The sequence below is a fragment of the Coptis chinensis genome, chromosome 7 (assembly GCF_015680905.1).
Source record: "Coptis chinensis isolate HL-2020 chromosome 7, ASM1568090v1, whole genome shotgun sequence".
Lineage (NCBI taxonomy): Eukaryota > Viridiplantae > Streptophyta > Magnoliopsida > Ranunculales > Ranunculaceae > Coptis > Coptis chinensis.
The window spans coordinates 88,257,085-88,398,364 of NC_141462.1; the positions used below are offsets into that span (position 1 = coordinate 88,257,085).

At 36.1% G+C, this 141,280-nt stretch overlaps 5 protein-coding genes, 4 long non-coding RNA genes and 1 other non-coding gene across 14 annotated transcripts; 6 read left to right on the forward strand and 4 right to left on the reverse strand.

Moving 5' to 3' along the window:
* Positions 1-8,612: 8,612 nt before the first annotated feature.
* On the forward strand, positions 8,613-12,013 carry LOC147489713 (Homeodomain-like superfamily protein). 3 transcript variants are annotated; one of them, XR_015201350.1, is made up of 3 exons: positions 8,613-9,225; positions 9,449-10,048; positions 11,770-12,013. XR_015201350.1 is itself a non-coding variant. In XM_086571417.1 (2 exons), exons 1-2 carry the CDS (start codon positions 8,929-8,931, stop codon positions 9,989-9,991), a joined length of 840 nt encoding a protein of 279 aa, XP_086427543.1. In that variant the 5' UTR covers positions 8,613-8,928; the 3' UTR covers positions 9,992-10,166. The 3 variants fall into 3 exon arrangements, 1 of the variants encoding a protein (XP_086427543.1); XR_015201349.1 differs by having other exon boundaries at positions 11,816-12,013; XM_086571417.1 differs by lacking the exon at positions 11,770-12,013 and having other exon boundaries at positions 9,449-10,166.
* Positions 12,014-46,826: 34,813 nt separating this feature from the next.
* LOC147489714 (uncharacterized) lies at positions 46,827-51,141 on the reverse strand. Its single transcript, XR_015201807.1, has 5 exons — positions 50,872-51,141; positions 49,891-50,695; positions 48,172-49,002; positions 47,865-48,057; positions 46,827-47,102 (listed from the first exon to the last, which is right to left on the reverse strand). It is a non-coding gene; the product is annotated as an uncharacterized LOC147489714 (long non-coding RNA).
* Positions 51,142-54,434: 3,293 nt separating this feature from the next.
* LOC147489715 (uncharacterized) lies at positions 54,435-56,621 on the reverse strand. Of its 2 annotated transcripts, XR_015201968.1 has the most exons (3): positions 56,131-56,621; positions 54,706-54,784; positions 54,585-54,628 (listed from the first exon to the last, which is right to left on the reverse strand). It is a non-coding gene; the product is annotated as an uncharacterized LOC147489715 (long non-coding RNA). The 2 variants fall into 2 exon arrangements; XR_015201969.1 differs by having other exon boundaries at positions 54,435-54,784.
* A 497-nt stretch (positions 56,622-57,118) lies between these two features.
* LOC147489716 (zinc finger CCCH domain-containing protein 66-like) lies at positions 57,119-60,219 on the forward strand. The gene is made up of 2 exons (XM_086570680.1): positions 57,119-57,398; positions 57,700-60,219. Exon 2 carries the CDS (start codon positions 57,726-57,728, stop codon positions 59,814-59,816), a length of 2,091 nt encoding a protein of 696 aa, XP_086426806.1. The 5' UTR covers positions 57,119-57,398; positions 57,700-57,725; the 3' UTR covers positions 59,817-60,219.
* Positions 60,220-63,528: 3,309 nt separating this feature from the next.
* On the forward strand, positions 63,529-63,602 carry TRNAN-GUU (transfer RNA asparagine (anticodon GUU)). Its single transcript has one exon. It is a non-coding gene; the product is annotated as a tRNA-Asn (tRNA).
* A 10,177-nt stretch (positions 63,603-73,779) lies between these two features.
* LOC147489718 (zinc finger BED domain-containing protein RICESLEEPER 2-like) lies at positions 73,780-74,796 on the forward strand. The gene has a single exon (XM_086574712.1). It carries the CDS (start codon positions 73,780-73,782, stop codon positions 74,794-74,796), a length of 1,017 nt encoding a protein of 338 aa, XP_086430838.1.
* Positions 74,797-74,819: 23 nt separating this feature from the next.
* LOC147489719 (zinc finger BED domain-containing protein RICESLEEPER 2-like) lies at positions 74,820-75,551 on the forward strand. The gene has a single exon (XM_086574713.1). It carries the CDS (start codon positions 74,820-74,822, stop codon positions 75,549-75,551), a length of 732 nt encoding a protein of 243 aa, XP_086430839.1.
* Positions 75,552-89,697: 14,146 nt separating this feature from the next.
* On the forward strand, positions 89,698-90,306 carry LOC147489720 (uncharacterized). Its single transcript, XR_015203213.1, has 2 exons — positions 89,698-89,740; positions 89,964-90,306. It is a non-coding gene; the product is annotated as an uncharacterized LOC147489720 (long non-coding RNA).
* A 3,034-nt stretch (positions 90,307-93,340) lies between these two features.
* On the reverse strand, positions 93,341-107,749 carry LOC147489721 (uncharacterized). 2 transcript variants are annotated; one of them, XR_015201446.1, is made up of 5 exons: positions 105,400-107,749; positions 105,156-105,268; positions 104,959-105,038; positions 104,161-104,204; positions 93,341-93,949 (listed from the first exon to the last, which is right to left on the reverse strand). It is a non-coding gene; the product is annotated as an uncharacterized LOC147489721 (long non-coding RNA). The 2 variants fall into 2 exon arrangements; XR_015201445.1 differs by having other exon boundaries at positions 104,959-105,061.
* A 19,656-nt stretch (positions 107,750-127,405) lies between these two features.
* On the reverse strand, positions 127,406-129,035 carry LOC147489722 (uncharacterized). The gene is made up of 2 exons (XM_086571943.1): positions 127,986-129,035; positions 127,406-127,892 (listed from the first exon to the last, which is right to left on the reverse strand). Exons 1-2 carry the CDS (start codon positions 128,899-128,901, stop codon positions 127,534-127,536), a joined length of 1,275 nt encoding a protein of 424 aa, XP_086428069.1. The 5' UTR covers positions 128,902-129,035; the 3' UTR covers positions 127,406-127,533.
* Between the last annotated feature and the right edge of the window lie 12,245 nt (positions 129,036-141,280).

Here is a 141,280-nt window from a genome sequence, read left to right on the forward strand (position 1 = left end):
AGTGAATATAACATCCAAAACTTGAGAAGAGCTCAGGTCACCAGAAGTCGCTACCGCTGCATCAGTAGACGAAGGAAGCACGACTTTGGGAACAGTACTAGCACCTTCGAGTGGTTTGCCCCCACGCTCACCCAGAGCCCCACGTTCCTGTTCCTCTTGCAGATCATAATATTTTTTCTCCAGCTTCTCTATCTCAGCACGGATCGTAAGATAGGCATCCTTCGCCTGCAGGGTGGTCGCTTTGCACCTTTTAGCATAAGCATTCGCGGTCGCTACTTTATTCTTCAGGTTGTCCACTGCATGTCTCAGCCCGACCGACTCATTAACAGCTGACGTCTTCTCCAGCGTCAGCGTCGTCAGTTTTGTCTTCAAAGCATCCAACTCTTTCTTCTCAGACTGATCCACTACTCGAAGAGTCGTGAGCTCGTCCCTCAGGGACTTGACCTCGGTTTTTTCTAGCTCAGCAATCTGGGCAGCCGTCTTCAATTTCTGGTACCCAGCAATCAGCTACAACAACGCGCACAGTATATCACGTTAGCATCAAGTAATAACATAAAGCACAACAAAGCAAACAATTCATAACACAAGAGCTACTCACCATGCACAACGCCTTATCCATCCCCCTCAGATTCGACTCTAGTTCCTTTGAATCCAAGTCCTTCCTATCACCGTCCAGCGTCATTCCCTCCAGCAAACAAACAGCGATAGGTGCGGATTTGTTGCTACAGTCCGACCTCTTCACATTGCGTTTTTTGCTAGACACGTCATCCACATACATCAGATTACGCTCCAGCTCGTCTTTCCCACCACTAGAGTGACCTTTGTCAGTCACTTTCATAACACCCTTCCCTTTCATCTTTCCGGAAGTATCTCCAGCGACCTTGGTCGGAGCGACCTCCGTGTTCTCCTCACCCAGCACATTGAAGTCAGGCATCAGCCTCGCCCTCGAACTACGAGCCGCCCTCCCCTTGGTTCACCCTTTACCACCAACTCCAGCACCACCCCCCAGCGCGGTCTCAACTACCCTCGCGACCTTGGCAGGTCGAACCTCCAGATCGCTACCCTTCCTCGTTGGCAAGCGACTTCGCTCAGGGATTTCAAAGAGGACGTCATCAAAGTCGAATGGAGCATCCTCTTGACCCTTCCCAACTCCAGACCCAGACGCACCAGCACCTCCAGCGGGTCGCTTCACCCTAGTACGGCCCCGGTTCTTATCTTCCCTCGTCACCAAATCACTCTTATGTTTATCCATCACAGATTTCCTCGGTGCTTTACCACTCACCTTACCCCGTGCCCTCTCCTTTTGCACTTCCCTCTTCTCCATAATCGCGGGTCCACCCCGTTCCTTGAAGAAATGTGCAATCTCTGGAAGCTTCGCCCGTTTCTCAGCTCACGTCAACCTAGCGAACTTCTCAATCACCTCCCGATTTGTCTCCTTCTCAAGAGCGACGTCTGCACAAACAACAAAATAGTAGTGTCAGTACAAGATCAACCAATGCAAGTTCAGAATTCTCAGATAATGTACTAGTACCCATCAGTAAAGTCACATATTTTATTTTCCACACTAAACTCCTTAGCACAGTAGTTTCCAACGAGCAGCAATGATCTTTTATCCCAAGACTCGTTACTCACACCATCTAGAATGCTCGACAGCTTAGCTCGGGTTTGCAAGCTAAAGTGCTTGCCCGAGACCGCTTTACTGAGAAATGCTCAATAATATCAACGACCTCTATCCGGTATTCACCGTTGGAGTTCAACAGGTCAAACACCTTGAACAACCGCCACGTGTTACCCACAAACTGAACAGGCGCTTTGCCACAGTAGTTCAAGAACTCACAGACCAACTTAGAGAACGGTATCGTCATGTACGCCCTCAGCTGCCCCTCACAGATTATAACCCCATAGTTCGGCGGGGTATACCTATCACTATAGACCAGAGCGTCCTGGTCGGGCTCATGGATCTCCAGACCGCTTACGGTTATCCCATATGTTTCCCTCAAATAAGGGAACACCCTCAAAGCGTGTCTATTTACAGCCCTAGGAGGCAGCCCGCTAGAAGATGATCTCTCACCGCGTCCTGAAGTGCTAGCTTCAGTAACCACAGATGCAGATTGGGCCTTATCTTCCCTACTTTCAGCCTCCTCAATTTCATTATCTTCCCCACCACCCTCGCTCACCCCACACACCGACTCTTCCTTCTCTTCCTCCATATCATCCCAACCAAGAGAAACTTCGCGAACTTCATTAGATCGCGTATCGTCTGAGTCAGACATTTCTCTCTTGTCTCTCACAGTTTTAGCCACGAGCAGCTAAACAAACGACCTAACAACTTAATATCTAAGAGCAAGAACGTAGCTGTAAAGGGGCGTTTTGGTATTTGCTTTGCATACAGAGGGAGAGATGGAGAACGGATTAGAATATGGTTAAGACCGAGTTCATCGAGGAGCAAACTGCCTACGTATCTTTTCTTGATTCTGGGGGGAGAGAAAAATTAGGTCTGACGTAGTTCATATGGGAGGTATTTATAGATAGTGAAAGTGAATCGTAACACAACACGTGTAAAGATTAACACAAATGTAGGGTGGAGATTGTGGAGGCGTGCGAGAGCTGTGTTTATAGGTCTGCTGTAATGATGAAGATTAGTAGCGGCGGTTTGTAGCTTGCGGCAGTGGTTTGTGAAAGTACAACTTTGGTAATGATTGCATATGGATAAGAGATGGTGTCATAAGTCGAGGCGTTCTGCGTGAGATCGTCTGTTCGACCTGCATTATCCTAGAGCAAGCTGAAGTAGACCACCTACATGAGGCGAGCTGCTTATGAAGCGAGCTTTAAGGACATTGACATGAGGTCGGTGTGGTATTTATGTTTATGCTGGACACGTGTCTAATACTAATTAGATGTGAATATTACTCCCTCACACATCCCCTTCTCAGTAGGTCGCTTTATACGGAGAAATGATCTGCTGAGAAAGAATGGTGCCACGTGTTTAGCATATGTGAGGAGACGAACGGATGTGAACAGAAATATTCACCTTGCTAGAGAGATCGTTCTGTATTATATAGCAAACTGGTGGTGGATTGAAGCAAGCACGTGATTGGCACATGTTTAGCATAACTTTTGAGAGTGCGCGTGAAAGCTAAGTAGCCTTGTAGCTACAGAAAGCGTATGGTGCTGGAGAACATTGGAACTCTTGAGAGTTTTTTAGTTTGAATAAATGGTTGGCTCATAGAGAGTGTTCTGCACTGAGTTGAGCGTAGGTCGAGGGACCCTTAGAGAGCTCGAGTGCGCATTCTAGCGTATGTAAGTGTGTTGCTCCAGTAGGTCAAGGGACCTTGTAGCGCTTATGGAAGCACTTGCTCGCGGAGAGCGTAGGTTAAGGGACCTTGTAGCGCTTATGGAAGCGTTATGCTCGCGAGCGTAGGTCAAGGGACCTTGTAGCGCTTATGGAAGCACTCTGCTCGCGGAGAGCGTGCTAGCTTAAGAAAGCGTATTGCTCACGGAGAGCGCTATCACTGAGTTGATCCTAGAGATGTAGGTCCTCAACTAGCGAGAATTGGAGAGGTTATGGAACCTGTAAGCTCAAGAGAGCGTGCTGCTCACGGAGAGCGTGTTAGCTTATGAAAGCGTATTGCTCATAGAGAGCGTTCTCACTGAGTTGATCCTAGAGTTATAGGTCCTCAACTAGTGAGAATTGGAGAGGCTCTGGAGCCTATGAGCTTAAGAGAGCATGCTGCTTGCGGAGAGCATGTTAGCTTATGAAAGTGTATTGCTCACGGAGAGCGTTCTCACTGAGTTGATCCTAGAGTTATAGGTCCTTAACTAGTGAGAATTGGAGAGGCTCTGGAGCCTATGAGCTCAAGAGAGCGTGCTACTCGCGGAGAGCGTGTTAGCTTATGAAAGCGTATTGTTCACGAAGAGCATTCTCACTGAGTTGATCCTAGAGTTATAGGCCCTCAACTAGTGAGAATTGGAGAGGCTCTAGAGCCTATGAGCTCAAGAGAGCGTGCTACTCAGGTGGGTGTCAGGACCCAAGTGAGTCTGCCTGCGCTAGTGAGTTGGCGGCTCTAGTGAGCATCCTGATTTGGAGATCGCAGTTGATAGCTAGCCTTGACAACAAGAGCTAAGGCGACCTCTGGGGTCTTGACAACAGAAGCTGGGGTGACCTCTGGGGTCTTGAGAACAAGAGCGAAGGCGACCTCTGGGGTCGTGCCAACAAGAGCTAAGGTGACCTCTGGGGTCTTGATAATAGGAGCGGAGGCGACCTCTGGAGTCTTGATAACAGGAGCTGGGGCAACCTCTGGAGTCTTGAGAACAGGAGCAAAGTGGTGACGCTATGTAGCGTTTTAGCTCGAGTGAGCGTTATATTCAGCTGGGTGTTGTGACCAGAGTGAGTCTATGGGCATCATGATTTGGAGATCGTCATCAATAGCTAGCCTTGAATTGGCGTTACTGTAGTTAGCCCCAGTTTTAGAGCCTGATTGACCTGTAAAATAAAATGCGAGCTAGCACCAAAGAATTAGTAATTCTGGAGACGCATAGAGCATATAAACAAAACTGAACATGTTTAAATGACAATAATAAGCCCCAGTCCGGAGACAGTTGTGGCTAGCCCCTAGTTTGGAGCTTGATCGACCTGTAAAAAATGCGAGCTAGCACCAAAGAATTAGTAATTCTGGAGATGCATAGAGCATATGAACAAAACTGAACATGTTTAGATGGCAACAATAAGCCCGGTCCGAAGACGGCTGTGGCTAGCCCCTAGTTTGGAGCTGGATTGACCTGTAAAAGATGCGAGATAGCACCAAAGAGTTAGTACGAACTAACAATAGCAATTTTGGAGATGCATGGAGCATAATAACATAATTGAACATGTTTATACGGCAATAATGAGCCCCAGTCCGGAGATGGCTGTGGCTAGCTCCCAGCCCCTAGTTTGGAGCTTGATCGACCTGTAAAAAATGTGAGCTAACACCATAGATGTGGTAGTAATTCTGGAAATGCATAGAGTATAATAACTGCACTGTAGAGTGCAAGGCTCTGTATGTATCGAGCTACGTGTTGACCGGGACATGTACTGCCATCGTACATTGCAAAATGTGGATTTGAGCTTCAAGGCTTGCCATGTTTCGTGGGCTTGAGAATTTTGCTTTTTGGTTTTGGGGGTTGTTAAGTGGTTTCTCAAGAAATCGAGACCACATACGGCGCCAATGTAAAGGGGCATTTTGGTATTTCCTTTACATACAGAGGGAGAGATGGAGAACGGATTAGAATATGGTTAAGACCGAGTTCGTCGAGGACCGAACTGCCTACGTATCTTCTCTTGATTCTGGGGGGAGAGAAGAATCAGGTCTGACGTAGTTCATATGGGAGGTATTTATAGATGGTGAAAGTGAATCGTAACACAACACGTGTAAAAATTAACACAAATGTAGGGTGGAGATTGTGGAGGCGTGCGAGAGCTGTGTTTATAGGTCTGCTGTAATGATGAAGATTAGTAGCGGCGGTTTGTAGCTTGCGGCAGTGGTTTGTGAAAGTACATCTTTGGTAATGATTGCATATGGATAAGAGATGGTGTCATAAGTCGAGGCGTTCTGCGTGAGATCGTCTGTTCGACCTGCGTTATCCTGGAGCGAGCTGAAGTAGACCACCTATATGAGGCGAGTTGCTTATGAAGCGAGCTTTGAGGACGTTGACATGAGGTCGGTGTGGTATTTATGTTTATGCTGGACACGTGTCTAATATTCATTAGTTGTGAATATTACTCCCTCACAGTAGCAAAGAGCAGAAGATCAACAATGGCAGAAAACTAACCTGGAAAAACTGGGTGTAGTGAGGTTTTCTGCAAAGCGAAGCAACAAAATGGTGTTTCAGAGAGCCAGTGTAGTTTTTGTATAACCACCCTTCAAGTTCCCAAGGCGTTATGATGGCACCCTAGCCTTAGCCGCACACGGCTTCCAACAAGCTGTCTTGTCTTTTCAAATCCCAAAAAATAAGGCGGCATATTTTCTCTGCAACTGCTCAGATCCGCTCACGTGTTGTCCACGTGTCAGACGTTTCGCCCATCAGATCACCAGATAGTATGGAGCGATCCCCACAGTTCACTGGGTATTTCCACTTCCGTCATGCTCCACACGCGCTACCGTGTTCTCTCAGCAACTCGCTTCAATGAGCGGTGCGACCTACTGAGAGGGGGCTATGCAAGGGAGTGATATTCTCCTTCAGGAATATCAGGCACGTGCTTAGTATGGTGGAAATACCACACCGATCTTTGATACACCTCGCCGACCTGTGTCACCAGCTCGCATCAACACGCTACGAGATCGCTCTAGAACAGTTCGTATCATCATACAGACCGATCTATAGCATGACTCATCTTATCTTCTAGAAGCAATCATGAAGGAATCTACACATACGCAAATCACTGCCGCCAACTACTGACCACTGCCGCAAGCTACTAAGCTAGACTACTAATCCCCATCATTACAGCAGACCTATAAACACAGTTCTCACACGCCTCCATAATCTTGGCCCTATATTTGTGGTGTACTTTACACGTATTAGGTGAGGATTTACTTGGATCACCTATAAATACTCTCCATATGAACTACACCAGACCAGATTCTTCTCTCCCCCCAAAATCCAGAGAAGATACGTAGGCAGTTCGCTCCTTGATGAACTCGGTCTTAACCATATTCTAATATGTTCTCCATCTCTCCCTTTGTATGTAAAGGAAATACCAAAACGCCCATTTACATGCATTAACAGTTTATTTCTAAATGTTGTATTATTATGTTTATATCCACATATATATTGCAATAAGCGGATTCAATTCATGCGCTGATTTCGTTACTGGTTCGTTAATTAAATATTCATTTAAATCAAACAGTTATATGTTTATCAACAAATGTGGTTTTGGTTTTGTGTGTACAAACACAGCGCCGTCCCTGCGTTTCTAGTGATCTAAAGCCAACTCTTAAAATGTGGCCCTATATGTATCTATTCACATGTCAAAAACAAAAATCGATGCATTTTTAGCCTCGCGTTATTATTTGTTTTTTCATCTTTTTAGTTGAATTCCTTTTTGTTTTATGTAGCAAATAAGATTTTTTGCATCTTTTGACTTTGAAATAGCAAGTGAATTTAATAATTTCATTAGCCATATATAAGTTTCGATTAAGTCTATAATTATATTGTTTTTATTAGTAAGTGTATATTGCAAGGTGCGTTAAATTGTTTCAGTGGACTCTAGTGGTAGGCTGGTGGCACCTTACTTTACCAAAATAATGGGGGCTCAAAGCGCTTGCTTGTGTAGCTTTGCCTCAGGGCTGGCACTTTACAAACACTTTGAGGTTCACACATACTGGTTTTTGAGTGTACCAAAACTTTGAGGTTCAAAGTTCAAACATAAATATACTTTTTATTCTGGGCATACTAGAAAATGGCACAAAATATACCGAAATTTAGGTACTGAAACCAAAGAACAAAATTTCTGAAATTTGTATTATTGAAAAAAGAATTCCAAATTTTTTTGTTTTCGGTGGGCACAAAAACATTTCGAATCCTACACTTTCTATTTGCAAGTTTTCGAAATGATGACATCACTTTTCACAAAATTTTGATATTTTTTTTTATTTTCGTCCATTTTATTCACTAATTTGTAGTTTTTCACGAAACTTTTGAAATAGTAGCAAATGCAATAAATATTTAAAATGGAGACTAATTTTTTCTATTTTGTATTTTTATTTACTAAGTTACTAATCATTAATGACCTAATTTTTCTCAAACTTTTAATTGAGTCGTCCAAAGATTTAAGAAACTCATCTAATTTCACCTAGGTAAGCTTTCTCTTCTCCCTCCATTTTGATTAGTGAGATGGATTGGAGGGCATTTGATTAGTGAGATATATATATGTTTATTTGAGAAGATTATTAATGTTGAGATAGGAAGCTTCTTATTTTAATCATTTTTGGTATATAGATCGAGTATAGACAATTAAATTTGAAAAAATAGTTGTTACCTATATTATTATTTTTGCTAATGTATTCCCAATTTTTCTCTTACTCGAAAATTTCTCGAAAATATATATATATTCGTTTTTTTAGTCACCGAAACAATGACTGAAAATGAAATTTAATTGGTTGACTGAAACATACAATGGGCAAATACGGTTTTGATTTTCAATCTATGTCGTACAAAATTGTGCAAACATCGATTTTTAAGTTCTCTACATACTTTCCTATCCATAACAACTAAGAAATTTAAATTTGTGCAAATCTTTGTGTCGAAATTTTCAAACATATATCTGTATAACAAGACTATAAAATTGGTCACCGGTATTATTTTTTTCTTCCCTTTAGATCACCAATACATTATTATTAGACTAGAAACGTTATCGACTAGAATCAAACCATTTGACACTTTGTCACCACATTACAAGACAACAAACAAACTATCTCCCGAACTGGATTATGAACTTTGCACTGGCAATATCATTTTGAAACTTAAAGGCCAAGTTTAGATAGTAATTGCAAGCGTAGGCATGACGATTCATTAACGCAGTGAGAACAAATGAGAAACAGAGAAAAGTTATTAAAATGGAAGAAATAAGAAGAACAAAAGCTTTATAGCAGTTTACGCGTTGACAGATACACAGAGGACTTATGAGACCGACACCTTCTTATAGGAAACCACACTGTCAATTCATTCCTCTATTTTTCAAAGTTTTCATGCCAACAAATCTATCCTCATAACTTATACGCTCAAAACTCGTACAATAGAAGAATTCAAGCTCAACTTTTCACACTCATTCACACTGTATTATTCCTTGATCCTTAAACTTCTCATCTTCATCCAACGACTCTTGCACGAAATTCTTCATTTTTACCTCATCCTCATTTCTCTATCTATCATCTAATAATATAGTAATCTATGGAAGGGCACCATCATCACCATCATCTTCAACAACAACAGCAGCAACAGCAACAGCACCAACATCATTTAAGTATACCTATTGATGCAGGAGGAGGAGATAGAGTTCCTCAATGGAGTCTTCAAGAGACAAGGGAGTTTTTGTCCATTCGCGCCGAGTTAGATCAAACATTCATGGAGACTAAAAGAAACAAGCTTCTTTGGGAAGTTATCTCTAACAAAATGAAAGAGAAAGGCTATTATCGCAGTGCCGAGCAGTGCAAGTGCAAGTGGAAGAATCTTGTTACGCGTTATAAGGTAATCTTCCTCTCATTTCAATCACAAAACCCTATCTTTATAAAATTCTCTAATTTGCGAGATTTGGAATAATATATAATTCGATTTAAAATTGATTTAGACTTACCTCGTTGCATTTTATTGCTTCATGTAACCGAGTCCAACTACTGTTTAAATTTTAAACACTAGCTTGCCTTAGCTTATTAGTTCTCCTTTTTTTTGGCCTTGAACTTGTTTGATATAGGGAAGTGAGACAATGGAAGTTGATACTGTGAGACAACAATTCCCCTTCTATAATGAGCTCCAATCTATCTTCGCGGCGAGGATGCAAAGGATGTTATGGTTAGAAGCGGAAGGTGGAGCAAGTGGTAGTATGAAGAAGCGAAGCGGAAGATTATCTTCGGACGACGAAGATGAAAACGAAGAAAGTGAGGAGGACAAGAGTACTATTATTAAGAAGAGGAAAAAGAGTAAGGTCACAAATACTAGTGGTAGTAGTAGTAATGCAAATAATAGTTTGCAAGAAATTTTGGAAGAGTTTATGAAGCAACAAATGCAATTGGAAATACAATGGAGAGAATCGGTAGAAGCAAGAGAAGAAGAGAGGAGGGTGAAAGAGATGGAATGGAGACAAAGGATGGAGGCTTTAGAGGAGGAAAGGTTATTGATGGAAAGAAGTTGGAGGGAGAAAGAAGAGCAAAGAAGGGTAAAAGAAGAAGAAAGAGCAGCAAAGAGGGATGCCCTTATTACAGCACTATTAAACAAGTTGAGACGTGAAGATATGTAGGGTAGAAGATTTACACTTTGTATCTTGTTTTTTGAAGAGAAGCTACCTTATGATGAGGTTTGTCTTGTAACTCCATCTCTTTTCTTTTTATGTACTGTTAGATTAGAAAAAGTTCACAACTTATTCATGTTCTTTATTTGGTTTATATTTCATTCTATATTAATATTCTTCATCATCGAAGGCTTTTTATTGCGTCAAATTCAAGCTAATGAATTGAACCTCTTGCTCATGTCTACCTTCTTTTTAAATTCTCGCCATATAATACCTTAAATAAGTAGACACATTCGTGCAAGTGTGTCATGATATCTAAAGAAGAACAGAATTACATACAGGACTACACAAAAAGTATATACATATAATAGAAGAAAAGCTACCCTATCTAGTACGTATAGAAAAGAAAAGGGTAAGACACAAGATATATGTACCGTTGTTGAACCAAAAAGTACTGATATATAACAAAGCAACTGTTGGATTAAAGTCATTAAACCTTGTTCTTTTTTTTTGGGGGCGCGGGTTGGGGTTGAACAACATCATGAATCTCTAATTAATCCTTTGTTTCATTTTTTCATCCTACACCAATGTACGAAATAAATTAAATTGATGGATTTTTAGAGATTTAGCAAGTACATTCTTCCTAGCTAACTAAATAGTCATTATTAATGTTATAAAGAAATGTCTTGCAAGTAATTACGGATCACTACACATGCTCATCTATGCTATATGGATTACCAGTTTTCAAGTGCATGCGTGTACAATACAACGGCATGGATTATGCTTACATTCATGATCGCTCACGATATAAGAGAAGACCTTTGGCACTTCAAATCACCCAATACCTAGTTTTTGCCATCGATCGGTTCATGCATTAGAACATAAATTAATTTGATGAACACGTACAAGCTTATACAAAACTGATGCCGCGCTCATTCTTTAATTCTTTTTGAACGGTACGTCATGCTTGTTAAGATAAAGTTTTTTTAGATAGGCTTAAAACTTCGAAATTCATTCACGCATATTATATGGAGAAGAAGATATATGTGATTTATGTTTCTATATATAGTTATAAAAATACGTAAATTTTCCATTCAGCCAAGACAACAATTGTGCTTTTGCGTGGTAGACTGGTAGTTTTTGCAATTCAATTGTGAATTGTGTCTTACCATCTACTAATCACACTGCTTTTACAGTTTTAGTAATCACATTTCGTAACATATCTAGCTAGTAGTACTCATACTCATGGTCTTCCAAATGAGACTCCATTGTTTTCAATTGGAACTGGCCTGGTCGATCTCTATCAATGCTTTTGGTGTTCAAGTATGAGTTACTTTTTACTTCCATTTATTTGTGAGGAATGAAGTAAAATATCTAAAAACAAAACAAGAAGAAAAGCTACATTGAAAACATGATTTTTTTTCCCCCGCTAAGTGAGCAAATTGTATTGATAATGTAAATATACGAAGTACAGTTACATATCGGGTTAGTAAGGGACGGACTGCATCATTGTAGATAATATTTCTTTCCTACTAGGTAGCCCTCTACACTTCTACCAATCATGTGCACAACATCCCCAAGTTAGTTTACAAATCTAAAGAAAGGCATAAATGGCATTTCCTATTTGGTGAGCCAATTGGGTTTTCCTTGGAACAAAAAGAGCAAGTTACAAAGCATAGTGAACGCGTAATTTGCTACTGTGTCTGCCGAGATATTTGCTTCTCTCCAAATAGATGAAATCTTTAGTTTTGTATCTTTTTTTTGCATTGTATCCACCGATGTTGGAGCTGCCATGGAAGTATCTCTGAAGTGAAGGCTTGTACTGCTGCACAGGAGTCGGATTCCACCCATAAATGTCTCCAACCTATTGCTACCGCTGTTTCTAAGCTTTCTAAGATCGTCATGCATTCTGCCAAGTAATTATCCTTAGTACATTGAAAAGCTTTATTAGAAAGAATTGTTTCCTCATGATATTTGATATGATCGATAGATTGGCTTGGTCTTTTATATATCTTCTTTTTTTTCGATAAACCTGGCCCATTATCTAGCTACAATGATCAGGTATGTTCTTACTAAAAGGAAAGAGGAGTCGAATTTGATGTCAGAACTGACCCCAACAAATTAAGAGCCAAAATTTTGTGTTATAAGTATTCAAGCTTATTTACAGAAATTAATTAGATTCTGGACCCGAGCATACGTCCCGGATCTATTAAATATTTTGTATGCTGAAAAGACTTTACAAAATGTCTCACACAAATTTTCGAATCAGAATATATTTTTATTGAAAATAAACCGAAATACGTTAATGAGTAACGATTATGGTGCATAAGTATTTGGAAACTAAAGGATCAATGCAAATTGAGATAGCCTTTTCACTTTGTGGTTTAGGATATTAATCCGTAATTTTCAAATTGAATTATCTTAAATTTGATCTAGCTTGTATAATAGTTTTATTAGATTTATAGTGATTTAGCAGTAAATCATCACCACTCGGCTTACATACTAATGTGTACAAATAACTAAAATATCAATCAAATCATTAAAATAGATTGATTGTTTCCATATCCTCAAATAATACACTACTCTCACTTGAAAAGATTTATCACATGAACGTGTTCTACGATAAATTGATGAATACAAAAAAAAAAAAACTCTTTCAAGAAAATACGTTCACTTACTTAGAATACTCCCCCAAGTATTTTCTTTTTTTTCTAGGTAATTGTTTGTATACATGCAAAATATACTTATTTGATTTGAACATGAATAACATAGAAGATCATGTCAAGTGTGAACATGTCAAGTGTTAATGTAAGATTAGGTGGGTAAAATGAGTAATGACCATTAATTTTCAGATTTGAACAATCTAATAATCAAATAGATGAAATAAGAGTGTGTTTTTCAAATAGCATTTCCTTTCCAAACTTGAAGTTTCTAACACACACCTTGAACTTACAATAAAATGTTCAAATAATCAATCTTATTCCACATTTTTCCTTATTTCTTATAGTAGATTTAGCTATTCTCAATGTTTCTGCAAGCACATTGCAAAACAAAGTTCGGATGAAGAAATAGTACCACAAAGTTATTCTAATATTGCATTAATGTCGAAAGGGTTAAATTTGATGGTATTAATAAAGTGTCACAAAAATAAGTATAACAATAATTCACAAACACTCTTCACTCTTTTGGACCAAATAATTATCATCCATCAATTATCAGTAGAATACTCGTAAGAATTTTTAAGCTTCAATATATTTTACTCCAAAATTATTAAAATTTCTATAACCAAAAAATGTTTAGGTGGCTCTCTTTGCAACTAAAGTTTGTTGTGTATCGAATAAAGATTGTTGAGCTATTAGAAGTTCAACAGTAGTTCCATCGTTTTGAAATGCCCATCATAATGTAAATTCAATAATAGCTTTCTTATGCAATACTAAAAGTAGCTCATATAGTGCATTATATTATTATGCAACTTGGCAAGATCCTACCCCATGATGATATGGACATTCTATAAGCATCCACACCCATTTATGAAGTTCGAGAGGTGAAACATACTTGGCAGGATCCTACTCCATAATATGAACATTCTATAATCATCCTGACCCATATCTTTTAGCACTATCACATCTTCCTACACTCATAATGAGCACAAATTTTGAAAATTTATTTTTAGCATTATCCCATCTTCTTGTACTCGGGAAAAAAAAGAACAAAACTTAGGAAACCAAAGACAGCCGCCTCGATCAGTTAATTTAATTCTCGCTCCTGAATGAAGTGATTTCACTCACTGTATCTTATATTTGTTATAAGAGTCAGTTCCAATTTCTATTCTAGGAGCTGAAATGAAATGTAAGAAGATTGTATATATTCCGTTAAAAAAAAAGCATGTGTATTGTTTATATATGAAATTAGTTAAGTACATATACTTAAGATTTTGCTTACCATTTGGGTCATAAAGGAAACCATCCCAAGTGCCAAATACAATTTTGCTTTGAGTTCATTTGTGTTTCTCGATGATATCCGAATAAAAAATCTAGATTGTTATAGTCAGCTCTTATTGTGATGAAAAAAAACTCTATGGATTCACATGTAAACGTACTCTATTGCTCTATATACATTGAATAGAAAAACATCACATGCATAACTGTGTATTACATCTACCTGTCTTCCAAATATGACTATCGCTGATCATCCGATCATTTCATAGTACTCTTAAAGTGATATATAGAAGAATAGTTCTCTACATTAATGAGAAAGAACTTGGGAGAATTTGCACCTTGGCATTGATCTCGTGTTAATTTTGGTATTTTCTTAATCGAGTGTTCGAGTGTATATTTGTGAGAGGTTATGTTTGGATGATTATCAGATATATCATTAGATTGTCTAAAGAAACAATGTCATACAAAGAAGCATAAATCAAATGTGCAAATAAAAGCATCCTTCATAATAAGCCGTGTTCTTTTTACAGATTTAGACTTTAATATGTATTATCATATTGTAGCATGTATGCGTTTGAAAATCAGAATGAGATCCAAGAAAGAAAAACAAAAATGAAGAAAAATACATATGTTAAAAATGTGAGAGTGCGTGATTGGTATTCGGGCACTTACTTAGGAAATATATTGGTTTACTTCTTAAGAAGTTAATAACCAACAACAAATGCAAATTCCAGGTATATGAAATTAAAGGGTTATGCGAATAATATTTTGAGTGTTATAATTCGGTATATCTCACATAATCCTTAAAGAATGTGGAAAACCGTCAGAAGCTGATTTTGCACAATATAATAAGTCATTAACTGGAAAATATGTAGTGTTTTTGAGGCTGCGTTAAGGATATATTCGAAATAAGTCGGTGTTTTATCATAAACACTAAAAGTGTATGATTTGTAATAGGGAATTAGCTTCTACAAATCATCTATTTTTTAGTAATTTTTTTTTTTTTTTTATTTTATCAAATATATAAGAATTGGAACACTAAAAGTATTTGATTCGCTATAGGAAACTACTTTATACAAATCACTTATTTTTTAGTAATTTTTTTTATTTGATCAAATATATAAGAGTCTTTTTGAGTTATCCCCCCAAAGTTATGTCAAGTTTTGTGTTTAACCCCCAAAATTTGAATCATCACAATTAGACCCCCAATCTGTCTCAGACTTCTAAAAACACTGTTTATTTTTTTCATAATGCCCAAACTACCCTTTCACAGTTGTACATATTTAGAATTCAGACCGACCTCAAACATCATTTCCTCCTGAAAATGTAGAACAGAGCCTGCATAGAGAATTGGCATGATTAAGAACTAAGAACAATTTGAGCTTCAAATCGACCTCAAAAACTTGATTCAAGGGTATGTACAGTCTTGTAGATTTAGTGAAGGGATTGAGTTGTTTGTTAGGCTTTGTAGAGAGGGTCATGAACTTAATCCTTTTGTGTTTACTACCGTTATTAAGTCGTTTATTTGTATGGAGTATGCCGAGCTTTGTTGGCGCGTTCATGCTTGTATTTGTAAGCTTGGTCATGATTCCAATGCATTTGTTGGGACTGCGTTAATTGATGCGTATACTGTTTGTGGGTTTGTTGAGGATGCGAAAGAAGTGTTTACTGGGATTCTTGACAAGGATATGGTTTCTTGGACTGGAATGGTAGCTTGCTATAGTGAGAATGGGGAGGAGGCTTTGAAGCTTTTCTCTAGGATGTGGGAGGAGAGCCCATGTTGGATTCAAAATGTGAATTTGAGGCTCAGTTTAATTGGGGAAAAAACAATTTTGCTCTGTAATTTTCTTGAAAGGGTAGTTTGGGCATTATGGAAAAAATGAATAGTGTTTTTAGAAGTCTGAGACAGATTGAGGGTCTAATTGTGATGATTCAAATTTTGGGGGTTAAACACAAAACTCGACATAACTTTGGGGGGATAACTCAAAAAGACCCAATATATAAAAATTATAAATACATTTAAACTCTCCAAATATAAAAATTAAAAATACACTCTAACTCTCCAAAAAGGTTCAATTTACTAGGGATTGTAGGCTATTAGAAAAGACTATTTTTCATATTAGAGTGCCACATAAGAAAGAGAAAATACTACCTCTCATATTAGAGTGCCAGTAGGTCTCTGCTTTAGTATATAGATAATAGATAATAAATTTTGTTACTCACAAACAAAAACTCCTTTCTAGAACAGAAACTCAATTAGTTTTGTCCTTATCATACCTGGCTTGTTTTTCACTCCTTTGTTTTTTTAGTGCAGCTTGTTGTGTTATTCACTTATTCCATACACGTGACAATATGAGTGCGTAAAAAGGCCCATTGAAATGTCAAGAATTGGTTGGGGAAACGTAGCGTGTACCGGTCCACATCGACTGCATGATTTCCACGAGTCCAGTTTTACCGTCCCAAAATCCCAAAATTGTGTGTCCACCTATGAAATCTTGAAAACTGTTTACAATTTGTAGATACATACGCGTCGGTGTGCGTATAATTTTGAAGGATATCATCAATGGTTGTAATTGTTTTGAGATAGATGGACACACAATTTTGGAACAACGAAACTCAATTCAACTGCCACATTGTCACAATTTCTGTGGGTGGGCATGCATGTGGCAATTATTTGGATTTGGAATTGATTTCTTTTTAAAATGCATTAGAGACACAAATCATCAAATGTATTGCTAACTGTCCTCTTAGCAATCACATTTAGAAATGCGTTGACGGTGCTGAGTGCTCTGACCACTCGACAAAACTTAAAAAGTACTCAAACTTGAAGCAATAATGTATCTTTGGGCACCCAGCCCCTAAGTTCATCGTATAATTATGGGATATATATATATATTTATTTATTTATTTTATTTTATTTTGCTAATATAATTATGGGATATACCTTTGTTTTTTTATATATATATAACGAATTATGGGATATACACAAACGAAATAGTCGAGGACTTGTGAACCGGGATACCCGCAATAAATCCTCTTTGGAAGATTTTGTGCCTGTTGGCAGATTTTGTGCGCAAAAAAGCTAACAAAATCTGATACTTTGATCTTTGGATATGATGACGGTTCACTACACTCATTCAGCTAATCTGGTTTTCGAAACAAACGACATATTCCATGGGACCCAATCCATTTAAGGATTGTTTGGTAGCAATGTATTGCCAACCATTCATGGGTTATGGTTCACTGTTTGGTTCCTATTTTTTGACCCCAAGCCTGTACGATCCCAATGCATTTGGTTGGTCTATTGAAAGTTGAAAACCCATGGGAAAAAAGTTTCTACATCATAATAAATAAAGAAAAAAGGACCGAATGTCTACCTCTTCTTCTTCACCACTTCAACAATTTATTCCCCATACCACCATCGAGGTCCACACGACCCTTTCTTACTTAAACTAAAAGAAAAGTTATCTCAAAAACAAAACCCACCGTGTGTAAAAATCTAACGGTCACTTGGAAAAATTGTTGCTACAAACTTTCATCTATATGTGGTTGTTTTGGTATTTTGGGAGTTTGATTAACTATGTTTCCTTTTTGGGTTTTCTATTTGAAGTTTTTCATGATTTTTTGTGTGCTAACCGTTAGAACAAACAACTTGTGTTATTGATCATCTCTGGGTCCCAAATTTGGCTAAAGTACCACCTAGTCCCCTTAAGGATTGTTGTGGCAATGTAGCCAGAGCATAGCCTTTGACATGGTTCACTGCTTCGTAGACCCCAGGTAACGATCCCAATGCATTTGGTGGGTCTATTGAAAGTTGTAAACCTGGGAAAAAAGTTTTTTTAGCTGGTTTGAGTTAACAAAAAACAAACCACGAGCATATCCCTATCGGGACGCCAGTCGAGACCGTTGGATCCGAGATCTAACGGTCCGAAAATAAAAAACAAACTCATATTCTCTCTCTTTTTTTTTTTTTTGATTTTCGGACCGTTGGATCTCGGATAACGGTCTTGAAACACTCATTCCTATAGAAATATCCTCGTGGTAGCCCAAGTCAAAAAGAATACAGCTAATAGCAAGTCAAATTGGAGAGCATAGTTGCCACATAGGTCACATAGTTTTGAGTTAAATTGGAAAGTTAAAGGTGCACAGGCTTTTTAGCTTGCCTAGTTAAATTTGGCGCCATGAAATAAAAAAAACCAATCAAATCGTGTTTTACAGTATAGTTTATGCCGTCCATCTATTATTTTGTAATTTAAGTTGAATTTTTTTTTTGAACGAACAGTACAATTTCTGTCATCCGTCAAATTTAATACACGAACGGCAGAAACTATGTCGTCCGTCTCCCGAACTTATTATAGCAGTTGTTAACGAAAGTTTTAATTTTGATTGAGTTTTGAACTCATTCCAAATTTAAGACCCTTTTAACAGTTTTATTAGAATGACATTTTTGTGGTTGGAGAATTGGAATACTATATTTGCCTTTAGCAACCCATATAGTCTCCCATTGGACTTGCTCTAATGGTACCAACAAATTTTCCAAATCGAAAATGTTATTAAGGTGACCAAGTGAATCATATTATCTAAGATTCATAGATAGCATGCTTTATTCGTAACAATCACTCAACAATCAGATATATGCACAAAATGCTGTTGTCTATGTTGCTCATCTGATTTATTTTGGTCTTCAAGTATTTCTTATTGGAGAAACTGATCTTTCATTGCAGTTTTTTTTCTTTTGGGAAGGGTTCTATGAACGTATATTATAAAAACACGTAAACAAACTCAAAATCATTAAAGGTAGAAGTTTTAGATTAGACTAATTTTGTATAGATATGATATCCTAACTATTCTAGGATGAACAGTGAATCTTTCCGCTTATACCCCTGAACAGGTTCGGTTATTACATTCAAATTTATATTTTAGGTTTGTAATAATATATGTGAATGAGGGGTTCTCTCCCGGAAAAATTCGGGACGTTTCTCTGGAAATACGACATTGGTCTCAGTTTTGCAAACATTTGCAATATTGCCACTGCCCGAAAAGCTGACCGCACATGTGGACTCCTCTTTTTGAAATTAAGACATTGCCCTCATTTTTTTTGCAAACATTTGCGGAATTGCCACTGTTCCAAACAACTGCCCGCACACTGGCGTAGCCACGTGTAAGGAAGCTAGTATATATATATATATATATATATAACATACCAAATGTAGTCAATAAATTAAAAAAATTGGCTATTGTGGACAGTTCATTTTTACCATTTTTTATACTATATTTGACAAGTATAAGAATTTTTGATTTTTTTGATTATTTGTGACAATATTTAGAATAATTAGGAAATCATATCAACAAAAAATTAGCCTAGTATAAAACTTATAAATGTCCTAACAATTTTTAGTTTGTTTATGTGTTTTTATAATATATGTTCTTAGAACTCCTCTCTATTTTAGTTTATAATATATATATTTTCAATAATATGAGAGAATCACATTAAGACATTAAGTTTCCTGTTTGTTTAGAAATAAAGGCAGGCGAGCGCAAGAAGAAGGCCCTACGAAAGTTGGATTACTTTCATTTTTATGTTGGTTATCAATTAATCATGGACTTTAATCACATGAGATTTGCGCAACTGGGGAAGAGTTTTTGTACAATCTGATTGGTTGGACAGCTTGGATGGCTTTCATTTGGGACAACCAAAACCGGACTCGTTGCCAACTTCATTTTGGATTGGTTCGGAAAAAAATATATATTATGACGTTTTCGATTCTGTTGGTTATCAATTAATCATGGACTTTAATCACAGGAGATTTGCGGGGCTGGGGAAGGGCTTTTGTACAAGGGTCCCTTTGTACAATTATACTGAAAAATTAATTACCAACGAGTCCGAAATGCTTCAAACTGATTGGTTGGACAGCTGGGATAGCTTTCATTTGGGACAGCCAAAACCGGACTCGTTGCCAGCTTCATTTTGGATTGGTTCGGAAAAAAATATATTCTGACGTACGTTTCGAAAGAGAAAATGGATTTTTTTATGTTTAGAAGTACATACCATTTATGAGAAGCCCAATTCACCAATGGGTAAGTTCTGGTTGATTGGGTGGATGCAACCCGATCATGGCCCACATTCCAGATCGAACCTTCTAAAGAAGCCCAACCAGATAGCCCGGGCCAACCAAAGTGCTTATTGTGCTTGTTAATTCACTCCTGGCCTGCTTGTTTTCAGCATTATGTTTCTTTGGCAAATAGCCGAAAACAATCCAATTTTGCTCACCTGAGTAGCTTCAAACAATTTAGTTTATCTTTTTGAAACCAAAACAATTTACTTTGGAAATTTTTTAAAGGCGAGACAAATATGATTTTATTTGTTGTTGCAAACTAGATCATATTAATTCGCATCAGATCGACCTTGTCGTTGAAGATAACTAGCAACCTGGGCGCTCCAAGAGAGCTCCAGCTTAAAGAGTCGAGTTCCAGGTTAAATGTGACGTGGTTCTGTTTCCTAAAGATTGCATTGATGATTAATCATCGACTAGGGCACTATTTAGAACGATGGGACTTCTGGGATTCTCCAAAATAATAGAAGAAACTTATATACATTGCACTCTTATCTAACTATTTTAATCTAACTCTAACTATTTTAAAGATAATTGTTTGGGGAATAGTGGATCTTTCCAATTATATCCCAGTACAGATTTGATTATTACGATTATTGTCATAAGGACATTTTGTAATAATATAAAGTAAGGGAAGGGTAAAACTGTAATGTAAAATTCAGACGCTTCTCGCTGATTTTATGATATTGTTATCAATTTTACAAACATTTGCAATATTACTAGTGATTGAAATTTAGATTTTTGTATTGCCTAGTCCAAATCAACTGACCGCCTCTCCTTATTTTACGATAGTACCTTCCGTTTTACAAACATTTTTTATATTACTTCTGAGTTTTGACCAAAAATTAAATTTTTGTGTTGCTCAGCCCAAAACAACTAACCCACACACGTGGCGTAGACACGTGCTAGGAAACTAATATACTTTAAAGCATAGTACAAAATATCGGGATATAGCAAAATATCGACCTCTGATTTATGGATATGTATCGTGGATATATCCCCCTGTGTGGGGATATATTACATTTGGGCATCTGTAAATATCGTGGATATATCGAGATATATAAACAAATATCGACAAATATCCACAGATTATATGTGTGGGTATTTCTGACTACAAATATCGTGGATATATCGGCAAATATCGATAAATATCTACAAATATCGACAAATATCTATATTTTTTTTGAATGTGGTCATTATAAAGTTGAATTTGATCAGTCCTTAGAGCATTTGCAATGCGCAAGTGGGAAGTGAAACTATCACCTAAAAAGTGTTGTGCAATCTTTGGGTGATAAACTTCGGTGATAGTTTTCCGAGTTCAAAACAAAAACCTTCCAATCGATCTGTTGGATTCGGCCTCGCTTTTTTTTTAAAAATTTTTTTTTAATGTTAGATTCCGCCTCATGATTTTTTCGGTTTTTTCGATTTTTTTAATTTTGTGTTTCATTCCGTCCGAGATTTTTTTTTCATTTTTATTCCGAAATCCAACATCCCGTCCGAGATATTTTTATCACCTTTGCATTGCACTCCTTCTTTGTTTATCACCGGTTGGTGATGTGAAAAGTGAATAATGGAGTCAAATGCTCTTACAAGTGTGAATAATGGAGAAGATTGCGAGTTTTGGTAGAGCTCGCTTTGGGACAAGTTGCCTACATATCAAGATTTTGTGATGAACTTGAATCAAGTCAGACATTGTTCTCCCCTTTCCTCTGTCAGCTCAAGTCCCTGACTTGATGAGAATAAATGGGCTTTTAGGCGGTGTATTTATAAAGCCCGACTTTAACTAACATAGCTATGTTGAGCATTCTTGCCGTTAGTGCATGTGCGAGTTGTCACCTCGCTACGGGCGAGGTGTTATATTGTAACGATCTATCATGAGTCCTCGGAGGTTATCACCTCGTTCTAGACAAGGTGTTATGTTATAACGATCTTCCATGAGTTTTCCTGATTAGGTGTTGAACACGCGTAATAATATATATAAATATATTATTCCCTCACATCATACTTTTAATATAAATTACTCTCTAATACTAAAAAATACACCTCGGAATTCCTACATATTACATTGACTTTTCATTCTTTAACAATGAATCTTGGATTTTTTTCTACATATTACAATACTTGTTGCACTTGCACCGGCGTTCAATCATATAAGATCTATTAGATCTTCTGTTGTGATTGAATCCATGATGAGAGTGTGAAGGCCTGCAACCTTGATGTCCATAGATGCCTCGCCTATAGAGTCTATCCAACACTCTAACGTCTTCAAGAGATGACCAAAACAACTCCAATCCACTTCATCAGTTGTCAATAGGATGTGTTCAATTACATCACTTGCCAAAACCATGCTCCCACTAGTATCCTCCCCATCACTGCCATAAACCGCATCCATCATCTTGATCAGGCAATCTACAACTTATTGCAGCCCTTTGGTTGAAAGCTAGGATTTTACATCCTTCAATAGAGGTTGTTATTTGAGACAATAGGGGAAGCAAAAATAAAACAGAATAGAATGGTCTTGGTTCATCCTCACCCTTGATGGAAAGAAGGTACTCGAGAAGATCTAGAGCCTTTAGCATGCAAGCAAAGAGTGATTCCGCCAAGTACTTCCCAACAAACAACACTGAATCAAGAAGATCCTCTCCTTTTCTATGATCATGATCCTTTGCCTCTTACAAAGACTCTAGAACCTTACCCATCGTCTCGTTCGGACCATTGACCATCATTATTCCCATGCTTTTATCAATATAACTCCCATTGATTTCAGAGACGTTTTCTGCTGAGACCGATTTCATCATCTTTTCTGCTGAGACTGATTTCATAATCTTTTCTTATGATGATTCATTCACGTATGAATCTTCAGTACAGATGCGCGCACACAAGAACAACTAGCCCTAGCATTTCCAGAGAGATAAGAGATAAGAGAACGAAGATAACAATAAAACAATCAAACAATAAAACAGTCACTGAATACCAAAGACACGTGGCATCTACAATTATTACAAAACTCAGGATGTGATACATACCAACTAAGCAAAACCCAAACTACACAGAGACGAAAAAATCCTACAAAATTTTTGGCAGAGTTTCCTCTGTATTTTCGACATTTCATAAACTTAAATCCTGTTATAACTTGGAAATCCAATAAAACTACACCCAACTACTAAAAGATATACTGATTCGTAGAACCGGCTACTTAACCATCTCGACTAGTGCCAGTTAAGTCAAGTAACCAACCCTCGAATCAAATATCGACAAATTCAAGCTAACTAGAGGAAGGAACAACTTGGTTCAGCTCACCTCAGGGCTCAAAGTAGAGGAATAAAATTTCAAAATTGTTACGACTTTCTACTTATGTTGATTTCCACAATTCCAAACGTATATGAAATGATAAACTAGCTAGATTAAGAATTGAAGAAAGCAAGTCAAATAAGTGAATAACATATGTGAGCTGGAAAGGTAATTCTTTCAAGACAAGCTATAGATTTTAAGAAACAAACCTATAGATTTCAAGATAGCTACTCTTAGAAGTTAAAATAAGGTTGATAAGCTAATAGAATCCTTAAGGGATAAGCAAGTAACAGGGGCATCAATCAAGAGCAACAAGATTACTGCGGCAGTAAAATCAGGATAACTACAAATTATAAGACCTTTGGTTACTGGGTTGTGAAACAGAGTCATAATTACACAACGAGTAAGCATCTTCACTCCTCTTTAGCTCGAGAAACATAAGCTAGTATGAACTTGCAGCAGTTTACTTCTCCGAGGAAAAGTTGGTTCCGCAAGATCAAAAAGTGGAGAGATGCTATCTTTGTTGAAAGTGTACAAGATCGTCAAGAAATTCAAAAGATGCAATTGTAACTAAGAAATAAGCAAGCCCAACACTACATTAAGAAGAAAACATATGAAATTGAAGGATATAAATATCGGCTCCAAGAACCGGATCAAATCCCACGGATCTTGATCTGAAATTTGTTTTATATGATTGTCATCTCCCCATTCTAACTTCTCTGCCCAATCCTAAGTACAAGTGTCCATCAAAGACAAAGCTTATCAATATAGCTTCTTTTTGTTACTAGACTAGACACTCTCCTTTTAATTAAAACAAATAAAACCCCATAGGAAGATTATTGTTTTCTCCTTACGGAAACAATTACTACGACATTCAAGGCCGCATGGAGCTCTACATTTTTTCTTCAAGATCTAAGTGGCTCACCAAAAACATAACAATTACAACTAATCCATAGACATAAAGAACTCACAAAACAGAGTGATATTTTGTACTATGACTCAAACTTTATTCAAAACCAACAGAGAGGTTGACACTCCAAACCATTAAACATGATAAAAACTCCGATGTGATACAATACAAAAACACTTTAACTTTATTCCAAACCAACAGAGACTGACACTCCAAACCATTACAAAGAAGACTACTGCCAGAATGATTTGCGACCTTCTTGTATGCCTTTGACACCATGTAATGCCGATTCAAAAAGAAAATCATTACAATACTGGTTCCAAGTGAGGGTTTGGCCGAACCAATTCTTCAAGTTTTCCACGTACAAGTCATACGCTGACTGATCCAAGTTATTGCCACACAATTGAAGGTAACCAATAATCGGATACCCAGTTTCCTCAACAACGGGTCGACTCGGAGGTTCCCATACAGTTCCCCATGCAGGTGGAGGCATGTCCACACTATGGTCCGAGAATGGCTGAACATCTTCCATACTTTGGTCCCTTTCGTTCATTTCGTCCTCCATAAGAATGACGTGGAGGTGCATATTGTTATGAAGGTAGCACAAATGTAGATTTAGTAGAATACTCGCGAGATGGAGCATTCCAATCTCCATAAGACTGAGGGGACGCATATTGTTCCAAAGAAGTAGCATAAGTGGAAGCAGTAGAGTATGCTTGAGGATCATTCTAATTCCCATAATATTGAGAACGTGAATATTCTTCTAGAGGATTCGCATATGAAGAGTCTGTAGAATATTCAACCATATTTGAACTAGCAGAAGAATATCCATAAGGCTGATCGTAAGAAAACAATCCTCCAAATTGGCCTGCCAACGAGTCCACAGACATCTCGACCCTTGCCCATAAAAACAATTGCTGGAGTCCGTGCTCTGTGTAAGATCTGCTCTCCTTTGTCGACCTTTTCTTTGACGAGATCCTCATTGGGCGGAAGCACCATGGTCAGAGTCTTGAGTTGCATGGTCAAACCCATCTTCTTCAGTAAAGTATACTCCTCTATTATCACAAAGATCATGAGGAACCACCGATTGCTTGTTGAGACCAACAACAGTGCATCCACCCCTACCACTTGGTGGTATTTGTGAGGACCCACCCCTTGATTGTTGTGAGGATCCACCCCTTGACTACTGCATTGAGGACCCACCCCTTGACTGCTGCATTGAGGACCCACCCTCGATCACTTTGTGACCTTGGTGCTGTCACCCGTTATGACCCAACACCACCACCAATGGAAACTCTAGGTTGTTGTGACTGAACCCCATCATTACCATCAAAACCTGGAGGACCACCACTACCTACTCGACTCGGACCACTGCCATCTCCACGACCACCACCAACTCCTCGACTTTGACCACTAGCACGAACTTGAGCATGATCATCATCAAAACCAGGGGGACCACCACCACCAATACTCGACTCGGACCACTACCATCTCTATGACCACCACCACCTCCTCGACTTGGACCACTGGCACGAACCTGAGCATGATCATCATCAAAACCAGGTGGACTACCACCACCTACTCGACTCGGACCACTACCATCTCCACGACCACCACCACCTCCTCGACTAGGACCACTGGCATGAACTTGAGCATGATGATCATCATCATCATCGCTATCGTTATCGTTATCGTCATCAACAACATTGTAAGCATTATCGTGCTCCCCATCACTAGGCATTCTCCATGCATCAGGATCATAATATGTTTCACCATCAAGTTGAGTGTCATTAGGAGATTGAGCTACTTCAAAGTTATCCTCAGGATTGGGATTTGGAACAGGTTCCTAATTTCCATCTATTGGCACACCATTGCTCTCGCGAATGTATGAATTAGGACGACCGCTTTCATCTAATAATGCCTCGGGGGTTCTCTCTCACATCGATCCAATAAAAAATAGAGACGATCGAGTCATTATCGACCGGTACAATGATGTGAGGTCCAAGATCTTCTTCTCTTCTTTTGAATTGGTTCTTTAGTTGGACATGCTTGCTTTTCGGTCGAAGGTTGTAGTGGACAAAGACTTCGATCCTCCAGTGACTTCGGTTCTCGAAGTTACAACGCGTTCGCCGAAGTGTATGAATCCAAACGCGTGCTCCAATTCCTCTCACATCCGGATGATGAGGTAGTTTGTGAGAGGATCCGTATAGCTAACGTTTTCAAGTGGTCGACAAAACCGTCTTCAACATTCATCCACCAATCAGCTGCGTCAATGACAAACAATGTAGACCATATTATATAATTTTGTATGGACTAAAACTAAAATAGGTCAGTTATAAGTTCGTAGTGGGTTAACAATGAAACTAACCCGGCATGACTTTGGTTCTTCCATATACAAGAATTGGCGTAGAGAATACCCTAAGCCTCTCGATAAGCTTTACATTCATTTAAGCAAAAGCAATTGATCCGATAGGTTTGGGATCAATTGGTTAATGACTATCTGCATTCTTTGAGAGGAACTCCCCATTGTATGCAACATTTTCACTATCAAGGCCGTAAATTATGGCGGGATTAAAGGTAGTGTGCTACAAAGCAAATTTGTAGCATATTAGCTTACAAATGTTATGGTACAATTAAATAAACCTCGAAGTTAACAAAATATTACCAACTTTGTGTAATGGGTGCCCCAATTGGTTGTTCCACCTCCTCTTAATGATTCCAACAATCCATTCAGCAAGTTTAATTGTCCTCCTCAACTTGCTCAATTGTTATTTCTACCCATCCGTAAAAATGGCATGGTCGGTTTATCATCCCTATCCACCTTCGCAATAAAACCACAATGGGTTCTAATCTGCTACAATCCCCTTCACATTCTCGCCAAAATTCTCGGTCGTTTATAATATCCTCGACCATCATCATCTGGACCGTAGGATTATCATTCTTGATTTCAAGATATCCTTCTGAAGTAAACATTGATCGGAGCTTGTTCTTTTTCTTCAAAGAAACTTTTCAATGCCATGTAATTACTTGGCAAATCTAGTTTGACCAAATCGGACTAAGTCTCCACCACACACTTCCCATATAAGGGAAACAACTTCGAGAGTGGTTATAAATGAAAGACGGATATCCTTCACCGATCAAGGATTGCTTTCGTCGACGGGGCTCGAGAAAATTCTTTCAAGATAAGGTCTATAGAATGAGCCGCGCATGGGGTCTAGAAAAGGTTATACCCTATTGTACATGAAGTAGTTTAGTAGACAGTTCATACAAAACCTATTTTGCAAAAGGAATCTAAAATGGGAGAATAAAACTTATTTGTAAGTATACCATTTTCTCTTGCAAGCATCTCTCCAGCTTTCTTAAAATTCGCCCCGTTATCCGTTACAATCTGAACAACATTCTCCTTGCCAACCTTGTCAACAACACGTCTCATGTGTTTCAGTAAGTGGCGGTGATCTTTCTTGTGTTTCGATAGATCAACGGACGAATCAAAAGTCATGAGCCCATCACAATACACCATGAAGTTCATCAAGCACTGTCGCGTTGGACCAGTCCAGGAATCACACATAACAATGACACCATATGTAGACCATTTTATTTTCATATGGTCAATATACAATTTGCACTCTGCCTTAAGCCTCTGCAACTCTGAATTTAGTAGTTGATAGGCTAAAGGAGGGGTCACTCCAAGACCGGCGCGACATGCCTCATCGAACATCGGCTTGTAATACGGGTTGTTGGCCACTGCATTTGGAGACAAGTTTCCCCAAAGTACAAATCTAGCCACAGCTGTTCTAAACATCCCAACTTTTGACTGACCAGCTGGAGTCATCTAGTGGACAGATGGTTGATTAACATCAGGCCTTCTCTGCGAATCGACATCAATAAGCTCGGGATGCCTAGTGCTTTTCGAATGGGAGAAGAGAGACATAAGACCTTTGCCTTTGCGAGAGGTTGTGCTTGCAACATTGGTGTTCTCTCTGGTTGGAGCCCTCTTATCCCACAAGCCCGTCTCGCAAAACCTCTGGTACTCATCCCTAGATTGTTGTCGTGCCATCTCGAACTCGTTATCATCCTCGTCTGAGTCTTCTCCAGGAGGGTGTGCATGCATGGCAGCTCTATAATGTTCTTCAGCTATCTTTTTTCCATTTCTCTTCTCAATTTCGGACTCAATTATTTGTCGGAACATGTCTCGAATTTCCTTTCCACTCTTCAAACATTTCTCAACATTTTTGTTCCTTCCGCCAAGATGTACTTTCAAAATTTTGTAATGCCACCTCCAAAAAAATCTTATCATAGTATTTACACTGCGTGCCCGTTTTATTTCCCAGGGATCACGGATAAGCGTGGTCCCACCCGATATCAAATCCCTTTGGCATTTCTATCCTCATTTATCACAAACGAGAATAATTTAATATATACATCAAACCAAAACATAATTAAATTTGATGATTCCTATTTAAAAATACATGGATCAAGTACGTGGTCCTATAACTCAAATTCCAATGTTGCCTTAACTGTGTTTGACACTTTTTCTACATTTAATTCTAATAGTCAAACATCCAAATATTAACAATATCAAACAATTACAGTCAAGTTTGAAATCGGCATCCGGGCTTGTGATCGAAATTAACCAATCTTTAAACAAGTAGGAACTCTCAGATCACCCGTAGGTGCACCGTGTTCTGGAACCAAACTGTACTTTGAGTGATATCAAGAATATTCCAATGCTAACTGTGTACTTTTATTGATATTCTAATGTTGCCTTAAACTGTGTGGCTTTTCCTACATCTAATTCTAATATTCATGCCTCTACCAATGCTAATCATATCTTCCCTGTACTTAGAAATAACGGTATAAATCATTTAGACAATTTTACCATTGCATTATATTTTTAATACTAACTTGCTTGTTTATAAAACAAAAGAGCTAAAAATATTTTGACAGAGTTTCCTTTGTTTATTCAACTTTTTGACCACCTGTATTATGCCTAAAATACTCATATAAAAAAAAAAAAAAAAAAGACAACAAAAAGACAAACATAAATTCTATAACTATCAGTTCATCCATAGAATCTGAATACCAAGTTAAATTACATTAGCCATTCAAATTAATTTAAAGTCATGCGCAAATAAAATATAAAAAACATATAACCTGCACACTTGATAATTAAACCAAGAATAAATCCTAACACTACCTAATATACAAACCAAATGACTTTACCATGGCACACAACCAAAACATATCCCTTATATGCATACAAACACGTACAATTTCAGTTGTTGCAAAAAATAACAAGCAACAAATAAAACTAGTATACGAAATGGGTAGAAGTTTTACCTCAAGAGAATCAGAAGCCAACTCCACTACTACAAATCAAACTCCACTCATTGAATCAAACTCCACTCATCGTGCATCAACAATGAAATGGGTTATTTGAATTATTCTTACTAATAAATGCTTTCGACTTTCTTACCCAAAATACTAGAAAAATTGATATTTGCTTGGAAAAAAAACGACGCGTGCACCTAGTGCTAACAACCAAAAGTGGGAGAAGAACAAACCAATCGAGACAACACGACGTACCTAGAGCGCAACAACTAAGTTTTCAGCTGTGCTTATGCTAGAAAATAGAAAAACAAGCAACCACTGAGAACATACTTGTACAAAAGACAAGGAAGAGTTCATGGAAGAGTTTGCTCTACCCTACAAGGACCAAAGATGGGTATAATCCTCTTCTAGATGACTTCAAGAAGACAAAATATTTTATGATATACATAACTCAAATATAAAACCACCACTTAACATCACATTCTAAAAAAAAATTGGCAGAGTTTCCTTTGTATTTTCAACATTTCATAAATTTAAAACCTGTCATAACCTGAAAATCATATAATATACTTCCATAACATATATTAAAACCTCATACCTCATAAACCCAAGTACCCAACTACTTAAATATATATTGTTTCGTAGAACCAGCTACTTAACCATCTTGACCAACGCCAGTTAAGTCAAGTAACCAATCCTCGAATCAAAAGAATACTATAAATTATATACAAAAATTAAAATGAAAACAATATATACATCATTTCCACTTATATCATTGTTATACATAAGGGTGTAGACGGATATCCAAAAATTCTACTCTGATTCGCATTCGTATTCGAAAAATCGGATATTAATTTTAAGACTCAAGACTTTTGGACTCAAGAATCAAGATTCATCCAACACACTCAATCAATCACAAAAAACCAAGTACCCTTAAGAGATGCAATATCCTACTGCATTAAGGGTTTTGCTGGAAATCATGGAACTAATCTGAAAAAGGAAATACATAAAATATATTTTCCCTCGAAAAGAAAAATATAACAGTCAATATATGTCATCCTACCTATATTAATATCCGTTTCTCCCAAGATGCTCATAGTGAGCCACATCAGCAAAGTTTTTAAAATAGTCCCTATTTGAAAAATAATTACTTGCCTTCTTACCAAACTAACCCTGAATTTGGCTTGCTCTCTAATTTAATATAAATTAAAATTGTCCTTTCATGTGTTATGCTAAAACAAAAAACAAAGCTACGCATTATTTCATTATTTCAAATGTACGCATGGGATAAAAAAAACAAATTCTAAAAAACAATGGATTAGTTAATTGATATGTATTAGTTATTGGATATGGATATGTATTAGTTAATAGATATGGATATGTATTAGTTAATAGATATGGATATGGATATGGATTACTTATCATTATTTCATTATTTCAAATGTACGCATGGGATAAAAAAAAACAAATTCTAAAAAACAATGGATTAGTTAATTGATATGTATTAGTTATTGGATATGGATATGTATTATTTAATAGATATGGATATGTATTAGTTAATAGATATGGATATGGATTACTTATTGGATATGGATATGTTAAACTTCCAAGTGCTTCCCTTAAATATAGGCCCAGACATGATGGGTTTAAGAATAACAGGCCTACAGGGGGGCTGCATGGCTAGTGAAGAAATAGGACTCAACTTTCCAAGTACAAAAGTCAAACGACACCAGGGGCAGTCACTTAGATATAGAGTTTTAAACCAATTAAAATTCGTACAACTACATTTACGCAAGTAATTGTCTTCGAATTCGAGTAGGGCTTAATATGCTTATTAACAAGTTTCCAAAAAGGGTTCGTTTGTTATAAAACTGTAACCAAGACTCAAACTTTCAGTGGTTTTGTGACTATTGTCCACCTTAAAAAATGGTACACTTAAAAAAACAATCTTCAATGGCAGCTATTGCAACAATACCTAATCATCAACGAGACGGCTTCAGGTTGCAACAACTAAAACCTAGTAAGTATCTTATCAACGAGATTTCATGTCACAAACTCATCGACCCCCGATCTGAATTTGATGAACTCAACAATAGTGGTTCTTTGTTGAAGAATCAATCTACTAGTAGTACTACGGATAAAAATATCGCAGGATTAAGTATCCAAGAAGAAACTGGGGCAAAAATGAGGATTCATATTCCCGTTGAAAAGAATAAGGGTCATGAAAAACTGGTGATCAAGAACCACAGCTCTACTACTACTGATGACCACGTGGAACAACAATCTTTAGTGAAACATGACTTGAAGTTGAAGCCATGGAATTTAAGGCCAAGAAGGAGTAGTACTGCTGCTCATGTTGCTAATGATACGAATAGTAACTCCAAGTATGATAGGCCAAACCCGCATTCCAGGAAGACTGATATAGAGATGAAGGAAAAAGGAAAGGTTTTGATCTCACTCACTAAGGAAGAGATAGAAAAGGATTTCTTACGCTTGACTGGAACCAAACCACCTCAAAAACCAAAGAAGAGAGGAAGTAAAATACAGATGCGTCTTGATTGTCTGCTACCTGGTTCAAAGTTCAATGGAATGAGTGCCAACACATATAGAAATTCCTTTTCTTGATGCCCAACATGTCTGAGTCTTATATAATGTAATCCGTTAGTTTCCTTTGCATAGATTATTAGGTTTAACCGCAGCGATTCATTTTGCCTGAAGACTTTTCTGTCATAGAGCAACGATAGTCGTAACAATGGACATCTGAAATAGACCGAACTTCTGTTTGGGAATGATTACTGTGATGAATTTTGTTGTAATCTACCTTTCTATACCTAAGTAACAAGTTTGTCTTTGATTAATTGATTCTCCATAACTAGATCTTCATATCTATTGGAAATGCCCAGACATCAAGAATTTTTCAATGGACGCATAAATAAGACTTGTACTGCAATGCAAGTTTTGCCCTAAAACTTTCATTCCCTCCACAGTGCGCTCTGTTACTAGCTTTGGCATGAAAACCAATACGCACTGTCACACCCTCAATTTCGGAATGCACTGAAAAACATTATTTGTTCCCGACTCTTGATCTCCAGGTGTGACGCTCTCCACTTCCAAAAGCCCATAAACAGTTTAAAATATGCGGATAATTAAAACCAATAAAAATTTTAACTTAAACAAAGTCCTCTTCATTATAAAACAATTTACAAAATGAAAATGCAAATAATATTATCTCAACCGAAAATCTATATCACCTCGAGGAAAACAAAACACAACCCGAGATGCAATGCTAACGCAAAACCACAAGCAAAGAACCAATCTTCTTCATCACTAAACCTGCCAAGACTTATCAACTATGTTCATTTAATGAACACACCCGATAAAGCAAACATGCAAATCGGTCGGCATTATAAAAATGCCGGTGTGAGTAGCCCTAAAATACAAATATACTTATACATATATATACATAATCCATAATGCAGCTTAGTTCCTCCACCGAAGCCTTTAACTTTTAACGACTAATACAACATCCTTTAAGTTCAATAATCTAGGCGGTGTAGTTCCTCCAATCGAGGCTTTAACTTCCCACTAACCACACAACAAACTATACACATCATAAATAAGGCATGTAGTTCATCCATCGAGGCTTTTAGGTTCTAACTAAACAAATAACCACCAACCATATACAAATCATCTATCTGAGATATATCATTTACCAACATATTACCATAATTAGATTATTTCGGGCTTTCTTTGTGTGTCCCTAAAATCACGTCAGATCTATGTCTTACCTAGTTTCCCTCATACCACAATCGAAACCCAACGTGGTATGTACATCCACATGCCTCCGCTTTACATAATGAGCCACTTCGTGGCGTAACCACCCCGGGCGGGATGCCGACACCGTAAATCCTCACACGGAAGCCAAATCTATGTAAGCACCGCCACTATTCTAAGATAAAATATTATGCATCATCGTTCTATTTTTCATGAACGGAATAATCAAGCCACTATTCGGTTACGCCCGGAGGGTCGCCGAAGAAGGCCATTCGATTAACCGAACGCCGGAAGGTCGCCCGAAGGCCATTCAAATTTTAGCAAACCCGGAAGGGGCCAATCACATGAGTTGTGGTAGTCGGGTTCTGTGGATTTTCGTTCGTGCAATTTATTCAGGTGTCATACATCTATGACTCATAAACATTTCTACTATATCACGTGCAGGTCAATTACCTTATTGCACTAAGCCACAATCTCTAGAAATATCTCAATATATCTCATAACCATATTTCATACTTTCACGTGCCAATATCTTATTGCACTACACCACACTCCCGTGGGCAAATATTCACCAATGCTATATTAGCATCTCACATATAAAATAATGGAGTGTATATACATTTCTCCAAGATATTGCATTAATATAAATATCCCAACATATGATATCATGTCATAATGCTTCAACGTATCACATACATTTTTATTATAACGTGACAGGAATATAATGTCTCATAACATCTCAATATCATCACGTGTCAAAATACACAACATCAAGGTCAAATCTTTCTTAGATAATGACCACCAAATATATACTAGCTTCCACAAAGATTTTATTACTATATGTGTCCATATAATATATACACATAAAACGTAGCACAAATAAACAAATCCACGATCCACAATCAAAGCCCAATATGCTTTTACACACTACTCACGTCAAATCTAAATTAGATAATTTACCAACCAAGTTATACAATATCCGATTATTTTATTACTATATATATATCCATATAAACAAACATATGAAAAAAGCTGGAAAAGTCAACATTCACAAATAACGGTCAAAGTCAATCGGTCAAAGGTCAACACCTCATGGTCAAGGTCAAACTCAACATGTCATGGTCAAAGTCAAAACATCATCGTCAAAGTGAAAGGTGAAAGTCAACCGTCCATGGTCAAAGGTGAAAGTCAACCGTCCATGGTCAAAGTTTTTCGATGGTCAAAGTCAAACCGCCCTAGTTAAAGTCAAACTGTCCAAGTCAAAGTCAAACTCAAACTATCGTTTTAGGTGTTCGACGGGTTAATGGTCATAGCCACGGGTCATAAGCTAAGGGCAAGGTGTATGGGCTCATGGCTCACGGCCGGTCATGGTTCGGACCTAACCGGACCAAGCCCAAACCTTAAACCCGAAGTCTAAAAGTCCACTTATTTATTTTACCTGACCTAATTGGATCTATTTTAAGTCCAATGGACCGTCCATGCAATATTAGTTCACGGGCCCAAAACTTATAATCGAATCGCCTCCAAATAAATAAGTGGTTTCGCCCAAAAACGCGTTAATATAAAGGTCCAAGAAAACTAGTTAGATTTTGGCCCAACCACTTAATCTAAACCGAGCCCAACAACTTAAAATAGAATCCGCCCAAACAAAACAAGCTAGGCCCAAGAACTTAAAACAGTTAAATAAATGAACTAATTAGCTTTTGCCCCAAGACCAACTCGGCCAAGCCCCAAGTTCTGGTCATCTTCCAACAAAGCCCACCAACCACCCAAAAATCCGCCACCACCAAACACTAATCGACCACCCTTTTGATCAGGCGTTTTAATCCCCATAACAAACCCAACAACATTAATAAAATCGAAAACCCCAAATCAATCAATATATATCTTCTTCAAAACTAGATCTACAAAAATCGACCTCCATTAAAAGCTTGTTTTCAAGCTTCAATCGACCCCCACACAACCCTCAACCACCACTAACCAACCAATAACCAATTCCTCCATCTTCAATCAACAACAAAACAACAAAACCATAAAAATCAAATTATCAAGGAGGGCCATGCGCCGTCCATCGACGCACCTTCAAGCTTCGAACTCCCACTTTCTCCGACCCAATCGAAACCCACTACCACCATCATCAAACCATAATCACACAACCAACCAAAATCATACAAATAGTTCAATCTACATATTGCCGATATGGTTCTTTGGGCTTTAGCCCGCGCCAAAGCCCAAACAAGGTTCGGCAGTTCAAACCTCCATTAAGAGTTCAAATAACACAGCAAAGATTTACTTCTTTATTTTAGTTTTGTTAACCGACATTAACGCCTGGCCGAAGCTTTACGTTTAAGTTCGAGTAATCCGCGGTTTAACAGGTTTCATCACAAATCCAAAATTTAACAAAGTGTAATAAAACAAATGGCACGAAGTCCAACAACAAAAGATAATGAATGAGCGATTATCAATACACATAAAACCATAAGTTCGGTGAGATAGCAAAATAGCTACTCACTGTATATGAACAAATTCCTACGAATTTCTCCGAAGTCCGAGTAATTTAGGCTCCACCCTCCAGAAATCCAGCTTTCATGCTCTGCCTCCATTTTTAATTATTTTATTATTCTCTGAACCCTATTTTCTAGAAAAATGTGTTTATATACTTGGGTCCAAACCCAAGCCCAACACCGACTTCGGGCCCAAAACCAGCCCACGATCCCGAAATTCCAATCCGATGAATTTTAAAAATAAATAATTTAATTAATTGATTAAATAGAAAATACGTATTTAAAAATACGGACGTTACAGCTATACACATCTCAAAAGAATCTCGTCCCGAGATTCGGACGTAAAGCTATACGAACAAAACGTTGGTTATTAACTTAGAACCTATACAAGAATGCACGCTGATTAAACTTAAGCAAGATAACATTGGTATTAATTATTTTTTTAAATAATACCCGAATATATATCTTCATGCCATTACAAAACCTATTACAGTTTAACTGTCTATATTAAAACAAATTATTACTGTCACTTAAACGCAAGATAAATATATCATTACTCATAAGCATGCAGTTTCTTGACACGTAGCAAACTCTACGAAAAATTAATATTCTACTTAACTAATCAATAATATGGAGAAAGTTCATCCCGATATAAAACATTATGGAGTCTTTCATTATCATGCATAAAAGAAAATTAGTATCCTGATACACTTAAAATAAAAATTACTCATGTCATGGATACTATAATAAAACTTTATATTTACTTTAGTCATGCTCTCAGAAATATTAAATTTTAAAACCACCCTTGCATGCTTGCAACTGGATCAAATATAGCACGATCCAAAAATATTTTTTTTCATATCCTCTATCAAAATCATATAGGCTGAAACAAAACAATTAAGGGTAAATACTCGAATATGCAAAAATCATGTGAAACTAATTTAACGATATTAATCAATCATATACGCACGGTAATAGTTCATCTATATACAATAATATAAAAACGTGTATACGCAGGTATACACATCTCAAAAAGAATACACGTGTATACGCAAGTATACACATCTCAAAAAGAATACACGTGTATACGCAAGTATACACATCTCAAAAAGAATACACGTATATACGCAAGTATATACATCTCAAAAAGAATACACGTATATTTTATTATTATATTCAATCTATTTCTAACTAATCACCTCTAACAGATTAATCTCTTATACTTTAAAAATACTATCCATCCATTACAATGTACGAGTGAGGCGAGATAGTTCCTCCAACACCGGCGGCAATTAGTTCCTTTACTCAAGACGTCATAAAGTCATCACTTAATGCAGCTCATTCAATATATATTAAAATATCTTATAGTTTCTTGAATAATAACATAACACTCAAATACAAAGTTCACAGACAAAGTTTGTCATACTTAATTCATACTCCACGTGAAAATGATCACCAACAACAAAATTACACTATATAGCAACACACATCATTTTGATCAAATCCGTTAATAATTAACATATTACACATAAAACAAATCAATAAAATATTGACTATCTTTATTTCTCAGATTCTTTTTCTTTTATTTGTAATAATAAAACAACTAGCGAAATAGTTTTGAAAATAAAACTCCTTAAACACTACCCATAAACCACGATCCGAGAATCACTTAGACTCACCCTAGTCTAAGCTAACCAAATGCTCCGATACCAAATCATTCACACCCTCAATTTCGATGACTGAAAAAACATTATTTGTTCCCCGACTCTTCGATCTCCGAGGTGTGACGACTCTCCACTTCCAAAAGCCCATAAACAGTTTAAAAATATGGATAATTAAAACCAATAAAAATTTTAACTTAAACAAAGTCCTCTTCATTATAAAACAATTTACAAATGAAAATGCAAATAATATTATCTCAACCGAAAAATCTATATCACCTCAAGGGAAAACAAAACACAACCTCGAGATGCAATGCTAACGCAAAACCACAAGCAAAGAACCAATCTTCTTCATCACTAAACTGTCAAGACTTATCAACTATGTTCATTTAATGAACACACCCGATAAGCAAACATGAAATCGGGTCAAAGATTATAAAAATGCCGGTGTGAGTAGCCCTAAAATACAAATATACTTATACATATATATACATAATCCATACGGGCAGCTTAGTTCCTCCACCGAGGCCTTTAACTTTTAACGACTAATACAACATCCTTAAGTTCAATAATCTAGGGTGTAGTTCCTCCACCGAGGTCTTTAACTTCCCACTAACCACACAACAAACTATACACATCATAAATAAGGCATGTAGTTCCTCCATCGAGGCGCTTTTAGGTTCTAACTAAACAAATAACCAAATTAACCATATACAAATCATCTATCTAGAGATATATCATTTACCAACATATTACCATAATTAGATTATTTCGGGCTTTCTTTGTGTGTCCCTAAAATCACGTCAGATCTATGTCTTACCTAGTTTCCTCGGCTACCACAATCGCAACCAACGCCAACATGTACATCCACATGCCTCCCTTACATAATGAGCCACTCTCATGCGTAACCACCACCGAAATCGATGCCACACACCGTAAATCCTCACACGGAAGCCAAATCTATGTAAGCACCGCCACTTATTCGCATAAAATATTGCACATCATCGCTCTATTTTGCGAACGGAATAATCAAGTTAATTATTCGCTCGCGCCGGGGTCAGCCGCCGCCATTCAAATTTTAATCAAACGCCCGGAAGTCCGCCTTCAAGGCCATTCAAATTTTAATCAAACGCCGGAAGGGCCAATCACATGAGTTGTGGTAGTCGTTCTCTAGGATTTTCGTTATTTAATTTATTCAGTGTCATACATCTATGACTCATAAACATTTCTACTATATCACGCAAGGTCAATTACCTTATTGCACTAAGCCACAATCTCTAGAAATATCTCAATATATCTCATAACCATATTTCATACTTTCACGTGCCAATATCTTATTGACTACACCACACTCCCCGTGTAAGCAAATATTCACCAATGCTATATTAAGATCTCACATATAAAATAAATGGAGTGTATATACATTTTCCAAGATATTGCATTAATATAAATATCCCAACATATGATATCATGTCATAATGCTTCAACGTGATCACATACATTTTTATTATAACGTATTAGGAATATAATGTCTCATAACATCTCAATATCATCACGCGTGTCAAAAATACACAACATCAAGGTCAAATCTTTCTTAGATAATGACCACCAAATATATACTAGCTTCCACAAAGATTTTATTACTATATGTGTCCATATAATATACACATAAACGTAAGACAAATAAACAAATTCACAAACCCACAATCAAAGCCCAATATGCTTTTACACACTACTCACGCCAAATCTAAATTAGATAATTTACCAACCAAGTTATACAATATCCGGACAATTATTTTATTACTATATATATATCCATATAAACAAACATATGAAAAAACATGGAAAAGTCAACATTCAACGTCAAAATCAATCGGTCAAAGTCAATCGGTCAAAGGTCAACATCTCATGGTCAAGGTCAAACTCAACATGTCATGGTCAAAGTCAAACCGCTATCGTCAAAGTGAAAGGTGAAAGTCAACCGTCCATGGTCAAAGGTGAAAGTCAACCGTCCCATGGTCAAAGGTCAAAGTCAACCACAAAGTCAATCGGGCCGATGGTCAAAGTCAAAACGTCCTAGTTAAAGTCAAAACGTCCAAGTCAAAGTCAAACTCAAACTATCGTTTTCGTGTTCGACAGGTTCATGGTCATAGCCATGGGTCATGGCTAAGGGCAAAGGTGTATGGCTCATGGGCTCATGGCCAAGGTCATGGTTCGGACCTAACTGCCAAGCCCAAACCTTAGAACCCGAAAGTCTAAAAGTCCACTTATTTATTTTTTACGACCCATTGGATCTATTTTAAGTCCAATGGATCGGTCCATGCAATATTAGTTAGTTCACGCCCAAAACTTATAATTGAATCGCCCCAAACGGTTAAGTGGTTTTCGTTAATATAAACCGTCCAAGAAAACTAGTTAGATTTTGGCCCAACCACTTAATCTAAACCGAGCCCAACAACTTAAAATAGAATCCGGCCCCAAACAAAACAAAATAGGGCCCAAGAACTTAAAACAAGTTCGGCCCCAAATGAACTAATTAGCTTTTGGCCCAAAGACCCAACTCGCCCAAGCCCAAGTTCGGTCATCTTCTCAAATGAAAGCCACCAACCACCCAAAAAAATCCGCCACCACCAAACACTAATCGACCACCCCTTTTGATCAAAGCGGTTTTAATCCCCATAACAAACCCAACAACATTAATAAAATCGAAAACCCCAAATCAATCAATATATATCTTCTTCAAAAACTAGATCTACAAAAATCGACCTCCATTAAAGCTTGTTTTCAAGCTTCAATCGACAAACCACACAACCCTCAACCACCACTAACCAACCAATAACCAATTCCTCCATCTTCAATCAACAACAAAACAACAAAACCATAAAAATCAAATTATCAAGGGCGCCCATGCGTACGCCATTGACGCGACCTTCAAAGCTCTCAACTCCCACTCCAAAGACCCAATCGATACCCACTACCACCATCATCAAACCATAATCACACAACCAACCAAAATCATACAACAGTTCAATCTACATATCGCCGATATGGTTCTTTTTAGCTTTAGCCAGCCCAGCCCAAACAAGGTTCGACAGTTCAAACCTCCATTAAGAGTTCAAATAACACAGTGCAAGATTTAAACTTCTTTATTTTAGTTTTGTTAACCGACATTAACGCTTCATTCGAGCTTCGGCTTTTAAGTTCGAGTAATCACAGGTTAACAGTTTCATCACAAATCCAAAATTTAACAAAGTGTAATAAAACAAATGGCACGAAGTCCAACACAACAAAGATAATGAACAGTATCAATACACATAAAACCATAAGTTCGGTGAGATAGCAAAATAGCTACTCACCTGTATGAACAAATTCTCCTACTTAATTTCTCCGAAGTCCGAGCCGTCAATCCCACCTCCGTAAATCCGGCTTTCATTTTCATGCCTCGGCCTCCATTTTAATTATTTTATTATTCTCTGAACCCTATTTTCTAGAAAAATGTGTTTATATACTTGGGTCCGAAACCCCAAGCCCAACACCGACTCGGGCCCAAAACCAGGCCCACGTATCCCGAGTCCAATCCGATGAATTTTTAAAAATAAATAATTTAATTAATTGATTAAATAGAAAATACGTATTTAAAAATACGGACGTTACAGATATACACATCTCAAAAGAATCTCGTCCCGAGATTCTGGACGAAAAACTATATCTGAACAAAACGCGTTGGTTATTAACTTAGAACCTATACAAGAATGCACGTTGATTAAACTTAAGCAAGATAACATTGGTATTAATTATTTTTTTAAATAATACCCGAATATATATCTTCATGCCATTACAAAACCTATTACAGTTTAACTGTCTATATTAAAACAAATTATTACTGTCACTTAAACGCAAGATAAATATATCATTACTCATAAGCATGCAGTTTCTTGACACGTAGCAAACTCTACGAAAAATTAATATTCTACTTAACTAATCAATAATATGGAGAAAGTTCATCCCGATATAAAACATTATGGAGTCTTTCATTATCATGCATAAAAGAAAATTAGTATCCTGATACACTTAAAATAAAAATTACTCATGTCATGGATACTATAATAAAACTTTATATTTACTTTAGTCATGCTCTCAGAAATATTAAATTTTAAAACCACCCTTGCATGCTTGCAACTGGATCAAATATAGCACGTATCCAAAAATATTTTTTTTTCATATCCTCTATCAAAATCATATAGGCTGAAACAAAACAATTAAGGGTAAATACTCGAATATGCAAAAATCATATGAAACTAATTTAACGATATTAATCAATCATATACGCACGGTAATAGTTCATCTATATACAATAATATAAAAACGTGTATACGCAAGTATACACATCTCAAAAGAATACACGTGTATACGCAAGTATACACATCTCAAAAAGAATACACGTGTATACGCAAGTATACACATCTCAAAAAGAATACACGTATATACGCAAGTATATACATCTCAAAAAGAATACATGTATATTTTATTATTATATTCAATCTATTTCTAACTAATCACCTCTAACAGATTAATCTCTTATACTTTAAAAATACTATCCATCCATTACAATATACGAGTGAGGCGAGATAGTTCCTCCAACACCGAGGCAATTAGTTCCTTACTCAGTACGTCATAAAGTCATCACTTAATGCAGCTCATTCAATATATATTAAAATATCTTATAGTTTCTTGAATAATAACATAACACTCAAATACAAAGTTCACAGACAGGTTGTCATACTTAATTCATACTCCACGTGAAAATGATCACCAACAACAAAATTACACTATAGCAACACACATCATTTTGATCAAATCCGTTAATAATTAACATATTACACATATAAACAAATCACGAAAATATTGACTATCTTTATTTCTGTATCTCTTTTCTTTTATTTGTAATAATAAAACAACTAGCGGAAATAGTTTTTGAAAATAAAACTCCTTAAACACTACCCATAAACCACGATCCGAGAATCACCTAGACTCACCCTAGTCTAAGCTAACCAAATGCTCCGATACCAAATCATCACACCTCAATTTCGAATTGAGTTGGAAAAACATTATTTGTTCCCCTCTCTTCGATCTCCGGGTGTGACGACTCTCTCCACTTCCAAAAGCCCATAAACAGTTTTAAAATATGGATAATTAAAACCAATAAAAATTTTAACTTAAACAAAGTCCTCTTCATTATAAAACAATTTACAAATGAAAATGCAAATAATATTATCTCAACTGAAAATCTATATCACCTCAAGGGAAAACAAAACACAACCTGAGATGCAATGCTAACGCAAACCACAAGCAGCAACCAATCTTCTTCATCACTAAACTCACAAGACTTATCAACTATGTTCATTTAATGAACACACCCGATAAGCAAACATGCAAATCGGGTCAGCATTATAAAAATGCTGGTGTGAGTAGCCCTAAAATACAAATATACTTATACATATATATACATAATCCATACGGCAGTTAGTTCCTCCACCGAGGCGCCTTAACTTTTAACGACTAATACAACATCCTTAAGTTCAATAATCTAGGCAGGTAGTTCCTCCAATCGAGGCTTTTAACTTCCCACTAACCACACAACAAACTATACACATCATAAATAAGGCATGTAGTTCCTCCATCGAGGCGCCTTAGGTTCTAACTAAACAAATAACCAGCCAACCATATACAAATCATCTATCTAGAGATATATCATTTACCAACATATTACCATAATTAGATTATTTCAGGCTTTCTTTGTGTGTCCCTAAAATCACGTCGTATCTATGTCTTACCTAGTTTCCCTGGCTACCACAATCGCAACCCAACGCCGAACATGTACATCCACATGCCTCCCCTTTACATAATGAGCCACTCGTAGTAACCACCACGAAAGGATGCCACACACCGTAAATCCTCACACGGAAGCCAAATCTATGTAAGCACCGCCACTATTCGGCATAAAATATTGCACATCATCGTTCTATTTTGCTTAACGGAATAATCAAGCCAATATTCGGCTACCGGGAGGGCACCAAGGCCATTCAAATTTTTAATCGAACGCCGGAAGGGCCCATTCAAATTTTAATCGAAACGCCGAAGGCCAATCACATGAGTTGTGGTAGTCGGTTCTAGGATTTTCGTTACGTAATTTATTCAGTGTCATACATCTATGACTCATAAACATTTCTACTATATCACGCGTGCGGGTCAATTACCTTATTGCACTAAGCCACAATCTCTAGAAATATCTCAATATATCTCATAACCATATTTCATACTTTCACGTGCCAATATCTTATTGCACTACACCACACTGGATAAATATTCACCAATGCTATATTAGCATCTCACATATAAAATAATGGAGTGTATATACATTTCTCCAAGATATTGCATTAATATAAATATCCCAACATATGATATCATGTCATAATGCTTCAACGTATCACATACATTTTTATTATAACGTATTAGGAATATAATGTCTCATAACATCTCAATATCATCACGTGTCAAAAATACACAACATCAAGGTCAAATCTTTCTTAGATAATGACCACCAAATATATACTAGCTTCCACAGCATTTTATTACTATATGTGTCCATATAATATACACATAAAACGTAGCACAAATAAACAGTCCACAGTCCACAATCAAAGCCCAATATGCTTTACACACTACTCACGTCAAATCTAAATTAGATAATTTACCAACCAAGTTATACAATATCCGACAGTATTTTATTACTATATATATATCCATATAAACAAACATATGAAAAACTGGAAAAGTCAACATTCACAGTCAACGGTCAAAGTCAACGGTCAAAGGTCAACACCTCATGGTCAAGGTCAAACTCAACATGTCATGGTCAAAGTCAAACTGTCATCGTCAAAGTGAAAGGTGAAAGTCAACCGTCCATGGTCAAAGGTGAAAGTCAACCGTCCATGGTCAAAGGTCAAAGTCAACCGTCAAAGTCAACGGTCGATGGTCAAAGTCAAACTGTCCTAGTTAAAGTCAAACTGTCCAAGTCAAAGTCAAACTCAAACTATCGTTTTAGGTGTTCGACAAAATCATAATTAATAGCCATGGGTCATGGCTAAGGGCAAGGTGTGTATGGCTCGTGGGCTCATGGCCAAGGTCATGGTTCGTACCTTAACCCTGCCAAGCCCAAACCTTAGAACCCGAAAGTCTAAAAGTCCACTTATTTATTTTACGACCCGATTGGATCTATTTTAAGTCCAATGGATCGTCCATGCAATATTAGTTCACGGCCCAAAACTTATAATCGAATCGCCCAAACGGTTAAGTGGTTTCGCCCAAAAACGTTAATATAAATCGGTCCAAGAAAACTAGTTAGATTTTGGCCCAACCACTTAATCTAAACCGAGCCCAACAACTTAAAATAGAATCCGCCCAAACAAAACAAGCTAGGGCCCAAGAACTTAAAAACAGTTCGCCTAAATGAACTAATTAGCTTTTGGCCCAAAGATCTAACTTCGGCCCAAGCCCAAGTTCGGTCATCTTCTCAACAAAGACCACCAACCACCCAAAAATCCGCCACCACCAAACACTAATCGACCACCCCTTTTGATCAGGTGGTTTTAATCCCCATAACAAACCCAACAACATTAATAAAATCGAAAACCCCAAATCAATCAATATATATCTTCTTCAAAAACTAGATCTACAAAATCGACCTCCATTAAAGCTTGTTTTCAAGCTTCAATCGACAGACCCACACAACCCTCAACCACCACTAACCAACCAATAACCAATTCCTCCATCTTCAATCAACAACAAAACAACAAAACCATAAAAATCAAATTCTCGAAGGGCGCCCAAGGTATGCCATTGACGCACCTTCAAGCTTCGAACTCCCACTCTCCAAAGACCCAATCGACCAATCCACTACCACCATCATCAAACCATAATCACACAACCAACCAAAATCATACAACAATTCAATCTACATATTGGCCGATATGGTTCTTTGGGCTTTAGCCGCGCCAGCCCAAACAAGGTTCGAGTTCAAACCTCCATTAAGAGTTCAAATAACACAGGCGATGCGACTTCTTTATTTTAGTTTTGTTAACCGACATTAACGCCTCAGCCGAGCTTTCGGCGGTTTAAGTTCGTGAGTAATCCGCAGGTTTAACAGTTTCATCACAAATCCAAAATTTAACAAAGTGTAATAAAACAAATGGCACGAAGTCCAACACAACAGTATAATGAACAGTATCAATACACATAAAACCATAAGTTCGGTGAGATAGCAAAATAGCTACTCACCACAGATGAATTGACTCCTACTTAATTTCTCCGAAGTCCGAGCCAAGGCCCACCCTCCGAAATCCAAATTTTCATGCTCTGCCTCCATTTTTAATTATTTTATTATTCTCTGAACCCTATTTTCTAGAAAAATGTGTTTATATACTTGGGTCCGAAACCCAAGCCCAACACCGACTCGGGCCCAAAACCAGGCCCACGTATCCCGAGTCCAATCCGATGAATTTTTAAAAATAAATAATTTAATTAATTGATTAAATAGAAAATACGTATTTAAAAATACGGACGTTACACAGCCCATAACAAGTCTGAACTCTGAACATCAATGCCTCAGCAACAACATACACTTCAAACTTATTAACTAGTGTTTGTTAGAACATAAATTTTAGTGTTGTACACACTAACACACTAGATTGTCCTGACCCTGATGCATGGAGCTGCCTACTCCACTTCTCAAATTGGAAGAATGATTGACAGACACTACACCAAAAAAGGCCAAAAACGACGGAAATTGCCATCCTAAATCGAGATTTACGACGGGAAATGGTGTCTTAGAGTTCGTTGCGAATAGCCCTATCATTAATATTAATGATGGGAAAATGCATGGTAAAGCGAATTAGAAATGCGACGGGTATGCGACACTTAACGCCGTCATTAATTATAGGACATTCAAAACCGTCGCAAATTTCCTTTTTCCTAGCACTACTTATTTTCAAATCTAGAACGTACTGAACCGTCGTAAATTTTCGTCTTAAATTTAAGACACATTTTCATAGTGTATTGTCTTAGGGAAGTATTTGTTTAAAGTATTTTTTTTAAAATAATTAATTTTCTTTGGTATAACCCATTTTTTCACCAACACCACTACATGATTCTTATATCATAAAATCAATTACACAAATATACTAAAACAACACATTTCAAAATTTGATATATTATACATTGGTTTTCCAAAATTTACAATGTTTTCAAGCTGTTGATTGCCAATAGATAACTAAGCTTTTAAAGTACACAATGAATAATAAGAACATAATGGAAAAAAAAAACAATTTGTGCTTTGAAATTCCCATCTTCATCACTTTTACGCAATTTGGTCTTTCATTGAGTCGCACAACCTTTCATGAGGGTAAAGAGCCTCGAGAATTTATTTTCTAGAGATGGAACAAGCAGCTAGCGAAAGCATAAGCAAACGTACAACATGGCAGGAGCCTTATCAGTGCAGCTCCACTCCAGCAAGTGTAGACTTCGGTTTGTCCGAATGAACCTGGAAGTTAATGTACAAGACTACTTATGGCCATATACCTAATAATAGCATTCATAAATTAAACACTAAAATCAAATAATTAGCACAAAGGGCACTACTGAAAACATCACGGTTTAAGTATCTAGTAGGCTATTTATCATTGAAACTATCATGTAAGAGTTGCCGTGAAAGCGAGTTTAACACTATCATATGAAGGACTCGAGAAAAAAAAATGTACATATTCAAGATGATATAATTCTCATGTTCGTAGAAACTTACCCGTTTAAACGAGTAGTGATAACAACAATAAAGTTTCAATTTTGTGAACCTTGCAATCATCAAACAAACATTCAAGAAACAAAACAATCAAGGAATTGATCAGCTCATTTACACAAACATAACGAATGTAGGAGAATACCGAAACTTCTATTACTGCAAATTAGAGTTATATTGATAGCATAATAACGAGTAGTGACAACAATACCATCTCAACAATACCATTGATAGCTCATTTCCTAGATTACTGAAAAGTATATAAAACTGCAAATGTGTAATGAATCTATATATTTTCCGAGGAGGATTTCCCTAATAAGGATACATATCATTTCCCAGGAGGAATATACAAAAACTAGGAATTAATCAACACAGGCACACAAAATGGTGACTCATGAAGAGAGGGTATTTCATGCAAGGAAAACAAACAAATCAACATGACAAAAAGGGATCCGAAGTAAAAAAAAAAAAAAAATAGATCACAATTTTTAGGAATTCATGCTAACATACCTCTACATACAAATTTAGTATCATATTTTATGGCGGTCATTGTGTGTAACCATCCATGCCATGTCAAACATCTATGCATCTGCAAGATGTCTTTCCAATTTGTCCCTGCTGCATTTTCAGAGGCAAAGAAAGCCACTCAGCCAGAAGCATCAATTGTATCTGAGGTATTTGCACGGCCTGAAGTTGTTATGGTCTACAACAATGAAAAAAAAATGGTATCTGAGTCCGTGGAGATGTTTCTGGTCTGCTTTTCTTGGAACAAAATAAGATACATATTTGAATATGACGACAGAATTTTGACAATTACCGCAATCAAAACATCTGCTGCTTGCGCAAGTTCAAACTGGTGCTTCCCCTGCTCACCACCAGGTGTGTCACATCAATCTATAATAAGCTGTGATAGCTTCTCCACAATCTAAAACGAGACTGTCAGTTGGAACATACATAGTAAAATGCTTCGATTGTTGACAAGTTCTATTTATATTCATTGTTTATGAACAGTTAACTATCATAACAACATTAGGAAAAATTATATTAGCCAAAGTATTCAGAGATTTCCCCTACAACATTTCATAGCTAGATGGGATCGAGTTGTTGTTCTTGGATGTTAAGTAATTGGCTTCCTTTTGAATCGTTCTCCAGTATAGCTGGACTGGTTATCTGCTATCAAACTTCATCTAAAACTAACCTACACCACACTATCTACATAAATATTTTACTACCTATATCCATAGAAAGAAAGGAAATGGTTCTCTAAAATCTATTTCAAGATTTTTACAGTGACGTATAACATTGCCATATTGAAATTTAAGACTGATTTCACTAATTTTTGCATTTCATAATCTGCTGGAATTAGCACTTAAAAGTAAGAGTGAATGCCAGAGTAAGAAAATTTTACCTCCAGACTATTCAATGAATCAACAATTCTCTTGTCACCTGACAAGCCAATAAGTATTCGACACACAACAGTGGGGCAGGAATCAATGACATCCAGATCCCCAACAAAGTCAAAGCAAAGGTTTTCAAATAGAACCAAGATACCACGGTTTTCCATAAACACTTCTAGTATATGCGCATAGTCATTTTCCAGTTTAGGAGAAAGAATATTTGTTAAAACATGTAATGCTTGCTGAACAACCTGCCAAATTACAAAGATATACATTCAAATTAGGAGATGATTTAGGTTATTTAACAAATTAAACTCAAGGTGATCACCTAGAAAACAGAACTCAGTGTATGCAAATAGTCAGCTAAAATTGGTTTTGTAACCAACCCAATGACCTTCAACGTTGGGTCTATATGCAATTGAAAAGAGCGAATACATATAGTTCTAATAGCTTAAGAAAAAGTCTTTTTTCATTCATAGGGTTTGTGGTTGCAATCCAGTCAATATATGAGAAATATAGTATGCATCAATACTCATAAAAACCTTTCAAGGAACAAGATGGAGTAAGTTCATGAGTTCGAACTAAATAAGACATATAAGAACAAGAAGGTAACTTAAACTTATGCATATCTAAGTCGAAAATAACCTCAAGAGATATAGTAAGTAACTACAATGCAACACAACCAAACTCGTGGGATTCCCCTTACACGGCTCAACTCCTTTTTATCTTCCATGAAGATTACCAAAACCAGTCAAAAGTGGGGGCTAAAACTTCAAAAGGAAAGATTTCACACCAATTCTTGCATGAAACTTTAACAGAGGTACTTTTTTCCACAAAACCTTGTTTTTGTCTCGGGAACCTATGGCATTGATTTAGTTGTGGGGTTAGTTTTGTACCCTATTATACATGTGTCCAAACAGCTAGGTGCTTATAAAAGAACTTGTTTATCAGCTGATAAACTAAACAACTCAATCACTAGTCACATACACACAAATAAGTCCTTTCAAATTCAAGTTTCAAGTGATATGATGGGTTACTCCCAATTGACGTATTTGCACAATATTTAGTAAAATAAAATTATTATATAACTTTAAGAATATACCAGTTCATTCTTAAATAAAAACGAAAAAAAATATTACCTTTATTTTCTTGCTAGCGAGAGAGAGACAGCTAGAAAGGGAACTGGGACGGAGAACGAGGGATGGACGAGAGACCGATGGGTGGGAGAACTCATGTGACATTCATAATCAGCTTAACTCTTAACCCATATAATCCCAATCAAAAAAATCAAATAGAATGCAAGCAATGAAATGTAACTAGCATTTCATGTGTTCAAAGGTTGACTTACCCTGTTACGTACTTGACTCGAGGGTGTGGAATAGAAAAATAAAACAGGTGCTTGGAAAACAGAGTTGATCATGCCAAGGAAGAGCCTCTGAGCAGTCTCAATGGCAATGGTTGCAAGCAAAACATCCCTTCCCAAGAAAAATATAGAGCTCCCGCTAGACAACAGGACAAACACTTCTATGAGCTTTTTTCTACTTAATACACTTTCCTCCTTGGTCGCCAAAGCAATCCAATAATTGCTTCATATATGTAGCAATTGGAAAAGTACTTGACAGAGAAGAATAACAGGTATAAGAGATCCTTTATATGCTGAAGACACAAAGGTTGAATAAACTTGCCACTACACTCTGCCAGTCTGCCGGTTTCTGTTACTTCCTCTTTATTGTTACTTAATATCAGATTTGCCCATTTGTCTTCTGTGTGATAAGTTTGATTGATCGGATTGGTTCCACACGTAAACAATATGTTATCTTCATGTGGAGTAACTTGGCATAGGGATTGTCTGTTGGCAGCCCTTTGTCTGACCAGTTCACCATAGGGGTCTGCAATCAGATCTTCATAAATTCCTAACTGAACAATGCTCCCATCTTTTATTACCTGGGATTGGGGGATAGGCAAAAAAAGAATTGTGATGTCAGTGTAAAGGGTGCTGCAATTTCTCTTAAAGTCATGCTGGTACGACAACATCTATTACATATTGTTAGTATTGGCGCCATTCAAAATTGAGGCGAGTTATTGAAATATATGGTATCAAATTAATGCTAATGACATACTAGAACAAGGTCTGAAGCATCCAAGAACTCCAATTGATGAGTGACATATATGACGGTCTTTTGCGCCAAAAATTGCATTACACATTCCTGCAAAAAGACTCAACAGTTACTATAGAGTTTATTTTACCGGGGGTGGGGGGTCTCAAGATGCTTGAACATTCTCCAATTCTTATGTATAATAAAAGTATATATATGCTAAGAGCGCTGAGCTAATATATCTTTTTTATATGAAAAAGATGTGCTTTAGTATGTGGATCAGTATGTAGTCACGAAAAAGTACACTCAAAAGTAACGAGACAACTTAAACAGACAACCTTCAAACACTTTACTATATGTAAGGTAAAGTCAAACAATTCAAACACTCGACTATAAATAAAATTGAAAAATATTCAATTTTTTTATATCTAGAAATATCTAGTATAAACATGTTATTTTCACATATTATCTCCACATTATCTTCGTTATAGGCATACACGAACAACTATATCTTTAATTTTTAGTAGCTTAAAATCAAGATAACCAAAACTTCCTTTCCAAGTTCATATTTCACAACACCTTAATACCAAATTAAAAACCAGTACAGCTAATCTAATCAGGCCATTTTTTAGGTATACATTGACAAAGCTGCAATCTTCACAACAAAAAAACAATTTGAATAACCCACCCTCAACAACAAAAGAATGATTAAACCCACTTACCCAACCCATATCTGTGCAGCCCAGGGATACAACAATACTATATTGAGAAGCAAATCATATATCTCAAGGCAGTAGAGTGCGCACCTAAAACTGTGTCGACAAATTAGTGAAGGGGTTTGTTCACTCTTTCAACAATAGAGAGCTCCCTCAGTCCATAACGCCAACAATGAAGTTTATAAAAAAAAACTCATCTTTCCAAGTTTTCATTTCTTGTACAACATATACTAGTTTTAAGCTAATTCTCATTAATCTGTATACAAATGAATAATAACAAATCTAAAATCAGGAAAGAAGAAGAAAAAAAGTTACCTTGAAGTGAACATGTGACCCTCGAGAATTGCAAGCTGAAAATAAAAGTAAACATCATAATATATATATAAGAAACCCTAGAATGGAAATTGGGGTTTAGAAATTGAGGTATTGAACAAAAACGAAAATTGATGATAGAGAGAGAGAGATGAGGGGTTACCAAACTTGAGAGAGAGAGATATGTAGCTCTTGCCGATTTGAGAAAGATTTGAAGCTCTCACTATTAAGTGACACCTAACAAAGCTTTACTTCAAAGCCCTCCCACCAACCCCTCACTTTCCTTTTACACTAGGGTTAGGGTTAGTGAAAGAAAGAATTATTGGGCGGGATAGTGAAATATTGGGCGCGTGGGCAATCGCCTTCTCAGAAAATTCATCTACGACGGTCACTGAAACCGGGAAAGACAATAAATCTCGTCTCTATTTTGGGACGATAACTAATGTCCTTCAGTCAACCTTAGTCAACCTAAAAAACAAGTACGACGGTGTTCAAAGGACTTATGACGATATTTTTCATTCCTAATTGGAGACGGGGTATATAGTCCTAAGAATGTGTCCTATTTCTAAAATTCTGGTGTAGTGAGACAAACAGACTGATACTTAGAACTACTTTTCTTCCTAAACCAAAACCTTTCATTTTCACAAACATGGTTAACAAGCTGATCAAGACAATAATCCTAAACACAAACACCAGAAATTGCTCACATAATTATGGAAAGCGACCGAAATGACAATTTAGTCCAACTGAGATCAATGCAGCTTTACAGTTTCACATGCAATACAAATTTCGAAAATGAAATGAGTTAGTTAGAATTAATAACTCAAAGGTAGGTATGGGATTAAAACTATAACAAAATTGATGTGGAGAATTACCGGAGTATTTAGTTACATGGATTAAACTCTTAAGAGAAAGAAGTAGCACACTAGAAATCCAAGCAAAGCCGATAGAGTTTTAGTTTGAGTTTGAAGGAGTGGGAGAATGGAGAAGAATGGGCTTTTATATCCATCAAAATTCGTGGGTGGGCAAGCTCGCGTGGGAGAGGGTAGATTAGCTCGTGTGGGAGAGGTAGGAGTAGCATTTTTTTTATTTTCTTCGTCGATTTGCAATCACCAGCACCAAAAGCCACCAATTATCTCCGACAATATCGATAACAAAACATATCGTCAAAATATCACAATATATCAACAAATTTCATCGATATTTGCACTGGTATTTACCCAAATTAATATCGCAGCATTTATTTATCTATCTATGAAATATCGATATATATCGCAATATTTTGTACTATGCTTAAAGTAACACTAGGGAAAATGAAAAGGGGTATGAATACTTCTTTTCTACTCTCAAGTCTCATCACAGTTCGGTTGAATGAAAGTTATGAAATTAAAGCACGTCCTCAGAGAAAACCAACCTTAACCACTCCTTTCAATAGCATGCCTTATATTTACCGAATGAAATCTCCGAAAGATATGGAATTCAGGGAAAGTGTTAAGTAATTACGGTCTAAGCTTCCCACAGCTACGGATTCTATAATTAGTCTTCGTTGAATTGCAACCATTTTGTTGCAGAAGTTGAAATTTGTTGTAAGATTACTCAACGATGATCTATCAATCTTCCTAGTTTGTAATTTGCATATCCCATAATAATATTGGCCAAGTCCGGGGGAACTTTGACAGTTTTACTCCAATGGTCTTCAATAGAGAATAGTGCATTAGTCTTAAAGTGTCTAGCCATTGATGTCTTAAATCACACACTCAAACTATTCAACTCATATCTCAATTAGAGCTAGTCAAGCATAGACCTGGATTTATGGTATTTGAATGGGAGTTAACTAGCATTAAGTATGAACCCCCCAGATGAGCCAATTAGAATTTTCTCCCCACTAGATAGCCAATTAAAGTCTCCCCCCTAAACACATGGTCAACTTAGATTGACCGTTAAATTTCAAGTCAAGCAAATTTCAAGTCAAGCAACTGAAAATTATACAAATACCCTCATTATTTTCAAAAAACAAATGTTCAATTTTAATTAGGTGGGGGCAATTGTGTAATTTTCAATCATTTGACTTAAAAATTAATAGTCAAACCAAGTTGACCGTGTGTTTGGAGGGAGAGACCCTAATTTCCCATCTAGTAGGGAGAAAATCCTAATTGGCTTATCTAGTGTGGGAGGTAATACTACTTAATCCTTTTAGCTAATGGAAATGAAATGAAATAAAATGGGTGGTCTACTATAGAATGGAAATGAAATAATTTCAAAATGGTGTGTGTTTGGTAAGAAAAAAAAATAAAAAAAAAAAATAAATAAAAATAAATAAATAAATAAATTGAGAAAATGAATAATTATATTTGTTTGCAAAAGTTATGGAAATTAATAATTGTATTATTGGGTGTGCTAGTAGACTAGAGAGTCCCTAGCTATCAATTTCTTTTTATTTTCTCAAAATTTTCAAGGATTAGCTAAGGATACAAAACCTTTTCAATTTCTATGATTTTGTTTATCTGTGGAAAAACTCATTTCCTTTCTATAGTTAAACAGACATCTTAAAAACTATGGGAAAGATTAACCACTCTTATTTTCATTATTTTTTCATAATGTTTCTATCATAACAAACATACTCTAACATAATAGTAGTAACATACAATTGTATAGCTCCTACTCCAAATGCTTTCCAATTTTTCATTACCATATAATAAAACGCAATGCTCCAATTTTTCATTACCATATAATAAAATGCTCCTGCTGTCTTCCTGCAAAAAAAACTCTTAGTTCTAAGCCTAACTTTATGAGCATCGAGCCATTGACACAATTTACATCACTGACCAACCTCAGTAGAGTCACCATCAAAGCCCGACTCAACAAAGCCATGTGGCTGAGTGGCTGACTTTGGATTGCTTTTCAAGGACCTACAAACAGATTCTAGGATTTAAATTCGCTAAGTTGTTTTCATAAAACCAAACATGTACGGAAATGTCCACATTTTGCAAGCTTGAAACTTTGAAAGTCTAATTTGCTCTTCACTTAGTTTCATACTTTCATCCATAGTACAAAATGTCAGGATATGAGTATTTATTGATATTCATTTTTAGATATGTATCGTGGATATATCTTTTTCTTTGGAGATATTTGATATTGTTTCACATGTAAATATCGTGGATATATCCAAAATATCGACAAATATCGTAGATATTGTGAATATTTTTTGATATAACATGATACATTATTTATATTTATTTGAAATATAATGGTAAATATTAAATAAAATGATTACATACACAAACTATCGCAAAATATCTCCAAATATCACAAAATATCGTCAAAATATCACCGATATTTACAGTCGTATATATCTCTGAACATATCGTGATATTTATATATCTTTCTCTGAAATCTGGATAGATATCTCCAAATATCGTGATATATCGGGATTTTTTGTACTATACTTTCATCAATCAAAAGATGGTTGAACCATTGAAATATAGGTTCTAAGTAGGGTTGTGCCTTGTTTCAATGGGACCATAGTTAGCAATTCGGCGAATAATTCATGAATTTATCGTTTTATTTGGAAAATGTTTAAAAAAGGTCGTATTTTTCAATTATACGGAATTATTCGTTAATTCAGCAAGAAATCATTAATTATCGATTAATTAACTTAATTAACTCTCGTATTGATTCCATAGTTAGCAATTCGACAAATAATTCTTGAATATTCACGAATTTATTATATTTTCACTATAAGTCTGCTGTCAAATTTTATCGTATTTTTGTTTAGTTTCGCATTATACTCGAATTACTTACGAACTGAACTTTTGCTATTTATGTTTTTTTTAATCCGAATTGAAAAAACAAATTCTTATCGAAGCTTGAATTTTATTCAAATACTTTCCATATCGAATTTTTACCGCATTACGAATTGCTAACTATGGTCTCCACTTATTTTTAACTTTCTTTGCCCATAGCACATATTTTTTTTGGTAAACTGTCCATAGGTGCATAACATTTATGCCCAAACGAATCATGCCCATTTGCAATTATTTTTCTTTTTTGTTTTCTATACCAAATTGACAATTTCTAGAAACAAGTTTTTTGAATAATGGAAAATCTATGAAATACAAAAAAATAAAAATGAGAAAAGAATTCTCCATCTTTTAGGAAACTACAAACAAAAACAAAAAGAAAAAGAAAAGAGAAATACATCCACATTTGAGTATTTCTGCAAAATTAAGTGGCCGAAGATATACTTATCACTAACCTTATGGGCGTAGGAGGACCACATGTCCACATCGACATCCACATTGTACTCAAAAAGTCTATGAAATCCATTGAGCCCAGCAATTTTCATTCAGCAAAGGTGCCTACAGTTTGAAAAGGCCAGGAGCATGCGCGCAGTCGTGCGCTATGCCATTGTGAAGAAGCATTACGGCCCGCCAAGTGATCTATGGGCTTTGGCCTGTAAACCTGCGGGACCCAAAAGTGGACCTCCTATAGGGTATTATTGAGCACATAGTTTGGAATTCGGACCAAGTCTAGTCTTATCCAAGACTTCGGTACTAATAAAAGAAACTTGAATGTACGCATTTAGGTATTCGTTAAATTAAAAGACCTTGAGGGAGACAGCTCCTATCTTATTTCCGATAAAATTGCTCTACTGCATAGTATTGATGATACAAACAATAGTAAACCGTTAATATGCACAGAGCCACAGAGCCATCTCGTATTAAGACTCTGGCTGTCACCTTAAAGCAAAAGTTTTGTTGTGATAAAAAATGTTCGAATCATTATCAGAACTCAATAAATAATGCAACGAAATTGGATGAACGTCAATTTTGACCAAGATTTCAAATTTTCTTTCTAGAAAGCTGGAGAACGCGTGCGAAACTACGAGCTGTGTGTAGGGTCGCTAATCTCGATAAATCCAAGAATTATTTTTTAATAAAATAAAATTTATCCAATATCTCACGAAATAAAAAAATAGTTTAGTGGTTGCTGACACAGCAAGTACTACCACGTCATCCACTAACGAAGACTAGTAAGTAAACGAGAAAGAAAAGGCATCTTTCTACTTTTAAAAAGAATCTTTTCTCCGTTTCAAAAGAAAAAAAACCGACACGTGGTGGATACAAACAGGTTAATTCCTGTAAGATATTATCCAATTTTAGAAAGAAAGAAAAAAAAGGGTAGGACCCATGTTTGACAAAAAAGGTGAATTTAAGTTTCATTTAGGAGTGAATTTGAGTTTCATTTACAATGCACTGTGACTCACAGAGAAGGGAGCTTCGTTCGTTCGTTCGTTTCGAGCATTGCCTTTTTGACCAAACTTAAAAAGAGAAGAAAAGAGGTTCCCTCTATTTCCTCTCTTGTTCATTCTGTGTCTTCTATTTTTATCCCACACCCACTCGTGTGTACTTCAAAAAGACTTTAAAACTTGTTCACTTCATTCTTCACTTTGTAGTCCATCAACCTTCTTTCATTTTATTTTCTCATCAACACACTTTTTAACACAAATACAATCTCTTCAAGGTATGCATGTTTCTTAATATTGCTTGTGGGTTTGGTTTTTGTAGTATGAAAGTGTCAAACTTTGATTCAATATTTAGACTGAGTCTATGCTTATTTAATGAGAAAATGATATTTCTAGAATCTATAAGATTGAGATATTTAGTATAGGAGGTGATCTTTGTTGTGAGGGCATTTAGTTTATATAGATGGGATGAAATCTTTATATTTATGATTTAGAAAGATTTTATCTTTACTTGAAAATCTTGTGTAATATTATTTGTGGGTGTGGTTTATTGATATATTTGTTATTTTTTTGCTGCAGAAAGAGAGTTGTGAAGTTGTATATCCATGTGTAGTGGTTCAAAGAAGAGTATTTCAAAGGAGGAATTTGTCATGGAAGGTGGTGAAATGAAGAAACAAGGTGTAGAAATATGTAAATTTTCTATATTGCTTGAATTATCAGCTGCAAATGATCTGAATTTATTCAGACATGCAGTTGAAGAAGAGGGGTTGGATGTTGATGAAGGGAGTTTTTGGTATGGAAGAGCTATTGGGTCAAAGAAAATGGGATTACAAGAGAGAACTCCTCTCATGATTTCAGCCATGTTTGGGTGTAAGGAAATTGTTGAGTTTATTCTATCAACTGGCTTGGTTGATGTGAATCGCGCTTGTGGTTCTGATGGAGCGACTGCGCTTCACTGTGCTGCGGCTGGTGGATCCGTGGAGTCGGTTGAGATTGTGAAGTTGTTAATTGATTCGTCGGCTGATGTAAATTGTGTTGATGCTAATGGAAGGAAACCTTGTGATGTTATTGGTTTGATTTCGAGACCGTCCTTCATTTCAAGTAGAAAGACTATTGAGATGTTGCTGAAGGGGGAGTATAGTTTTGGTGATGAATTGGTTTCTTTTGATGAAGCATTTAATCAGCAAGATGAACAGATGATGCAAACACCTCAGAAAGATGGGAGCGAGAAGAAAGAATATCCAATTGATCTGTCCCTCCCTGATATCAAGAACGGGATTTACGGGACGGATGAATTCAGGATGTATACATTTAAGGTGAAGCCTTGTTCTAGAGCTTACTCTCATGACTGGACAGAGTGCCCTTTTGTTCACCCCGGTGAGAACGCGAGGCGTCGTGACCCACGCAAGTATCATTATAGCTGTGTTCCTTGCCCAGAATTCCGTAAGGGGACTTGCAGACAAGGTGATGGCTGTGAATATGCTCATGGTGTTTTTGAGTGCTGGCTCCACCCTGCGCAATATAGGACTCGGCTTTGTAAGGATGAGACTGGATGCACCCGAAGGGTCTGCTTCTTTGCTCATAAAGTTGAAGAGTTGCGTCCCCTATATGCTTCAACTGGGTCAGCAGTGCCTTCACCTCGGTCTTCGTCGAATGTTTCTTCACTGGACATGTCTGCGATGAGTCCTTTGGCTCTTGGTTCTCCATCTGCGATGATGCTTTCTGGTTCAACGCCTCCTATGTCACCCTCAGCTCCTACATCTTCCCCAATGGGAAGTTCAGCATGGCAGAATCAGTCTAACCTCATTCCTCCCACGTTACAACTCCCTGGTAGCAGATTAAAGTCGGCATTGAGTGCCAGGGATTTAGAATTGGACATGAATATGCTTGGTTTTGAAAATCGTCACCATCACCAACAGCAGCAAGCCTTGATGGATGAGATATCAAATCTCTCCTCTCCGGCTAGCTGGTCCAACTCCATGGCAACTGTTGCAGCTCTTGCAGCTTCATCTGGTGGCAGGACTGGAGATTATAATCGGCTTGGTGGAGTCAGACCTACTAACCTAGAAGATATGTTTGGATCACTTGATGCTTCTATGTTGTCTCAATTACAAGGACTGGCAATGAAATCCCCATCACCGCAGATAAATTCTCCAACAGGATTGCAGATGCGCCAAAACATCAACCAACAGTTGCGATCTAGCTATCCTTCGAATATGCCTTCCTCCCCAGTGAGGTCACCGTCCTCCTTCGGTCTTGACCCATCCAGTGCAGCTGCACTGATGAGTTCAAGGTCTGCTGCTTTTGCTAAAAGGAGTCAGAGTTTCATTGACCGAGGTGCCTTGAATCGCCATCTTACTGCTTCGGCTAACTCTGCGAGTACCATGGCATCTACGTTTTCTGATTGGGGCTCCCCCAGTGGAAAGCTAGACTGGGGAATTCAAGGAGAAGAGCTGAACAAGCTTAGGAAGTCGGCTTCATTTGGGCTGCGAAGCAGCAATTCTATGACTTCCAATGTTGAGGAGCCAGATGTGTCTTGGGTGCAGTCTCTGGTAAAGGATGTCCAACCAATGGGAACTGTGCGGTATAGTCCAGAGGAAATTCAGCAGCAATATCATCTTACAAGCGGAGGTTCTGAGATGCTTTCACCTTGGGTGGAGCAAGTGTACATGGAGCAAGAGCAGCTGGTGGCTTGAGGAAGGGCCACAGCTTCGGTAGCCTAACAAAACAAGTTCATTGCCATTTTTTATTAATATTTGTTATATGTTATTAGAAACATCAACCCGAAGGGATTATCGAAAAAGTTGAGCAGCGGAGAAACTATTCCTTGTTCACATGGAAACTGTTTTATCAGATCATAGAAGATAGATAGTGATGAAAAGTAGTATTCACTTATATTGGTTTCGCTATGATGGTTCTTTTGTTCAAAAGTGCAAAAAGTTGAGGGGAGGGTGTTGTTCGCAACAAGTTTTTGTGATCCTGACTTGGTTGTTATTTGAATGATTCGGGTGTTCGCCCCTCTTCATTGGAATGAGTTGTATAGATGTTATTTACGATTTGGTAATCATCAATATATATCATTCATGTTTTTTTGTATAAGCATGTATTATTTCTGGATTGGTTTCTTAGTGTATCTACTGTTGAAGGGAAGGCATGGAACGATTGAAGTGCACAATCAGAAACAATTTGTAATTTTAGTACACAAGACAATGATTTTAAATAATAAGTTCCATACTTCCATGTAATCTCCCTGGGCCAGGTAATCCAGACCTGCGTTTTTGCACAGATAAATCATCACTACACTCTCGCAAGGGAGTTAGAACTTGGAAGTGATAGTATGGTACATACTACATGCGAGTTGCTAAATTAAAATGCGAAGAATAATTGTTTTTCATATATATTATTCAACGCATCGCAAGCAATGAAATCTGAGGAATCCCTTACCCACTAGTGAAAATTGAAGAATCTTTCACTTTAATAGTTTAATATGATGTGAAATCCTCTCAAAGTTCTCTGAAATATTGTTTAGAAGTCTTAATCGACATAACAGTTGTCCGATTTTCTGCATATAGCAACCTGGGATCTATTATTTTCCCCTCTTTCTCTACTGTTGCAGTTTTCCAAAATACCAAAAACTAGACAATGAATTCGCATTGTTGGATTTGTTGCTACATATGTGAACTGGCAAGAGGCCCAGAATTCAATAACTCTACTAACTTGACTCATGTTACTATGTCATCTCTATTCTCTACCATACATAGGTCTACTGTGAGACTATATTATTGCAAGTTTGCAACCAAACACATAACAAATAACAAATATGTGACCTTTACCAAAAAAAATAACAAATATGTGACAAAAGCACAATAAGGAAAAGTAGGGAGAAGTGGTGAAGGTGCTTGCAATCCTAACAAACAAATATTGACGTGTGGGGTCTTTATCATTTCTTTTACTCCCATTACAACATTTTGTAGTGGAAATTCATCAACTTTCATCACTCCTAGTGGGGGGACATATATTTGGAATTTTTATATCTTCTTCCACTGCAAACATATGCATTCCCTCCACTCTTGTATATATATACCACGTGATTAATTCCCAACCTCTTATTTTCATTTGTTTTCATGATATGCTAATTGTTGCTCTCTAAATTTAACATGTACGTGATTACTCATTAATTTTTGAGAGAGGATCAATAAGTTGGGACTGCACATGTTCTTTTACAAATTAATACAAATCTAACTATAAAGAATTCTTAAAGTTTTTATTATTTCAGGTAATGAATCTTCTTTGGATATAAATACATGCATTAAGAGTTTGGGCCAGGATCAATATACAACATTTTATACAACGTCATTCATCTCTTTTAATCTCTTTATAAATTTACTTACAATTTGATTTTTTTGTAGATATCATCTTCCCACACTAGATAACATTCTTCTAAAAATGGATTCATTTGGATTTCTAAAGATGCCAAAGGAGAATTGTCAAATTTTAAATCCTGGTCGTCGAAATAAATCACATTTTAAGTTGAAGAACAGATGCGGTTACAAGTTAGCTACCATGAAAAAAAAGAAAAGAAAAGAAAAATAATATAATTTTGAACTTGAAATCCAAGTATGATTTATTTAGAATAAAAATAAAATTACTTATATATATATTAGGGGATGATTATATGAACTCTACTTTATAGTGACTCTAACGTTACTCCACTCCTAATAGTGGACTTACAATAGAATTGAGAGATAATGTTTTGTAGAGATATACATCAGATGATGGAGAACACCCCCACAAAAAATCAGCTCAATTGAATACGTTTAACATTGTCAAATGTTGTACCAAAATTAAAATAATACGGGTCGTTGAATAATTTCATAACATTATAAACGATTTTTGATGAAGTTGTACATCTTCAAATGAATTGATTTTTTGTGAGGATGATCTCTATTGTATGGAATACATCTCCACAAAACATTAGTTTCTAATTCATGGTATTTAGTGGTGGAGTTTTTGGAGTAATTTTAAGTGAGTTATAATTCCTCTGTAAAGAAAACTGTTCGTGTAACAATATCGATTGGGTCGACTGGAATTTTTAGTATCCTAAATTATCCTCATTGTTATTTTCTATTTACGGCCTCCTATGCTAGGTCTAAGATGTAAATTTTGGTATTTAAAAGGGGTATAAATGTTATTAAAATATAATTATTTCAAGTCAACAATTTTTGTTTGGCTTTATGGAATATATATATGGATAGTACACACGCAGAATGTATACACGTATACATACAGTTCTTCTCTAAAAAAGAGCTACTTAAGTTAACTTAATATAAATACGTATATAAAACTTCACTTAGAAAATGAATTCAACTCTAATGTTTTGTGGATATGATATATTCACTATAAATATCATATCCATAAAATTTTAGCTCATTTGGAAACCTCCAACATTGTCAAACAGTTATTGCAAAAACTCAATATTATTTATGGACCGTTAGATTTCTTTTTATATATGACAACAATTTTTATCTATGTTAGATGTTTCCAAATTAGTTGAAATTTTATAGAGATGATCTTTATGGTGAGTACTTCATAAACACAAAAAATTATGTTTAAATTCATTTTCTAAGTGAAGAGAAAGACTATATATATATATATATATATATATATATAGCATTATAACTTCAAACATTATATTAGAACATACATAAACATACATGCCTGGTCGGTAGCTACAAAGGACCATAGGTTCATTCAAGAATTTACTATGAACATAAGCATAACATAATTGAAAGTCCTAGCTTGAACATTTGTTCACCAAAATATGCCGGCAATTTGGCTGCTTGATAATGTTGATAATTTCCTTCACACGTCCTTCCAAAACAAAGCTCTGGTTTCGTCCTTGCTCCCTTAGTCCCCTGCGTGGTTGCATGTAGATTATATAGCCGATTCTGCGGCTAGCAGATCAACTTCGGCTTAGGAGGTTGCTTTATTTATTCCTTTGTGTGGATGCTGCAATACAAGTCCCATCATCCCATGCCAATCCATGTATGACTGGCACATCAGACAAAGTTATAATTCTTCCGTCTACAATTTTGCCCATTTCCATTAAAATTCATTTTGTAAGTTTTCTTTTAGGAGTAGAGTAACTATAAAATGAAATTCTTATAATTATCTCCTATATATATAATAATCCTTAATAAGTATGGACATCTTCACGAACCAGAATATTATTTGAAAAAAACTGAAAATTATAATCTAGAAATCACGTATTCCAACTTTATTGAAATATAAGTATAAGAGGAGAGGTTTTAGAATTTAGACCACATTTGCTGTTCTATTGGATTGCTCCCTCTAATTTGCGTATTGTTTGTAAAATGTTTATTGATAATTGTGACATTAGCAACAAATGCTGGAATAGCTCAGTTGGCTAGTGCGTGTGGCTGTTAACCACAAGGTCGAAGGTTCAAGCCCTTCTTCTAGCGTTTGTTTGCTGTAATTTTTTGGTCCGTTGTTATTAATCTTTTTCGGAGGACCTCGGCACAATATAATACATGACAAGTGTGGCCCATCAAAAACTAGAATCTTAGGGACAATAATAAACATCAAAATTTCAAATCAAAAGTCAGATGCATAGATGTTTGTTCTTGATCGTATCGAAAGGGCCAAAAATCTAAAAATATGGACGGCTAAACAGGATAAGGTTGTGTGTAGTTGTGTACCAGCTAACTATAGTTCATACATCTCCTTGTTAGATTTGTCCTTCGGTCTTTTCTAATCCAACACTTATTAAGTTAAGGACGGGTAGTGGGGTCCAGTGGACTTTGATCACACTTATTAGAGCCACAAATTTGGAAAGAGTATACTTTTCAATTGTCTTAAAGTTGCAAATCTACGTCATCACAACTTTTTTCTTTTTCGTCGTAGACTTATTAAGGAGATCACGACACCTTTCGTGCCAAGGAAAAACAAAAAATTGTTGATGAACGGAGAAAATTGTTCCAATGACAATGTATCTGTTTAATCCTAATATGTAATAAAAGCATCTCTTGGTGGCAGTGGTAGCATTTTCACAAAATTTATGAACAAGTTATACAATTTTTTATTGCAAAACAATGTCATTTCTACATGTTAGCTAACATTGGTCGTATGCGATGTGGGGCTCTGCACACGCCAATTGAATGAAGTGGTGCAACAATTGAGAGAGTCACTCTGTGGGAGATATCGGTAAAAATAACTCTCAAAACCATTTTTTTTTTAATCACTCATAAATATCGGGTAGATGAAAAATAAAATATATTCTTGACGCGAAATTAAAAACGGTTCGGGTAGATGAAAAATCAAGTATACCTCTCTAGCATGAAATAATAAATAGCCCGATCCAACCGAAAGGACCCGGTATATATAGTATGAACAATTATTGTTCATAAAAATCACTGTTCATACTTCAACATAAGTTATAAACAATCACTGCTCGTATGAATATTCACTGTTCATACCTATTTCGGATATTAACAATCACTGTTCATACCTCAACATAATGTATAATGTATGATCAGTAAGAATACCTATTGAAGTATGAACACCCATTGTTCATACTTACTTCAAGTATGAACATCAACATAATGTATGATCAGTAAGAACACTTATTGAAATATGAACATATCTTTTTTTTATAATAAGGTTTGGGGTTACAGACCCCCCCCCTGTTTTATTGATTTTTTCTTATATAAATATAACCTTCTTTGTCCTCACCCACAATGGTTAGAAGTTGAGCTTCTAGGTGGCACAAAGTAGTTACAACCTTGTAATACCTCTAGAGATGCTAAATAATCAACAACTCTATTACATTCTCTAAAAACATAGACAATCTCAACAGGGATCATCATAGATGCTATATCCAAAATAGCTGCTTTCAAGTTGCTACAATACCAAGGTTTAGGTTCTTTTCTTGGTAAAGTATGAATAGCACTCATAGAATCAGAGGCAACTATAATTTTACTCTTTTGTAGCATCTCACAACCTCTTAGACCTTCATAGATAGCATCCATCTCTTGAAAAATTACTGACCTCATACCACCTGAGCCAGTGAAAGCTAGAAGAATCTCACCGAAGCAATCACGAATTGTCCCTCCATTTCCAATTCTCGAATATGAAAGCGAGCCATCAGTGTTGAGCTTCACAACATCACCTAATGGTTTAGTCCATATACACTCTTGTAGGGGCCTGTTTCTAAAGGTAGTAACAATACCTAAACTCTCAAAGAGCACCTGAGCATCTTGGTTCACTTTTACATTGGCAAGCAAACCCTGTAATCAAGGCCCAAAATATCGCCGATATATCCGATATATATCATTTTTTTGGTACAACGACGTGGATATATTCGATATATCTCAACCGAATATTGGATCTTTTTTTTCCCGATATATATCGCAATTTATGATATAACGATATATATCAACCGATATATACGATATAAATTGTTGACTTTGACCGATATTGTTGACTTTGACCAAATATTATTGATATATTGATGATATTTCCGATAAATCGACGATATTTTTGATATATCGACATACAAAACAAAATTTTGACTGGTCAACAAAAAAGTATATATCTCTGATATTTCCTATATATCGGTTTTTGGGTACATCAAAATATTCACCGAATTCGATATTTTAGGCCTTGCCTGTAAGTATACCTTCATAGTGCTCATCAAAGTAGAACACACAACTTCCTAAGGTTGAGACTTATGCTCGGATCTCCCTTGATTTCTTTCCATCCATAGGAAACTCATTGTTGCACAAACAAATACTTTATAGATCTCGGCTAGGGATATGTTCGAGCTGGAAGTCCTCATAATCCTATGCCATTCACTATTTGAGTTAAGAATAGATTGATTCAAGCCCAACATAGATTTAACTTGTTCCCATATTAATGCTTTTGAATAAGGACACTCAAAGTAGAGATGCTTTGAGTTCTCTAGAGAATTATTGCATAGACAACAACGTGAAGAATGTAGTACCTTTTTCTTGATAAGCCTATCCTGTGTTGGTAGGCTATTTGCAAATAACTGCCAAGAGGTAAATGAATGTTTAGGCATAACATACTTACCCCATACCATGTTATACCAGATAACTCTTTCTCTTGGGATTCTTAGCGCTTCGTATGTTGATTTAGAGGAAAAAAGACCATTAGAGCTAGGAGTCCAAACCACCTTATCTTCGAGCATAACGTTATTCATATCAGTGTCCATAATACTATTCTTAAGGATTCCTTCATGAAGATTCAAAACAATGTCATTCCATCTCCCAGCTACAAGAAGAGAACTTACTTTCGCATCAAGAGGTACATGGAGGTGATTCCTTGTTTCAGGTAAGTCTATGAGAAGAGAGTCGGAACACTAAGGATCATACCATACCGAAATGTTTTCTCCATTAGCAATGCAGTACTTAATAAACTTCACTGCAACAGATCTTATACTCAAAATATTACGCCACACCCAAGAGCAGTCATTGGGTATCTTTAACTTCCAAAAGTGCTTATCCTTGATGTGGTTCTGCCAAGTCCAGTCAGACCATAAGGAATTCTCTTTTGAAACTAGTTTAAAAACAAGTCCACAGTAAGAAGCTCGATTCCATTGTCTCAAATCGATAATGCCCAACCCTCCTTATTGCTTTCTCAAAGCTGTTCTGGCTTTGCTTGCATGATGCATACCCCTCTCCCTGTCCCAGCCCAGCCACAGAAATCTATTACATATTCTAGAAATTTCATCAAGAATAGTCTTGGGGAGAACGAAGGTTTTAGTCCAATAGGCATGAAAGGAGGAGAGGACAGAATGGATTAATTCCAATCTACCTGCATGCGAGAGACATCTTGACTTCTAGTTCTGAATCCGGCCTGTGGTTTTTTCAATAAAGGGTAGACATTATTTGATTCCCAATCTGGATGAAATAAGAGGCAATCCAAGGTAGGTGATAGGTGGTTGCATGATAAATGTAAAATTGATAGTTTTACCTACGCATAAGCGATGAAACTCTAAACGCAAGTAAAACTAAAACTGAATTTGTACTATATTTATCAAAGATTTATTCTACTCTCGAATCTATCGAAATAGAGTTGAGTAAAAGATTCGTTCCACTCCTAGTTCTTTAGTATTCAATGTTTTCTAATATTATCTGTCCTAGCCAAAGTTAGTGAGAGTAATGGTGGGAATTTATACTACGATGTGAATTCAACTAACAAGATACGAATAACGAAATGATGGAAATACTAGGTTTAAATCTAGATAAAGAATTAGGGGGGATTGAATCCACCTTGAATCCAACTTAATAAACTAGCATAGATTGTTGTAATCAAATTCTTACGTTCTTATGATAAGAATTGGTTGTTCTAATCCCTAGTTATTCATAGCAATCTCTACCAACTAATGACTAGCATGTGAGAAAGTTCTACCCATTCTCATGACAAATCAACTACTTTCTAGAGTGGAATAGACTCTTACAATCATTCTACACTACATAATCAAGTTTTCATCAAGGCTTCATCAAACTCCTCTAATGGAGGTTTAGCCTTGATTCATAAAACTATCATTTCTCCTAGAATTCAAATAAGACATCATATAAAGGTTCTAACTTTATTAAATTGACTAATCAATAATTCAAATCTAAATTAACAACTAAGAAATGATTAATAACTAAATATGAATTTGACAATTCTAACACTAATAAGAATTTAATTAATAAACTAAATTGAGATGAAAATGAATACTTGATTATGAACTAATATTTGATTCTAAATAATAATCTACTTGTTCTAATACTAATTAATTGAAAGGTAAAACTAGATCTAAAACAATAATTGAAAACTAATTAATGGAATAAAAACTCAAAACTAGATCTAGATCTAAAAACTATTCTCTCCATGGCTACCTTTTACCTAACCTAATTATCTTTAAGAGTTAAGTCTTGTGTGTTGAAATGGAGGAGACCAGATCCACATTTTCGTGCATGGGCTGAGGAGCCATGTTTTGGGCCGGAAAATCGACCCCAAAACCTAATTTCTTCAGTTCATAGAGGCTTTTTTCAGTTGGATTTTACTTCAATAGGCTTTTTGTCCACTTTTGCTCCTCTGATTGGGTCAAGGTTTGGACCATTGGAAATCTCTTTCCGATCTGGTCATTTTGACATAAAGTAGGACCAATTCCGAGGCCTGAGTCCAAAGATACGGTCTTTGAAAGTTCTGCTGACTTTTGTGTGTTGTTTTTGCTCGTGTTGACTTTGACTTTTCAGCTTTTAACCGGGCTTTACAAAGGCTTTTTCTCCTTGAATCTTGGCCTTTAATCACAGAACTTCTTAGCAACCAACCCTTGCTGCTTTATCTCGCAAAAGTGGCACATTTATGCATATAATTGACTTCAATGCCTGAAATATATAAAAGCACGTAATAAGCATTAACTCTTATTTATTACTCGCATAATTGGTCTAAAAATATTATTGTTAAGGGGTTAAAACTACAGTTTTGGCCTCTTATCAAACTACCCCCAAACAACATTTTGCTTGTCCTCAAGCAAATATGAGAAATTAGCATAAGTGACCAAAAATAGAGTTCTAACTAATCTCGTTTCGCTGAGTGCAATTACATTGACCATATGCAACAAGGCCTTAAACCACTAGGAATTCCCTAGTGGACGAGTTATAGCCTCGTGAGAGTTTTCCAGTGAAGGTACTCACAAACTTCATCTATACTACAACGACTAAGAAATAAAACTATTGTTTCCTTATCTATGTCTCAATTATCTATACATCTCACTAGCAATAAATAAAGAATAATTAAGTCGAAACCTAAGCTAATATATGCATAATAATCAATCATCTACGAATAAACATGTATACAATGAGTAATACTATGAACTATACTAGTAGGTCCGTTTATGAAAACTTGGAATATCGTCTTTAAGTAGGTCCTCACATAAATGTCAAGACAAAAACCACTCTGATTTTTCCGCTCAAGTTTATTTACTCCATTAATGGGTGGGCACACTTTACCTTACAATCTCAATGACACCCAAGGACGCCGGAGTTGATCAAATACATTTGCCACTTACTATCACACTAACCTATTCCTAATTGAGCTAGAGGTCTTTATTAGGTGTTGCGGGGATTAGGAGATGGTTTAAGAAGGAAGGAAATGGATATTCAAAAAGGACAAGTCTGAGATAATAGAGTCTTCATATTATGTAACTAGAGAAAACTTTGTTCTTTACTTTTGCTTTTACACTTTGTTTCCATCCTTAGCCATATTTTTATGTTTCTTTGGCTTTTGACTCCTTTGATTCTATTTTTGACTCTTTATTTTCTTTTATTTTTCTTTGGATGAAAACTTCTTTTCTTTTTGAAGCGACTAACAAATTCTTGATTTCAAAGGTCTTTTTCTTTTCTATTCTTCATTCCTATTCTCAAACTCATTCTACAATGGGTAGGTTGATTTTTATTTTTTATTTATTTTTTATTTTTTTGTAATAGGGTAAAGGATTTGCGGTTTATGAAAGGTTAAAAAAAGGCTCAGAGGGGCAACTAGCGGAAAATAATTCATAGGTTTGAATTTCTGGCTATATCGATCCAAAGAGGGCCTAAATTCTCGCTTAGGATATGATATAGTGATCAAGCAAGTGGATGTGTGATTTCTCTATCCAGATTTTACTTTTCCCTTGTGTCATTTCTCTAATGTTTCACTCATATAAGGCTTTAGGCTATATTCTCACAGGATTTGTAGGATTAGTACTCTAGCCTAGATTTTTGAAACTTACTGCCAACAATCATAGATACTCATGTAACATATTTATAGATAGATACAAGGATTATTACCTACATATTAACCTAACTTTCTAAAAACTATTCTAATGCCAATATTCCTAAGTGTACAATATAAACTTTTATTTATATATATATATTTTTAATTTTTTGAATTTTTAACTAGAAAACAAGTACATATTATACATATATATATCCTAACAGATGCCTTAATTACACGTGCTTCTATGCCCCCCCCCCTCCCCAAACAAGAAGCATGCTTTGTCATCAAAATATTTAAATAAAAAGGGTTGAGAAATACCATTGAAATGCGTGAAATTCTGGAACATCTGCAAAACAAGGTTAAAACATACTAATATAGAAAAAGAAAACTGACGCAATTCTATAGGAGTTCCACCCGTTATGGGGTTAATAAGAATTAAATTGCTTGGGACATAAGCAAACACTAACTGAAATAAAAACTAACCTTAACTCCCGTTTAAGCCTCATCATCCTCATCTTCCTTTCCAAAGAGATGAGGTTCTTTCGCATCCTGCCAAGCCATGATAATTTGCCAAGCCCGTCGCCGTGTGTCATCAGCTTGTGCTAACTTGTCGAGTGTTACTATGTCTGATGGGGTGTAAGGAGCAACCAAATGAGGTTGCACCTGCCATCCCGGTCAAGTTATTACTCGAAATGAGCGAACCACCTAATTGGTGGGTCTCATGACTTCAACCCTTTTCTAATCCGTGAACTGGGTACAGAATTCAGGTAGACAACTAAGCATGATGCGGCAAACCAAAACAGGCATAAGCAAATACTTATGCCTCATACTTTGGGCTCTCTTAAGACTAGCCACTAATACTCGGGGAATGTCATATCGGCGATGTCCCTCAGCTAAAGCAAGAAAAAAAGCGTCTCCAAATGGTACTATTTGCGTATAAACCGCTAATCCCTAAAATATTCATTAGGATGAATAACATGGTGGTGCCTACATTGAGGGACAGGCTACCAATGGCTATGTTATAACGCCCTTAGTCCATTATACGAAACACCCCTCCCCCATAATACTCATGGAAATATGTATAGTCATAGAGGTATGCATTATCGGTCATATATCCCCACGTGCGAATAGGATCAGGTATTGGTATTCCCGAAACTAACGCTACCACATACTTATTGAATTCTAGTGGCGTGTCATCAACCATGACGGAGAATTCTTGTTCTCCATCCTGGTTACAATAGAACCTAACATTATTGTAAAAATATTCAATAAGCTTAGGTGAATATGAGTCATCTTCACTTACCAGTAGATGCCTCCATCCTAACTGTAAGATCCTGTCACAGAACCAATGTCCATAAGTCTCGCTTCCCAACAAGTGTTCGAAAGATCGCCCGGTATGACTATAGGTGATGTCATCACAAAACTACTCTCTAGAACAGCTGGAACGATCTTGGAACAACCCACAAAAAATTGGAATTTTTCGTGTCACGGCGTCGATGCGGGTGCTCACTTTTTATGCCCGGGTAGAGGCCGGAGTGCGCCAAAGCTATGATCGAGCTCCAAGCACTTAGGCGCAGGGCACGCTCACTTTTAGCTTGGGATGGGCGCGGGTCGCGCTCAGGATGAAAACTGGAATTCCAGTGTTTTCGGCGCGGGTCGCGCTAAGGTTTGGGCTTAGTAGGGCGCGGGTCGCGCTTTGAAGAAAATTTTGACTGACAGCCTAGAACCGGTGGCGCCCACTCAGCGCAAAAGGTTCTCCGTCACTTCTTCGAAATGCTAAAATGAAGAAGAAAAAGGGGAAACGTGGGAGTGAAAGGTAAGAGATGAAAGTGAGATGTAGTGTGGGTTGTGACTAGGGGTGATAATTTGGCCCTCAGGCTAGGGGTGGGAATTTGGCCCTAACGACCCTAACCCAGCCCTGACCGACCCGACCCTAAGCCCTATAAAGCCCTCACAACTAAAGCCCTCACAGAGTTTAGGGCAGGGCCGGCCCGACTCTAATGTCTTCTAGGGCAGGGCTAGGGCTAAGATTCTGAAACATAGGTCCGACCCTAATTCAGCCCTAACCAAGCCCTAGTTATAGTTTCACATTTTCACTATAAATACACGTACCATAATTGTCCAACTCTTTGTTAAATATTTTCAATTGAAATAACATTGTCTTTTATAATTTATCACTTACACCCAAGGGTATTTCCAATAACTTAACTTATATAACAAAAACTTGTCAACCTATCTAGCAGCCATGAAAACAATGAGCACTAGCCTAATAAAAAATAAGACTTTATTCATTTGATCATCAAATCAAAGTCTAGAACTTATTATTCTCAATTTATTTTCCCACTTACTTCTTATAAATTATATTTTTATTCACATCCAAACCAAGTCTAGAACTAAAGGTTTCCGTCCACACCATTAAAGCGAAATATAGAGCAGACATTTGTAACACAGAAACCAAAAAACAATCTTTGTATGAAAAATGATATTTGTAAAAAGAAGAAAATATATAAAGCCGACCCTAAAACCCGACCCTAAAACCCGGCCCTAAAGCCTTTAAAGAGGGCTTAGGGTAGGGTCAGGGCTTGAGATTTAGACTTGTGACCCAGCTCGACCCGACCCTATACTAACTTTAGGGCCGGGCTGACCCGACCTTAATATCTGAAGGGCTTTTAAATGTTTAGGGCCGGGCTAGCCCGACCCGGCCCATATCCTACCCCTACCTCAAGCCCTCAACCCGCCCTCAAAAATGCGCGTCAAAACCCTCAAAAGTTGGCCCTCACAAATTTGAGGGGCGGGCTGGCCCGGCCCTCATGCTTGTTAGGGGCGGGCTAGGGTCTAGGTTCTGGAGCATATGCCCGGCCCTCATTTGGCCCTCACTAGGCCCTCACTTGGCCCTCACTCATATGGGGTATTTTGTAATTTTGCCCTCAGTCAAATATAAAAAGAAAAATGAACCCTAAATCCCTAAATCCGTAAATGAGTGCCGCCATGGATAAGAATCTGACTTCCACAGTTCCACCATCCTACGCTCTTTCTCAAAGGTGAGCTTACACATGAGATAGAATCACTTGAAGACAGAATATTAAAGATTGGGGGAGTTTCCACCTTTGAAGTTGATCACAAAAAGCACCTCAGGAGGAAAAGTGAGACTTCGCTCGAGGTAATGCATAAAGACCCTTTATATATTTATTTCAATGAATGATTGAATGGAAATGGAGCTACCAAAATGAATTACGTATAAATGAATGCTTGGTCTGTGTCTAATGTTTGATCAGATCCAGATCTAAAGAAGTTTCCTATAGCAGATATTGCAATTTATGACTATGTCTATCAAAGTGAGCTGATATTATTTAGTGCCATTGCCTGGGTCCTAGTTAGCATGACACATGCCTATTTTCTTTTCCTTACGAGTATTAATGCCAGTATAGAAACTTGGTATTAACAGGATTACAAACAATTAATGTAGGATAATCAGAATTTCGATTACGAAAACATAAAAGACCACCAGAAGAAGCTAATAATAAGACTTGTGATGAATCAAGAGAACATCGATCATATAAAGGAATATTATTCCATTTGTATGATAAACAAGAAACCATAAATCTCTATTATGTGGTTTCTTTCAAGCTTTAACTGTATTTTATTAGTTTATTTTGTTGTTGTTGTTGTTGTTTGTTTTATTTTATATTTTACTTGTGATAGATCTGATATTGGTATTAAATACTAAATGTTCTTTCACTTCTATGGACAGGGTTTAAGACTTTGAAGTAGCATTTCAAGTTTTCAACCATTCCTCCTGCTTCGATATTTTCTCACGCTACGCTAAGGTTTTGCGTGATTCGCCTTTGTCTACCGTTATTAACTGTGATGGAAGGTATACCTTTGATGGGTTCTGATCCAGATAGTGATGTGGATATGGTTGTAGGCAATCCACCGGTTGTAACCCCTAGAATTCCAAGGGAAACATCTTATGTATGGAAACAATTTGACAAAGTTACCGAAAAAAATGATGATGGAACAATTATGAAACAACCTAATGGGAAGGATGTTATGAAGGCTATTTGTAAAATTTGTAGTGAAAAGCTTGTTTTTGGGGGTAGAAGTGGGACCAGTCACCTTAGTAGGCACACAACAAGTTGTTTGAAGAGAACCACATCTGATGTAGGGCAAACGATCATAGGTAGAACTCCAACTGGTGGGATTTACAGTTTTACTTTTAGTCAAGCAAGAGCTCGTCGAGAAACGGTTAGGTATTTTATTCGCGAAGAATTACCATTTAACAAAGTAGAAAAACCAGCTTTTCGTAGGTGGATCCAAAAGTCTTTTGGACCTCAATTCAAACCTCCTGGTCGTCTCACATTAAGAGCCGACATATTTCTGATTTTGGAAGAAGAAAAAGCTGTTTTGAAAGACCTTCTTAGAAGTGTTCCTGGTAAGATATGCCTTACGTTTGATTTGTGGACTTCAAATCAGAAATTGGGATACATGTGCATTACTGCCCATTTCATTTGCACTGATTGGAAATTGCATAAAAGAGTGATTAGCTTTCTTATGCTTCCATGTCCTCACACGGGTAAAACAATTAGTAATGCTATCTATGCAAACCTATTAGGCTGGAACATTAGTGACAAGATAAGGACATTAACATTGGATAACGCATCCAATAATGATGTATGTGCGTCACGTTTGAAAGATCAACTCTTTGGTCATGATATGTTGAGCAGGGAACTATTCCATCTTCGTTGCAATGCTCATATAACTAATCTGTTGGTAAAAGATGGGTTGAAACATGTTGAAAGCTCACTTGAGAATATAAGAGAAAGTGTTAGACACGCCAAATATTCTCCAAAGCTTCAAAAGTTTTTGAAACTTGTCAAAGTTTGAACATGAAAGAGAAGAGGTTACCAATGGATATTCAGACTAGGTGGAATTCGACTTATCTCATGTTAGAAGCTGCTATTCCATACCAAAAAGTGTTTGATATGTTCTTTTATGATTCTGATTTTGCATATAAGCCTGATCTTGTTGATTGGCAGAATGCTATTGTTATTAAAGATTTCTTTGAAATATTTTATGTGTCTACAAAGTCGTTTTCTTGTTCTAACTCTGTCACATCCAGTACATTTTGCTTTCAGTTAAGCAAGATTGTATTGATCTTGAAAAGGGTTGAAAATGTGCCTAGTCTTAAGCCTTTGTATGATAGCATCAAATGGAAGTATGATAAATATTGGAAAGATGTTCCAATGCTTCTTGGATTAGCTTCTTGCATGGATCCTCGTTTCAAGTTCACTGCCTTAGAGTTGTGTTTGGACTTCAATTATTATGATTATGACTTTCAATCCCAACCTGAATCTCAGTCTCCATCTGTTTCTAATGAGAACCCATGGTTGTTACCCTATAAAACCAAATTAAATGAACTTTTTGAGGTGTACTTGCAAAAGATGAGTAATGGTGTTATTGGTATGAATGGGACAAGTTCAAATGCTCCTCAAGAAGAGGACATGGTGCTTGCAATGCTATCAAAGTGTAGAGAAACAGCAATTAAGAAATGCAAATCAGAGTTACAACGTTACCTGGATCAGCCAACAATCATTACTTCCAGCGAGACATTTGATGTTTTGGACTGGTGGAGGACCTAAGCAAATACATATCCTGTTCTCTCTGCAATGGCACATGATTTGCTGACTATACCGGTTTCCACATTTCCTTCTGAATCTGCCTTCAGCGGAAGTGAAAGAGTAGTTAGCAAATGCCGGGTTGTTTGCTTCCGAGACCGTGGAGGCTTTAATGTGCTTGAAAGAGACCGGTTCCAAGTGAGGAAGGGCTTCAAGATGAAGATCCGACTTTTGAGCTAGAGGAAATTATGGGAGAAATGGAACTATAATCTTGGTACTTTTTTTTGGGGGAGAACCTAGCATCTTGATGCTGACTTTTGGTATATATTATTAGGTATATATTAGCGTAAGGGACGTGACTTGATATATATTGCTAACTTAGAAGATCTGGCTTCCTTGCTATATTTTGAGATCGACATCTTGTTGATTAAACGCGATCTAATTGGTAAGTATATGTCAAAATTTGCTTAGTATACATGTTATATATGTTTATTGACATTGTGATGCTAGTGCTAATATTTTTTCACTCGTGGTGATGTGTAACAGATCATCTTTTGGATATTTTTGCTAATCACTTTTGGACAGTCTTGCCTGTGCTACATGTCGCTCTGGTTTGTACTGATACTCTTTGTTATCATTTTTTTTCCATGACAAAGACTGCATGCTTAACTAGTCTGAATTTTTGTTGCTTAAAGTGTAATAGGGTGTGGTGTTTGAATTTCAATTCATGGACACATCAACATCCTCTCATCTTGTGTCCTGGACTAGTCCTGGTCGAGTATGTACATGTTGATTGGTAAGGCAAGTACTTCATTTTTCAATAGCTGTTTTTTTCCCTACACATGCATGGTAAGAATGGAAAGCCTTTTATAAATATGTTGTAATTGTTAAGGCAAGGAATTGTATTTGTGTTTCACAGGTTATGCATATGATTGGGGAGCTTTGATCATTGGGAAAATGGATGTCATTGGCTGACTTGTCAAAGGAAGTTCTATGCAATACCGTTCTCATTTCCAAAAGAGATGAAAAAACAAATGCTCTCGACTCCTGTACTTCAATAGTTCAATATATAGTTATATTGTGAATTGTGAGGATCCCCGATTGTATGCCTTTTGTATTTAATTTTATGAGATCATCAAGTTACTTAATTTGTAGTATGACACTATGAATATTTTACGTTGATTAGATTATCAGAATGATTGTAGAAATATATGAACCAGGACTGTATTGTATATGAAAATCAAAATTTGACAAGAAACTTACTACTACCAAAATGAAGTCAAAGTCTGATTGGGCCCGGCCCGGCCCTTTAACTTGGCCCGCAAAAGGAGGGCTGAGGGGCGGGTTAGGGTGTTATATTATATGGTCTGACCCGATATGGCCCGGCCCGGCCCATTTATCACCCCTAGTTGTGAGTGTAGAATGAAGGAAGTTTATATAAGTTTTAAGTTTCCAAAACGAATCGGGAAGTTGCCAAAAAGCTTTAAGGCAATTGCCGGAAACAAAAAATTTCCAAAACCGAAAACGGAAATAACCCATATTCTTGATTCTAAAACAAACCTAATATCTTTTAGTTGAATTTAGAATAGTAACTTCTAAACTTTTTAGATTTCATCCTACCACAACATCTAATCATAGATATGCCCATATCGGCAATATTCTCAACCATCACTCCAAAACAACTTCTAAAATGGAGAATCATATAACAAATCATGCTATAGTAAATAATACCACCCCCAAACAATTTGGGAAGGTGGGATTAACAATAAAAACAATGCACAATTTGAAAAGAACCATATTATATTAAAATTGAAATTCAAACAACATTTAACAACCAAATTTAAATTTAACTACGGGATTCAAAATTAACATCCGAACTAAATAAAAAGAAATACAAAATGACATCAACTCAAAATATTCCTAACAACGCGCTGCTGGTAGTGGATGACACATTAGAAGGAGATGACTCCTGAGCTCCCGATGGGCCAGAGCCATCCGTTTTTCGGCGACGACACTCGTGCCTCACAGATGCCTCCTCCTCAGAAGAACCCCCCTGGGGTGGGAAGCGTTCAAGCATATCTTCTCGGAACTTGCGTTGTGCATCCATCTCTGTCTTCATCTGTTCCCAACGCTCATTCTCGCGCTGGGCTCGAGTCTCGAAGTTATGATGCATGGTAGCCTGCCGAGTCCGGAGATCTTCACAAATAGTATTGAGGGAACGCATGCCACGATGAAGCACTGACATGCGTTCTGCATCCGACCTACACCTCTCCAAGGCATCGACATCAAGACATGCCGTGTCCTCTTCATCCTCCTCAACTACCCTCTTTTCAGGCAACCTCCATGTCTTTTGGATACACTCCGTACAAATAGTAGGATTTCTGTGCTCTTTCAGCCAAATCCTATCAGACGTCGGAGTCGCTCTCAAGGTCATCATGATCTTCGTTATCAAAACAGGGAGATGTGCAATACTCTTCCCAACTCCCCTAATCATATTACTCAAAAACTCTAGAATACAGAATTCATACTTCGCGTTTCGAGTATCCATAGAACGTGGCAGTTCGATTCGATGTCACTGACCTTCTCCTTCCCGATGACATTCCTACCAATCCACTGAGCTATAGGCAGCTGGTTGGTTCGCAGAGACGACTGGCAAACACAATGCGAGCTTGCATTGTAGTTCCTTTCCAAAACAGTCGCATTCATCAAGGGGTCGATCCCAGTAAATTGGGATTCCTGTAATGTGGCATCGAGATGGCGTCTAGGCGGAATGCCTAAAATCTCACCCAACAACCCAGTAGATACTTCTCTCCTCCTCCTGGCCACCTTAACAAAAATTTTATTCCCATCCAACTCCCTCGTCCTATAAAATTATCAGACCAAATCTTCGTGGTAAAAATCGTCTGTTGAGTACCACAACCTACTCCAATCTCTCATAACCATCTCGTCACCGTAAAACGGCGTGAAGTGGTCGGTCGTAAACGCTTGCTCCGACAAAATCCTCCGTCTTTGCACCATTGGAAGTTTTGAACTGATTTGAGGGTTTGTATATGGTGTAGGAAACAATGTGAACCAACCTTGCTTAAAAAATGATGGTGGTGGCGCGGCAGTTCAATTTTTTTTTGAATTTTCGTAATTTTTGGTGGTTTAAATTGGTTAAAGTTGGCGTGGGAGAGGTTTGGAGAAGATTTGAAGTTGGGATTGTATTGTGGGTGTGGGTGTAGTTAGGTTTTCTTTTTTTTTTTTTTTAAATTTTGGTTCTAGGGTTTAAAGCTTGTTAATGGCGGTAAAGAAAAGAAACTCGCGACTGTTGGTTTGAAGATGGAGATGCACGTGCGCACGAGATTGGGCCTAAGCCTAATTTGATTTTTTTTTTTTTTTTCCGCGCAACTTCAAACTAAAATTGCGGCTTCGTTACCGGTCCGATTTTTGCAAATGAGATATGGAAATGATCAGGAGAGAATTTCCAATCCAATGATCCATAAAACACTCTATTCCGACCGTGGGTGACATATGAGAAGATGGAAAACGCCTTGAAGTGAGTGCATGACGTAAGTTATGCAAACGAATGAAATCTAAATTCATAGATAATGTTAACCCGAATCGAAATACGATTACACGGCCTAAGCAACACAAATGGAAAGTTGAACAATCCAGCACGGAAAAACGAACACCCCACTCCCAAACAAATTTTAGACAACAGAGTTTAGAAAATTTGTTTTAAAAGTGGGTCTTTTAAAGTCAGATTCCCAAGACTTCCTAAATTACTATTTTTATGATTTAGAATTTTTTAATTTTTATGCATGAAGTTTACTATAAGAAAAATGAAAAGCAATAAGGACATAATTCACACCATAGAGGAACATGACTCAAAAATCGAGAAAACATGCAAGAGTGGAAAACGTGAATTATGTTCAATGTGGACTTAGGATCCGGTACTTACAGCCACACACTCCATAAGGAGGTCCCGGTTACCTTAAGGGTGCACTTGCCAATCTATGGAAATGAAAGAAAGTACACCAACCAACAAAGGTTAGTCCTCATAGACAGGGTCCTGTAAAAGGACTTCTTCTACATCAGGGGACAATAGCTCGTGAAAATATTTCAACCGTTGGCCATTGACTTGAAAGGTACTGTTGTCCTTGGGATTTACCAAGGTGATTACCCCATGAGGGGTGACTTCAGTAACCAGAAAAGGACCAGACCAACGGGTTTTTTATTTTCCTGGAAAAATATGTAGACAGGAGTTGTAAAGTAAGACCTTTTGACCTACCACAAACTCTTTTCCTAAGATTTGCTTATCATGAACACGTTTCATGTTAGCTTTATAGTCCTTCGTGAGATCATAAGAATCGCTACGGATTTCTTCAAGTTCATTCAATTGCAACTTGCGCTTGACACCCGCCTCATCAAAATTGAAGTTAAGGTTTTTTATAGCCCACATAACGCGGTGCTCCAATTCAACGGGCAAATGACAGGGTTTCCCAAATACAAGTCTAAAGGGAGACATACCTATAGGAGTTTTGAAAGCAGTCCTATATACCCATAAGACATCAGATAGACGCTTTGATTAGTCTTTCCTATAAGGATTTACAGTTATTTCTAATATCTTTTTGATTTCCCTATTAGAAACTTCTACTTGTTAGCTAGTTTGTGTATGATATGGAGTTGCTACCTTATGTGTAACTCCATACTTTTTCATGAGAGATGCAACAACTCTATTGCAAAAATGTGTTCCACCATCACTAATGATGGCTTTGGGAATGCCAAATCGACAGAAAATATACTCTTTAACAAAAAACACAATTGTCTTATGATCATTGCTACGACAAGCCATGACCTCTATCCATTTAGACACGTAGTCCACGACAACTAGAATATAAATGAAACCGTGGGAAACAGGAAAAGGACCCATGAAATCAATGCCCCATACGTCAAAAATTTCTACTACCATGATTGAATTTAATGGCATCATATTACGCTTTGTGATTCGCCCAAGTTGTTGGCAACGAACACACGTCTTGCAATGCACTTGGGCATCTTTAAAGAGAGTAGGCCAATAAAACTCACATTGAAGAATTTTAGCAGCTGTTTTCATACCACTAAAATGGCCACCACACTCTTTGTCATGGCAGAATGAGAGAACCTCATTATATTCCCATTGGGGAATACAACGACGAATAATCTGATCCGCACAATACTTGAAAAGGTAGGGCTCATCCCAGTAGTATAGCTTAACTCTGGCCAAGAACTTCTTACGTTCATTTCTTGACCAATCATAAGGAATAACATCAGATGTAAAATAATTCACAATGTCAGCATACCATGGTGCAGAAAAAATAGCATACAGATGCTCATCAGGAAAAGATTTTGGTATGGACTCAGAATCACTATCATCGTCGTTTGTAAGTCTAGATAAGTGGTCGGCAACTATGTTTTCGACCCCTCTTTTGTCCTTTATTTCTAATGTGAACTCTTGCAGGAGAAGAATCTATCGGATTAATCTCTTCTAAGCATCCTTTTTTGCGAGAAGGTACCTAAGGGCTGCATGGTCCGTGTAAACTAGAGTCTTAGAACAAACCAAATAAGGGCGAAACTTATCTAAAGCATAAACGACAGCTAAGAATTCTTTTTCAGTAGTTGTATAATTCCTTTGAGCATCGTTTAGAGTTTTACTAGCATAATAAATAACAGTGGACTTATTATCTAGTTTCTGTCCCAAGACAGCACCAACTGCATAATCACTAGCATCACACATGAGTTCGAAAGGTTTAGACCAATCGGGAGGCTATATAATGGGTGCAGAAGTTAAGGCGGCTTGTAAAGTTTCAAAAGCCTGTTTACAGTTAAAATTAAAATAAAAAATGGCATCCTTTAAAAGCAGATTAGTTAACGGTCTAGCTATTTTCAAAAAATCTTTGATAAAACGCCTATAAAAATCTGCATGGCCTAGAAAGGCTCTAATATCACGGACAGTCCATGGTATTGGTAGAGTTACTATCTTATCTAGTTTGGCCTTATCTACTTTGATGCCATCACTAGATACAATGTGACCTAGTATTATGCCTTTTTTCACCATAAAATGATATTTTTCCCAATTTAAAACCAGACTCTTCTCTTCACATCGTGTCAAAACTTTAGACAGGTTAGACAGGCAGTCAGTGAAAGAGTCTCCATAGATAGAAAAATCATCTATGAATACTTCCATGAAACGCTCTACCATGTCACTAAATATATGAAGCATACAATTTGGAAGGTAATGGTGAGCATTACAAAGGCCAAAAGGCATTCATTTATAGGCGTATGTTCCAAAAAGACATGTGAAGGTAGTCTTTTCTTGGTCATCAATATCAATAATAATTTGAAAATACCCAGAGTAGCTATCCAAAAAACAATAAAAAGCATGACCAGCTAGACGTTCCAGCATCTGATCTATAAAGGGTAAAGGAAAATGATCCTTTCATGTCATAGCATTTAAACGTCTGTAATCAATACAGATCCTCCATTTCATAGGACCATGTGTGGCAACATATTCACCCTTGGCATTACGTACCATGGTAATCCCTGATTTCTTAGGAATTACATTAATGGGACTTACCCATTCGCTATCAGAGATTGGGCATATGATACCCTCATCGAGTAACCATAAGACTTCTTCCCTGACCACTTCTTTCATGGCAGGGTTCAAACGACGCTGAGGTTCGCGATAATTCTTTGTGTTATCCTTTAAATGGATACAATGAGTGCACACATTAGGGTCAATTCCCTTAATGTCGGCTATGGACCAACCAATCGCAGAACGATGTTCCCTAATCACCCTGACCAAACGTGTCTCTTCCTCCTTAGATAAGAGAGAAGATATAATTACCGGATGACTACTATCCGGATCAAGTTGAATATATTTTAACTCGGAAGGAAGAGATTTCAGTACCGGGGTGGTTGGAATATCGATAAATGCTTCTGGAGGGTCCTCATCTTGAGTAATGAATACTTGCTTAGGCAACAGGTCTTCAAACTCAGGAGATGGAGCAACAGAAGGGTCTACGATAGGTGTAGACTCAAAGATGGTGTTGACTTCCTCTAAATGGGAGTCATCGACAAAATATGAACTTCCAAAAGAAATGAATTTATGCTTATGGTTTTCTGGAAACGTGTTATTAAAGTAATCTTGAGCTAAGCTCTCGATCATGCTAACCTCCCCATCTATAGACGAATTTGGTAACTGTTTCATCATTTTAAAAACATTTACCTAAACCGAAAGATGGCCAAAAGATAAGGACATCGAACTATCGCGACAATTTATAAGTGCGTTGGCAATCGCCAAGAAAGGACGCCCTAAGATGATTGGAACAGAGTAGTTAACGACTTCTGTATCGAGGATCACAAAATCAGCAGGATAGTAGAAATCTTGAACCTTAACAAACACGTTTTCGACCACACCCTTAGGATACTTAATAGACCGATCCGCTAATTGCAACGTCATTTGAGTAGGTTGCATCTATTGTAGACCTATTTGTTTGTATAGATAATACGGGAGTAAGTTAACACTCGCCCCCAGGTCTAGTAAAGCAGTGGTCGTGTGGGAATCTCCTAAGATGCATTGTACAGTAGGACGACTAGGGTCCTTGTACTTAACTATTCCATTATGTTCTGATAAAGTTGGAAACTGTTCAGTTAGAAAGGCGTCTTTAGGAATATTAGTCTTACGCCTAGTAGTGCACAATTCTTTAAGAAACTTAGCATGGTGAGGTAATTTTTTAATTGCTTCGAGAAAGGGTAGGTTTATCGTTAGATTTTTGAAAACTTCCCTAATCTCGTTAAAGTTTGTATCCCTATTTAACATAGCTAATTTCTGGGGAAACGGTGGTTTCTCTCTATATTTAGCATATGGATCAACTTGATGTCTAACCTTTGCTTTATGTTTCTTAGGTTGTGGTTTAACTAGTACCTCTACAGGGGTACGCTCTTCAGTTTCTATTTTAGTATCTAGGACAATCTCCGGCGTAGGGACAACTGGTGGGGTAACTATAGACATAGTTATGTTGTTATCAACCACTCTCCCAGAACGGAGAGTGGTGATGGCATTTAGCTCACCTACGTTTACATTTTCAATACTAGTATTACCGTTTATCTCAAAGGCTGTGTTTGTTGTTTTAGGATTAGGTATCGCTTGACCTGGAAACACACCTTTGGGTTATACTTTCTCTTGTGCTAATTGCTGTAAGGAAAGTTGGATGGCTTGTAAAATCTATTGTTGGGTTTGCATAAATGTATCAAAACGATCCGGTTGTGGAGGAGTGTTAGCTATAGGTTGTGTGACAGGAACTATGTCACGTTGATTATTAATGGGTGGATTTTGATAGTTATTATTTGCCGGAACGATACTTTTATTAACATTATAATTATTATTGATATAATTATTATAATTACCCTGACCTTGTCCTTGTCATGGTGGAGCTTGGTTGTTATAATTATTATAATTACCCTGACTTTGTCCTTGTCCTTGTCGTGGTGGAGCTTGGTTACAATTGTTTGCTGGCCTAATATTTTGATTATTAAACTTTGGGGGTGTTACTTGTTGATTATTTCTCCAACTGAAGTTGGGATGTTGTCTCCAAGGGGCGTTAGGAATAGGATAACTATTAATCAAGCAAACATTATCTTGTTGTGATGTTTGTTGTTCATAAGCGAAAGGACAATAGGAGTCGGGATGCTCTGGACTCAAACAGAAATTACATGGATTGGTGTTGACATTCATGACGAGAATAGACTTTTGTTGAACAGAATAGCCTCTACCTTTTTAGTGAGAGATTCGATTAAATTTTTAAGTTCAGGATCGGGTTTCATCTCAAACATACCGGCGGCCTTAACTGTTGTAGAAAAACTAGCGGAATGGGAGATATAGTCACTACCCCCCAGTTATTATTACACTTTGTTTGATCTTCTAAAAATTTATAAGCCTATGAGGCTCCCTTACTGAGGAAACTGCCCCCATTCATTATGTCAAGCACCTCTTTGTGGTGGTGTAACAGTCCCTTGAAAAAGGCACGAACTAACGTGTCTTTCGCGAGGTTATGGTGTGAACACTCTATAAGAAGATCGGTGAAACAATTCCAAGCCTCTGAAAATGATTCATGAGGATTCTATCGAAAGAAATGAATCTTGGAAAGCATTTCATCGGTCTTCAATAGTGGGTAAAAATGTTCCATAAATAGGTGAACAAGTTTGGCCCACGAGTCCACAGAATTAGGCTCTTGGGCAGTTAACCAAGATGCCACCTTATCGGCTAAGGTGAAAAGAAACACCCTTAGTTTAATTTGTTCAGCACCAACCGTTGGACTTGGTCAATCCTACACATGTGTTGATAAGGCTTTTCATGGTCCAATCCATGAAAAATGGGTAACAAATTAAATATATTTGGGGGAATTCAGAAATCCCCCACTGGGTCTGATAGAACGATGCAAGATTTTGGGCTATCGTTCAAGGCTTTGTAAAATTCAGAGAGAAGAGACTCTCTTTCTTCAGCCATTATTTCAGGTATGGTGTGTGGTATATTAGCTAGAGATGTAATGAGTGGTATACTAGAAATGCGTGTTTGTTGACGTTGCCGGTTGATTACGTTAGGCGTTTTTCTTCGGCTTGACCTTAATCCCATGCAAGGCTAAGACCAATCTTAACTAAACACGACAACACTCCAAATAATCACTACACCATAATAGGATATTTGCAACACGCACCTTTTTTGCTTTGCAACGCTTATTTACCGTTAGTAAATTGCCAACGCTAAATAAGCGTTGGCAATGTTGTAAAGCGTTGGTTTATTTGAGTGAATTTTCGGAATTAATTGCTAACGCTTAAAAAGTGTTGGAGAAGTGTTACAAATCCAAAAAACCAAAACAACTTCGAAATTTCAAAAATAGAGAAACAAAAAAGAAATCGTCGTCGGTATGTCAAAATAGAAAACCTCTCTTTCTCTCTCATAGCCGCTGGGTTAGGTTAGGATTTTCTTATCTTTATGTCCTTTTCAACAAAGAGAAACCTTCATTCTACAGTTCCATTAGACCATTCTTGAAAGAAAACACACTTGTGTACCGGAACCACCATATAGATTATAGAGCACGCGATGAAATGGAGAAAGAGAGACGGGGTTTGGAAGCCACAATATGCAATTTTACCACCCCTTTTAGTTCTATTTTATAATTTCTAAACCTAGGGTTAGGGGTTTAGTATATGAGAAATGGGGTTTCTTGGTTTTACTCTATGTTGGCCATTCAATAAACCTGTTTCAGGTGGTTAATTTTGGAGGAAGTCGTGGTATGATTATTCTCATCGGTATGGATTGAAAGAGATGAAAGTTCGACCGCACCTTATCCTTGCTTTACTTGCACTTTCGGATCCCGAAAAAATAGTGGATTTGTTCAAATTTGCTCAAGCTCCGTCCTTTCTTCCTAACTTTTCAGTTCTCAAGGTAAGACCTTTTCGTTAGTTTATTTGTTCATTTTATTGTTCAAGCTCTCACTCACTTGTCAGTAGCCGTTGCACCTTCACTCCCTCTCTCAAATTCTCTAATTTCTCTCCTAAATAGTAACAAAAAATCTAACCCCATCCAAGTGGTGCCCATCTTCCTATTATGTTTTTTAGGGTAAAAAAAGTTTTGAGTTGAAGAGGGGTTAGGGTTGAATTCATCTATGATCTTTGTTGCTTTGATTGCACTTTTGGGGGTTTGATTTCTACTTCTAGAATTTCAAATTTGAGAAATGTGCCAAGAATCTTGTTGGTTATTATGGCGATGGATGCGAAGAAAGCTATGGTTGCTGAGATTTTGGCATCAGATCAAAACGAGGCCAGGTATGACAGCTAGATTGTGAAAATTAAGTTTGAGTGTATTTTGGGACTTGGGTATTTTTCTTTGGTTGTGAAAATTAAGTTTGAGTGTATTTGGTTTCATAGACAGCTAGATTGTACAAAGTGTATTTGTATCAAGGTGGGAATTGGAATGTTGGTTAAGATAAATGTTGCACTGCCCTTTCACTAATGCTTTACTTCTTATATGCAGGTATGTTGGTATATACTTTTCCATCTTGTTCGCAAGATATTGTCTTTGGACTCGTGGACGAAGGAAATGCTATCCCTTCCCAAATCTTCTTTTGTGCTAATTGGTATTCTAGAAGCCCTTGGACTTGCTTTGGGATGTCTGGCTGGAGGTATATCCGAAACTTAGATCGTAGTTAGTATTACACTTAGGCGAGGCAATTACGATTAAGTAGAGATCATTATTCAAATTCAATGCTCCGGGGACTAACCGAAATGTATATTCCATTTTGTTCCTGTGGTTTATTGATACAAGTGAAACTTTGCTTTTATATAAGTCGGATATCAAGCACCATAAGCAAAGACTGTGTTGTTCTCCTTTGTTGAGCTTTTAAAGGGTGGAAAGGTACAATTAGTTGGTGCATTATTAATTTTTGTGTACTAATGAGTTTTGCATACCCCTTTTCAGCAATGCTTCCAGGACCCCTATACCAATATTAAGTCGGTGATGTTGATTTGTAAAGTTCAATTCACTTTCTTCCAATTTGCAAAGAAGACTTAGATAGTAACATACTCATTATGACCGTCAAAAGAGTACCGAGCTCCATCTTCATTTTATGTTTTAGCTCTTAAAATCGGCATAATTGTTCATACTCTTACCTGATTCTTTAAAATGAACAAGTGTTACCCAATTATCTGACCATAGTTAGACTCAAAAAGTTAGTTATGTCTCGATATACAAGAAAAAGTTAGCTAGGATCTACACGAGTTGATTTAGATCTGAAAAATGGGATTGATGGTAATGAATCCGTGTTGTTGGGTAGAAATTCGGCGTGTGGGAGCCATTCCTTCGCTTCAATTGCAGAGGCGGGGATCACATTCATGGTACACTTGCATTCTTCTAGGGCCCCTACTTGCTCCACATAATAATTAAACTATTGGGATTAGTTGTTATTCAAGACATAAGCATAAAGGAAATTACATATATTAACAGCGGTCATACAGGACTTAACACATTTATAGACCGCAGAGTAAGCTCTCATGTGAATCCATATACATCTACTTGCACAAATTCTCACCGGAACCTAAGACGTTTAACTCATACGTATCCGAGCTCTTGGATAGTTACCAGCCAGGTACTCTAGGAGAGACTTGTTTCAAACCCACCAGCCTATTAGAGCGACTTTTTGGCTACCGTGGCTCCGGCATGAGGAGGTCGCTATCATATATCACAAACTTGGTTCCCAAAAAATTCGATCGCCAAAGTAGCAAAAAAGTGAATTGCAGCCCAACATAAAAGGAGAATGTGACCATTTATTTTGTTTATCATTTGAATCTAACCTCAACTTCCCAATGTAAGTCATACTCCCCTTTGACATGTCATCGGTATCTAAGGATATGCTATAGTCTCGTGCGCAGTCGTTCGTCGACATTTGCGCTTGCGCAGCCGCGGAAGGAGTTTTCCGTTGTCGCTGAGTGCCGCCGAGAATAACAAAAATCCGAGAAACAAGAAGCTTAGAGTTTGCTATCTATAGACATGATTATTAGAGTTTTCAGTGTGGGCTCTTCTGTTAAGAATTCTACAGCATGAACGAATAACAAGGAAATCTAACTCCAATCCGAATCAATTTAAATAGGACCTGAAATAGGTAAGAAACAACATACCAACCTATAAAATTCAATTCTTACCTTGAGTTAAGCCAAGGTAAAGATGATATGTTTGTGCGGCCCCATTCCACTTTATGAAACACTGGATGATTGAATCCCTCGGGCTTGGCTGCATACCACAACCATTTCGGTGATTACTGATCTAGAATTATAAAGAAAGTAGTGCAAAGGATACAGATGCGATGATGCTTGAATAGTACCACATGCCGTATGGATTTCCTACATGGCTTGCGCAGAAAAATCAGCCTATAACTAATAATTGCTTGCAGAAAAATTACGTGTTCTTTGCCAAATGAGGAGCCCTTTTTTATCTACTTCTTCTTGTATATTCTTTATTTTGTTACCTCATTCTTTTGGCTTATCGGTCTCTCTCATATTGGGATTGCGCATACATGTGATGTGTGTCACCATTGTAATAAGTAGTTTATGAAGTTGTTATCGTGGAAAGAAGGTTATTTGTACAATTTTATGAAAGGACACGTTGCAAAACAAGTGCGTGTCTTGGCGAATATTAGAGAGCTTTCAAATGTAGGAATCGTTTATCATGCATGTCTACTTTCCCATGCAGTTTAGTAGGTATATTGATGACTTCCTTGTTTATTGTGAGTGTAGTGGATCGACGAGGTCAAATGCTATCTAACATCGACATCATATGGCTGGACTAATGATAGCTTCACCTGCATTTCAAGCGGTGCATCCATTATTAAGGTTGCCATTACTAACACACTCTCTCGGCATCTATACAATAATTGTTTTAGAAAAACTGTGATCCATTTCTTTTTTCTCCATCAGGAATTTGTCTTCATTGATGCAGCTAAGCGCCTCAAGGTATTTATTCTTTTTTCACTTCCCTCTTTCTTTTGTTAATTATGCCTATTGGCACCATGTTAATCTTAAAAGTGAACTGGTCTTTCCGGACTGGTTTTGTTAGTAGTGAAGTGTTTCTTTTGATGTTGTAATTTGTTAGACTTCCTTGTTAATCCTGTATTAATATATTGCGGGGAAACCTCTTGACATATTTGTTGTTAATTCTTTTCGGATCCGGCTTCCGGTGATCCTTGAAACTCTTTCGCTTATTGCATTTTTTTTTTTGCCCCGCTTCTACGCCCGGAAATCGATTTGTAGGCGATGATTCTGATATTGATTGTTGCCCTAATTGTTTTTCCTCTCATAAGTCGACAAGCCGAGGCCTCTAATTGCTTTCATGATGTTCAAATTCGAGTCACCCAGGAGTTTGGACTAGTTTAGTAAGAACCCTTAGTGTTGATGCTATGCTCTTTTCTCATAAAGTCGACTAGCCGAGTCGTTTAATACCAAAATATGTTTGCCAACTTTGTATGGGAACCTACTTGTTGTTAAGGTATTCAATGTTCTTTCCCATGTTGCTTTGTTGTTTTTTTTTTACCTACATTGGTCGTGATTGCAAATGTCTCGGATAAATGCTATAAATGCATACAACAGAGGCAAATTTTTGCCTAATTCTAAGTGTGGACGAGACCGTGAAGAACCCAAAGGTAAGGTTTTCTCCAAATAGTTGTATGGCGTTTGTAGTGTTATCTATCAAACATGTTACACTCGGCCAAAAGTTCGATGTCTTCATATCCCAAGAGTTCAGTTGTTCAGCCTTCTGTTATTTCTTTTTTCATTCCACTATGCCATCCTTGGTAGTCACAGTGTTTTTTAATTTTTCTTTGCATTGTTATTTTCTAATGGCTATTCATTGTATTGATAATCCAGTCGGAGAGTGCACAAGGAGATGCTACTGCTAGAGCGATGGGTTGAGGGCGTGGCGGGGTAGGTTTCTGTGGCCGTGGAAGGGGAATGCGAAGGCGTTGAGCTTTTTGGGTTTGAAGATGCCAAGGACTTCCTAGAGTGAAAGGAAGATTTTGAAAGCAAGGGTGGTTTGTTTCGTGGGAAGTTTGCTTTCTGTTCTTAATTTTGTTTGCTTCAGTTTGGAGTGAGTTTGTAGCTATATATATATTTGTCTAAACCATTCTTGTATTCATTGGATTCTTGTATTCATTGGTTATTGTAGGTTTAGCTGGTCTCGCTACAAAATATGAGAAATTATTTTTTTTTATTAGCAACCCATCAAAGAACGGTTTATAACCGCTACAAATGAATTTTAAATTATTTTTTTTTTTAAATTAACTAACAACTTTGCAACGGTTTACAAACCGTTGGTAAAAATTTTAACAAATTACCAACGCTTAAAAAGCGTTTGTGAAATTTCGTTTGCAACTTTTAAAGCTTTGAATTTCTATTTGCAACGCTTTTAATTTCGTTTGTTTTTAAAAATTTCTTTTTGCAACGCTTTTAAAAGCGTTGCAAATATTTCCAACACTTTACCGATGCCATATTTGCAACGCTTAAAAAGCGTTGCAAAAATTATTAGCAACGCTTTTTTGCCGTTGCAAATAGCTTGTTATGGTGTAGTGAATCCTGATATGCTAGTATGAACCTCTAACAGGAGATGGGAGGTGTTGAAGAAAAAAGTACCTGAAGGCCTCCTTGCTTCGCTTATGAATAGCGTCTTGTATGCGCGTGCTCAGTGTATATAACAAATTAGAACACTGAAAACCTTGAAGAAATGGAAGTTTGAAACAAACCTGTGGAAATCGGGCAGTTTCATGTAGGGCTGGTCGCTTCGAGTCAAACTGAGCTCCAGCGTTTCAAATGGGGCGAACTTTGCCTTGGTAGGGCGCGGGTTGCACTCGGGTAAAAACTTAAGTTCCAGGCTCTTCAGCGTGGGGGGTGCTCGAGTTTTGCCTTGGATGGGTCTTGGTCGCTCGAGGTAAAATTGGAGTTCCAGCGCTTAGCGTGGGGCCTTCGGTTTATGCCCGCCTAGGGCGTGGGTCGCTCCGTAAATTCATGAGGAAAATTTCATCTTGAAATGGACAACTAAAGTTAGAATCAAACAAGGGTGGGTGGGTTTTGGGACTTTGGATTTCTGCCTCTTCCATGCCGAGAAGATAAAATAATATGGATATCAACGCATAATGGACAATTCACTGTCTCGGCAGCGCATGATGACATAAGAGCCAAGGCCCACAAGCCCGTATGGTGTAACTTCATATGGAGTGCACATATCCTACCAAGGACGCAAGGAATAGCTTGGAAGTTAGCTCATGGTGCTGCAAGAACAGATGAACAGCTAAAAAAAAGAAAATTCCAGAGCCTCGCGATGTAGCATCTGTAGGGAACAAGAGGAAACATTGGATCACCTTTTATTCCAATGCGAACTGGCAAAGAGGCTGTGGTAGTATGCACGACAGTGCTTCGATCTCACCTAGAGCATGGAATCTCTGAACGATATTCAGCAACAAGGTAAGCACTACAGCTCATTAATTCTGGATATGTGGAAGGCATGCTCCCTGACCAGCCTAGTGAGTCTATGGAAGAATCGCAACAAGGTAATGTATGACAGCAAGAGTTCCAACTTCAGAGAAATATGTTTCTTGGTTCGAAGGGCACAATAAGGGCTTATCATAAGTCCTCGGGACACATGGAGAACTCGATGAGAGATCTGAAGGTACTTCGAGCATTCAAACTTAGCCACAAACTTCGAAAATCTCCAAAAATCTTCGAATGTTACTGGAATCTTCCCCCGCCTGGAATATTAAAGATGAATGCAGATGGAAGTTCTAGGGGTAATCCAGGTATCTCAGGGTGGGGTGCTATTTATAGAGATCATAATGGGGCTTCCTTGGGGCAGCAGCGGGTGGATTGGGAGTTTCTACCAACTACATGGCGGAGACATATGCGATTGTGTAAGGAGTCACAAAAGCTATAGAAATGGGATGGAGGCATATATGGGTGGAATCAGACTCTTCTGCAGTAGTCCAAGCTTTTCAACAAGGTAATATGCACTGGAGAGTCAGGGCACGATGGCAGCTATTACAAGTGCAAGCAACATGGATTAATATCACCTCAATCTGGAGGGAAACTAATTTGGGAGCAGATTGCTGTGTTAGACATGGAGCAGGGCTAACTAAAAGGCAAAGTGTATGGTGGCAGACTCGACCTCCATTCGTGAGACATCTTGAGAACCACAATACTACGTACTTTAGATTTACTCACTAAGCACTGTTGTATTGAGAAGGGTACATGTTTGTTTTATCCTTCTTAGTCCAGTCATGTCATAATGTTCTTATTTTTTCTTCTTGTAACCTTTATTCTTTTAAGATAATCAATTACCTTTTAGCAAAAAAAAATTATGGGACTTTGGAAGACTAACAATTCTAAAGAAAACAATACTAAAGGGAACTAAGATGGCAGCGACGCCATTTGATAAACGTAAAAATAAATAGTGTTACCCACGAATAAGATACGATTAACTCTAAACGCAAGTAAAACTAAAACTGAACTTGTACTATATTTATCAAAGATTTATTCTACTCTCGAATCTATCGAAATAGAGTGGAGTAAAAGATTCGTTCCACTCCTAGTTCTTTAGCATTCAATGTTTTCTAATATTATCAGTCCTAGCCAAAGTTAGTGAGAGTAATGGTGGGAATTTATACTACGATGTGAATTCAACTAACAAGATACGAATAACGAAATGACGAAAATACTAGGTTTGAATCTAGATAAAGAATTAGGGGGGATTGAATCCACTTTGAATCCAACTTAATAAACTAGCATAGATTGTTGTAATAAAATCTTACGTTCTTACGATAATAATTGGTTGTTCTAATCCCTAGTCATTCATAGCAATCTATACTAACTAATGACTAGCATGTGAGGAAGTTCTACCCATTCTCATGGCGAATCAACTACCTTCTAGAGTGGAATAGACTCTTATAATGATTCTACACTACACAATCAAGTTTTCATCAAGGCTTCATCAAACCCCTCTAATGGAGGTTTAACCTTGATTCATAAAACTATCATTTCTCATGGAATTCAAACAAGACATCATATAAATGTTCTAACTTTACTAAATTGACTAATCAATAATTCAAATCTAAATTAACAACTAAGAAATGATTAACAACTAAATATGAATTTAATAATTCTAACACTAATAAAAATTTAATTAATAAACTAAATTGAGTTGAAAATGAATACTTGATTATGAACTAATATTTGATTCTAAATAATAATCTACTTGTTCTAACACTAATTAATTGAAAGGTAAAACTAGATCTAAAACAATAATTGAAAACTAATTAATGGAATAAAAACTCAAAACTAGATCTAGATCTAAAAACTATTCTCTCCATGGCTACCTTCTACCTAACCTAATTATCTTTAAGAGTTAAGTCTTGTGTGTTGAAATGAAGGAGACCAGATCTAAATTTTTGTACATGGGCTGAGGAGCCATGTTTTGGGCCGGAAAATCGAGCCCAAAACCCAATTTCTTCAGTCCATAGAGGCCTTTTTCAGCTAGATCTGACTTTAGCAGGCTTTTCATCCACTTTTGCTCCTCTGATTGGGTCAAGGTTTAAACCATTTGAAATCTCTTTCCGAACCGGTCGTTTTGACATAAGGTAGGCCTAATTCCGAGGCCTAAGTCCAAAGATACGGTCTTCGGAAGTTCTGCTGACTTTTGTGTGTTGTTTCTGCCCGCGTTGACTTTGACTTTTCAGCTTTTGATCGGGCTTTACAAAGGTTTTTTCTCCTTGAATCTTGGTCTTTAATCACAAAACTTCTTATCAACCAACCTTTGCTCCTTTATCTCGCCAGAGTGGCACATTTCTGCACATAATTGACTTCAATGCCTGGAATACATAAAAGCACGTAATCAACATTAACTTTTATTTATTACTGGCATTATTGGTCTAAAAGTATTATTGTTAAGGGGTTAAAACTACAGTTTTGGGATCTTATCATTGCACCAGTTTAACCTCCACAATGTTGGCTAAGAGCATACTGTCTTCACAACTCAGGCCACCAGTGAGGAGAGTGGTTTTAGAGTTGTTGATCTTTAATCTAGTAACTTGTGCAAAAGTATTAAGGATTACTTTCACAGTTAACATGGATTGCACATCTCCTTTGAAGAATAGGAGCAAATCATCAGCAAAACAAACATTGATAATCTTAGTACTCTTACATTTGGGATGAGCACTGATGAGTTTAGATGTAAGCCCTTCTCTCAAAAGTTAATAAGAATTTCCATGATAAGAACAAAAAGGTAGGGAGACATGGGATCACCTTGCCTTAGCCCTCTCTTCCCTTTAAAATATCCCTCAGGGGATCTGTTCACCAAAATAGAGTAGTAAGGTGAAGAGTAGCACATTTTCAACCACTGCACCATGATAGGTGAAAAATTGAGACATATGAGCTAGGAAGCTTTCAATGGCTGACCAGCTGACAGTATCAAATGTTTTATTAATGTCTACCTTCAGTGAGCATCTGGGAGAGACACCCTTTCTTATATACTTTCTCAAAAGTTCATGTGAAATCAAGAGATTATCTTGAATGGATCTATTTATGAAGAAAGTAGCTTGATTCATATCTACTAAAGAGTTCATCAATGGCTTCAATCTTCTTGTGAGCACTTTAGTAATGCATTTGTATATGATGTTGTAACAAGCTATATGCCTATAATCAGATGCCCTTGAAGGGTTTGGGATCTTAGGAACAAGACACATAAAGGTGGAGTTAATTCCTTTTGGTACCTTCCTAGTGTGCAACATGTAGGCAATGGCCTTAGAGAAGTCAACTCCTACTACAGCCCAGCTAAATTTGAAGAAGTGTGCATTGTAGCCGTCAGGTCCAGGGCCTTTATAGCTGTCCATATCAAAGAGGGCATCTCTTATCTCATCCAAAGTGATATCAATATCTAACATAGTTGCCTTTTGTGTTCCTGGCCAGTTTCGAAGCCATTTTAAGATTGTCAAAGAAAAATTGGTTATCCTCAACAACAGTACGTAGTGTCACCGAGGATTTCACTATAGTGAGTGACAAGAGCATCAACCACTTGAGAGTGTTCTTCAAGTTTGTTCATATCTATTTGGAGTATAAACAATTAATGTTCATATCTCAACATAATGTATGATCAGAAAGAACACCTATTGGAGTATGAACAATCATATTTTGGGTATGAACAATCAATGTTCATACCTCAACATAATGTATGATAGTAAAAATACCTATTGGAGTATTAACAATCATTGTTAATACCTCAACGTACATGAGTTATGAACAATCATTGTTAATACATTAATATATTATATGAGGTACATTCACCTATTTGGGTATGAACAATCATTGTTCACATATCAACATAAGGTATGATAATTCATTGTTCATAACAAAATGACAAAAAGGGTAAAATCAAAAAATATTTATTTCAAATCCGAGCTATTTGTCTACATGAGTTATTTTTACTCGAAAATTGGTTTTCAAGATTATTTTCATCCGAAAATTGTTCTTGAGAGTGATTAAAAAAAAATGATGGTTTTGAGAGTTATTTTCACTCGAAAATAGGATTTGTGACCAATTTCTTGTGCAACAATTGAAGTAGCCATATACCTGTGTCAGTTGTGTGCAAACCGTTTGAAAAAAAAAAAAATTAGTTGAAGTGGCGCACACAAAATTGAGTGGCAGTGTTGTATTCTCAAATATGGACCCAAATTTTATGCCAAATTTGCGACCAATAACTATTTGCTACCAAATTTGTTAACACCTAGAAATAAATTTTTATTTTTTTTGGTAAATTACTACCAAAAATAATTTGGGGGGGAGGAGTTAAAATTACACCTCCACATAGGCTCCACCTCGTGCCATTAGGATATTGCAACTCCAATTGCAAATTATTGTATAGCCCATAAATATCTATTTTCTATTGTTCCCAACAAAAAAGTGGAAAAAAAATGATTTTAAACTTGGACGTTATTTTAAATGTCGTCCGAGTTTAAAATTTTCAAATTGTGACTTTAGAACTAGATAGGGACGTCACTCCAAGTGACATCTGAACGTTTTTTTTTGTTCAAACGTGTGTTCAAGTGTCTCCCGAGTTCTTTATTAACTAATAGCGAGATGGGGAAGGGGAACGGTCCGGTTCTGGTCCAGTTCTTGGTGTTGTAAGAACCAAGAATCATTTAATATTACAGTTTCGATTCTGGTTCCGGTTCTTAAAATTGTTGAACCATACCCATAACCATCAGTTCCTAACGGGTATTTTCGGTTATGGTTTTTCAGTTTGGTTCTTAAGATATATATTCACTATTTACAAACATTTTTTATTGATTTTATTAAAAAATGTGTACTAAAAACACAAAAATACCGCACGAACGAGTTGATTTTTAAATATTGATATAAATAATTATGTCATTCAATAATAAGTTAAATAAAACCATATATTTAAGGTTGTAAGCTTTATTTTTATATTATTTATAACATTAAATACTATGAAAACTATATATTACACTAATAAATAAACACTACTAAAAAAAAGGGTTTTTATCTCGGTTCTAAAATTAGCCTTATCTCGGTTCTGCTGATAAGAGAGATAATATGTCCTGTAAATGAGATAATATGTCCTGTAATTTAGGTACTAACTCTGAGTATAAATCTATTATCTCGCCTCTTACTTAACTGAGATAAAATATATGGATTTTACCACTGGTGGATAGGAACTGATATAATAGGAACTTTCATTTATCTCACCATTGTGGAATGGATATAATTGGAAAATTTCATTTATCTCACCATTCTAAAACTGATATAATAGGAAATTTAATTTATCTCACATTGAAATGATATAATTGATATTAAACCAAATATCTCGGTACTCAAATGATATAATAGCTATTATACCAAATATCTCGGCACTAAAATGATATAATAGCTATTATACCAAATATCTCGGAATAAATTAAAGAAAACAGAAATCCCAAAAAAAATAGAAGTCCAAAAAATATTGAACTCCCGCTCTATAGTACTCGATCTCTATCTTAGGAATATCATTCACGAACTCACGATAATGGCAACTGCCATTCTAATCCCAACTATCTCTTCGTGTATATTGCCCTCTCTTCACCTCGCACCAACTCAGAAACGATTTCCACTACCCATTTCGTAAATTAATTTGTTCATTGTCTAATTACCATCGTTGTTTGTCTCGACTGATACTACAATTTAGGTCAGGTTGCGTACTGCAGTTCATATGGTTTGGCTCTCCGTTTTCAGGTGGTTTAATATTCCAGTTTTATGCTTACCTTTTCTGCAGTTTAGATGGTTTTGCTCTTTGTAAATTAATTGTTTGTTTTCTTTTGTTTTAAGATGAAGATGTGAATACCCTTATGTTGCTTACAAGGTTGTACTGTTAGGTTGAGGCAAGGCCCATTTACTAGGTCATATCATCCTATAGATGTAAATGATCGTCTTTTATCTTGGATGGTTGTTGCAATAAAGAATTTAATGGGTGAATGGATCAAGGAAGAGCCTGTCATTAATAATTTGTTGCATCAACTGATTGATATTTCTACTACTGTGTGTGGTTCAGTGTGCACTGATCGCAAGGCCTTGGAGTCCTTATGTTTAAGCTGGGATGATATATATGCATCATTTTCATTGATTCCGTGAGCATCAGTGTATACCTAGTTTCTGTATATCTTGAAAAACAGAAGTTTACATGAATCTAAAGTCGATTCTTATCTCGACATCTTGTTTGTTAAGCATTATTTCTTTAGATATTTGACGGTATCTTATATTGAAATGCTTATTTTGTAGCTAGTTGGGGGTGTGGTTATAGTAATAATGCTACCCGTGGTGTTGTTGACTACACAGTCTGCATCCTATGTGTTCACTCATTTTGAGACAGCTCCAGGGTCCATTGGGATCACAAGCAAAACACATGCAGTCATTCTATATGTTCTTGTTAGTCAGTATTCATTGTATGGATATGATGATGCAGCACATTTAACGGAGGAAACAAAAGGAGCTGACAAGAATGGTACAATAGCAATTCTTTCTAGTATACGGATGATCTCGTTATTTGGATGGGCATATATCTTAGTCCTTACTTTTAGCATGCAGGTATTGTTTATAAACTGTTTTTACAGTTATAGTTACCCTCTTGAACTCATTTTGTTTAACATAGATTTGTAATTCTTAGAGCTACTTGTATGATGTTAACAAGGAGAGGCAATGGAGCATTTGTACCATTTCAGATTCTCTATGATGCATTCCACGAAAGATATAATAATTCCAATTTGGAGCAATCGGTTTGCTCTTTGTTATTTGGGCTTCCTTCTTCTTTGGCGGGATTTCAATCACTACGAAGTGCAGCTAGAGTGGTATGTAAATACTACTTTTCTCCACTAATAGTCGTGGAACCTTTTGAGTAATTTGTTGTTATTATTGTTTTTTCTCGATGAAGAAACCATGGCAAGGGATGTTTTGAGTCTATCGGTCATTAAGTACTAGGCAAAAGAAAAAGATTTGTAAAGTGCGCTTCCTTTTCCTCTAGAATGTAACACATTGAGTTTCTTCATATCAACTGTTTTGTTGCCATGGTCAAGCCTGATTTAGTCTCTTAGACATCACTAATAACCCACAGGTGAGAGACCTTTGAGTTAAAGGTTCAGTTGTTCATAGTTGTCACCTTTTGAAGCATTATTTAGTCACAGAACTGTGAGATGGTCAAAGAAGAACTAGCACAGATGGTTTATAGTCTCTTAGACATAACTAGTAACCCAAAAGCTCATTCGAAGCACCACAAAGACATTTTCCTTACACAAATATACCTTGTCATTTTCAGGTTAATGCGCTCTGTCAAGGGACAACAGAGTCCCCTTGTCATTTGAGGGTATGTTTGTTTGATTACTTTTTTAGATTTATATTATTTTGTGTCATATATGATTATTATAATTGTATGATTAAAGCAATTGTTATTCTAAATTTTGGGTCTATGATAATTGACTGCTAGTTATTCATTGGTGATTGGTATGATTATTGGAGAGTTGAACAAGGTTAACTATGTGTTGATATTTTACGCATTTTGACTAGTTAATAGGATAATGAAAGGATATGGTGAACAAGTAAATAATAAAACAATAGAATCATTTGTGTGTGTGTGGGGGTGGGATTTTGCAAGAAAGTAGACGCCAAAGTGTGCAAGGACGTGAAAGCATTTGAAGAAGCTTGTGGTGTTGGTAAGCATTGGGTGTTTGTGATATGTGGGTTTTTCGTGTAGTGTCTACTTACTTGCGGTTTGAACATTTGGGGTTTGAATGCATGCAGGAGTGGAGGTTACAAGAGAGGAAATTGAATAGATGGTGGGTAAAGTTGTTGAAGAGAAAAAGAGCACTATCCTAGAATCGAGGTATCGTACGGAGGGTGAACTGTTTGCTTAAGTGCGAAAATAATTCCTTGGGATAATACAAAGGCGGTTAAGGTGACACACTAAGAACCTGTTATTGCATAGTATTTGTGACTATTATTGTTTGCATAGTATTTCAGCGACATACATTGCTAAGGGTATGTAATACAAAGGAAATGCTTGATAAGCAATAGGAGGCGAGTTTTTTTTCGTTTCCCCTAGAACCGAATGGATACCTACATATAGGTCATGGTAAGGTAATATCTTCTTCAGTGAGTTTCTTGAGATTTTTATTTTCTTTGGGAATAATTGATCAATTACTAGTAGTTTTACAGGCTATGTTTGTTAGCTTTGGCATGGCAAAAGAGATGGATGTTGCTACTTGCACTAAGGTCCCTCTTAGATTTCCTTTTTTGCTTATGGAATAATTCTTATGACTTGACAAAAAAACATTTAATCTAGAACATTGTAATCCCCTACCTACCTACCCATTCATTGGAGGTAATGTAGGGAGTCGTTTATGCAATTTCTATCTCTATTATATTTATTTTAAATGCACAAAAGCATCTATTTATTAACAACGTTTTCCACTCTTAGGTCGAGTGGTTTAAGAAAGTTGGAGATTCTGTAAGTAAAGGGACACCGTTTGGCAAAGTTTCTGGTAAGGTCACTGCTGCAACATTTTTATACTTGTCTTAACCCTTCCTTTTTTTGCCCTTCTCCTTTTGTTTATATTCTCTCTTATTGTGTGGTTCTATTGCTTAGAAGTAACTTCTAAGCATTGTGAGGACCCTGCATCTATCCTACCAGAGCTTCATTGGGGTGAGATAGCTTCTAATGACACATATAGTAATGATGTCCTTGAGCAATCAAATAATTTTGTTCAGGTAGGGCCTCCACTAAAGATGCACTTCAAGTTGAGTCCTCGGTTGCCAAGCGTTCCACTCCAGAGCGTGGAGATATTCTTATTAGCATCAATGACCGATTCCCTCGGTATTTCCTGTCAGATATATTTTCAAAGGAAAGATTGACTGAAGACTCCTCTAGCATAAGTACATTGTACGCGATGGCGAACTGGATTGAGCATGAACATGGAAAACCATGATCCTAAACATTGGTCATTCTTTCAGAAGTTAGCACAAGATGAGTTTGTTAGAAATGATGTTTCTCTTATGGATCAGGATCATCTTGGATATTCGTCTCCACTTACTAAAGTTGACGAAGGGAGTCCTGGAGCCTATAATTTTTCACAGCTGACGACCGATGTGAATAGGTCTTTGGATTCTCAAAAAAAAAATTGAGTAGGAAATTCAGCAGGAACCATCTGTAAGGAGGAAATTCAGTAGGAACCATCTGTCTCAGTTCTTGAATATATAGAGAAAGGTTAAAAAAATGTCTTATTATAGTTCGAAGAATAGTAGTTGATACAATATTTGAGTTTCTATAAATAAATGATTGATCACTAGTACTCTTTGAAAGTTAAGATCATGTTCGATATTGTTCTTTCTTATCTTAATGAAATAAGTTCTTTAAAGAATTTACTTATGTTAGGTTGCTTTTGTTAATTGGTGTTGATGTTTATGAATATGAAAAGGAATATATGTAGTGGTTTGGGACATGTTTTTATTTGCTGGTTAATTGTCATGAGCAATACCAACAAAAAATGACAAAGGGTGAGATAAAAGGTTGTCCAATAATCTCCCTTTCCAAAAGAATTTATCACGGTTATTTTTTAATATGATCTCGGTTTCAATAAAAAAATATCTCAGTTTTCTTCTTTACTAATTGGTTTCAATCAACAATTTATCTCAGTTTTATTCTATATAATATAGGTTTTATTTAGAAAACCGAGATAATATATTTAGATAAGATGTCAGACTTCTGAGATAATTTAGTAGTTTATTACCTCGGTTTTATAGAACTCTATTATCTCAGTGGATTTTACCTCGGTTGTTTTTTCTTAGAAGACCGAGGTAAATACTCTAACATCTCACATTTTAGCTGAGCTTATAAACCCTTTTTTTAGTAGTGAAAATTTAGTAATATATAAATGAACGTTTTGAGTTTTTATATTTTTTCTTTTGATATTTTTTATATTAAAAGTATGATAACGTTCACGTTCCGATCCTGGTTCTGGTCTGGTTTTTTTAGTACCTATTTTTAAACAGTTCCTAAAAATAGGAACCAGAACCATGATTTTTTCTACGGTTCCTGTTAAACGGGTACCCATCGACACCCTTATGGTATACTACCCCCATTGGAAAGAGTTTTTTTACATTTGGGGTGTAAACTTTACAGTCCATATATACGGTTTACCCCCCCCCCCCCCCCATATTTGGAGATGCTCTAAATCACATTCTAGGTAAATTTAGATATCCATTCAGGGTCACTTATTATTCACATCATAATGCATGTTCTTCCACGGGGTAAACAATCACTCATTTTTTCCATGACATGGATAAATGCTTAATGTCACTCATGGTCTGGTTATTACTGCAGTCTTCAAGTAATTTGTAAGTCACAACATAACTAGGTCATTGGCCAAAGTGTAAGTTCGAGAATGTAAAGTGAAAGTTTGAAAAAGAAGTGTATATATTTTGTAATATTGTATGATAAAACTGATCATGGGGTGCAAAAGCTCATTTGAAAATTTGAAAAGCCTAACGTGCATGAGTGTATTGCTAGGAACCATGCACGACTCAATTATACTTACACTTTATCAATTACCACAAAAGTACAAACATTTCTCTCTTATCTACCAAGTACGAAAATTTCAATCCGAGCCTAGTGAAGATTCACTATGTCCTTAAGACAGATTTTCCCTCTCACGGTACTTCAAGGTTGAATGGGAAACTGCCTCCCAAGATAGAACAAAATTTTCCTTCTATGGAAAGCAGTACTTCAATTCCACAGAATCAGCGAACACAACGTTGTGTTTTGACTAAGAACAAAGAGGAGAAGAGAGGGTTTTCAAGAGATATATCTTTTTCATGCAAAAACGTCCGATATTTATATAAGAGTGGTGCCTTTTCGAAACACAGTGACTGTTTGAACCAACACAGTGTCTTTTCGAACCAACACGTACATTGTCTTTTTGAAACAACACAGTGCCTTTTCGAACCAACACGTACAATGTCTTTTCGAAACAACATAGTGACTTTTTAGAAGGACGCACCTTTTCAACATAAAGCAACATTTTAAACCGTTGTCTCTTTCCATATGTCGCACTTTTTCGGCATAATGCAACGTTTCAAACCATTGCACTATTTCAGAAAGGTTTTTCTTTTTTTACGTACTATTTCAAGTGAAACCCATTTCAGCTCAAGTGTGGTAACTTGGGAGACAAATTACTCATTCATATCTCAATGGATTTGTGCAAATCCAAGTTCCATGTGTTCACTACACTTTGAACTTTCAATTGCACATCTATTTTTCTAACATATATTTGTATGAAGGTAGGGGTGGTACATGTTGAGATTATAATCCCACATTGGGTGTCTAAAGCATAGCCAATCAATATATAAATCTTGTGGCCGCTCCATTTATTACCAATTAGTTTTAAGTTGGATTCACATCTTCAATATGGTATCAGAGTGAGATATTTCTCTAGCCCAAAGGACCCATGTTACTCCATGTCACCCATTTTAAAAAATTGTCCACGTGTTAGGCTCAAGATTACGCCACACACGAAGGGTGTGTTGAGATTATAATCCCACATCGGGTGTCTAAAGCCTAGCCAATTAATATATAAATCCTAGAGCTGTTCCACTTATCACCAACTGGTTTTAAGTTGAATGCCCATCTTCAATAGTACATATATCTTGTAAAATACCATGAGATATAGCAATAACTTCAGTGATTGACAAGGAATTCCTTAGCACTAACCAACACACACTAATATCATGGAAGTATACATGACAAGGAATTCCTTAGCACTAACCAACTTCTTTGCACCCCTGGTTGTCAAGCATCTACCGTCTACTAACATATATACTGTGCTAGTGTGCTACAATATTTGCCCATTTCGTGGACAACATAAATGAACATTAGAAGAACCTAATAATTAAATGTCCTTATCAAAATAAAATTAAATAATAATCCTTAAAATTAAATAAAACAAGGGAGCTTTTATATGTGCTGTCCACACAATGTATTGTTGACACAATAAAAGGGGAGGGTCTTAGTCTTAGGGAATCAATATCATTAAAGGAATTCTGGGAAATGGTTGTGGCAAAGCTCATTGGGTTGAATGAGACAACTCTAAATTTCCATTATCTGGCTCCAATTTTGTTCAACTTGATATTCGAAAATCAACTTGAGAGTAATAATGCACTTGCCCCGAATTGGAAAAAGCATATACACACAGGATATCATAAATAACTATTAACGACTACTACTATGCCAATCAGCAGATAGAATAAAATCGAATTTGGAAAAAAGGAAATACTTTAAGTAACTTCTTTTGCCAAATTTCAAAAATAGCATAGAAAATTGGAATCCCTTAAGGAAAGTAAACAAATTACCACTTACAGCAACGTCAGCAGGAAAAAAAATATGTATTCAGCAAAAATTTAAAAACACGCCTATTTCTATTTTAAATCATAAACGGATACAAAACCAAAAGAAATGAAGCTACATCTGGTATAGAAAAGTAACACTAACCTTTAAATTGGGTGTAATAAACCATATAAGTGGAGGCCATGCTTCTGCAACAATAAAACATAAACATTCTTCTATTTCGTTCAACATAATTATAGTAGAGAGTAGAAGAGCATGAACAAAAATAGATGCCTCAACAAAAGCCATATATGTAAACAAAGAGGAAGAAAGCATCATGTTAAGTAGTATGATGCAAAGATAGTAATGAAAATGTAGGTTATAAGGCTTTCATGCATGCAGAAGAATGTGTAGGGTTTGTGTGCATTAAAAAAATGAGATGAACAATCTCAGAGTGAAAAGAACATGAAAGACAAAGTAAGAGCAGATGCATAGCGCCCTAATAATAATATAAAAAAAATAACTATTTAGCACAGATTGTATTTCGACTGGTCTTGACCAAATGGGGTTTCCCGGTTCTGATCCTCATTGTACTCGTCTCAACCTATAAAAAAAAGGGGGACCAAAGGTCTCGTAAATTATTGAGCAAAAAAAAGGCAACTCCTTGTGACGAAGGTTTCCTCAACCCCCACCACAAAGGCATAATCACAAACCTTTGGAGCTTGGCCCTCTCCCTTTCCACCCGACTTTCTACACTATTTCAACACAGGTTTTTTAATATAGGGGCTTAGTATTTTGATAGTGCAAGGATTCAAGTTACCGGAACAACAATAGAACATTGTGTAATGCAAATACAAAGATACTCCTTGGAAAATTAACAAAAAAAAAAAGCAATAACATAATGTGCGGAAATAAAAGAAAGTGTTAAGGATAGGAAAACGGGTAGGAATTGAATAATCATACCTGGGAGAAACTTAGAAGAAAACACAGAGGGTGAAAAAAGTCTTTCTCTAGAATTGATTGTACCATGGAAAAGTTTAAGGCTGTGCAATCAACAAAAATGGAACTGCATTCATGGAAAGGCTCTCATGTTTGAATCTAAATAAAGAAAAATAAAAAAGTAAAAAATATATAGGAAAAAAATATATAACATAACTTACATGAGATTCATTGATCATAGGTGGTGAAAGAGATAGAAACATGCATGCCAAGTATTGGGCATATTTTCTGAAATAAAGATCCCCGAGAGATAATTTGAGCAGGAAATGCTAAGCTAATATCAAAAAATAAATGAAATAAGGGAAAGTCAAACACAAAAAAACACAATAGAAAATCTGATTTCTAATGGAAGTATCAAGAAATAGAATAAACAATTTGGAAAGAACAAATAATGGAAATACTTACCCCCTTTTATGCAAAGCTTCCACTCCAAAATGGGTAATAACATGAATGAATTAAAAATCAATCAATCAGAAATGGCCATGAATCCAATACATATATGATTCACTTGAGAAGAGTACAATTTCGGGGGTTGGGAATAGAGAGCCAAACCCAATATAGTCGGGAATAGAGAGCGTGAGAAGAGAAAATTTTATGGGAGAGGAAGCTCTCGGGGTGTGGGGAATGGGGATAGGGAGCGAGCGTTTCTTTCTTAATTCTCACAATTAATAACTATTTTCTCTCAGTGGCGAGGGAATGGCCAGACCCTTGATTTATCCAAAGGGTTTATTGAAAAAGAGAAAGGTTATTGGAACCGAATTAATTGCTTAATTACGTCATTAATTCTTTTTTTTTTTTTCCCACACGTGTCTTGAGTCTTGACCCTTGATTTATACCCCTTGAAATTGAATCCCAACCGCGAGCTAGGAAAACTACAAAAATGGTAGGCATCTAAATTAACATTGCACCACTAAAATAGAGAACTTCAACACCGAGAGTTAACCCCAAGTTTTGACTTGAATGCTATTATGCTTCATGCTAACAACATTGTCAACACCAACTAATATTAAATGCCACATAAAAATCATGCCTAATTCAATTCAGTAGAAAACAAAAAATTCGAGGCAACTGCTGATTCCTACAATTATTTTTTCTAATATTAAGTGTATACAAACAGAAAACACGGAACTAACATTCGTTCATTAGTTGTCCAAGCTAAATGGTGCAATTTAAACCCATTTTCAGGAGACCATACATCATTAGTTTAGTAATGGAGAATAAGCCTACAGACAATCTCACGCATTTGTATAGCCCAATCGTTCCATTGCATAAGGCTGAGCCAGGAAATTAAGTGAGGGTGAGCCACCCAGACAACCAAGACATAAATAAATAAATAATCATTTTTTAAAACTAATATTTCAAACCTAAAAAAAAAATCATTATTTTTTCTTTTAACTAATATTTCAACCACCATCCTTAGTTTTTTGGTGACTTCGCTTTGAGGAGGATTCTATTTCAGCATTACCAACATCTTCTATGTTTAGCGGTGGTTGAGTGGGCAACGATTTTCCTTTGATCAAATACTTTAACATAGTTGTTTAAACAGTATCTAAGTAGCAATTAATTAATGAAATCTCTTACTTTGAATTTCAATGAGAAAATAAAGCCATCAAGTTTAAACCTACAAAAAAAAAAGTAGTTTAGAAAATTTACTTAAAACTTACAGTGGCGTCCTCAAGTATAAAAGAGAGTGAGAGACCGAGGTCAATAGTGAGTGGTTTTTTGTTTTTATTTATTTACTTTTTTTTTTAGAAAAGAGAAAGTGTGTGACGTTAATTTTTGGGGAGTACTTTTTATTATTATTTTTGGGGAGTCTAGCTATGCAGTAATCGGTTACTGGGCTGGAACTCAGTAACCGTATTAAACTTTGTATCATGTGTCCCGAGTTAACAGCTAGCTAGTTTACTTCCATTTTTTTGTTTTTATTTTATTTTTTTATTTTCTAATTGAAACACAACAAACCCCACGAAGGCTTTTAATAAAGAAAACCTAAGATGAACTTTGTCTTCCATCCCCTCGTCCTCTACAACCCACACACAGAATTCATTAAGAAAAATCAAATAACCAAAAATCATAGAAATTACAAACCCACTTTCAGCCGTTCAAACAAGATGTGTGTTTGTAAAGAAAGGATGGTACTGCTATAACAGTATTTTGAACAAGATGGGTGCTTCAACTAGTTACCATTGATTCCAAATGAAATGTTATAACCTCAAGCTTCCTGTTATCTGGTGGCATATGAGAACCGGGTATGCTTGATGATTTGCGTTGATGCCTCCATTTTCGTTTCAGCAGTTGTGGGGTCTGGGTTACTGTTTTTGGGAGAGAGAAAGAGTACTTGAGGGGTTTGGGTTACTGTTTTTGGGCTGGGTTTGGTTCCCTTTTTCATTTTATTTCTTTTCTATTTGCCCCCTTGGGTTTTAGGTTTTGGTTACGACGAAATAACATGTGGATAAATAGTATTTTTTTTTTGGGTGGAAAGTGAGGGTGCGCCAGGGCGTACCCTGGCCCCCCTGGCTCCGTCACTCGTTGTGTTACGTAGTGTTGAGTAAAAATGTTGGTTATTCACTCGCGACAGAAAATACTATTAACTATGTGAAAAGAAAAGTATCTTAATGCGAATTTAAAAAATAACTTAGCTATAAATATTTGGATTGCAAACCTTAACGGAGAGAATTCAGTAAGGAAGTATTAAAATTGAAATCAATGAAAAATTTTTTACCTTGAATTCTGTTCTCAAAATGAACTGTCTTCCATGAGAGTACCTACAGAGAAATTAAATTAGAATAGCTTAGCTATAAGTTCATACGCCATAATATTCTCACTTTTGGAAATTATAGCAAAATTGGGCAAACGACCCAAATGTTAAACTCTTCTAACTGCAAAATTAAGAAAAAGGAGAGACACACATGATTAAAAAAAAATGATTAGAACCAGTTTAAAGAAGGAAGTTACATTGAAAGTTACCTGAGACTTGCAACCGATAACAAACTGTTACTTCAGCTTCTCTAGACTCTTCAACCTCACCTTGCTGCGTTGATCGAGTTCTCTCATTGTCTTTTCCCTTTTTTCGTCAGACGTTCCAAGCAATTAATCGAGAGACATAATAACTGTTTCTATGTATTTGTGGGTCATAGAAAGAGTTTTTAGTTTTATCAAATTGTGTGCAAATTTGAAGAATATAAATCGAATCTCAAGTCAGTTTGGCCTTCTCAAAATACATACACAGTTCGAATGAACAACAAAGGTGGCATCACAACAAAGAAAAGATTAGGCTAATATTTTGTAGATATGATCTCCTAATTATTCTAAACATTGTCACAAATAATCAAAAAAATAAAAAAATTCTAAACTCGCCAAATATAGTATAAAAAATGGTGAAAATGAACGGTCTACAATTATCCAAATTTTGTAAATTGTTAACTACATTTGGCAAGTTTAGAATTTTTTGATTTTTTTGATTATTTGTGACAATGTTTAGAATAGTTAGGAGATCATATCTACAAAAAAGTAGTCTAATCCGAAACTTATAAATGCCCTAACGATTTTAAATTTGTTTACGTGTCAAGATAAAATATGTCTCTAGAACCCCTAGCTATTTTTCTATTTGTTCTTTGTTTTTCAGATTTACTATCCCACATTTTTTTTTGCTTCAAGTGTAAGTATGACTTTTTGGCACATAAGTGTCATTGTGATGAAGTCATTGTTAACCATAAGCAGAAAACCTTTCTTTACCAATGTATTTTGAGATAACTTACACTTTTATGTTAGCTTGATTGAAACTATACTTCATTCATGTTATGTTTCAGGTCGTGGCTTTTACTAAACTCAGATAAGAACACAATAAAAAAATTGTTGAAGTAAAATTAGGTATGCATTGCTACCATTATTTTTGTTATTGCTATTATTGTTTTAATTCCAATTTACTGTCTCTTTGTAATGCACTTTTTAAGTACCAGTGGCAACCAATCTTAGAAACACCATGGACAAATTGTATGCAGCTTGTCATTGCAAAATAATTCTTTCGTGAGTGTGATAACATGAAAGCTGAGCATGTCTGATGGAAACATCAATCTTAGTTTTGATGTACAGTGTCACGGGATGCATGCTCAGTAATCTTATCAATCATCACCTTTGAGTTTCGCGTGAGTGTTACTTCTCGAGCTCTACTTCATCATGTGACTTTAAGAGTTTAAAGTGACTACAAGAATTATTGAGGTTCACTTTTCTTTTGCCTTAGTCATCTATTCGTTGAAATTAGATTGTGTTGAATGATTTTCATTCCTAACTTTATTTCTAATAAGGTATTTTTGTTGTAATGGGATTTTTTCAGTAGAACTTATCTCTCAGGTCCTTAGATACTGGATACACTTGAAATATTAGGAACATGACCTGTCTTAAAAGGATAAAAGATACCCAAACGAAGGTGGAGTAGGAGAAATATCAAGGAACCATAGAGTTTGGTACTGCATGTCTTGCTTATTGAGTGGTTGTAGTTAGTTAATAATAACTTATCAATGGATAGAATGTTTGCTTTTTCAGGGGTTAAATATTACATGGAGACTTAATGGAGGTGGAAAAGAGTTATCAAGACTTGGCGGGCATGGAAGATAGCACATATGCAACATTCTTCAGATTTGTGTAACCTTGGAATGAATCTTCTTTTCCTTTTCTCTCTCTCTCTTCTCTCTCTCTCTCTCTTTTTGGTAATTTTTTTTTTAAAATTTTTTTTGGGTAACTTGGGTCTTTTTGGTGTTTTTTGTGCACATAAATTGAAAGATAGTTCAACAAAAGGCAATCAAGTTAGCAGATGAACTGGGGAAGATGTGTCTTTTTTTATATATAATTTGTTAGAGAAAATAAGAGAAAATATATAGATAAAAAACTAACAGCTAGAAATATATAGATCTGAAAGTGTTTCCACCTCACTTTCTGTATAATTATTTGCCCCTGATGTTTACAGATCTGCTATGAGAGTTTATCCCCACAATTTCTTTCTTTAGTGAGCTGATAGGCATCATGATGGTTTGGTTGTTGCTGCCGAAGAAAAGGCAAATTTACACGATATTAGTACTTCATGGCTAAATGAAGAAGTGATTTGCTGGGTGGTTTCCTATTGATATTGGTTGCACCACTTTGCAATATCACTAATTTTGAAAGTCAGTTTATAACTATAACGAATCAAGTTTTAATAGCTATTACTTATCTAACATGGTTTTGCACGATAACTAACTTAAGCTGTAAGTTCATGTGTTCAATGTGTCACTAAGCTTTTCTTGAAATGTTTGTTTTGTCTTGACTATCTTTCATTATCAGTTACCATAGAAAGTGAAGTTAGCACGTCTTCAAGAATACTTTAATTCATAATGAATCCAGGAATGTCGTTCCTTTTCCTTTACGAAAAATCCCATGTATAATTTTATATCACACTGTCAAGGATGCCTATTTAAGGAATCCGTGCCGAAGGCACGGGCATTAACTAGTCTACTTAACAAAACAGGGCAGTTTTGATAACTAACGGCTGAGATTCAATTTAAAGGGGTATAAATCAAGGGTCGAGACGAGTTCCACAATGACAGTCCATGAGTTGGATTAGAAATTAATTAGATTCTTAATTGTGAAATTAAACAAAAAAAAATCTTTGTTTTCTCTAGAAATGATTAATTGCAAACTTTAAACACAATTAAATTTTTACGTGTACCGATTTAACCACTATGATAGCCCATGAGTTGGATTAAAAATTAATTGGATTCTTAATTGTGAAATTAAACAAAAAAAAACTCTTTGTTTTCTCTAGAAATGACTAATTGCAAACTTTAAACACAATTAAATTTTTACGTGTGTTCCGATTTAAATTTCTTTTATACGTCCAAACGCTAGACTTGTAAAATCTTATTGAAGGACCAGGGCATGCGCTTACATTAACCCCCTCTTTATTTATAATTTAGTACTCTCTTTTTGCAATTAAGAGTAGCTCTTCATCAGTTCTTAATTATTTGCCCAATACTCATGAATACATGAACAGGCGCAACCATTTTCTTCTCTCTAGACTTGTAAAATCTTATTGAAGGACTAGGGCATACGCTTACGTTAACCCCCTCTTTATTTGTAATTTAGTACTCTCTTTTTGCAATTAAGAGTAGCTCTTCATCAGTTCTTATTTTCCCAAGACTCATGAAGACATGAACAGGTGCAACCATTTTCTTTTCTCTCTCATAAAATAGACGATGAGTTTTTAAATCCAAAAGCCTCATTTCTACTATTTTTGACCATCAAAGGTTTTCTACAAACTCATGCAAGTATTTTTCTAAGCAAATTAATTATTAGTCATCTTTTTATTTTGACTGTTTTTGTATCTCTTCAAACTACTAATTTATGGAATTTTCTTGACTTCTATATATTGGAATGGTTACAAGCTAGGTTGTTGGGGAACTGATGGGAGCAATGGACGTCACGACAAAGATAGCGAACCCGACATTCATCATGAATGATTCAATTTCGTCTAAATCATTCAACTATTCAAGGATGATTCTATCAAATATACACACACACACACTCATCTATATTTATTTTGAATGCAGTTTCCTAATTGCATCGGAGGCGTCAGCTTTGGTGATTGGGTCGACAAGTTATCATAGTCAATATAAGAGGTGAAGCAAAAATTTGTTCTTAGTATCTTTAAAATATTATTAGTAGCGTTGATTTCTTTTTTATTAATATAAATAAAAACTATACATTCTAAAATCACTTTTAAGCGAATGTTGTAATAAGGAAGTTGTAAGATCATGTAAGTGCTGTTTTGATCAATCGATTCTTAAGAGTAGCATTGTTGCGCTAATTCCCTTAAGTGTGCTGCATTTCTTTGAAGGTTACGTTCTTTAATCTTGAATAAGAAAATATATTACTATTGATTCATTGTAAAATGTGTGCTTTCTGCTTTCAAGAAAATGTTTATTGGTTTTATTCCTCAATTTTATTAATTTCTCAATTGAAAAGTTCATCGGACTAAATAGATAATTGGTATTATATGATTAATACTCATCAGATAAATATTTTCATGAGGATTATTCATATTTAGATTTTTACAGTTCATCTCTAAATATGTTTTTTGTTATTTTGGTTCCACCAAGTTTCTTACTGTGGAATAGAACTTGATGGAATGTTGTACTCAAGACGTTTATATTTCCACAATACCTAATGGTTTAAGATGTCTTGGTTCCGCAACATCTTTAGGAAATAGATTATAGATAGTTATTTACGATTTTCTGTCGGTTCTACACCTCAAATCTTTTTTTTTTTGTCAAGCGGATAACTTTTAGGCTTCGTTTTAAGCGGAAAAAGATGAATATTATTTACATTTGGTATGTAAAAGTTTTTCCATATTCTAAGAGCTCCATAGATGCTCCAAGGGAGCCTTTTAAGTTGATCAAGTGCTCTATTTTAATGAGGATACGAATGCATTAATTAGTTCTATTTTGATGGGGAGATGAATGTGCTTTTTCAATCCTAGAGTGAAAAATATTCACTTGAATACACACACACAAAAAATTTTTTTTTTTTTTTTTGAAACATTTATGAGGTTTTTGTGACCCCAACCTTGTATTGATCAAACTCTTTGGTACAACTTACCTATAGCATCTTCCTCAACTATAACATTAAGCTCATACATAAGAGGAGGAATACTTACAACCGTTACTCCGGGATTTATAGTTCCATCCCAAATTGTACTAGACTTAGCCATCAAATCTGCCGCTTTACATTTATACACATGAGACACACTAACCGACTCACACCTTTGGTTCATTAGCCTCCGATGCCTTCCATTGTATCTAGAATTCTCTCCTTTACGTTTATAACTTGGGCCCTTAGTGAATCCGATTCTACACGAATCTTTTTACAATTAACACCTAGAGCTGCCGTAAGACCAGCCTCAATTCCTTTTAGCTCTTGGGTTATCACCGATCTTAAGTTCACTTGGCCCATGTATAAGAGAATAGGAGTCCCCTCATGGTTCCTCGGTTATACCACCATAGCCGTCAAACTTGATCCACCGAACCATCCGAATTCACCTTGACAAACCCGGCCAGGTGGTTTGGTCCATCAACTTTCTCCACTCACTTTTTTATTTTATAGTGATCTCAATCCCAAGTCTCGCATAATCAGATTCCTTGTCGCCGGAGAAGAGTCATCGATGAACTTGATTATTCGCTGCAAGTAGGTTTTCATCCTCTCCATAATGTAGTCGCTTATCGACTCTGCAGAGTGTGCTCTATCCCCGAACCTCCCCGCTATTCCTCTCATTCCAAATCCCATTAATCGCCGTTGCAAAATCATCACCCTTATTATCTCACTTGATATCAAGTTCGCTCTTGTCGAACGCATTTTAAACTGCCACTCTGCGGTAGATTCTCTTTCTCTTTTACCACGCATTGAATCTTTTTGTGAACGCACAATTGAAGTAGAGATGCTTCAATTTTCCGGAAGTTTGTCGTCACACAAGCAACACTGAGTGAGATAGGATTTTTCTATGAATCAACCGATCTTGAGTAGCCGGACATCCCGCAAATAGTTGCCGGTGATGAAAGAATGTTTCGCACATTATATTTGCCCCACACCCGGTTTATACCAACCCACCTTTTCTCTCATCTTCTTGATTGACATGTAAGGCGACTTAGTGGAGAACCTACGAACTTGTAGCGATCCACGCGACCAGATCATTGTGCCATATTGACATTGATGGGAGTCAATAAGATTTTTGATTTCAGCTCACCGTCGGGCAAGTTGAGTACCTTTTCATTCCAAGTGCCGTTAAATAATCAGACCGACTTTTTGCATCATCCGTCATGGATGATATTCCTAGCTTTGGATTAGCAAAATTCAAATCCAAGGATCGTGCCATAAACTTGTACCTTCTCCGTCGACAATCAAGCATCTAATGTATTTCCGAGCAATCTTTACGTGTTTCAAGATACTTCTCCACACCCATGAGCAATCCGACGGAATCTTCATAGTCCGAAATGTTTCGTCAATGTGGTATGCCCAAGTCCACTTAGTCCACAGTATCATCCTTAGTAGCAACCTTGAAGACCAACCCACGATATGCTTTTTGTTCCATACCCTAGGATCAATAATACTTTCCCCACTTCCTCTTTCTCGCAACCTCAAAGTTGCATGACTTGCTTTATGCATCTTCTCGCACCAAACCTCCGCACCACGTTTACATAGTTTTGCTACCTTGTCCAAGACACCAATGGGAATAATAAAAGTCTTAGCCCAATATATATGAAACGAGGACGGGGTGGTATTTCAGATCGTTAAAGACCTGTTCTTCCAGTTGGACATTCTCATAGTGATTTTTTCGATCAGAGGCAAGCAATCCTTGGTGCTGATTCTTGCAGCAGTGGCGGCAGCCCCGGATATTTTATGGGAGGAGTGACCAGCTGTACCCCCAACAAGCCCGCAAGAGCAAGCCCATCATCATATGTCATACTACCAGTGAGTATGGACGTCTTCAGAGTATTTATCTGTAGTCCTGTAAGAGAAGAGAACTCATTGATTGCCGACTTGGCCAGCCCAATATAGATCCGGCTTCCCTTTACGAAAAAGTAGAACATCATCGACAAAACTCAAATGAGTTATTGCAAGTCTCTTATCCGAATGAGGTTTGATGCTTTTCAATCGAAGCCCTTTTTTCCAAAAACCTCCTAATAGTTCCATTACGGAACAAACAAATACGGGAGAGGATCACCTTGCCTTAACCCTCGTTTCCGCAAATATCCATACGAGCACCATTGACAAGGACGAGAATAACTTGGAGAGGAGAAGCACATAACTAGCCAACCAATAAACTTTTCAGGGAATCTAATCGTTTGAGCACCACCTGTTTCCCAATAAAGCGTGTCATAAGCTTTTTGGATATCAACTTTGATAGTACATCTCTCGGCCCATGCTTTTTGTTGTATCCTCTCGATTCATGAGCCAATAGCAGATTGTCTCAGATGCATCTTCCAGAACGAAAAGTTTGATTAAGTGCTATCAACTGATCCATATAAGGCTTCATCCTATTATCGGGGACCTTTGCAATGCATTTATAATGTAATATTGCAAAGATGCAATCGGGCGAAATTCATCAACCTTGATACAATAGGCTTTTTAGGAACCGGACATAGAAATGTTGCATTAGTGCCTTTATGAATAATGTTTTGAAACACTTCCTTGATTTCTTAAAATCTTCTCCCACTATATCCCATGATTCTTTGAAGAAAACGTTGATAGCCATCGGGCCACAGGGATTTAAAATCCTCCATATCAAATAAAGCTCGAGTAATTTCCCCATTTGTTACCTCTTACGACAGCTTTTTCTCGCTTTGTACCGAATCCACCACCCCTAACGGATATGTCCTCCAATAACAACCCGTCGTCGTCGAGCCTCAACTCCCAAGAGATCCCGAAAAGAAACCGATGAAAGCATTAGACACTTGTTGTTTAACCCGCTCAAATCAAAACAGTCCACACAAAGTTACGGTTCCTTCTTTCTTTTATTGCCTCGATAGAAAAATGCATTTCCTTTATCCCCTAAATCTAGCCAATCATTTTCAGCTTTTAGCCTTAAGTTCCATATACTCCATATCAATCAGTTTACACAGGAGAGTTCTAGCTTTTCTTTCCTTTTTCATAACGGAAATCGTGGGGGACCTTTGTAGCTCATTCGTAGAACCGTGAAGCTCGACTCTTGCTGCCTCGGTTTTATATGAATATCGGACATATGCACTTTGCCCAACCTCGCAGTTTGGACTTAAGAATCTTCAATTTTTTACCAGTTTATATAGACAACCGCCCACACCTCTATATCCCAAACTTGTTGCACCAACTCTTTGAAACCGTCATGGAGGGCCCATGAGTTGCAAAACCGAAAGGAACTCTCCTTTTTCAAAGATCGTACTATCATGGGAGAGTGATCCTAAATTCCTTAAATTCAGGCGAGGCATGTACAAACAACGGCGACCCGGAGGATGTTGGTAAGAACCCCGTCGATCTTAGACCATTTCCTATTTACTCCTACTCCATAGTTAGTCCGAAAAATAACACCCCGATGCTTTCAAATCCATCAACCATATCAACTAAACAAATCCCTAAAAGGAATTGTTTCATTTCCCCTATCCTCTCATGAGAAAAGAGCACATTATTAAAATCTCCCCAAGACACACCAAGGTCCCAGTAAAGCTATTGTGAAGTCATAAATCCCCCACGCACCTAATCTCTCCTCCGCTATTATTACTTTCTGCAGATGAGCGTGGGATGAAAACTTGTTTGGTAGGGGCCTAATAGTCACCCCCCAGTGTACAAACCGAGCTGACTCATGAATCTTACTCACGCCCACAAAATTTGGGTTCCAAAGAATCCATATTCTACCCCGGATTGCTATTATAATTACTCTCAAAATGCCAATTCGGGGCACATATATCGCTAATATTTTTCCTCTTCCCTCCTTAACTTTCGTTTCGGAAGCACCAACAAGCAAAGATTATTCTTCTGAATGAATTTATTAACTTCCTTAGCTTTTTTATTTCATTTAGACCCCTCGATATTCCATGTACCGATCTTAATCATTTTACTTAATGTTTATTGCTGCCCCCCCCTTTGGTCTCCCTTTTTCTTCCTCTCGACTACTTGATCATACTTACCCCGAGCTATACTTCCATCCTCTTTGTTTACCTCCCTTGTTTCAGCTTTTTTTTATTCCTTAACCGCTCATGATCTAGAAGAATTGGCGAGGATTTCCTTGAAATATCATCCTCAATCTCTTCACACCGGTCGCCAATACCGAACGCATTTTGTTCCTTCCGAAACTGTTCCTTTTGGCTAATTTCCGGTTTTTCTCGATGGAGTCGACAAACCATCTTGATGAATCACTAGTTCTAGTCCACTTTGGTTTGGAGCCATACTATCCCTTCTAAAAACGTCGGCCACTACTTGTCGGGTCGCTTGCATAGAACTTCCTCGTTCCTTCCTTTGAAATTGTGACATAGTTTACTATGCTCAATCCATTTCCCTCTGTTCTCCCTGCCCCTTCATCCTCACATTCTGCATAGTTAGAGCCCCCATCGAGTAGTATCCTCCCGCTCTTGAACTTCCTCATGTATTTTCTCTGTCTGGTTTACAAGAACACGCCAAACTTGTTTTGGCGAGGGGACAGACTTTGAAAGCTTATGCCCAAACATATGACACCTAGAGCATGACAGAGGTACCTGGGATATTCAAGTTTTATGTCTACTTCTTCATCTCCCATTTTCACTTGAATCGAGCTCTTATATTCATAGTCTATAGGAACCACAACACGGATCTTTGCAAACATCAACCTAGTTCTTTCTATGGTGGCCTCATCAGTTCAAGCAAGGGTTCCCCAATTAAGCTAGCTATATATCCCAACCCTTCACCGTTTCCATAAGTTTTACCCAAATTGGGATACTCGTTATCTTGGTCTTTTGAGCTTCGACTTCACGAGACCATTGACGAATCACAAATAGCTTGCCTGCTATAAATATCGGGTCTGCTTCCAATGACTTAGTAGTACATAAAACAATGATTTAGAATCAGTTTATTCTCACGGCCTATATATGTGCATTTGAGTCACCGGAAAGTGATTTCTGCTTTTCAAACTTAAGCATCCACATTAAGTATATATTTTTGAGTTTCTAAAGGAGTAAATTAAATGTCTATAGTTACATCTTTATCCTGATCGATGTTCCCTTAATCCATATGCATAATAGCAACATTATTAGACTTTGTTACGTATACATGGCTTTCCAATATGACACTCAATACTTCCCAAAGCTAGCATTACCTGAACTAAATGTACTTTTTTTGTTGCATTGAATTAAAATTGTATTTGTTGATATTGTATTGGTCATTATTTTGACTTTTGAGTTTGTGTTTTAAAAAACATGTTATACACATTTTATGTTTAATAGAAACTTTGCAGAATCTTATTTCAGGTTGCAAGATGGTATAAGTTAAGTTTTTTGGTGCTTCAAGTTCACTAAAGGTAGTACTAATGCCAACCCGCATAGTTTTTGAAATGAAATATGCACTTGGTGGATAGCTTTTGTGGCATATATATGCAATATCGACTGCTTCAGTGAATATGACGTTGGCGATCTAGACCTTTCAACCTCCCGAGTTTATGTGCATTCAATTGGTTTTTCTTAATTTGTTTTGATTTAGTTGTAGGCCTTTTTATTTATACATATACAACCAAACACGCCAAACACTTATCACTAATGATACGATATTCCATATTTAAGGCGCAAGTCATACTTGCATAGAGTGTTGTGAAAGATTGCATGGAATTGGTAGTCAAAGTCCTAACTAGAATTCCTATTGTACTATTGAAAATAACACTTCGAAAGCAAAGGGTAAGTGTACGTTGGATTGTGTTTTTAGATCACTACGTACAATTCGCTCTTGGACTTCTTCTCATGGTGCCTCATTTTTTAGGGTGAAAAGGCTTCATTTCTTCCATTCACTCTTACAACGAAGAGGGTGTACCAGCCAAGACCTCTATTCTAATTCTAGGTGATTTGATGGGATTTTTATATTGGTGTTGGTTGAGTGGCTGTGGTATTGTTAGTTTTGAATTTTTAAGGTTGCAGGTTATAGTTCGAGTATATTATGTCTGAAGGACTTTGGACAATTTCTAACTTGAGCATTAAGTTCATGCATTAAACGTTGTAGTTCATTTTTGTTGAATATTTGTTTGGTGATCGAAGCAACCGTGTAGTAATATTAGTTACCAAAGAAAGTGAAGGCACGGTGAAACTTTAGGAATATTATTATTGATGGTCAATTCAATTCAGATGTTTTTCATTTGTAAATTTCCAACATAGTTATTCGCAAAATGTATTGTTTATTATTTTTATTTATTATTTTTCGTGGGATTTGGACACTCCTATTTTTCGACACTATAGGGGAATTTCATATTCTTCGACACTCCTATTTTCATCGAGCTGCCTACTTATCAATTTTATTTTTCGGCTCTATAGGGGAATTTCCTATTCTTCAACACATCTATTTTGATCGAGCTGCCCAATTATCAATTTTTTTTACCCATCACAATAAATAATAAATGCATGTGGAACTTTAAATTACATTATCTATGATGTTTATTTATGGAATCCATGCCGAAGGCACGGGCATTAACTAGTGTAATATATAATAGGGCCAAATATTACATAAAACCTAACATCTTCTCCTTAAAGAGAGACATTTGAGGGAGGTCCTCAAAAACAAACCAACACAACTTATCTAGTCAACTCAAAAGAAACATACAAAGAAGGCTTGCACCATACAAAGAAACATTTGATGGTCCTGCAATTATAATAAGGGAAATTATTTGTTGTTCTAATTGATTACTCCTTTAATTTAGTGTATCATTTTGCAAAATATGTATTAAAAATTACAAGAAATTGGTCCGGAGGACTAATTATGGGCCAAAATCACTCTAAAGGACACCTCTTTTTCGAAATCACTCACAAACCCAATTTTCGGGTGAAGATAACCCTTAAGGCTTGTTTGGCAGCATGGATTTGGTAACCTGTATAGTGTACAAGACCCTTGATAAGTTCTTTAGTTGTTTGGTCTCATCCAATTTCAGAATATGGGCCATAACTTATGATTAATGAGAACAGAAAAGGCCCAAAAACCGGTATAACGTTATCTCTTGGAATTGGTAAGATAACGATATTTATTAGGGGGTAAAACAGCTCATAAGACCAAGAGTTGCAACATAAAAAAACTTTCTTCTTCTCCAACTCATCTCCTTCTATTCCTATCTCCACCACCACTAATAAGCACTTTGAATTTGCTCTTACAAATCCCTTCTATCCCACTATCTTCTCTCTATACTTTTTTTTTTCTCAAATATAAAATTCCATTTACACAATCAAACTTTTCCCTTCTCTACCTTAAAAAATCTCTAATTTATCAAACTTGCTTCTTGCACTAAAAGGTATTCCAATATCCTAAGAAGAACCCATATTGAAAGTGGTTGAACTATATGTTTCTACATCCAAATCGAATCATGGGGGCGTTAGTTTTTCAATAAATTGTTGTTTGAATTGAAGTTTGGTTTTTATTGTTACATAGTTTGCTTTCCATTTTCAATTCAATGGCTGTTTTTGTGAAAATTGGGCTTACAAAATTTGGATATGAACATTTTTTTCCCCAGATCAAACAACTTCAAAACTATCAACTTTTTGGTTACACACAACTTTACTTGGTTACCTTCAATATGGTTAAGCAGTACTGAAATCACTATGGCCAAACAGAGCCTTAAGGACAAATAGTCCGGATTTGAAATTAATATTTTTCTATTTTACCCTTTTTGTCATTTTGGTACATCCTCATGTATAAACTACAATGTTTTAAAAAACAATAGGCTTATAGTCGGTGGTGGGAGGCCTTCTAGCCCTAGGCCTTCTAGGCGATTGCCTAGAAGGCCTAAGCGCTTTTTTTTTTTTTCAAATATATCTTATAATATATATAGTAATACACATCTATACTACAAGAAATGAAGAAAATCATTTACCATAGCTCAAAAAATAAATACGAACAAAGATACTTATTACAAAAATGAGTAATAGTTTAAGAAAATCGACTTCATATAAAAACATACACTTTCTTACAGTGGCATATAATTTACATTTAACTTTAGTTTTTTAAACTCATTCAAATCTTAAGCCTACACGGGTCTTTAATTTTCAACATAAAAAAAAAAAAAAAAAAAAACACCCTAGACTAGACCGCCTAGCCTGCCTAATCGGTCCGCCTAGACCCGCCTAATCAGTCCACCGATTTTTTAAACGACTTGGGCCTAGGCGAGTCGGTTGGGCACTGCTGGCCTAGCGCCTAGAGACCACCTAGGCGGCCCCCTAGACCGATTTTTAGAACAATGATAAACTGTGTTTATTTATACCCCAAATAAGTGAATATATCTCATACTATACATTATGTTGAGGTATATGAACATAGATTGTTCATAGCATATGTTTGTTTATATCTCAAATATGTATAAACATATTCCAATAGGTGTTCTTACTGATTATATATTATGTTGAGGTATGAACAGTGATTGTTCATACTTCAATAGGTATTTTCTTACTAATCATACATTCTGTTGATGTATGAACAGTGATTCTTCAATTCATACCCCAAATATGAACATAATCATTATGTTGTGGTATGAACAGTGATTGTTCATACCTCAAATAGGTAAGAACAATAATTGTTCATATTCTAATAGGCGTTCTTACTGATTATACATTATGTTGAGGTATGAACAATGATCGCTCATATCCAAAATAGGTATGAATAATGATTGTTCAAACTTTAATATGCATTTTCTTACTGATCATATATTATGTTGAAGTATGAATAATGATTGTTCATAGCTCATGTTGAGGTATGGACGATGATCTCGTTCATACTCCAAATAGATATGAATTTGTTTATACTTCAATAGGTATTCTCACTAATCATACATTATGTTGAAATATGAACAAAGATTGTTCATACTACATTCACCACAATGATCTCGTTCATACTCCAAATAGATATGAACTTGTTCATACTTCAATATATAGGTGTTCTTACTAATCATACCTTATGTTGAAATATGAACAAAGATTGTTCATACTACATACACCGGGTCGTTTTGGTTGGGTCGGGCCGTTTTTTTATTTCGCATAAAGGGTAAGTTTGTCCTAAAATCTACCCGGTCCTTTCGAGTGATTATAAAAAAAATATGAGTTTGAGAATGATTTTTTCTTCCTTTTTGTCCTTGAGAGTTAATCTCTGTAAAAATCTAAACTATCTTAAAAATCGCGACTCTCATATACAGTCCCGTAACAATAGAATAATATTTTTTTATGTACCTTTAAATCTCTTCGTCACTTTTTATGATGTTTTTGCCCCTGTACCTTTCGTTTATTTACGTAAATTAACCCTGTTTATAAACTCTTTTACAGATATAATCATCTTCCTATCTCACCGATTAGATTTAGCTTCTCCTTCTCCGTCCTTATCTCACCGACTCCGATTTAGGTTCTCTTTCTCCGTCCGCAGTCTCATTTAATATTATCCGTCTATGCTTTAAGCAAAACACACAACATGCGTCCATCAATCTAGTTAATTGTAATTGCAGCAACAGCTGATGGAATAGTTGTTGGTTAATTGGTTAGAATATGGGGCACAAGGTCGAGGCCGTTCAAGGCTTCATGCATTCAGGCGTTTCTTCTGGCGCTTTTCTGCTTTAATTATCTTATTCCTTAAATTAATTTGGACCTTTCTTATTAATCTTTTTAATCGGATCTTGGCCCAATATAAACCGTGAAAGTGCGGCCCATTAAAACCACGAATCTGAGGTTCAAAAATAATCATCAAAAGTCAGATGCGATTTACTGTGTTCTTAACCATATCGAAAGGTTCAAAATATGAACGGCTAAACAAGATAAGGTTGTGTGACCCAGCCAACTATTGGCACATACATGATACATCAGGTTGTTGGAATTGTCCTTTGGTCCGACTAAAAGCCTTTTATAATTTAACACTAAATTGAGTTAAGGACAGGATGGTGTGGTCATTTGACTTTAACAAAAAGGGTGAACTAGTGTTATCCCTACTAGATAAGTCAATTAGGATTTTTCCTGTTAGATGGAAAATTAGGGTCTCCCCCCTAAGTCAATTAGGATTTTTTTTTTGTATTTAAAGGAGAGATCCTAATTTCCCATCTAGCGGGGGGAAATCCTAATTGGCTCATCTAGTAGGAGGGTAATATTGGTTAACCCTAACAAAAATTGGTATTTCGTAGGGCTGGTCATCTAGTCGAGCTATTTGTGAGTAACTCGAGCTCGGTTCGTCGAAGGCTCAACTCAAACTCGTCCGCACAAAAGTATGAGTCGAGTTTGAGCTTAATTTAAAGCTCATTCTAGATAGCGAGTAGTTCGAGTAGCTCGCGAGCTACTCATTTTATAATCCCATATGTAATATATAATTTATAATTTATACATCATTTTATACTTTATACCCAACTATGATTTACAATTTATACTACTTTTAATGTTTTATATACATTTTTTTTCCCGAGTTTGAGCTCAAGTTCGAGTTCAAACGAGCATAATTGAACTCGAGCTCGAACCTGAACTCGAGCTCGAAGTGTAAAACGAGTCGAGCTATTAGTAGAACTAGACGAGTCGAGCCAAGTCGAGCTTGAGCTTCAATATTAAATTCGAATGCGAGTTCAAGTCGAGTTCGAGTTAAGCTTCTGCATGTGCGAGTCGAGCTCGAGTATAGCAAAACTCGACTCGGGTAGCTCGATGACCAGCCCTAGTATTTCGGGCCAAAATCACTCTAGAGAACACTGATTTTTAGAAATCACTCACAAAACTAAATTATACATTTTAATAACCCATAGACCCAGTGTTTTAATTAAAATAACCCTCAAAGACAAAGTAAGTTGGCCCGTCTTTTTTCATTTCCTTAAATACAGGAGCGACTCTGAGTTGACGGAGGCCCTAGTTGAGTTCCTAAAGTGGGGCCTAATTTTAAATCGAAAAAATTAAAATTTAAGAAATTTGTATTTGAAGGTGGCTTACTTTAGCTAGTAATGCTATTATTAAACAAGCTTGAGTTGTTGAACATGGTAATGATGTGTGAAATTTATAATTGTGTGTCAAATTGACTTAAAGTTTGGGGCTCTTTTTTGGGCCAAAATTTGGGGGGCCCTGACGCCATTTTGTGTGGACTGTCCTCAAGACCATGTCGCATTTGCTTAAATACCATTTTTACCCTTCTGTGTTTTATATACAAGCAATCACTTATATAGAAGAGAGCTGGAAAATCAATTTTCAGGTGAAAATAACCCATACGGAAAAACTAGTGTTCATGCCTCAAATATGTATGAACAATGATTGTTCATACTCCAATAGGTGTTCTTATTGATCATACATTGTGTTGAGGTATGAACAGTGGTTGTTCATACCTCAAATAAGTATGAACATACTCCAATCATTATTCATACTCCAATATGTGTTCTTATTGATCAAACATTATGTTGAGGTATGAACAAATTAAATGGGGTACGAATGAACAATGATTGTTTATAGCTCATGTTGAGGTATGAACAGTGATTGTTCATACCTCAAATATGATTGAACAATGATTGTTTATACTCCAATATGTGTTCTTACTGATCATACATAATGTTGAGCTATGAACAATGTTTTTAGCTTATGTTGAGGTATGAACAATGGGTCCGTTTTTTATATATGTGTTACTATATACACTGGGTCGTCACATCAGGAGTAAACTTGACATTTCATCTACCCGATCCGTTTTTTATTTCGCGCCAAGGGTATACTTGACTTTTCATCTACCCAATCTATGTGAGTGATTAAAAAAATGTGGTTTTGAGAGTGATTTTTTCATCTAATTAGCATAAAAAAAAATTAAAATTGTATTTGACGTTTTTAGTTCCGAGTCAATTTGTTATTAATACTAAACAATAAATATGAATGAGGTGCTTACAATTATGCACGGAGGTATTACTAAATAATTAAATAGAAAAGAGGTTCTTACAATGATACGGAGAGGTAGTACTAAATAATGAAAAACATTAGGAAAAAATACACTACTCGCTCGTTAGATTACTTAGGGGCCATTTGTTTTTGCCTCTTATAAGACCTTGAGGTCTTATAACCTCTTATAAGATGTGGCCCAGTGATTTTGGACATTTTTTTGGTTTGTTTTTTGCCTCTTATAAGAGGCATTTTACTAGAAATGTCTTATAAGAAGCTCCAATTCTATAAGTACCAAAATTGGATCTATTTCAATTCTATAAGTCTTATAACTTGAAAAATGACTGAAACACCCCCGTCCATATACCCCTAGCCTCATTTCTCTCTTCTTCTTTTTTCATTATCTTATTTTCCAAATAACTCTATTACCCTAGCCACTACCGGCTACCACCACCACCACCACCAAACTATTAAAACCACCACCACCACTGCCGCCACTACTACCACCACCATCATTACCTCCACCACCACTACCACTGTACTATTAAGACTATCACCACCACCACCACCACCACTGTGCTATTAAAACCACCACTACCACCACCACCATCACTACCACCGTACTATTAAGACCAATATCATCACCTCCACTACCACCACCACCGTACTATTAAGACTATCACCACCACCACCGTGCTATTAAGACATCCACCACTTCTACTACCACCACCATTACCGTGCTATTAAAACCAATATCATCACCTCCACTACCACCACCACCGTGCTATTAAAACCAATATCATCACCTCCACTACCACCACCACCGCCAATTAAAGTAGTTTCCTAAAATCGATATTCTAATTATCAAAATTGATTTGAAACCGAAAATCAAACTATACGTTTGTTTCAAATTAATATATTCAAGTTAAATGTGATGTAAAGTAGGGTTATATTTGTCAAATAACCATCTATAAGATGTCATGTATTTTTTTTTTCTATTTTTACAAGTGCTTATAAGAGAAACTTAAAATAAAAAACAAACCACTTTATAAGACCATCTTATAAGACCCTTTTATAACACATGGTCTTATAAGACCCTCTTATAACTTAACCCAAAAAAACAAATGGCCCCTTAGATGGATTTCAGAAAGTCTAGCAATCTAATAGTGTAGTGATACACACTGATTAGGGCATCTCCAATGGGATACAAACAACACAAGATGTAAAATTTCACCCCTAATCTCAAAAAAATTGAAACCATCGTTATTATGTTTTTCTTTAGTTTAACAAAGTTGTAACAAAATAAGTTTGTGGACATACCACTATTTGTTGTCCACAATACCTCATGTCCTGATTGGTGGAGAGGCTGCCCAAGAAAATTGTTTACCTGTTCGAAAAAACTGTTTATCTAGCCCATAAAGTGGTTGGACCAATGAGAAGCTGCTGTTTGTGGACAAGTCTGTCCACAAATTCGCTCTCTCAATTTGTAAACTTTGTTACATTGGGTGGGCCTTGGGTATGGTTTTCCACACAAAATGTTATTGTGTAATTTGGATTGTATAATCCCAATAGCAACTATGTGGAGGTATACATTTACACTCTGCCATTGGAGGGCTCTTAGAACCTCAAAATTGGAATATACTTTTCAATTTTTTTAGATCGAGTTGTGAAACTATGTTGTTATATATATATGAATGTCATCGTTCATCTCTGCCACCACATTTTCTTTGTCATAGAGTTAGTGAAGGAGATCATCATGCGCACCTTTCATTGTTCATGCCTAGAAAAATAGTTGACAAAAAAAGAAAACCGTTCAAATTAATGATAATGTATAAGTTAAATATAATATGTAAGTCATATTCTAGATTAATTTTGATGTCAATTTAGGGTTGGTGGGTCACATCTGAATGAGTAAGTGCAAGATCTTCCATATACTCTAGCGTATCGAATCACCCATCTTAGGCTTGAAGCGACCAAAGGTTTGATTAGTGCATGGTTCTCAACATACCTATAAATGTCTAAATTTACATCAAAGATTAAAAATTAGTTCTTAGCTCTTAAGTTGATAATAAAGAGGGGATGGTTTTGTGTGGTGTTAATGCTTGCTCTTCATGAGTAAGAAGATACCTACGTATCCAGCACTATGCTAGTGACTGGAATCAAACCACACGTCGCTCTAGAGGGTGACTTTTATAGTCATTGAGAGTGAATATCAGGTGCGACACGTGTATTAATGAGTACAGATGTGTGGTCAAGATAGATGAAATGTGCCTGTAGGAAGCATGTAGATAGCAGTTATAGGTGTTTAGGTCTATTTGAGTTGGCATAGCGTGTGTAATAATGATGTTCCCCGTAATGATGGTGGATGGTTGTAATGGTGCATGTATTACAACGGAAAAAGGGTGTAAGGATAAGTTAGTAATGATGACAGTAGTAGGTGATGATATCACGAGATGAAGTCGAGTGACGAGTCGTTGGGATGCTAAGTATGCGAGTGTGATGGGCATTCATACCTCTGGGGGTCGCATTATTATTGGGAGAGTCCTTGTATGTGCACATCACGTGATTGGTGGGATGTCCCTTACAATACCATTGGCAAAAGTGTATATTTGGCCATTTGGGAGATGGGGAGAGTGTGGAGTGGAAGTGTAAAACAGAAATGTGTAGTTCAGGTCCTATAATTTATATAGGTAATTAATTAGGAGGCTTTTATACACTCGGTATAGGATTATAGTCTTAACAAATTTGTTGGAATTTCCTCGAAGTGTCAACACGGGGATCTTGCAATTTGCTGACACTGTGGCTCAACTCAGCTCCTTTTTAATTTGCAAGCATGTATATGCAGGAACTTTCAGCCAGTTGAATGTCATTATTCCCATATTTCATTTTTATAAAAGAAGCTCTATAGGGTTTATACACAATTATAAAGAGCTTCTTCATACAATTACAAAACACTATAAGCAGTGTTTTACATTCTAAGCACAGCTAGTTCTTGCACAAACTCACGTAGAAGTTGGTCTAGAATTTGAACCTCAAATTCAGTACTAATGTCTTCAAAATATTTTATCTTTGACTTCTCTCTTGTAATCCAATTTGATGATCTCAAGTCTTCTTCTGCCAACTTGCAAACATCTTCCCATGCTTCCAAGTACTCGTCAGTGTTAGAATCAATCTTTGTTGATTTTGTAACTTGGCTATTAATCAACTCTGGTTCTGCAGCTTCTTTAATTGAAACATGATGAAAATTTGAAGATGGGTAGTCCCAAATCACAAGCTCAGATGATAGTTTTCTCCTTGAATTTGAACATTTTAACCTTGAGTCTTCTTCTGTGTACAACATATAACAATAGCACAAATGTTAATATACTAACACTATTAAAAAGTGGAAGTTGAATGGAAATTAAGTATCAGTAAGTATACCTGATAAAAGAGATTCTGGTTCTGATACAAATTCATTCAGATCAAGAACAGAAACAGGACTGGAATTCTGCGAATTACATTCCACTTCCTTTACCGCATGCCGGTTATTACTCTTCTCCGCTAATTGTGTTCCATTAGAATCTTGTTCTCCCTTCTGGTTTCTAGTCTTCAAGGGATCAGTTTGTCTATGATCCTTCACATTGTGAGAAGAATTCAAATTGTAGTGCTTATTGTCGTCGCAACCACTTAAATCTTGAGACGGCCTATCGGAGATCTTCCACTTGGGCTTGTCCAATTTCTTGCTATTATTCTTACTGTTGTCCTCTTGGCTCTCATTCTTCCCTGCAGGCACTGTCTTGTGTCTTCTATTCTCTTTGTTTTCAACTCTATCATCCCTCCTTTGCCTCCTATGCCTGTTAAGTGGACATGCCATCTCAGATTTTACCTCATTCGATACCAATTCCTTGGTTTCATGTACATTTTCAAAGCTAAGAACCAAGAATTCTTCATCATCATCTTGCGAAAAACTCGGCATTTCTCGAAACGATAAAGACGACTTTACCCGACGATGGGGCATTTGAGTTGAATCAAATGCAGACAAGTAATGAACTGAATTCACGGATCTGCTTCGGCCAATTGTCTCCTTACTAGTATTCCTAATCGGCATTGTCTCTAGACCCATTAGTCTAGCCACTACACCTGAAGGCTCCAAATTCTGCTCATTCTTAAAATTGTTATAATTAGACTCTACCCTTACTCTGTCGGCTTCTTTAGCGCACTCGAACGGGTGAGTTCGGAGACTACCGGAGCCGAGAAAGCGGCGCAATACGCTAGAGAGACACCCGAAAGCGTTTGCATTTTGGGAATTACACACATTTGCATCAAAAGAAGAAGGGGTAGTGAAAGTCATCTTCATGGAGGTAGCAAAGACAGAAGGGAGAATGGAAGTTGTGATAAAAGAAAGTACTGTAATGTTGAATTTTGATTCAATGGAGAAAAAGTAACGAGAGTAAGAGAAAAAAGTTATAGCAGAAGAGACAGAAATTTGAATAAAAGTGATAGAAAAGGGAAAGGGACTGAGTGTGAGAATTGTGATAATAAGTAGTGGGCGGGATTGGGATTTGAATGTTGTTGGGTCATTAAAGTGGGAGTTGAGACTTCGAGACTTGTCAATTATTGAGTGTTGTGAGTGTTTCATGCTATGCATGTAGGAGAAACTAGAAAGTAACCTCACGCTATGCGTGTAGGAGAAAGTAGAGCAGGGAAGTGGTATCCAATTATCCAAATGCAATTGCTGCTGTTTACAACTAATTACGGAAAGTTGCACCATGCCACCCAAGGCTAAAATCTGATGCTGATCAATCATAAGAAAATCATGTGGAAAATCAATAGTTACTTGAGCTCATTATGGGAAAAAAAAAAATAGTTACTTTAGTTTTTTTCGGTAAATAGTTACTTGAGTTACAAAAAGATTTTCAACGCCGTAATACTATCATCTCTTTTAAAAATAATTATGCTCGTTAATTAATTGAAGAATTCGGAAACTGTAATTCTTAATTTTTTTTATCAAATATTATTTCATATATGTAAAACCCCATTTTTTATTTATCTAATTAAGTATGGTATTATTATTTATTGATATAATTTTTGGAAATTTCAAAAATATAGAAAGTAGAAATTTTGGTTTAGCAAAACTAAGACTCTAGGAGAGAAACCTGGGATAGTTACCAAGGATAACTCATGTAGCTAACTTTTTCTTTCTTTCCCACGTTTTCAAAACAAAAGAAAAACCATACTGAAAAAGAAGAAACAAATAAAAAAGAAGAAAAAAAGAAAAGAAAAGGGGAATGCAAAGTATTGGGCTCACCGCACTATTGATATTCATAATTGTTTACATCTTATAGATTTAATAAGGTGAGTTATATTTCTTTCTTTTTTCGTTTCCATAGAAATATGATATGTTGTTTGTTATGTGTGATCATATGAATTGTATATTGGGAGTATAAAGTCATTAATGAACTGTATAGAGTTTTGTGAAGAAGATGAACAGTTAACAGTAAATATCATTCCAGAAAACTTGTCTGCGCAGTCTTTTATTTCTATTCAAATGGAGATCTTTCCTTACTCGGATGTCTCTCAAATTTAATCCTTAGTTACTTGATACATTTAACTCTGACATATATAAATTTTGAGACAGATCCAACGGTAGAGTTTTTGTCGAGGCACGCATAAACGTGATTGGTCGTAGTATATACTATGCCAGAAAACTGCACTGCACAGTCATAGGTTTAAGCATAGATTAAGGATGACCACATATTGGATCTTCCTAAAATTTGATATGCATATTTACAACACACATTAGTCATACCCATTAATATTGTAGGGCAATCCGATGGTGGGATGTCAATCGAGGCATTGAAATATAAGACTATTGATTTTGGATAAAGTTGTGAATGAATGGAAAATGATTAATCTATTGAATGGATTGTTGTTTATGATCATTATGCATGATTTGCTACTATCTGAAATTGGTATATTTACATAAAAAGTGTAACCTTGGTTTATTTGAATATAAACATGTTAATTGATTGAGCTTGTGCAAACTGTCGCTCTTGGAAGTGTGTTATAAGAAATATTGCCTGGAAAATATTGTTGATTGTGGAAATTTATTTTATTTTGTATAACCTATATACTATATGGATGTGAAATAATTAGAAAAATTATGACAATATTAGAATATGATGGATATTTCCCTTACTAATGATATGATGATTATGCATTCCATCTCTAGGAGATGTGACGTGAATGCGGGTTGGATATATTTGATGTTTTGACGCATTCCATCTTTGTGAGATGTGACGTAAATGTGGGTTTGGATATGTTTTATGACGCATTCCATCATTGTGAGATGTGACGTAAATGCGAGATTAAAATTTATAACAAGTTTCCATCTTTTAGGAGAGGAACTAAATATCTTTTGCCTCACTAAGAGATGTGACATAAACTTTGGATATGTGGATTCATATGATATTTTGTGACGCATTCTATCTTTGTGAGATGTGACGTAAATGCGGGATTAAAATTTATGGCAATGTTCCATCTTTTAGGGGAGAAACTAAATGTCCTTTCCTCACTAAGAGATGGGACGTAAACCTTGGTTATGTGAATTTATATGATATTGGTATTTCACGAGTTCAAAGTGCGGAAATGGGAAATAGTCATTTAGGAAATATAAAAGATGTCTAAGATAATTTAATAAAATATGGGGGAGAGGGATCTTAATTAAAAAATGTATTAATAATTTATATAATACTTGAGACATTATTTTTATATTTTACTGTTATCATTGAATTAACTCTGTTTTGTAGGAGGGTGTGCTACCTAATCTTTATTGTAGGAATGAAGCCCACTCTAGACTGTTAGGCGCTAAGGTAATGTATACTTCTTAAAGTTATTATTTAGATAGTTGGTTACAATATTATGTTAAATTTTATGTATTATATTGGTATGTGCTACATGGATTGCACGTTAAGAGAAACTAAGTTTCTCTTGTCAGTTGGTGACAAGAGATCGATGTCTCTAATATAGCCGAATGATGTAGACGTGGTATACGTAACTTCATGGCGATAATGTGTATTATTATGAATTATCATGATCATTGCATTTAGGGCACTCACACCAACATTTTTAATGATAACCCCAGCTTGCTTTGCATTCGGGGGTATGTTCCTTATGGAATCTGGACCCTTCGCAGGAACCGCAATAGTAGTAGCTATTTGAGTTAGAAAATCGTGGAGCTACAGTTGGAGTAGCTGGCTTTGCTTAGGAGCTATTTTTCTGTAGAGATTCTACATTTTTGATTGTATGTTGGATTTTGAGTTAATAAGTTGAGACGTTCTCGTTTATCTTTATTTCGGTTTGACGTTCCTCGACATATTAGGATGATTGTAATTTGGAGGTTATTCATTTTGGATTTATACAAGTATTTTTATTCCAATATTTGTTTTTTGTTGTAATTAAATGCATGTTTATCAGAAAGGTATGATCTCGGTTTACTTCGGGGATTTGTTTGATGATGATTTGATTTGTTATCAATTTAGATTCTACTTTAAAAAATCGAAATAGATTAAATTTCATCTATTTGTTTTGGTTCTCATTTTTTCAAAAAGTTTTTTCTTAAAAACACTAGAAAAAGTTTTATTCTAAAAAGGTTTTTCAAAAAATTTTCTTAAAAGGTGTTTCACACTACATATATTTTGGCATATCATATAAATCGTCCAGTTCAAAAGTTTTTGAAAAATTTTTTTTAACTTAAAAACAAGTGAAAATTTTGGGATTGGATGAAAAACTATTTTTTTTTTTTTAAATAGAAACCAAACACATTTATTTTTCAAAAATGTTTTTCACCCCAAGTATAAGAATCCGGCATTCTGTGATCAGTAAAACTTTTGGAATTTTGACTTGGTCCGGGTAATTTTCCACATTCTTGACTGGATAAGGGTGGCACCAATGCAAAATTTGCAAACCTTGAATGGGGGTTGCTAATCAGCATTTTATGGGATCGGGTAAGATTTTGGCACTCACATACAATGGGTTATTGTTTTGCAAAATGAGGGACCAACAGGTCTGTTAAACGTCAGAGACTGACCATATTCTTGCGTCTGAGAATGGCCGAAGTTGCTGACTTTTCCTCTTTGAAACTGACAACTCTGGTCCAACATTGTGGGCCAATGTCATAAATTGCATATCAGGGCTGATTTTGTTGGACTATTGGCACACCATTCCGACCAGCACTGTAGCTTCTTTTTTATTTTCGGTAACTGACCTCTGTAGCTCTGAATTCAATTTTACCTTTACTTTTTCTATAACAAAAAGACCACAAATAAAGTCCCAAAACATAGTGGAAAAAAACACACACAGAACACTGGTTACACTGCTCCAACTGACCAAACAGATTTGAGTACTTGAGTACCTAACGACACAACGAGCAACCCAGCAGAAACGTAATTCCATCCAGAAGACGTGCGCCGAGGCAAGGCCCAAAATATCGATTTTGGTGAATATTTTGATGTACCTAAAAACCAATATATATTGGAGATATCTATTTTTTTGTTAACCAGTCAAAATTTTGTTTTGTATGTCGATATATTGAAAATATCGTCGATTATATCAGAAATATCGTCAATATATCGGTCAAAGTCAATAATATTTGGTCAAAATCAACAATATCTGTCAAAGTCAATAATTTATATCGGATATATCGTATATATCGGTCGATATATATCGTTATATTGGAAATTACGATATATATCGAGAAAAAAAGATTCAATATTCGGTTGAGATATATCGAATATATCCATATCAGTGTACCAAAAAAACGATATATATCGGATATATTTTGGGCCTTGCGCCCAAGACATAAACAAATATGATTTCATACCCTGCATTCTGGTAGGGGCTATTTGTTTTTGCCTCTTGATAGGGAGGTGCAAGTGGATATCTAAATATTTGAATCTGATTCATATTTGTATTTGAAAAATTGGATATTATCCAAAAATTTCATATTCGGATTCGGATAATTTTTTATATTCGAACTGGTTTTGAATCTGGTTTTGATACTATCATATCCGGATACTATAATATCCGCGATCCGAAAATATATAATATATATATATATAAAATATATATATATATATATATATATATATAAACTCTACCCTCTTCAATTGACGAAGCGTTTCTAGAGTGTCCACGTGTCAAGGCTAATTAAGAAAAAATAGGAGATAAAATAGGAAACAAATATTTATCTTTATATATATTATAACTATACCCTGACAAAGACTCCGGTTTTTTTTAAACTCTATTACTAAATATAAAAGCAGTTTTTTCTAAATTCTATTACTAAATATAAAAAAGTATGATATAAATAAAAAAAAACAATCCCATCTAGAGTTTCACATACTCTCTAATTTTTTCTAAACACTATAGCTAATTATGAAAAAACAATCACATCTAGAGTTTCACAAAATCTCCAACTTTTCCTAAACAATATAGCTAATTACGAAAAAAAAATAGTAAACAAAAAACTAAATTGCTAAAAACAATAATTTCCACCGAAAACGATTTTTCTAAAACCCTTTCGATTTGATGCGTCATCCATTGTGTGATTTAGACATTTATTCATAGTTAATGATTCAAAAAATCACAATTACGACCACAATAATTATATATTATAACTATACCCTGACAAAGACTCCGATTTTTTTTAAACTCTATTACTAAATATAAAAACAGTTTTTTCTAAATTATATTACTAAATATAAAAAAGTATGATATAAATAAAGAAACAATCCCATCTAGAGTTTCACATACTCTCCAACTTTTTCTAAACACTATAGCTAATTACGAAAAAACTATCCCATCTAGAATTTCACCGAATCTCCAACTTTTCCTAAACAATATAGCTAATTACGAAAAAAAAAATAGGAGACAAAAAACTAAATTGTTAAAAACAATAACTTCTACCGAAAACGATTTTTCTAAAACCCTTTCGATTTGATGCACCATCCACTGTGTGATTTAAATATTTATTCAGTTAAGGATTTAAAAAATCACAATTACGGCCACAATAATTACGACGTATTTCAATTCTTTAGATCTATATTATAGTTATACTCTTACCAGTCTATTTTTTGGAACACTCGCAGGGACTCCAATTTTTTCTAAACTCTATTATTACTTATAAAAAAGTAGGATATAAATAAGAAAACAATCTCATCTAAAGTTTCAGAGAGTCTCTAACTTTTCCTAAATACTATAACTAATTACAGGAAAATAATCTCATATAGAGTTTCACCGAGTCTCCAACTTTTCCTAAACAATATAGCTAATTACGAAAAAAAAAATATGAGACAAAAAACTAAATTGCTAAAAATAATAGTTTCCACTGAAAACAATTTTCCTAAAACCCTTTCGATTTGATGCGTCATCCACAATGGGATTTAAACATTTATTCATAGTCAAGGATTCCAAAAATCACTATTCTGACCACAATAATTACGACATATTCCAATTAAATTTATAAATTTTCAACACTATATATATATATATATATATATATATATATATATATATATATATATACAATAACGAGATTCAGTTAAAGTGGACGTTGGGCTTAAATAAATTATATACCAAACCAAAACAAATTACATGTGGAAAATTAAATTATACAAAAAATAACATCACAAAATATATAATAGAAAATGAAAAAAAAATAACGGCAAAATAATAATGACAAATATTGTAAAACATATATAATACTGAATGAAACTAACGTCAAAAAACAAATAATGGGGAACCAAAAACTGGATGCAAATGCATCGAACTAACCTCAAATAATATTTAACAGGAAATCAGAAACTGGATGCAAATGCAAGCATTTAACTAATCTTAAAAAGTAATTAATAAAAAATCGGAATATGGATACAACTGCATTAAACTAACCTCAAAGAATAATTAACGGTAAATCAAAACTTGGATGCAAATACATCAAACTAATATAAAAAAATAATTGTTGGGAAATTGGAAACTGGATGCAAATGCATTGAACTAACCCTCAAAGATTAAATTAACGGAAAATCGAAAACTGGATGCAATTGCATTGAACTAACCTCAAAGATAAATTAATTATAAATTGGAAACATGATGCAAATGCGTGTAACTAATCTTAAAGAATAATTAACAGAAAATCGGAAACCGGATGCAACTGCACTGAACTAATCTTAAAAAATAAACTGGATGCAAATGTATTGAACTAACCTCAAGAAATAATTAACGGGAAATTAGAAACTGGATGCAAATTCATTGAATTAAACTCAAACAATAATGAACGGGAAATCAAAAACTATATGCAAATGCAATCTTATCAAATAATAAACGAGAAATCGAAAACTGTATGCAAATGCATTAAACTAATCTCACAGAATAATTAACGGAAAATCAGAAATTGGATGCAAATGCATTGAGCTGACCTCAAAGAACAATTAACAGAGAATTGGAAATTGGATGCAAATGTATTGAACTAACTGCAAAGAATAATTAACGAGAAATCGAAAACTAGATGCAACCGCATTGAACTAACCTAAAAAAAATAACGGGAATCGAAAATTGGATTCAACTGCATTGACCAAACCTCAAAATATAAATAACGGAAAATAAGAAATTGGATGCAAATGCATTGAACTAACCTCAAAACATAGTTGGATTATATGTTGTGAGAATATCTCAATAAGTATAGTTTTGCATTTAGAATTGTGTTTATCTTTTCTCTTTCCGTATGATTGGTAACTCCTTGCTATTCAAGTAGCGTCAATATATATGAACTTCACCTTATTAGGCAATCTCACAAAATCTCAATCAAACTTCTATTATTAAACAACAAAATGAAGTTGGAAGGTTTTATCAAATGTGAGTTTTTTTTTAATGGAGAGTGAGGTTTTCACGTTATAAGAAATTTGGATGAGTGATCAATATAATATTAATATATAATAGTTATGCATATTTGCAAATATTTTTTAGAATAATTAATATAACAATACCCGTTCATAGATAATCTTTGTAGATTCTACATAGTGAGTCATGCATAATTTAAAGAATAATTAACGAAATCGAACTGGATAATCTTTGATGATCCAACATAGTAAATCAAATATAATTATTTTTTATGTCATGTTTGCAAGGACACTACAAATGGATTAGTAGAAGAATTGGTATTACACACCACATTGGATAATTAAAAGGAAATCGAAAACTGGATTCAAATACATAACTGAGCTCAAAGAGTAATTAACGGAAAATTGAAAACTTTATGCAAATGCAATAAACTAAACTCAAAAAGTAATTAACTAGAAATCGGAAACTGGATGCAATTGCATTAAACTAACGTCATAGAATAACTAACGAAAAATTAGAAATTGGATGCAAATCCTTGAAAAATATTTAATGGGAAATCGTAAACGGTATGAAAATACATCAAACAAACATCAAATAATAATTAATGGGAAACTAGAAACTGGATGCAAATACATTGAACTAAATTCAAAAAATAATTAACAGAAAATCAAAAATCGAATGCAACTGCATTGAACTAACTTCATAGAATAATTGGTGGGAAATCAGAAACTAAATGCAAATATGCATTGAAATATCCTCAAAGAATAATTAACGGGAAATCAGAAACCGGATGTAATTACATCAAACTAACCTCAAAGCATAAATAATAAATTGGATGCAAATGCATTGAACTAACCTCAAGAAATAATTAACGGAAATCGGAAACTGGATGCAAATTCATTGAAATAAGCTCAAACAATAATTAATTGGGAATCGGGAACTAGATGCAAATGCAATCTTATCAAATAATAAATGAGAAATCGGAAAATGGATGCAAATGCATTAAACTAATCTCACAGAATAATTAATCAGAAATCAGAAACTGGATGCAAATGCATTGAACTGACCTTAAAGAACAATTAACATGAAATTGAAAATTGGATGCAAATGTATTGAAATAACCGCAAGTAATAATTAACGAGAAATCAGAAACTGGATGCAATTGCATTGAACTAACCTAAAAAAATAAATAATGGGAATCGGAAATGGGATGCAACTGCATTCAACTAACCTTAAAATATAAATAATGGAAAATCAGAAACTGGATGCAGATGTATTAAACTAATCTCAAAGAGTAATTAACGGAAGATTGGAACCTGGATGCAAATGCATTGAACTAATCTCAAAGACTAATTAACGAAACATCGAAAACTGGATGCAACTGTACTGAATTAACCTTAATGAATAACTAACGGGAAATTATAAAGTGGATGCAATTTCACTGAACTAACTTCAAATAATAATTAATGGAAAATCGAAAACTTGATGGAACTGCATTGAACTAACATCAAAGAATAATTAATGAGAAATTGGAAATTTAATGCAATGTACTACATTAAACTAACCTCAAAGAATAATTAATGGAAAATCAGAAACTTGATGCAAATGCATTGAACTAATAACTCTAAAACATATTTGTATTATATGTAGGGAGAATAAATGTCTCGACAAATATAGTTTTGCATTTTAAGAAGTGTTTATCATAATTTTTTTTATTATGATTAAGAATGTCATGCTATTCAAGTAGCTTCAATATTATCTTCGTCACATTGGGCATTCTCACAAAACTTCAATCAAACTTCTATTATTAAACCTAACAACAAAAAAAAGTCAATGAGTTTTATCAAGGTTTGATGCTTCCTTTTTATAGAGAGTGGTGCAAAAAATTTGAATGACTAATTAATATAATTTTCATATCTCATAGCTATGTATAGTTGCTAATATTTTTTACAATAATTTAATATAACGACACCCGTTCGTATGACGGGGTCGAAATCTCTCTCTCTCTCTCTCTCTCTATATATATATATATATATATATATATTATTGTATAAAATATTATATAAAATCATAAACTAATAATATAAAATTATAATAACAAAATAATAATAATAAATGACAAATATCTATATTTATACTAGTTTTTATAGTGGTAAAATGAATTATTCAAAGCAAATAAAATTTTAATTAATTTTAATTTTCGGATCGGATATTATCCGATATCCGATTCGGATATCTAAAATCGGATTCGGATAATTTTTTTAATATCCGTTGGATTCGGATTCAGATTTAGATATCGGTATAAATTTTTGGATTCGGATACAGACTTATCTGAATCCGAACTTATCCGTTTGCACCTCTACTTGTTGACCTGAAGGTATTATAACCTCTTATAAGATATGGACCAGTGATTTTGGACACTTTTTTTGTTTGTTTTTTGCCTCTTATAAGAAGCATTCTACTAGAAATGTCTTAGAGCAAGTCCAATGGAGAGCTGCTAAATTGGGTTGCTAGAAGGTGCCACATAGGTTTTTTAGCTTGCCCAGCCAAATTTGGCACCCTAAAATAAAAAAACCAATCCAATCGCATTTTATGTTTTGAAGTGCTAAATGATACGGACGACATAGTTTTTGCCGTCCATCCATTATTTTGTAACTTAAGTTGAATTTTTTTTGGATGGACGACACAGTTTCTATCGTCTGTCAAAATTTAACACACGGACGTCAGAAACTATTTCGTTCGTCTCCCGAACTTATTATAGCAGCTGCTAGCGAAGGTCTTAATTTTGGCTGGGTTTTTGACTCCTTCCAAATTTAAGACCCTTTTAGCAGCCCCATTGGAATAACATTTTTGTGGTTGGGGTGTTATATTTGCCTTTAGCAGCCCATAGAGCCCCCATTGGACTTGCTTTTATAAGATACTAATTCTATAAGTATCAAAATTGGATCTACTTCAATTCTATAAGTCTTATAACTTGGACAATAACTCAAACACCCCCGTCTATGTACCCCTAGCCCTATTTCTATATTATTCTATTTTCACTATCTTTTTATATAAATAACTTCATTGCCCTAACCACTATCACCACCACCACCAAGCTATTAAGACCACAACAGCCACCACCGTACAATGAAAACCACCACCACCACTACCACTACCAGCATCGCCACTACCACCACCATCATCACCACTGTGCTATTAAGACCAATATCATCACCTTTACTACCACCATCACCACCACCATCGTGCTATTAAGACCACCACCACCACCACCACCACCACCACCGCTTACTGCCTCCACCGCCACCACCTTACTATTAAGGTAATTTCTTAAAATTGATATTCTAATTATCAAAATTGATTTAAAATAAAAAATCAAATTATACGCTTGTTTCAAATTAATCTATTCAAGTTAAATGTGATATTAAACAGGGTTATATTTGTCAAATAACCATTTATAGGATGTTGTGCATTTGTTTTATCTATTTTTATAAGTGCTTATAAGAATAACTTAAAATGAAAAATAAACCACTTTATAAGATCATCTCATAAGACCCTCCCTTTTGTAACTTGTAGAGGTAGTATTTGTTCGACTGAACTCGATTTTGTCAAGCTGCCTACGTATCGAGTTCTTTAGTGAACTCGAATCAAATCGGACGCAGTTCGAGCTTTTGATTTGTTGATTGGATGGGAGATGGAGATATATGATCAAGAAGATGGAGCATTGGCCTCCCTTTAAAATGGAGAAGACGAAATCCCCTTTTTGCATTGTTTTTTTTTTTTTTTTTTTTTTTTTTTTTTTTCCGATAAATCAATACTTTTCATTCATGAACTAATACGATTATAGTAAGCACACAAGCCAAAACAGGTTACAAGGAACAAATAACATAACAAATACATTAATTGTACAACCATGTAAACCTCTCCTAACAGCCATCACATCTAATCCGCCACCAACAAACATGGGATGTTTTAGCTGTATCCACCTTACTACCACCACTCCCATCCATTCAATGCTCAAATCTCCAAACTACAACTTCAAAAACCAAGACCCGAAGGTCCTAATCGCCAGATTGATGCTTCCAATAGAAAACGCCCCACCAAGTGCACTACAACGGCGCGGTGGTGGCCTGACATTAATCCTTGCCAAGGCATCAAAACACCAGGGTGTTCGAAGAATAGAAAACGAAACATTCGACTTGAACAACAAATGATGAAGGGGAGAACTCAATGAACACAACCTTAATACTACATGTTTCCAATGATGAATTTGAAGCAATAAACTCTTAGAAATCGACTTCGAATTGCTGTAAAGCATATTAGATCTACAAAAACAAAACCAAAACTGAAAATTATTGAAACCAAATGAGAGATCCAAAAATGGAAGGGTTGTGTGAACAAAACCCTTCACTAAGACTCTCATTACACTGTCAGATCTATAGATCTTAGACAGAAAACTAACAACCATCACAGAAGGAGAGAAAAAAAGAGTTTTTTTCGTTTCTTCTTCTTCATAGCACACCAGAAGTTGTAGATCTGAGACAAACAAAGAATTTGGGGGTATAGAGAGTAAGAAAGATGGGAGTGATTGAGTGATTTGAGTGCGGAGGTAAGAGAATGAGAGCTTGGGTGAGGGAGAAGGGTGGAAGGACACTGCTTTTCCCCGCAGGAAGGGTTTCCCTACTCCCTCAAGTTGAGAGAGATCGAGTAATGACGGCCATTGGAGAACCTCATTTTGCGCTGTCTTGATGATTGCTTTTACTCCTTTCGTTACGAAGTAATGATCTCTCATTAATGATGATGTTGACTAGCTTGCAGCAGTTACATTTCCTAGGTCGTTT

Excerpts from the sequence above, each read along its gene's own strand:
- LOC147489713 (XM_086571417.1), top strand. The coding sequence starts at position 8,929 with ATGGAAGGGCACCATCATCACCATCATCTTCAACAACAACAGCAGCAA. Across the intron at positions 9,226-9,448 it reads ATCTTGTTACGCGTTATAAG|GGAAGTGAGACAATGGAAGT; the intron begins GTAATCTTCCTC and ends TGTTTGATATAG.
- LOC147489716 (XM_086570680.1), top strand. The coding sequence starts at position 57,726 with ATGTGTAGTGGTTCAAAGAAGAGTATTTCAAAGGAGGAATTTGTCATG.
- LOC147489718 (XM_086574712.1), top strand. The coding sequence starts at position 73,780 with ATGGAAGGTATACCTTTGATGGGTTCTGATCCAGATAGTGATGTGGAT.
- LOC147489719 (XM_086574713.1), top strand. The coding sequence starts at position 74,820 with ATGGATATTCAGACTAGGTGGAATTCGACTTATCTCATGTTAGAAGCT.
- LOC147489722 (XM_086571943.1), bottom strand. The coding sequence starts at position 128,901 with ATGAAGATGACTTTCACTACCCCTTCTTCTTTTGATGCAAATGTGTGT. Across the intron at positions 127,893-127,985 it reads ACCAGAATCTCTTTTATCAG|AAGAAGACTCAAGGTTAAAA; the intron begins GTATACTTACTG and ends TGTTGTACACAG.